The 143421-nt window shown below is 43.5% G+C and overlaps 2 protein-coding genes across 3 annotated transcripts; both read left to right on the top strand.

Moving 5' to 3' along the window:
- The first annotated feature begins 27871 nt into the window (after positions 1-27871).
- CMTM8 (CKLF like MARVEL transmembrane domain containing 8) lies at positions 27872-86747 on the top strand. The gene is made up of 4 exons (XM_006264251.4): positions 27872-28184; positions 71494-71667; positions 78808-78924; positions 86177-86747. The coding sequence occupies exons 1-4, from the start codon at positions 28023-28025 to the stop codon at positions 86258-86260; spliced, it is 537 nt and encodes a 178-aa protein (XP_006264313.1). The 5' UTR covers positions 27872-28022; the 3' UTR covers positions 86261-86747.
- A 10198-nt stretch (positions 86748-96945) lies between these two features.
- On the top strand, positions 96946-138852 carry CMTM7 (CKLF like MARVEL transmembrane domain containing 7). 2 transcript variants are annotated; one of them, XM_014603247.3, is made up of 5 exons: positions 96946-97199; positions 127622-127795; positions 131278-131376; positions 134835-134916; positions 135252-135374. In XM_014603247.3, the coding sequence occupies exons 1-5, from the start codon at positions 97029-97031 to the stop codon at positions 135263-135265; spliced, it is 540 nt and encodes a 179-aa protein (XP_014458733.1). In that variant the 5' UTR covers positions 96946-97028; the 3' UTR covers positions 135266-135374. The 2 variants fall into 2 exon arrangements, with proteins under 2 accessions (XP_014458733.1, XP_014458732.1); XM_014603246.3 differs by having other exon boundaries at positions 96947-97199; positions 135281-138852.
- Positions 138853-143421: the final 4569 nt, after the last annotated feature.

Here is a 143421-nt window from a genome sequence, read left to right as displayed (position 1 = left end):
AAGTGCACTTGAGAGCCCCCCATCCTTCTGTGGGATACTCCATGCACCCCAGCATCACAGCATTCACAAGTCACTTGCTATCTAGAGGTATGTAGAAAAAACATTTAAAGTTGTGTTTATGTCCAAATCTCCAAATCTTTCCAAAACTCTTCTAATTGATTCAGAGGGTTCCGATTTGATTCGGAGGGATTTGAGGGTTGTCTGATTCGATTCGGATTTGGAGATTCAGTCACCGAATTGGACTGAATCTCCTCTGAATCAAATCGGAGACCAAAGCTCCACACAGCCCTAGTACAAGGCTGCAGTATTGCCCCCTTTGCCAACTCTGATGTAAGCAGTATATCATGGAGTGAAAAGCAAGGATGTCCACAGTCCCAAGGATGTAGTAGGCAACCGTTAGTCCTCTGGATCGTGGTATATGCCTAAGACGTGTAGTTGGGTGCCTGATGATGAATCTGCTTATACGGAGTCCTGCAAACCTCACGCCAATACCTTCGATATATATGCCTAGACAAGAGTATGGCGGAGTGGAGGTCGAGCAGGATCTATATCCCTCCATTTAGACCATTGAGAGAGAATCCAAAGGCTAGATCAAGTCAAGATGTTCAGTGCCTCAATGGTTGTAGTTCCTGAGAGCAATAGATAAGAACTGCTGCTGACTACCTAAGCCTCAACTAGGGCACATTTCTGTCAGAGTAATGTCTCTTAGCTTTTCTGTAACCAAGGAGTACCCACAAGAAGTGGAGGCTAGGGTTTTGAGGCACCCTATACTTGCCTTAGCTTGGAGGTTGCAACATTTCGGTATTTTATAGGAGCTACCCTGCCACGTTGCAACCGGGCGCTCCAGTCAGATGAAGTTTAGAATGGTCATACCCAGGACCGTTCTAAATTGATATGTGCTACATGGTGGCAGCGTGAAGGACAGCTTCAGCTAACAGAATCAGAACAGACAAGGCTGCACATTTCTTCCACGTCAAGGGTTCTCAGCATAGGAAAGACTCACAGGAGAATCGTGAACAGGTGTTGGGAGGTTTAAACTAATCTTTTCTTTCCCCAGTGGTAACTGTTTGATGGGCTGATACTAGTGAGATGGGAAGAGGATTTCAGGAGACAGAGTAGAGTATTACTGATACAGAAGGGTTTTAGAATCACTGCTCTAAATAAGCAGTTTACGTCTGGCCAAAGTTAGTAGTAACAGCTGCCAGATGCTTATAGTTCTTGAGTACACCCATGTGGAAAGCTATCTATATCACTGAAGACAAACCACTTTACTAGCATAGAGGCTATGGGTGCATAAACATGGAGTCTGAGCTACTTAAGGCAGTCCTGTCAAGTCAGGATAAAAGCACATACACCTGACTGCATGAAAGCTGGCAGTGCTGCTGAATACACTGAACACATCATCTTACTATATCCCTATAAGCTTTCCACTACTTCCTTCCTTTCTTCCTCTTTTAAATATGTGAACACTTCTTATTGACAACAACAATTCTTAATTTTCAAGTCTAATACTTTGGAATTTAAAATAAAATAAATTGTGATTTATCTCTCTTTATCACAGCTTTTACTAACCACCATAATTCTTAGTTATGCTAAATGAGAATTTGAAAAGATTGATCTTACTGGTTTTTTTTAAAGTGTTGTCATAAGTATGGAGTTTGGGATAAATAGTGATTTTTTTTTTTAAAGTGCAGGAAGATGCCAAGTAATTGCTGATCTTCACATAGCCTTTATTAAGGGTTTGTTCTTTCACCACTACTTATGAGCCAGCACAGAGGATTTATTGTACTTGCTTCAGTTTGGAATTGTTGGTTCATTATAATGCAATCATGACTTTTCTGGCATAGCTTATGCTTGTTTAATTCCATTCTCATCCAAGTGAAACCTTGTACTGAAGCAGAGTGTAAAGCTGTTCCCCTGGCAAAGGCTGGGTGCTCATTGAAGGTCAGAGTGAGGGTTTGGGGATATAATTGTTTGATCCCTGACCTCCTCCAAAACTCCAGAGGAAAGTTTGTGGAGAAATAAGCAGCTGGACTTTTATTGCTACAGGTGGTTGTTGTTGTCTACCTATACCTGATAACTGCTTTCCTTCTGCATCACTTATCTAAGACCAGCTAGCACCCTTACAACTCCCTTTTGGTGTTTCTGTGGAAAAAAATGCTGAAGAACTTTATACAGCCTGAAAAATTCTCTGAACTTTATACAGCCTGAAAAATTCTGAAAAATTGATTTAAAATCTATATTTCCTGATAAGAAACACAGATGTGATTAGTTTAAAATTCCTTGACCCTGTCCACTCTTATTTTTGAGGATCATTTTTTAAGCTTGTTATGAACATTGGCAAGGCTAGACATGTGTCTTGTTGTTGCCTTGCTCTGCTTGTTTAATTTGCTTCAAAGTTATCTAAATATATATTTTCTCTGTATACTAGTAGAAATGCAATAAAGACAGGCTCTGGATTGGGATGTGATTTTTATATAAGATGTTATTTAAAGCTTACCAAAGTCACATTTGACCAATGCTAAATTTCCCTTGTTAATTCTGATTTTTTTTTTCTGATTATCTGATGCTCTGAACAATTAATTATAAAAATAGGATCTTCCCAATTACTACTTCACCAAAATAATGATGTAATATTGAATAAAAACCACAGCACAGCACTTTGACAGATGACCTTCATCTGACTATGCACTGATACAGTTTGGTATCTGACACTTCGAATGCCTGTGCAATGGGTGACTAATAAAGCATCATTTGTCTCATATTTAATTCTGAGAACTACAAAAAAATCCACTTTGTGAATTACTGAATTATTCACCAGACCTAACATACAGGGCCTTTAAAATATTTTCTGGTTCTTTTTTTATAAACAGATGAAGCAAATTGACACTACCATGTACTTGGCATGAAGTCAGGCTGTTACAGAAGTCACTACATTAGTGTATCCCAAACATATAAGTAATTAGAGTTATATTCAAGTTGGAATTTCCTAAATACTCTGATCAGGTCTTCAGCTGATGTAAATCTGGTTCACTCCAATTAAGTCAATGGAGCCATAGGAATTTATACCAGAAGATGACCTGATCCTGGAAGTATTCCTTATTGGAAGGTCAGACTTAGAGGCACACTACCTGCATAATATTTTAGTAAGCCCCCTTGCCCTGCTGCTTTATTTGCTTTAGGTTCTGAAGACTTCAGGTACCCTGCTTTATACTGAGCTATTGTTCCTATACTATTTTCAACCACCATTTAGAAGACTCGAATCCTGTAAAATAGCCTCCCCTTAAAACATGCATGCACCTAGTGTAATCTCTGTTCCCTGGAGGTAAAATGGAAGCATTATGATGGCATACCATAGTGCAGGGGTGTCAAAAGCAGCACACCTGCTGGCTGTGGGCCTCAGACTAGCCCTGGGTGCCACATACAGCACACACTGGCATTAGCCCTTCGTGCAATATATGGAGCCTCTCTGGCCTTGACTGCATGTGGCACAGGGGCTGGAGCTGCCATGTATATTGCAGCAAACAGGGCCAATCTGGGGCATGCATTGCATGCAGTGCCTGAACTAGACTGGCCCTGCACTCTGGATCTGGGCCAGTCTGAATCAGGACCACAGATCAGGCATGTGTGCCAGATTCAGCATGCAGAAGCAGTTTGTCATGGGCAACATACGCAGCAAGCACCCCTGACCAGCCCCAAGTGTCCTGTGCTGGGACTAAGGCAGCGCGCAGGGCTGGTCTGGGGAGCCTGCTGTACATAGCACATGGGGAAGTAGTCTGGGGAACACACTGCCTGCAGCACCTGTGCTGGACTAGCTCTGCACACTGGATCTGGGACTTGTCTGGATCAGGCCCACAGACTAGCCCCATGTGCTTGACCCAGCTCACAAGTCCAGTCCAGCACATGCACCACATGGAGCATGCCATGCATGGGGCTAGATCCAGGGCTGGGGCTAGGGTGGCTGTGTGCTGCATGGAGCCAGTGCCCACACTGGACCAGCCCTGTGTGCTGGATCTGGCAACGAGGGGCCAGTCCATGGGCCCAGTTGATAAGTTTGATACCTTTGCTATAGTGTATTGTCAACAGGATAATAGATAAGCTGACCATACAAACTTTACTTGATAGCTGTCCACCCTAGTGTCAGACCTGTTATTAATGGAGCCAGCCTTTACAGTAAGGAAACACCTGTTCCTGACAAACGCAGCCTACTGCCTGTCAGCTGATGCCATGATTCATGTTTGTCAGCAGCCTGACACAATTTGCCACCAAATCTCAATTTCTGTTTATGTTTTAAAGGCTTAAATCATCAAAATCAGTGATAGGGCAGGATTTTCAAATGGAGCCAAAGTGAGTTGGAAGGCTAAATCACATTGAAATCCAATGGGATTTTGGTATCTGCATCTTTTAATCTCCTTGGAAAAAAGCACATACTGCTAATAAAATACATCTTAGAAATATTTCTAAAAATAGTTTTAAATTATATATTTAAAAAATTATTTTTCCCTTGTATTTGCCTGTCAGGAATCTAATTCTGGTGTCTATATGTCTCCTGCAAGAGCTGATAAGAGGCATCTAAAGCAGGACATGGCATTCAGCCTCTTGAATGATATCAGGTGTTTTTTGTTCAATCTTGCATTTTGGCAGGTATCAAGAACTTCTTGTGTTTCTTGTTAAGTCTATGCGTGTAATTTTAAAGCGATAGCTGTATTTGGTAACCATTTACAATCTTAAACAATTTGTGATATATTTTAAGCATTACAGTGTATACTGATGTGTCTTGCTTTTGATTAAACTGTAGTTGTATACCATTACTTTTATATATTCTCTCAGGCATAAACATGTTTTATGAATACAAATTGTACGGGGTTTTTTCTTTGGGATTTATGTATAGATTCTTGCCACTGGTCTGTTTACCAAGACGGGTCCATTCCTCATTTGAAAACACTGTTTCCTTTTCTCTTGTCCAGTGGGTTAGATACCAGCTCCTTTTTAAGTGTGGCTTTCCTATAATTATTTTCATAGATTTCATAGACATTAGGGCTGGAAGGGACCTCGGAAGATCATCAAGTCCAGCCCCCTGCCCAAAGGGCAGGAAGTCAGCTGGGTTCATAGGATCCCAGCAAGATGAGCATCCAGTTTGCTCTTGAAGGTGTTCAATGTAGGCGCTTGAACCACCTCCGGTGGCAGGCTGTTCCAGACCTTGGGGGCTTCGACAGTAAAGAAATTCTTCCTTATGTCCAGCCTGAAACGGTCTTGTAGTAGTTTATGACCATTCAACCTAGTCGTCATCCCTTGGGGCGCTCTGGTGAACAAACGTTCCCCCAGATACTGGTGGTCACCCCTGATAACCTTATAGGTGGCCATCAGATTACCCCTGAGCCTGCGCTTTTCCAGGCTAAAGAGCCCCAGGGCTCTCAGCCTGTCATCGTAGGGTCTGCTTCCCTGACCTCTGATCATGCGCGTGGCTCTTCTCTGGACTCTCTCAAGCTTCTCCACATCCTTTTTGAATTGTGGAGCCCAAAACTGGACGCAGTACTCCAGCTGTGGCCTCACTAAGGCCGAGTACAGGGGGAGAATGACGTCCCAGGATTTGCTTGAGAAGCATCTATGGATGCAAGCAAGCGTTTTGGTCGCTTTACTAGCCGCAGCATCGCACTGCAGGCTCATGTTCATCTTGTGGTCAATGATGACCCCCAAGTCTCTTTCTTCCATAGTGCTAGCCAACATAGCAGTGCCGAGCCTATAAGGATGCTGCGGGTTTTTCTTCCCAAGGTGGAGAACCTTGCATTTATCGGCGTTGAACACCATCAGATTCTCGTCCGCCCACTTGCTGAGCCTGTCCAGGTCAGCCTGAATCACCCGCCTGTCTTCTGGTGTGGATGCTTTTCCCCAAAGTTTGGTGTCATCGGCGAACTTGGCCAGTCCGCTTCTGACTCCAGTGTCCACATCATTAATGAAGATGTTGAACAGTATGGGTCCAAGGACAGAGCCTTGGGGGACCCCACTGGTCACAGGACACCACGATGAGTGACTTCGATCAATTACTACCCTCTGGGTCCGACCCCGGAGCCAATTTTCCAGCAAGTGGATCATGGAGGACCCAAGGCGACAATTGGCCAGTTTCCCCAAGAGGTGATCATGGGAAACCAGATCAAAGGCTTTTTTGAAGTCAAGATATATGACATCAATCTCTTCTCCCTTGTCCAGGTGATAGGTCACCTGGTCATAGAAGGAAATGAGATTGGTCAAGCAAGACCTACCCGCAACAAACCCGTGCTGGCTATCCCTTAAGATGTTGGCGTCGGCCAGTCCATTAAGGATGGCCTCTTTAATAAACTTTTCTAAGATCTTCCCCAGGATAGAAGTCAGGCTAATGGACCTGTAGTTAGCCGGATCCACTTTCCTCCCTTTCTTGAAGATAGGCACCACATTGGCCTTCTTCCAGTCTTCGGGCACTACACCAGAGCGCCAAGAGTTTTCAAAGATCCATGCTAGAGGCTGGGCTATGATGCTCGCCAGCTCCTTGAGTACCCTGGGGTGAAGATTCAGGGCCGGCTGACTTGAAGGTATCCAGCTTCTCAAAATGTTCCTTCACGAAGTCAGCATTAATGGAGGGCAGGGGATCACCCTCACCCGGACTTCCCGGCCCTGTAGTGAGCATGGGCATCCCATGGGACTGATGAAAGACCGACGCAAAGTACCCATTTAATAGGTTGGCTTTTTCCTGGGCGTCAGTTGTCAGTTGCCCCATCTGGTTTAGCAGGGGTCCAACATTGCCCCTGCTTTTCCTCCGGCTCCCTACATATCTGAAAAAGGACTTTTTATTGTCCTTGATGCTCAAAGCTAGTTGGAGTTCAGTTCCAGCCTTGGCTTTCCTGATCTGCTCCTTACAGGACCGGACCAGTGCAGAATAATCCTCCTTGGAGGTGACTCCCATCCTCCATCCTTTGTAGGCCTTTCTATTTAGCCTCAGGAGGTCTGTTAGGTCCCTGGAGAGCCAGGAGGGCTGCTGTCCCCTCTTGCTGCCTTTCCTCCAAGATGGAATAGACTTAGTTTGTGCATTGAGGATTGTTCCCTTGAGGAGCAACCACTCTTCTTGAACTCCCCTCTCCCCGTGGTCATGGTCCCTTAGGGCCTCACTGACAAGCCTCCTAAGCTTGTCAAAGTCGGCTTTCCTGAAGTCAAGGACTTCCATGTTGCTGACTGACTTGCCAGATTTTCGGCGGATGGTGAAGGTGATCAGCTCATGGTTGCTGTCACCCAGCTTCCCATCGATCACCAGGTCGCCAACTAGGTCATCCCCAGTAGCCAGTACCAGGTCGAGCAGCGCTTTGCCTTTCGTTGGCCCATAGACTTCTTGAGACAGGTAGACGTCATCCACGCATGAGAGGAAGCTTTGCGACCACTCAGATTTTGCTGAGCGATCCTCCCACGAGATGTCCGGGTAATTGAAGTCACCCATGACAACCATGGTCCTGGAGCATGCCGCCTCAGCCAGTTCCCGGGCAAACTCCTGGTCAAGCTCAGGACTTTGGGTGGAAGGTCTGCAGTAGACTCCCACCATTGTGTCCCCTGTGCCATGTTCCCCACGGATTTTAACCCAGAGGGTCTCCAGCCATCCACCCTGGTTGCCAATATCAGCTTGCAGGGACGTGTACCTTTCCTTAACATAGAGAGCTACACCCCCGCCCCTTTTATCTACACGATCCCTCCTGTACAGGGTATAGCCATCTATACCCATGGTCCAGTCATGGGTGGAGTCCCACCAGGTCTCTGTTATCCCTATGACATCATAACTATTTGCATTGAGCAGGAGGATGAGTTCCTCCTGCTTATTCCCCAAGCTCCTGGCATTTGTGCACAGGCAAGCAAGTGCCCCCTGGGGGGCTCCTTCCTTGCCCACAGATTTTACCAGGGCTGGGGCAGGGGTGGGCTCCCTTAAGTGCCTTGAACTGCTGGCTTTGCAAGGATTGCTCAGCGGGCCAGCAGTGGCGGTAGTCCCCCCGCCCCCCAGCGGGCTTAGTTTAAAGCCCGGTGGAGCAGGTTAGCCAGTCTGGCTGAGAAGAGCCTCCTCCCTAGGGGAGAGAGGTAGAGGCCATCTCTTCCCAGCAGCTCACTGCCTCTCTCACCAAAGAGCGGGCTGTGGTCGTGAAAGCCAAAGCCTTCCCGACAACACCAGCGCCACAGTCTTTGGTTGACCACGTGGATCCTCCTCTCCCTCCTCGGCCCATAGCCTGAGACTGGGAGGATCAACGAGAACACCACCTGTGCCCCCAGACCCTTTAGCCCCGCTCCCAAATCCCTGTAGCGCCTCATGACCCAGCTGGGAGCGCTCCGAGCCGTGTCATTGGTGCCCACATGAATTAGGAGCATGGGATAGTGGTCTGTGGGTTTGAGCAGCTCTGGGATCCTCTCCGCAATGTCCTGGATGCAGGCCCCCAGGAAGCAGCAGACTTCCCGGGCTAAGGGGTTCGGAGCGGCAGATTGCCCCCTCAGCCCCCCTCAGGAGGAAGTCTCCCACAACAAACACCTTACGTTTGTCTTGGGGAGAGCAGGGGCGGGAGCTGCAGTTGGGTCCATGTTGCCTGCTGGAGCCAGCAACTCAGCAGGCTCTGCTGGAGTGGCAAGAGGCGCGTACCTGTTGCTCAGCTCCGGCGGGGCAGGGGCCTTGGTGCGGCGGGCCTTAGGGCCCTTGACCACTGTGGTCCATGCCCCTGGCTGGACAGAGCGGGAGGTCCTGGAGTCCTCCTTTGGCATGGAGGGAGACTGTGGTCTACCCTCCGGCTCCCGGGGGAGAAGGGCCTGGCAGTAGGAGTCTATCTCCTGCTCGCAGTCCCTGATGGCACGCAGTCTCTGGACTGTGGCCTGGAGCTCCACATATTTAGGGTATGTTAAATATTCTCAATCATATTCTGACAGTTGCTATGCTAATAAGCTTCAACATTACTCTACAGGAATATTTACCAAAGAAGGTATTGATTGAAATTGTGATATACATGGAAACTTTAGTATCCAAGAGGATATGAGTTATGCATTATTTTTCTCAGTGTTAACAGCCCAAAGGGCCTTATTATTGCGCCTTAGAGTTATGCAAAATTAAAACTGGAGTATTAGCATCTTTCACACAGATGCAAGACATTTGTTTGAATTGAGAGAGAGAGACTGGGAAGGTTGTCTGTGTACAAAATAACGTTTTTCAAGAACTGATGGGGAAAACTATCACGGGTCATTTATAAGCCAAAGCACTTCCAAGACAGAATACACCTAAGAAGCAGTGCAACACAGGATGGTTCTTCATGGCCAGTAGGGGTGTATGAAGCAGGCACTATTTGATTCGGCTTCGGATGCAGCCCAAATCAGGGACAGTGATTAGATTTGTTCATTCATATCACTGTCCCTGATTCTATTCGGCCAAATCTGAATCTGAAGATGATGCTGATTCAGAGAATCAGTGATTCGGATATAGATACAGCTTTAAAAGTTTTTTCTACATACCTTGAGGTACCAGAGTGGCTTGTGACCACTGCAATGCTGCAGCGCATGGAGTGTCCCACAGGAGTGTGGGGGGCCCTCCATGTGCTCTGCAACGAACCCAGAAGTGGACCAGAAGTACTTCAGCTTCAAGTATTTGAAGTCAGGAGGCCAAGGTGTGTGTGTGGGGGGGGGGGGGGGGGGGGCCTGTGTGCTCTTTGGCTGACCTGGAAATGGACCGGAAGTGCTTCTGGTCCACTTCCAGGTCTGCTGCTGAGCCCCCCCCCCCCCCATGGGATACTCCATGTGCTCCAGCATCGCAGCATTCACGAGCTTGCTGCTACCTAGAAGTATGCAGAAAAAACATTTAAAGCTGTGTCTATGTCCGAATCTCCGAATCTTTCCAAATCTCTCTGAATTGATTTGGAGGGTTCCGATTCGATTTGGAGAGATTAAAGGGTCCTCTGATTCAATTCAGATTCAAAGATTTGGCCACCGAATCGGGACGAATCTCTGCTGAATCAAATCAGGGACCAAAGCTTTGGACAGCCCTAATAGGTACAGACATTACATAGGAAACTGGTATAGACCCATAACAGAACAGAAGTTCAGCACACATTGGTTGAAAAATGGCAGAACCCGGTCTAAGTTTTGCCGCCCCTCCTCACCAAAGGGTGAATGTGTTATCTGTTCGCTACTGATCTAAACTATGTTGCTTATAGAAAACCACATAACTTAGATCAATTCCACCTTGAGCTTTTTGAATGACTGTGCCTAGCCCATGAGACTGAATCCATAGCTATTCCTACACTGCAATTCATGTGTGTGCACATTCTGCATCTATGTATACATATAGGGAAAGGGACTAGATGACCTTGGAGATCCTTTCCAACTCTTTGGTTTCTTTTTTCCTTTGAAACTCTTGTCCTATCAAGATGTGTATATTTTAAGCCCAGATGGCATAATGTTGATTGCACACCTGGTAAAGCTCCAGCTGCAGGATGCTCATCAGACTTGGGGTTCCACCATACCAGACTCAAACATTTTTAAGCTTCCTAGGGCTAAGCAGAATCCACCTTTTCCTCTCCTTGGCACATTTCCTGTTACCCCTTTGTTACCCCTTCAGAGAAATGGGACCTTATAATCCAGGTATCCCAGGATCAGTTCTGACACCTGTGGAAACTGCTGTTGTTTAAGCATACACCCTTTCTCAGAAGTCAAAATTTTGAGGCATCCTGGCTTGCAGTTTACCACTTTAGGTACATGTGACAGAGGAAGCACAATATGCACAGACTTTGAAAATGTTTCCAAAATGAATTGCTATTTACTTTCAACAACACTAGAAATACACAATTCTTGACAAAACCAAACCAAACCAAACCAAACCAAACCAAACCAAATCCCACGTGTTCCTCAAGATTCAGGTCAGTGTTTTGTCAGGATGCCAAGTCCACTTTCCTACACCTTCCTCCTCATGCATCTTCTTCTGGCCCATAGAATTTGCCCTTTCTTTCCTTTAACCAATTCAGTTTTTCCTCAGATTTCCTCACAAAGACCCACTTCTACAAAACACATGTGCCTCCCTTTTCCCCTACTCTGCCCAAGTTTCCTTATCTCTGGGAGACGCTCTGATTTTGTCTTGTTCCATTCCATTCCCCCACAAAGAGTGAACACCATTATCTAGCTTCTCTGTTTCCCTGGTTGGGGATTTTCCACTCTCCAGAGTCCCTTCACACCACCTGGATAGATAGAACTGATTCTCTCAGCTCAGTTTCCTTCCTTAGCCCCTTACATATTCATAGCCCAAACACTGTGATTAAAGACTCCTTTAGCTAAGTGCTGTAGTTTCTTCCAGACAAGGGGTTCCATGGGTCAGGGAGTCTGGCAGCCCATGGGTGACTCACTTCACATGAAAGCATTCAATGAAATAGTCATTTAGTAATAATACCCAGAATTCAAAAGTTACACATGAGTTAATTCTCATATCAGAGAGATCATCTGTTCTGTACAGTGTAAACTACAGAATTTCAGCCCCTAATTCCAGCATCAAAAGGCATTTCTAAGTCCAGCTGGTTCCATTTCTGCTAAAAACTGTTTTCAGAAGTTACAAAATTAATTTTGAGAGAAGTAGACCTTGCTGCTCTCTGAACTTTTTGGAAATCATTTATCCCAGTTCCCTGGACTGTTTTGTCTCTTCAGGGAAAGAGAGTGCTGCGATCCACAACATGCTACAACCCTCATTGTCAGTGAGTGTGTGGTTAATTGTTCACTCAGGAACAACAGCTAAAACAGTCTAAATGAGTAGTTCCAGATGTCGAATAGAAGATGAGCAAAAAAAAAAAAAATCACACATGTTATGTAAAGGTCAGAATCTAATTCTTGCAAATAATCTTAACTGGCTAATGCTATAAATTCTTACAGCAACTGTGAATTGCATTCAACAATGGCATTCTGGAGCCTGCGATGAGACTGCAGTCGTTCAGTTGCTTTTGTCTGTGACTATTTATCTGAAAACAAATATTATTTTTGTTGGCTATTGAAGGTGGTATTTTCCTCTAGCTGTTTGAATAGGTCTCAGGTACTATAAACACCACATGCTGTGTTTTACATAAACATGCTGTGTTTTATCTTCACTGCATTTAGTGAATATTGTTATTAAAAATGTCTGGTTATCAAACATTGCTTATAATTTTTCATGATCACTATTTTTATTTTGGTAAAAATTAGCAGCTTGTTCGAGGATGGATGCAATTAGCATTGTACACACGGGTAGAAATGGATGTCACCTGATGTCTCATTTGTCGCCATACCCTTTGTCTCACCATATCAGTGGCTGTGACGGAAGGTAAGGTTAAAAAGTGCTGCCTGCTTTATTGTGGCAGATGTCTATTTGCTCTGTGGCAGGGAAGTGTGGGCAGCTCATACTCTTCAGCCACCCTGAGCAGGTGCTCTGGGGCTTGAGGTGCCCAATCCTGCACGCCCCAGGAATTCCCATGCAAGATCAAGGCCCACAAGCCCTAGGATTTCCTGCTCAGATTTTCCTGCTTACAGAGATATGCCACAGAGAATCTACAATGCCTCTCTGTAAGTTGGGCAAATCAAGGTTCCCCAGGCCAGCCTGTGCTTCACCTGGAGGCACGGGTTGGCATGGGACCCAGTGTGGAAGTGTGGGGTGAAGCAGGACCCAGGGAATTGCCAGTGCCCTGTGCCTCTATGCCAGGACCTGCACTGGCCTGTGCCTCCATGAAGCATGGGTCAGCATGGGGCCTGGCACAGATCCCAGTGTGGCGGCATGGGGTGCCAGGAATTCTCTAGGTCCCACTGCCCTGTGCCTCTGCACCACACTGTACTAAGACTTGTGCCTCCCTGTCTTGGCAAGGAGGTGTGGGGCAGCAAGGGATGCAAGAAATCCCTGGGCAGGGGGAACACATCATCTGTTGTCCCACTTTGGGCAGGGGGTTGATATGGCACAACAGATGACGTGTTTCACCCAATAAAGCAGATTTATCTTTGGCGGGACATTGTACCACAGTTGATCCAATTCATTTGGCAACATCTGTTTTTACCCAAACAAATGGTCCCTGACCAAAACTGTTAGTTCAAATCACAGATTTTGGGTTCATCTTCTAGTAACCCCAAAGAGTTCCTGAAATGAAAGGTTTGGCTTGAATTTAGCAACCTCTCCCTCAACATTGCATAACACCAGGCAGAGTTAATTAGCTATACTAGAAGCATTATAACTATATAAATTGAGGAATGACTGACTAGGCTACAGTACTGTAGAAAAGGGCCTGGGTTTTATAGCATACCCTAAACTGAATATATCTGAACAGTGTACTCTTGTTGCAAAAAAAGGACAATAGCATCACTTGTAAGACAAGGGAACTGATTCTTCTACGCTATTCTAAATTAATACAAGTTCAGCTGGAGTACTATGTCCAGTTTTGGATGCCACACTTCAAGAAAGATGTGGACAAATTAGAAAGAGTCTAGCAGAGAGCAACAAAAATGAACAGGGTTCTAGAAAACCTGAGTTACAGGGAAAAGTCAGAAGAACTAGAATTATTTAGTCTGGAGAAGGAAATACTGAGAGGGGAATATGATAACTGTCTTCAAATATTTGAACAGTTATTATAAAGACAATAGCAACAGATTATACTTTGTTGTTACAGGATACATAGATAGCACTGGTCTTAAACTGCAGCAAGGAAAATTTAAGTAGGATATTAGGAAAAGATCTCTTGCTACAAGAGGTAAGCATAAGAATAGACTACCTAGAAAGGTTGTGAAATCCCTGTCCTTGAAAGTTTTTAAGAGCAGGTTTGACATATGATGGTTTGTTTGTGATGGTATAGTCAGGGATGATCTTGCCTTGAGCAGGGGGGTGGCGTCACTAGATGACCTCTGGAGGCTTATTTTCCTATGATTTCTATAACAACATTCACATGGTGGTGCATCCAGGCTAACTAACTTGGCCCCTCAACAGAAAAATGGCAAAGATAATTAGCCATGGTCAGATTAGCACTAAGGCAGCTACACTGATCTGCACTAAAACGGTTGCTGAACTTTTGCTTCTGTAGGTCTGCAAGAGGCCTTAGATCTTTGAAAATCTTGCACTGTCCCAGATATTAGTAACTGAAAGTTAGCAATTTCATTGAAAGCTCCAGTCCCGCAAAGATTTATGCTCATACATATGGATAGAGCAGGATATCGTAATAATAACTTTATTCACTGTGAGTTGCAATTTTAACCTCAAGGGAGCTTCTTGTAATACATAAATATGAACATGAGCATACATATTAGGTTTGGAGCTACCTGCAAATATTCTATGCCAGAAGAAGTGTGAACCTTTCATTTAGAATTGCCTCTAAGGGCTTGAACACTTTAAACTGTTGTAATTTTCACGTGACTTTTCCCAGGGTAATTCTACATATGTATATGCCTGTATGTCAGGTGGCTGCTGCTTTTTCATCCTGGTGTAAGGGCTCATTATACCACAGTAAACTTGTGTGGTCAAACCCAAGATGTCACAAGTCTCTCAGATGTGTGATGTATAAAATGACAGTGCACATTTTTTAAGTTGTGAAATATGTTTTGATACTTGTGAGCCAGACAGAACAGCTGGTGAAAGACTAATATGAGTAGTAAATAACCAAAGTTTACAGGCCTTGATTTTTTCTTAGCACACTTTCCATTGCCAAAAGGTTTACTTAATTTAATTTTAAGCAGAAAAAAAAAATTAATCAGGGAACTCAGAGTATTGCTATTCACAACACAAGGTGTCATTTTCAGTCTGGAAGTTCATGCACTCTAAGTACATTTCAAAAGGATTCTGTGTTTATTATCATTTGCAATATCTCCCTGGATTTGCAATCTGACCTCTGTCCATGTAATTCAAGAAACCTTCCAGTAAAGAAAGACAGTTCTTTCTAGCACTAGTTACAAGAGATGGAGTTTGGGTCAAGGATATTCAGATATTGTTTTGTTTTCTAGTATAAGAGCAGTGATTTGCATGGCCAAAATTCAACCTTCCTTACTACTCACTGCCACATGGGCTCTCTCAGATCAAATTTCCAATTAGAAACTAATGAATTCAGGTACTTCAGAGAAAGATACCTGAAGAAAATCTTTTTCCCCCCAGAAAATCCTGAACACTTGCTGTCTGAAAATCCAGCCTTTGTAAAGGTCCTGAAATTGGACACCTAACATTAATAATAATCTTTGAAGATTTTGGCTTCTAGGGCACTGTCCCCTTTCTGGAATAAATACACATTTTTTTTCCAATTGTAATATTTGTAATTTAAGATCTGGTTCTTTTTTTACTCCTGACTTTGTAAGACATTGGTTCGTAATCAATGCCATTTTTCTCAAAGGATCACTGAGGATAACATAAGTCACTAGATAGTTACTAAAGTACAAATCAGGTATTTCTGGTTTGTGTTAGTATGAATCAGTTTTTCCATGATTAATAGATAGCCCTATTCTAGTTTACCTTTAGTACAGTCAGGTATGCTGTTGAAGGGCAATGTATGTTATGAATGTTTTACCTTAAATGTGCTTGTTGATAGATGATCGTGCTTTGCAGATTCCAAAATATCACAACAAGAAAACCTGCAAATTTATATTACTTTTAAAAGTGTGATTTAATACTTAGTACAACTATTTCACCCTCAGTGGGCATGTCTACGCGTGCTATTCAGTAGGGGGCTGGGAAACAGGCCATATTCGATTTGGATTCAGCCCGAATCCGGGACAGTGATTCAATTAATTGATTCAGATCACTGTCCCCAATTCTATTTGGCCAAATCTGAAGATTCGATGCCGATTCAGAGAATCAGAGATTCAGCCATAGACACAGCTTTAAATGTTTTTTCTACATACCTCGAGGTACCAGGCACGGCTCATGAACACTGTGATGCTAGAGTGGATGGAACGTCCCACAGTACTTCCAGTCCATTTCTGGGTCCACCGAGGAGCACGATGGGGGCCCCCCACACACCCATCCGGCTCAGCGATCAGCTGTGGGGGGACCCCAGGTGCCCCCCCCAGACCCAGGAGGCAACAGTTGCTGAGCCAGAGGGACACGGGGGAGAGGCAGCTCGCTCCCTGGCAGACCCAGAAGTGAACTGGATGTGCTCCTGGTCCACTTCCAGGTTTACTGCCGAGCGCACTGGGGAGCCACCTCGTGCTCCTGTCGGATGCTGCATCTGCCCCAGCATTTCAGTATTCATGAGCCACCTGGTACCCTAAGGTATATAAAAAAAACATTTAAAACTATGTCTATGTCCGAATTCTGAATCTCCCTGAATCTCTCCAAAACGATTCGGAGGGTTCTGATTTGGTTTGGAGAGATTAAAGGGTCTCCTGATTCAATTTGGATTTGGAGATTTGGCCACCAAATTGAGCCAAATCTCCACTGAATAGAATTGGGGACCGAAACTTTGCACAGCCCTACTATTAATGCAATATAGGCTTACTGGGAACCTGTCTGGGAAGCCTTCCCTGGGAGTGTGTCTACACATGCACCATGTTGGGATCAAATCTGCTCTCAATGGGTGCGTACATGTGAGCGCGGATGTTTGTTTCCCTGGGGATGCAGCAGCAAATCCCCACTGGTACTTGGCCCTAGGGAATGCCTGTGCCACATGTACTCTAGCATGTGTCAGGTTACCCCAGGTGGAGTAAGGGAGGCTGGGACCAGCAACTGTGATGGCCCCAGCAGCCTTACTTGGGGTTCTGGGGCCTCCTGGGGCTGCAGCTGTGGCAGGAAGCTTAGCTGGCAACCAGAGTGTGGCTCCAGTTTTGGGTGGCATGCACTGCCACTATGTGTTCCACCCCACTTTTTTTGGCCTTCTTTTTTTTACTCTGGGATCTCCTGAGGTCAAAAAAGTGCCATGCGCTGCAAGGTAGCAGCACAGGGAACATCTGCATGTGCAGTGTGTGAAGCCTCAGACAGGTCTGCAGCACCACATACCCGTACATCCACACTCGTCCGGACGCAGCCAACAGCAGCAACCCAGTACAGGGCTGCTTCTGCCCTGCTCTTTCCCCCTGTAGCAGCCAGGGAGAGCTCCAGGCTCCCCCAGGGTGCTATCCCAGGGGCTGGCAGAGGGTTTGGGGGTTGATCCCAACGTGCACAGGCCAAGAGAGCTCAGCTGGCTACAGTGCTAACTGTCTCCTGGCCCTGTGCGCATAGGGAGGGGTCTTGATGTGCATGGGGCCAGGAGACAGCTGCTGCTGCAGCTGGCAGAGCTCTCCCAGCTCTGTGCCCATCGGAACACATAGCTGCCACTGAGCCCCATGCCCAGTGGGGTTTATCCGTCCAAAGATAAAGGATGGATATAGTCAACCTGAGTTCTTCCACTAATTCACACTCCATATATGGGACCTATGTTACAAATACAATTCCTTCCCTCTTTCAAAATGATCTCTCTACTTTCTCAGCTTTCTACAGCTTCTAGCCTTGTCTGTCAATCCACACATGCCTGTTTTCTGTACTTGGTCTACTTTAAAAAGAAAGCCACTGTTGTGTGTCTGATTTTAAATTGTCACAAATGTTACTGCACTGCCTCCAAAAAAATATTCACAGTTTTACTGAACCAAAACCAATTATGGAATCAATGAAAAATGTAAATGATGTTTCAAATTAAAAAGTGTGAATAATGTGTGTTGGTGAAAATTAAAGATTAACTCTGCCTGCAGTTTTTTTTGTGGGGAAAAAAATTGGAGAAATAAAATATTTTTTCAAAAGAAAGAAAGAAATTCACAGACTCATCTTTCAACTTTGGCCCCAACGGCTGGTAGAAATATGTTCCTGATGTATAGAACGTGATTAACACTGACTCCCAACTTGTTTCCCAGTGCACAGTTAATTCTAAGATCTAGAACCCTGCATTAGGGAGCTGAGCGCCTGTGAAACCATAATCCAGGTTGATTCCTCAGCGTTGTAACTTGACAGTCCCCTGGTTTAAATGGAAAGATTTTGTTGGTCGGACTGGAACTTAATTATATTTGCATTGCTTATTCTAATTTAGCTAAACAGTTACAGTGGGAGATTTTCTACACACTATACTGTTTTTCTGATTACAGTTCTCCTTAAGATGAGGTACAGTAGCTGACAAATATAGGTGAGGGTGTTGACTAATGTTCTCTAGTGACATTGATCCTTTCCAAGGAAGGTTAATTTTTAAAATAAGGTAAATGGGCCTCCTCTTCTATCCTGGCTGTTCAGCAATAAAAGAGCCATTGTTTGAGTTGCAGCATTCAATTATTTTGTTTCTGATGCTATCTACCTGTAAGAAAATATAGGCCAGCTTGGATGGTCTCCGAGAGTTTTTCAGTGTTACTCTTTAGTACACGTTATGCAAAACAAAATAAGAGCTATTAGAAGGTTCAGATTCCTCTTAGCTTTTAAAACAGAAAGAACTGCACTGCCAAGGTACTTCAGTTGACTGGTGAATTTTTTTTGAACATTTTTTTTTACATCTATGTGGACATTAAATGAACTTCAAGAGCGTTTGGCCTTTTTAAGTGAACTAATTTTTAGAATGCCTACTGAAGGAAATTGTTGGTTAAGGATGTCAGAGTGGCACTTGGGTCAAGTTTCAAGGAATTGTGGGGGGAATTTACAATTCTGCTGATTTACATGCACAGAACTAAACCCCTATACCACCCGTTATAAATTTATTCTCTGATGGACTAATCACTTTAGCATAATTATAATTTTTTTAAAACCTTGCTTGTTCATAAAAGTTATAGGGCAACCTGGGGCTACACAGAGGACAGACATCAGAACTGAGAATATTGGAATTGCAGTGCGTTAAAGGGAGAAAATGTTATTCTTTGATTTGAAAACCAACAGACAGAGCAAAACAGCTCTATCATTTTAGCATTACCCATTTCTATAGCACCTAAAGAATGTGTTCTTCCACCTATACTCTAGGGAATCTTCTTCTCGGTACTCCTGAACTGCACATTTAAAGATATAGATTGTGAAGTGTACCTTCACACAAGATTGGATGGGAAACTCTTCAATTTGCCATGACTCAAGGCAAAGACTAAAGTTAGAAAGGTGCTTACCAGAGAGCGTCTATTCACTGATGATGCTGCCCTTACAGTCCACGATGAAGACCTACTACAAGAACTCATGGATTGCCTTTCAAGAGTTTGTCAGTCATTTGCTCTCACTATCAGCATAAAGAAAACAGTTGTACTAGGACAGGGAGTTCCAGACAATCCATCAATCACCCTTAATGAGAACCAGCTAGAAGTAGTCCAAAAATTCAGCTACCTAGGCTCCACAGTGACCACCAACCTCTCACTGGGTGAAGAACTTAATGTTCATATCACCACCTTCAGCAGACTAACTAAAAGAGCATGGAACAACTCAAAGCTTACCATCAAGACCAAATTGCTACAAAAGCTTGTGTACTCTGCACTTACCTATGGTGGGGAAACATAGACAACTTATGCACATCAAGAGAAAAGGTTAAACAGCTTCCTTTTATGCTGTTTATGCCACATATTCAACCTCAAATGGCAAGATAAAGTCACCGACACAGAGACTTTTCAAAGAGCAAATTTACCAAATGTGACAGCTCTACTTAGACAGAGATGACTGCACTGGCTAGGCCATCAGAGCAGACTGGAAGATGGACATACCCAAGGACATGCTATATGGAAAACTATCACCGGGAACAAGAACAACAGGACGCCCCAAGCTTTGCCACAAAGACACATGCAAGCAAGATATGAAGGCATTTGGAATTGATTCTGGCCAATGGAAAACCTTGGCAAGTGATTGGAACAAGTGGCATCATTGTCTCCACCAGGACATTAAAGTCCATGACAGGAATTGGCTCCAACAGCTTAAAGAGAAAAGAGTCCAGAGGAAGCAAGCAGCTCCTGAACCATCCAACCATAACACATACACTTGCCACCACTGTCACAGATCATACAAATCTTGGACTGAACTAATCAGTAGGGCTGTGTGAAATTTCGTTGGCTGTTTTGTTTCAACACTGTTTCAACTCATTTTGAACAGAGAAATGGAAATGAAACTAAAGGCTTTGAAAAAGCCTCAAAACAAAATGAGGGCAGTCAAAATGTTTCAAAAGTTTTGAAACATTTTGAGTTCCAAAGCTGAGCTTGCTTGCAAGGAAACAGAAAGTAAGGAGAGGGAGAGGGGAGAGCGGGGAAGGACTGCTCTCATATTGACTGTGTGTAGCTGGCCAGAGACTGTGATCCTTCCCTGAGGTCCCTTCCAATCCAAGTGCTCTGGGGGAGGGATGGAAAAAACAGCATAAAAAGCAGCATTGTTTGAACTGAGCTGCTTTCTGTCTTGGGGTCAATTATTGAGCTGTGTCTTCCAGCAGCTGAGCAGCATCAGACAACAAAGCCTATCATTTCCTACTTGCTAGCCTGTTCCTAGCAAGTGGGATTCATCAATACCTTTTGCTTTCTATACCCTTTTATTTTATTATTATATTCATTCATTCATTCCTTTCAGTTTATTCCTCCGCCAAAATCCTCTGTTTTGTTTTTGTTAGTCTATTTTGATTCTTTTCCCCCTGAAAAGAAATCTGTGCTTTCTCTCACAGTGTAAATTCCATTCACTGTGCAGAGAAGCACAGCATATATTGCATATTATAATATAGAATTTATATAGGAACACATACATACATTTATATATTTTATTACATAAATACATACATACATTACATAAATCTACATACATATACAATTATCTACATATATTACATAAACCAGATGACGTTACAGAAGAACACAGATTTTCCAGCACACCAAGGCAAAGACGCTATGAAACACACCATGAAGCATGCTGGAAAGGCAGCTGGCAAGCCTCCAGGGAGGAGCGGAAGATGGGGTAGAGGGAGAGCTGTAAGTTCCCCCCGCCAAACTGAGATGCAGCCTCTTTCCTACAACAAGCAGGCATGAGGTTTACAGTTCTACAGGCAGCAAAGAAAGGGGAACAGTGCCACTGCCTGTGCCTGAGTCTGCATCCCCTCCAAGAGCACGGGCCATAACCCCACCCACCACCACCATGACAACAAGGAGAAGCACCAGTATGACAGTCTTCTCCACCCCCATTTCACTTCCCATGTTGAGCCTTCCAGTGCTAGAGGAAGAGCTGGAGCTGGATCTGAGTGCCATAGCAAGGGAAATTCTGAGGGAGGGAGGGAGAATCATCTGAGTTTGTACTCCACACCCCACAAGTTTCCCCTAAAGCCAGGTCTCCTTCCCCAGAAGGCACTTCAGAGAAGGCTGAGGTAGAGGGTGTGAAGGCAAGTGGCTCAGCTGAGTTCGCTCCTCCTGTTGCTGTGCCTCTGCCTGCTGAGGAGCGGGGAACTGCAGCATCCACACACATATCTGCATCCCAGAAGCAAGCGGGTAGTGTGGTCTGGGACCTAAACTACCCTGACATCTGTTGGGAGGAGCAGTCAGCCAAATCCAACCGTTCACATAGGTTCTTAACCTGTGTGTAGGACCTTCACCTAACACAGGAGGCATATGGTCCCACTAGGGGGAATGCCTTACTGGACTTAGTGTTGGCTACAGGGGAGGATCTGGTAGGGGAGCTGCAGATTTGTGGTCCTTGGGGACAATGACCACCAATCAATCAAATTCACCATATGGCGTAGGGTGGGTAAGACAACTAGTAGGGTGGAAGTGTTTGACTTTAGGAAGGCTAACTTCAGTGTGCTTAGGGTCTAGTCAATGACATATTGGAGGAGAAGAGTATTGGTGAGATGGGAATCCAGGAAGGGTAGTCATTTCTAAAGGAAGCGATCCTTCGGGCACAGAGGGAGACTATCCCAGCATGAGGGAAAAGGAGGCAGCTAGAAAAGCCAAAGCAACTACAGAGCTGAGGCTGGCAACACATATTAAAGACAACAAAAAGTATTTTTTTAGATATGTAGGGAGTAAAAGGAAGGCGCAGGGTAGCATGGGACCCCTACTGAACAAGAAGGAGCAATTAGTGACAGAGAGGGGGGACAAGGCTGAGCTATTCAATGAGTTTTTTGCTTCGGTGTTCCTGAACAGTGCTCAAGATAAATCTCCTAATGGGTTCTTAAATGGGCATCAGAGGGACACCAGTCCACCACCTGTTGACGCTGACTTGGTGCAGAGTCACTTGGATGGACTGGATGTGTTCAAGTCAGCAGGCCCAGATGAGCTGCATCTGAGAGTACTGAAGGAATTGACTGGTGTCATAGCAGAACCACTAGCACAGCTGTTTGACCACTCACGGCGCTCGGGTCAGGTCCAGAGGACTGGAAAAGGGCCAATGTGGTCCCTGTTTTCAAGAAGGGGAGGAAGGAGGACCTGTCATTCTCACCGCCATCCTTGGAAAGATTCATAGATTCATAGATGCTAGGGTTGGAAGGGACCTCAATAAATCATCGAGTCTGACCCCCTGCATAAGCAGGAAAGAGTGCTGGGTCTAGATGACCCCAGCGAGATGCCTATCTAACCTCCTCTTGAAGACCCCCAGGGTAGGGGAGAGCACCACCTCCCTTGGGAGCCCGTTCCAGACCTTGGCCACTCGAACTGTGAAGAAGTTCTTCCTAATGTCTAGTTTAAATCTGCTCTCTGCTAGCTTGTGGCCATTATTTCTTGTAACCCCCGGGGGTGCCTTGGTGAATAAAACCTCACCAATTCCTTTCTGTGCCCCCGTGATGAACTTATAGGCAGCCACAAGGTCGCCTCTCAACCTTCTCTTGAGGAGGCTGAAGAGGTCCAGGTGCCCCAGTCTCTCCTCATAGGGCTTGGCCTGCAAGCCCTTAACCATATGAGTGGCCCTTCTCTGGACCCTCTCCAGGTTATCCACATCTCTCTTGAAGTGCGGCGCCCAAAATTGCATGCAGTATTCCAACTGTGGTCTGACCAGCGCCCTATAGAGGGGAAGTATCACCTCCTTGGATCTATTCGTCATGCATCTGCTGATGCATGATAAAGTGCCATTAGCTTTTCTGATGGCTTCGTCACACTGCCGACTCATGTTCATCTTGGAGTCCACTAGGACTCCAAGATCCCTTTCCACTTCCGTGCCACCCAGCAGGTCATTCCCTAGGCTGTAGGTATGCTGGACATTTTTCCTCCCTAGGTGTAGCACTTTGCATTTCTCCTTGTTGAATTGCATTCTGTTGTTTTCTGCCCATTTGTCCAACCTGTCCAGGTCTGCTTGTAGTTGTTCCCTGCCCTCCGGCGTGTCTACTTCTCCCCACATTTTTGTGTCATCTGCAAACTTGGACAGAGTACACTTCACTCCCTCATCCAAGTCACTGATGAAGACATTGAAGAGTATCGGTCCTAGGACCGAGCCCTGTGGGACCCCACTGCCCACACCCTTCCAGGTCGATACTGACCCATCCACTACGATTCTCTTGGTGCGACCCTCTAGTCAATTCGCCACCCACCAGACTGTGTAGTCATCCAAGTCACAGCCTCTTAACTTGTTCACCAGTATGGTGTGGGATACCGTATCAAAGGCCTTCCTGAAGTCTAAGTATATGATGTCAACCCCTTCTCCTGCGTCCAGACGTTTTGTAACCTGGTCATAAAAAAAGACTAGATTAGTCAGGCATGATCTGCCTGCTACGCACCCGTGCTGGTTTCCCCTTAGCATAATTTGTCCTGCCGGGCTCTCGCAAATGTGCGCCTTGATAATTTTTTCAAAGACTTTGCCAAGGATGGAGGTGAGACTGACTGGCCTATAGTTGCCTGGGTCCTCCTTCCTCCCCTTCTTGAAAATGGGGACCACACTGGCCCTTTTCCAGTCCTCTGGGACCTGGCCCGTGCACCATGAGTGTTCAAAGGTCCTTGAAAAGATTATGAAGGGTCATATTTGTGGCAGTCCAGCAGGAAAAATAGTGCAGCAGGGCAACCATCATTGATTTGTGGCAGGCAGACCATTCCTGACTAATCTGGTTTCATTTTATGACCAAGTCACAAAATTCTTAGACACAGGAGTAGAGGTGGATGTTGTCCTAGATTTTAGGAAGGCCTTTGATACAGTATCTCATCCCATTCTCATAAATAAATTAAGAGGCTGTGACACAGATGTTTATATGGTCCAGTGGGTGGCAAATTGGCTTAGCGGTCACACCCGGAGAGTGGTAGTAGATAGGTTGGGATTGACCTGGAAGTGTGCGCATGGTGGGGTTCCGCAGGGTTCGGTTCTTGGACCTGTACTCTTCAATATCTTCATCAGTGACTTGGATATGGGTGTGAAGTGTACTCTGTCCAAGTTTATGGATGATACAAAATTGTGGGGCGAAGTGCACACTCCAGAGGGTAGGGAACGACTGCAGGCAGACCTGCAGAGGTTAGAAAAGTAGGCAGTACACAGTAGGATGCAGTACAAGGACAAATGCAGAGTGCTGCACCTAGGGCGTAAAAATATCCAGCACACCTACTGGCTAGGAAGTGACCCTCTCAGCAGCACAGAAATGGAAAGGGATCTCAGAGTCATAGCGGACTCCATGATGAACATGAGTCTTCAGTGTGACAAAAACATCAGCACAGCTAACCCTACTTTATCGTGCATCAGCAGTTTTGCATGACAAATAGAACCAAGGAGGTGATACTTCCCCTCTAAGTGGCATTGGTCAGACCGCAGTTGGAGTACTGCATCCAGTTTTGGGCACCATACTTCAAGAAGGATGTTGATAGACTCGAGGGGGTCCAGAGGAGAGCCACTCGTATAGTTAGGGGCTTACAGGACAAGCCCTATGAGGAGAGACTGAGGGACCTGGACCTCTTCAGCCTCCACAAGAGAAGGCTGAGAGGTGATCTTGTGGCCACCTACAAATTCATTAGGGGGACGCAGCAAGGGATCAGGGATGCTCTGTTCACCAGGGCGGCTCTTGGGGTAACAAGGGACAATGGTCACAATCTGACAGAGAGCAGATTTAGGCTAGATATCAGGAAAAACTTCATGGTAAGGGTGGCCAAAATTTGGAATGGGCTTCCAAGGAAGGTGGTGCCCTCCCCTACCTTGGGGGTCTTTAAGAGAAGGCTGGAAAGGCATCTGGCTGGGGTCATCTGACCCCAGCACTCTTTCCTGCCTAGGCAGGGGGTCAGACTCAATGATCTGTTGAGGTCCCTTCTGACCCTAGGATCTGTGAATCTATGAATCATTTTGAGCTGGCAGATGATCCCACATATGCTATCTGCCTGCACTGCCAAGCCAAAACCAGCCAGGACAAGAAAAAAAAACACATAAGCACCACGGGGATGCTGATACATCTCCACAGGCTTCACCCCCTTGCCCTTGCTCCTCCTTAGCCTGGCACCAGTGGGAGTGTGCCCAAAAAGAAGTCCCCCTCTCACTCCAAAGCCCCTGTCCCTCCAAAGCAGAAGAAAAAAATGCTCTTTTTCACCATGACACAAGGAAGCTGCCATGGGCCCCAGAAACAATCAGAGAAGTGGCAGGGCTCCGGGGTGGAAAGGTGCAGATTTAGATCTGTGCTTCCATCGGAGTACTTGGAGTGTCTGTGAGAATGGGGAAGATGGTGGGGCCAAAATAGCTTTTTTTGTTCTTTTTTAATTTTGGGGGCACTGAGACAGTTGAGGCCTGAGCACCAAGAAACCAGCAGCCCTGGAGGCTTTTGTTGTGTTTCTGCAACTGTGCATGATGCAGGCAGGGAAAAGGGGGATATTTGTGGCTGCCTCTGGCCTCTTCTTCCAGGGCACAGGGCTGTCCATCAAAGGTTTGAATTTTTTATTATTATTATTACTATTATTTTTAGTGTACAGTGGTGTTGGGCAAACGTCTGCATGTGACTGTGGTCCTGGTGTAGGCAGGGACTGTGGAAAGCTTCTGCATTTGCTTTGGGTCTCTGGCTTAGGGGTTTACCTCCTGGGTACAGAGCCAAAAGCTCATAAGCTCAAGCCTGGGTGTGTGCCTAGAGACCTCCTTGCACAGGGGTGTGCAAGACAATGTTTTTCACCATGACACATGGGAGCTGCAATGGGCCCCAGAACCAATCGGACAAGTGGCAGGGCTCTGGGGTAGAAAAAGGCAGGACATGCCGAAGCCCAAATTTAGACCCGTGCTTCAGTTGGAGCACTCGGAATGTCTCAGAGGAAGGGGAAGATGGTGGGGCCCTGGCTCTCTGGCTTCGGGGTTTGCCTGCGGGGTATGGAGATTTGGGCCCATGATTTATCCCAGATTTAGGCTCACGCTTCAATCAGAGCACTTGAAGCATGAGCAACTGGTGCCTCCTGACTCTGGGTGGGCATCAGTGGCAGATTGCTGACCGGGGAGGGGTGGTCCCCGAGAGGCCGAACACTACTAGGGGTCCCCCTTCGGCTGATTGTTGACAAAGTTTGGCAGCGGTGAAGTGCACAGCAGTGGTGAGAAGTGGGCAGTGGTATCCCATAGGGGTGATTGCTCAGTTCAGTACTTTTGAGCATCTTTATTAATGATTTGGATGTGGGGGTGAAGAGCTCATTTGCCAAGTTCGCAGATGACTCAAGTTATGGGGAAGCGTGGTCACGCTTGAAGGTAGGCTACAGATACAAGCAAACCTAGACAGGTGATCAAGTTGGGTGGATCAGAATCTAATGAAGTTCAACGTTGAGAAATGTAAAGTGCTCCACCTCGGGACGAGCAACCCCTCAACACACATACAGACGTGGCGGCACCAAACTGACTAGCACCCCAAATGAAAGGGACCTGGGGGTAATAATTGACCACAGTATGAATATGAGCTGGCAGCGCAATGCTGTAGCCAGCAGGGCAAATAATACTCTGGCACGCATCAATCAGTGCATCTCCAGCAAGACCAAGGAGGTGATTCTTCTGCTCTAATCAGCACTGGTGAGACTGCAGCTGGAGTACTGCGTCCAGCTCTGGGCACCATATGTTAACAAGGATGTGGACAAGCTTGAGAGTCTGAAGAAGAGCCACCTGTATGATCAGAGTCTTAACAGGCAAGCCATATGAGGAAAGGCTGAGGGATCTGGGACTCTTCAGCCTGAAGAAAAGAAGGCTGAGAGGGGACCTCATAGCAGTTTACTGCTACACTAGGGGAATACATCAAGGGCTTGGTGAGCAACTGTTCATCAGGGCACCTGAGGGGAAAACCAGGAGCAATGGCCACAAACTCCTGGAAGACTGTTTCAGGCTCAACATTGGGAAAAACTTCTTCACAGCCAGGGTGTCCAGGCTGTGGAATAAGCTCCCTCCAGAGGTGGTGCCATCACCTACTCTGGAAATCTTCAAGGGGAGACTGGACAGTCACCTTGCTGGGGTCACCTGACCCCCAGTTATCTTTCCTGCTTGGTGCACGGGGCTGGACCAGGTGATCCTCCGAGGTCCCTTCCAGCCCCTAACAATCTATGAATTCATAAAAGCTACCCAGGTGGCACTGGCCCGCACTCTCCGTTCCCAGGCCTGCGAGGGCCAATCTCAGGGGGTGCCCGTACCTCTCCTATGCCTGCCGATAGATTTAACAGACGTGAGGCACCCCTAGAAAAGTGCCAGCTCTTCCTTTTCCCTCATGTTTAGACTACAGGAAAAGAACGGAGCCATTTTACCGTGGCAAAAACCTCAGAGAGGCCACAACGGGTCAGACTATTGTTGACCCTGCGGATGCCTCGTGGAAACTCCGGGTTGCTCTCGCGAAGCCCACTTGCGCACTTAGCCGCGCCACCCTTGAAAGCATCTCCAGGCACCCCAAGGTGCCCAGGCCGTCCTAGCTGAGAGCTGCTGCTCTACAAGCCCGCCAAGCGCCCGAGCCAGGCGGGTGTTGCCACGGGCTGAGGCGGCACAGGGAGGCGGGATCGAGCGCGGCTCCCTCTCGCCCCCGGCGCCTCGCCCGGCCCCGGCAGGGCAGGGCAGGGCAGGGCAGGGCAGCGCAGCGCAGCCCCCCGGCTCGCTCCGGCCCCTCCGCAGCCCCCGGGACCTCCCGCGGCCCCTCCCGCCGCCCGGCCACACAAAGCCGCGCTGCCCGCCCCCTGCCTCCCGCCTTCCTCCCTGCGCGTGCGGCCCCGGCCGGGGGAAGCGGGGCAGGGGCCGGGACATGGAGCCGCCGGCTCCGGAGCAGCAGCAGCGCCCTCGGTCGCACACGGTCACCACCACCACCACCTCCTTCACTGCCAGCTTCTCGGCCGGCTCCGGCACCCTTGCCTACGACCGCGAGTTCCTGCGCACCCCGCCCGGGCTGCTCATGCTGGCTGAGATCGTGAGTACTCGCTGCCCGGCCCCGGGGGGCTCCGCATGCGCCGCCCCGCTCCTCGCCTCTCGCCCCTCGTTGTGTCCCCCAGGATCCCACCAGGCCAATTTGGGGCCCCTGAGGGGAGCGGGAGGTGTTTTATTGGCGTGTTGCGCCCCCAAGGCTTGGCTCAGCCCTCTCCAGGACAAGGTGTCACCCACCGACTCTGCATTAGGGCCGCGGGAGCAGTGGCGGGAAGGCCGCGGTCATCCCCGTGGCTCAGCACCGGGTTGGCAAGAAACCGTTGAGCGAATTCCGAATCGCGTCTCCCCTAGACAGGTGTGTCAGGTGGGTAAAGGGTTCAATGAGGAGGTTGGAATTGCCTCTCTAGCTTAGGCCCCAGAGCGCGTTCAGTTGATGATGCCATGGCATCAAATGCCCAAGCCCAATGCATCACGTGGCGGGAGGCGCGATTTGGGAACAGGGATTCGGTCCCAATCGCGCTTTTTCTACTTGCCTGTGTACGGGATTCCAGGAGTCTCTGTCTCTAGAGTTTCCATCCTTAGAGGTGTCTAAGACCTGGGTAGATCCTTGGCTGGGATCACATAGTTAGGGGTAGTCCTGCTTTGAGTAGTGAGTTGGACTTGATGGCCTCCTGAGGTCCCTTCCAACCCTAATTTTCTATGAAGAACACTTTTATGACTGTTTTGCCATTTTATGGGGCCTTAAATTGGGTGTGTGTAGCACCCTTGCCAGTTATGTTGCAGTTAGCCCATGAATCGTGGCATAAATGTAATGTGTAGAGGCGGGCCATCGTGAAATATGACAACATTGTGATGTTAGCGTCAGAGGAATTGGCTTCCATTCAGCAAGAATGAATCTTCAACAATTACCTAAGAGTAGTGATTCCCAACCAGAGTGCAAGGGCACCCTGGGGTGCCATGAGATCCTTGGAGGGTGACATAAGCAGATACTTATCTGGTTCAGGCCCCAGGTGTGAGGAGATAAGAGCAGGCTTACACTCCCCCTGCCTGCCTGCTCCCTCCGTCTCACTGCTTGGCCCCTCCGCCAGGAGGTGAGCACTTTAATAAATAAATTAGTTTTTGAAATAGGGTGCCATTTAATTCACAACATTGTGGCGGGGTGCCTTGAGTCTAAAAATATTGAGAACCACTGCTTTAGAGGAACATAACTGTTTTAAGCTCTGATCCTGCAATCAGATGCATCTATCCATTCATCCCTGAAGGACTGTCTGCGCAGAACAGTTTGCATAGAACAGTTTGTACAATGAGACTCTGAAATGGTAAAACAGTAAAGTTTCTGCTTCATCAGTGTTTGTTAAATTAAATCCTCTGTGCGCTCCCTGGGTTGTCAATGACCTGGTCCCCAAGGTTCATCTTGCAGGTTAACTTTATATTGCTATGAGCTCCACCAAATTTTCCCATCCCAGTTGAGTGTTTGCAAGAATTGAACTGCCTCCTGTGACACATGAGAACTCCTGTAGATGACAGGTTTGGACTCTCACTTTTGGGTGAAATGATTGTCAAACTACAAATATGGTTTTGAACTTGGTAACAGAATAGCCAATTTACAAAGCCAAAAAATAAACCCAGATTAAGTGATACATAGAAAGCTCTTGTTTTACAAAAGCCCATAACATTTGACCATGAATATCTGAATGGAACAAAGTGTATGTTCTTTAGTCTACTTCAGCGTTTATAATATCACCAACTCTTGCAGGGGTAGAACAGGTCTTGGCAGATCAGGAGCTGATTTTGTTTTTTTTAATGCTTTGTTTACATGTACTTACTGTTTACAATGCTTCGATAATATTAAACAAATTAACTCTCACAATACTCTTATGAGGCAGTTAAATAACTTTTCACCACTTTACAGGTGCATAAAGATTGTGATTCACAATAGCCTTGCACTTTGTATGATCATTTGCACCTGTGCAAAGTGGGCATAAAACATTGCAGATGTCACACATTTACTTTAAACCGATGTAAATGACAGCACAAGGGACTAGCTCAGTGATTCTCAATCAGCGACGTGAGATCTTTTAAGGGTGCTGTGGGGTATGTGTAATCTTAGCACTGTCAGGTGTGCAAACACACATGATTCACAAGATAAACCCTGAGCTTTCAAATAGGAATCCACAGTGTCAAAAACACCTGTTGTGATCTTTCCAAGTTCTTTGCAACAGAAGAATTGCTTTATTTTTCTGTAGTTAAAAATATGAGTGAAAGCAAAGAGCTGACTTTTTTTTTTCTTTCCAAAGAGTGCCTTGAGTTAAAAAAAGTTGAGAACCCTGTCCTAAGCCAAATGAGATTAAAGCCAAGTAATGAATTGATGACAGAATTGTGATTAGGATGTGGGAGTGTCTAGCTTTCAATGCTGTGCTTTAAACCGGGGTTTAGTAACCCACAGCTGGTGGGCCAGATCTAGCCCACAGAACTTTTGCATTTGCCCTGTGGATGTGGGGCTTGGGCAGTGTTTAGCAGCAGGGGTGTTTTCTGAGAGTGCTGTCGCCATGCTGCCATGGGAATGAATGCGCTTTGTGTGCGCTTTCCATATGCTGATGTGGAGACGAGTGATGGTAGCAGGGTCCTAGCATCCACCCGTGCACCCACATCCACAGGTCCACAGACAGAAAAGGTTGCTTCCCCTTGCTTTAAACAATTAGATATATTGCATCTCTGTTTAATTACAAATTAAGTCTGTCTGTAGATTCAGTTAATGATTAGGGATCTTGAATAGCTTTTTGAAAGTATTTCAGTCTACCTCTTAAGTTTCTGCTTGGCTGTTTCATTTCATAATGGTAGAAAGGTCACCTGTTTGACCACATTTACTTTCAAGGGCTAAAAATATTACTATTGCAGTCTTTCAAGGAGTTCATTCAGCCTTGGAGTGACTATATTTTTTGATTTATTAGAAAAGAGCAGCTATATGGAACTTCAGGCTCATTCATGGCATGGAACCTTAGTGGCACTCTGGCAGTGACAACCCAAAGTGGCAGAGGAATCATATGAGAAGAAGCAGCTGCAAGCATGTGAAGTGAGCTTCCACTCCCAACCTGAGTACCTGTTTGGAGAAGTAGAGAGAGCCCAATCAATCCAGAGTGCTTAGATAACTCAGTTATAGACAAATTAAAGTTTAAAATATTTGGAAAATGTTCAATAGCAACATTATGATAATTAAAAAAAAAAAAAAAAGTTATCACTGTGATTGGGCTGAAAATCTATGTTCCTTCCATAGTCTGTATTGCAAGAGGATTTCCAAGTCCTCTTGTATTTGTCAGATGAGAGATCTGCACTGGCTAAGTGGAATCTGAGTGTGGCATGATCTAGAATCCATGGAAGAAGTTTCTCGAGTATAGGTTCAATGCTCTTAGTTCCATCCTAGACTGAGACTGCATTTATGTTTAGCTACATGTGCAATGAACAAGTATAAACTTTTATAGGTGATGGGGTGGAAGTGTGTTTTTTGAGTATTTGCTTACAAAGAGGGTAGTTTCCATTGTTTTTCATTATAAATGTAGTGATGGTGACTTTTAGGAATACCTGCTTTGTTCTTAGGCTAGTAGTATATGACTGCTAAAATTGTAAGATAATTTTAGTGCCATTCTTTTGGGAATAGTGATGCCTTTAATGTTAAATGATTTTCTGAAAGGGAGCCTTAGTTTATGCTCATAAGTACTTCAGCAAGAAATGTATGCAATAGCTGGAGACTGGTGTCTTAACTCTGCAATAGATTAATTTTTAGTCAGGCTCTGCCTATGCTACAGGCTTATACTGACATAAACCTCTAGTATAGATGTGTTTTTGGCAAAATGCAACAATTTGTACTGCTCATGGAGGGTAGTTTTGCCAATCTTATATATGTGCATCCCTGCTAGAAGTGCTTTGCTGACATAGCATGCTGCTGTTCCTAGAACCAGCACAACACTACTAACGTAGACATAGCATCCAAAGAGACTGTCTCTGAGGCTAATTCTGCTAGATGTTTTCTTGTAGAAGTAAGGAGAAACAAAATCAAACTATGATGACCCATCAGAGGAAATCATTAAAACAAGGATCAAACCAAAATAGAGTTTAGTACTGGTATCAAAAAAGAACGCTCTCCCTGAATTGTGGTCAAACTGCCTCCTCCCCTCCCAGGAAATACATTATAAATGAGTCATGGCTCCATATAGCAAAACTGACACACAACCACCTATCAGCTTTGTCTCTTCTGCTCATCCTACATGGGAAACTCACTGAAAGGCTTTGCTAAAACTTCCAGATTGCTTTATCAAAAAAGCAACAAGCTTTGTTTTAACACTGTTAAATCTTGCTGTGGTCTCAGTTAGCCATGTACCACAACTAGACTTCTAGTTCTAATGCCAAAGATCACTTACTTAACTCTTAAGTGAAGAATTCTGCTTAGGCAATTCAATAAGCATGTGTACAATTTTAATATGTTCCAATCAGGACTGTGCCTTCACTGTAGATCTAACTTGGGTTCTAATTCAAGTGTTGCCCTTACCCCATCCAATTTATACACGGACTGCTCACACCTGCGTTTGGTGGCGCTTTGGACTCCGGGTTGGCTGGCACAGCTGAGGAGAAGCTAGAGCTCTGGAACTGCTTTCTTTCTGGCTGGTCATGTGCCTTGTATGTAGTGAAGATGCAATGTAAATCACTGGAGAGCTGATAGTCCTCCAGAGCCATTTAGCAATTCCCCCTGCCCCCATGTGCTGAAAAAGACAGGCAAGTTCACCTGTAACCCAGGAGGAAAGAAAGAGCAGCTCTGGTTCCAACTGCACAAAGGGATGCACCTCCAGAAGTCCTAACAACATGGGAGAGCACAGCACCAGTAATTTAGGTATAGTCATGCAGTGTGACTGTTCAAGGCCAGGGTAGGCTGTAATCCGAGCCAGTTGCAGTATGTCCTACTGAAGAGCGCATTGGACTGAACCTGACTTCATTTCTTTGCTCACCACTGCTCAAAGTGAGTTTGGACAAGTCCTGTTATCTTTCTAGGCCTCAGTTTCTCCAGCTGTAAAATGGGACTAATGATGGTGACCTTCTTGGAAAAGTGTTTTAAGAAATACTGATTTTTAAAAGCACTATATACCAGCTAATTATTATGACTTGGCCTGGGTGCTTAGACCGAGGTGTAAATCACCTGATTAAAGTCTGTGGTAAAAACAGAAGACAATGATACACCTTCTGTTAGTACAAATAAAAAAAAAAAAAGAGTCAATTTGTATCTTCAAAGGACCAAGTGTAGCAACCTCTATAAATATCTTCTGAGAGTTATATTTCACTTTGAACAAGGTTGTGGCCAAGGAAGGTGTGCATGTGTGTGTGTGCATCTTTCTAAAATTTTTCTGAAATGAATAAATGATGACTAGGGTTGACCATTCAGAGCATTCAATCAGATTTCAAGCCAACAGTTTGTAGCTGTAGAAAGTTTAGTGGTTGCTAAGGGTGCAGTTATAAAAACATTTACTTTCTGGCATGATACCATTGATTCCTTGGGGTAGTTGCTGCACAAAAGCATGTTGCTGGACAAAGTGTTTCTTTTAAAATTTGTTTTAGGGAATGTAATACTCCTGATGAGTATTTGCTTTTAAAAACAAATGCAACTTTAAACCACACAGAACACTGTTGTGCTGTTGCAACTGGATTAATGTGTTGGCATTCTTTTTTATTAGATTTTAATGGGCTGGCCAGTTCTCATCATTCACACTTAGTCAGATATATCAATATCTGACCAAATGATTAAATAACGAGCTTATGATTAAATGTTATTGTTGGTATATCATTAGTGTGAGCAGTCTTTTATCATAGGGCAGCCATGCAAGATTGTGGCCTAATATTATATTTCTTGGCAATGATTATTTTGATTGTTGTTTTGATTATATTTTTCCTTTACTTAAAAATATTAGGTGTCTGAGGATAATCCACATAAATTCTTAACAAATTATTTTGCTCTGGGGCTGTGGTAAACCTAAGACTTATTAATAGAGCTGGTTCTCTTTGAAATTATATCAGATTTAAAAATCTGAGGTTCCTCATGGGACCAGAGTTAAAAGATGCAGATGTGTGGGAAAGCATTATTATAAAACCTATCCCAAAATATCTCTTCAGTTTTAATCAAGTGTTTCAAGAAATTCTAGCACTATTCTCAGGCTTTGAATTAGATACTCCTAAAATAATTTAAAACACTACGAGCTATGGACAGGCTTTATCTTCTCCACTCAATTCAAAAGGTAGCTTTGTCCTATTATCTAATATACCCCATGTCGATATTACTATTGTTTCTTTGTTAAGCTTGGAGCACATTCCACACACATCACTTTTCATTTTGTTTTCTCGTATTCCGCCCAAACAATCCCCTCTTTCCAAGGAAACTTAAAAAAGCAAAAATTGTTTTAAGAACATTTTATTGAATTCAGCATTTCTTCACTGGTCATCTTAAGCCTGTATTAAGGTAATCTGGAGCCCCAGGCATAGACTGATATGAGGCCTGCTATCATTCTGCACCCTCATATCTACTCCTTTCAGGAAGAATAGAGATCCCCCTCTATTCTTATCCCAACAACAGGAATATGTCTGGATAATTGAAGTCAGTAAACTGGAAAACATTTTAATATTAAGCAAGTTCCCTGTTGATAGGGTTAGAATTCAGCATGTACAGAAAATCTGTCACTTGCCACTGAGTGTAAAATATACAATTATTAGCGAGTGTAACAAATGATTGACCCTGTATGGGTCAGTAACTTTTTACAAGTGCTGAATGCAAAAATGTATGGTACAGGCCAGGATACCATGGTATAGCTTGCATTTCTACAAAACGTATGGTATGGATTCCAGTTTCAATCTTAAATCAGACAAAACTCCTGCTGAAGTTAGGGTTCAGTTTCCACTGTATTTTGACTCTGTCATTTCACCATCGCTCCATAACCACCACTGTTCCAACAGATGCATACCCACATATGACCTCCATCTTCCCTTAGGATCATATCATTGTTTAAAGTTCTGTTTCCTTAAAAGTCTGTAGTTTACTGGACATGGTCAGCCAAGTTTCCATGGAAAGAGGGGATTGTTTGGATGCAACACAAGATAACAAACCCTGAAAGGTGATGTGTGTGGAATGTGCCCCAAGCCTAAAGAAACAATAATAATATTGACATATGGACCATGTAAGATAAACAGACAAATCTACCTCTCGTATTGACTGGAGATGTTTTATAAAAGATTGGAATGTGTGAAATTCTCAGTACCTCAAAATTATGGCAGAATTTGTCTGAGATGTCATTACATTTGCAGCAGAAGAATAGAAATATAAATTGTCTTTAGATACTTAGTGATTTTACTAGACATTCTTGCTTCCTTCCCCTCCTCCAAAAATTTTTTAAAAAAGACTTCACTACAGTCTTGCTTTATTCCTCAGAGTCCGTATGCTTCCTAGAAACATTTTAAAATTTTTTTTTGGCATTTATTCTACAGAGGAAAAGTCAAACCACTAAAGTATTCCCTGAGCACTTCAGATTCTGAATAAAGTACTAAACTGGATTAGGAGTCTGTTACCCCTTTCAGCCTGCAAGAAGCTTATAAAGAGCACAGGAAGTGGATGGTCTTGTGATGTCTTCTGTAGCCACGGTTTGATGGGAGGTGAGACTGATGCTGTGCCAAGTGAGGAGAAATGTATAACTCTCTTAGCCTTTCCTGTGGAATGGATCTAGTGAGCTGGAGAATTGTTTGATGATGGGGAAGTGTTTCCATGAACAGCATGTGTGTAAGGATAACTATAGAGGCTGTTGTTGAAGGCCTGTATCTGGATGGTAGGGAGGCTTTTCTTGGGAGCTGGGCTGCTGATGAGACTAGGAAACAAGTCTTATGTCAAAAGATGTGAATGCCCCTTGTTGCTTTTTATAAATAATGGAGGGCCAAGAGAAATAGGAGAAAATCCTGGACTTCCATTCCCATTGCTATACCCTCTGCTCTATCCTGCTCTCTCTCCCTTTTTTCTCTGAGCTCTGTTAATTTTCTTCTTATCATTATTTGCCATCTTCTTTTCCTTTTGCATTATAAATTCTCCGTGTTCTCCATCCCTAAGTTAAACAGCATCATTATCATTCAAGTTCCTTGAACCTCTGTCAGTGTCTCTATTTGAACATCTCAGAGTGAGTTATATAGATCTCGACACGTTATGACATCCTGTGAACTAGGGAAGTATCGTTCATTACTTTACATCTGTCATGGGGAAACTGAAGCTCAGAAAGGCTAAATGACTTGCACCAGGTCATGGAAGAACCCTGTGGCAAAGCTGTGAAGGGACTTCATATCACCTGACTCCTAGCCCTGTGCATCATGGGTGACTGGTGCCACCTTAGTAAAGGGAGGGTATGTGCCCCATCAGTGACCAAAGAGGGGCAGCGGGGGGTCCCCTCGTGGCCAATCTTGCCAACCAGGGTGGGGGTTCCCTGTGGCTGATTGTGCCGCCCAGGAAGTGGCTGCAGCACTTCATCCGGCGCTCCCACTCCCCGGCCAGCACTTGTAGGGGGGGGTACTGGCATTCCCGCCTGCCTCCCTGCCCATCACCTAAGCGGGGAGTATGGCCTGTCAGGGAGGTCTGTGCATTATCCACAAGACAGGTCTTCCATTCCAGCAGCTGGTGCCTGGGAAAGCTGGCACAGGCCTCTCTCTGTCCTGCGTTTTTGGGAGTTTCTTTGTTTCTGCATTCCTGTCCACTTCTGGTGTTCTTGGGGTAAGCCACATGTGTGTGCAGAATGCATAGCAAGGGCCTGAGTTGCAGCACTGGTGCAAAAGCAAGCTTGCTACTGGCATAAGGGCTCCTTCTCTAAGTCTTAAAGACTGGATTTTCAAAACAAAAGCAACTTTCTTACTGGGTTTCTGAGGCCACCTGAACTCAAAAGGTACAAGGAATGATGACGTGTTCTCCCCTCCTGTTGAGCATGCATTTTCATTCATTATGCTCTCTATTAGGAGTCACAGTGCAGTAAATTCCATTACCAGAATTGCCTTTTATTTTTAACAGGTGGTTACAGTGTGGACACACCCACACTTGTTCTTATTTAATTTCAGTGAAGCAGTAGAAATTGTGACCTCTGAAAGGAGCACCAAGCCCTCCTTCCTGGGGTCAAACAGCAAATAGATTTTCTAACCTATCAGAATACTCCAAGGAGCAGCAGTGTTCAGTAAGGGTATCAGCCAACTCCTGCTGAAGTTATTAGAACTGATTCTCCATTCACTGAAGTGTAAATACAGGTGCAAGACTCTGGTAATTCTTATTAAATAGGTTGAGAGGCAAATCAGGTCACTGCCTTTACCAGGTGTTGGATCAAGTCCTAAAAGGACTTGGTATTTGACTTCAAGTGAAGCAGACCAGGTCTGGTGAACTGTATGATATTAAAACCAAAACACATCATCATGGGGTCTAGATTAACAATGTTTTGATTATCTCAACCAAAGATCATGGGGGGGGGAAAAATCTGTGAATGAAATATGAAAAAAAACCCTCTATAGTTGTTGGGTATGAGAGAGTTTGGGGAGAAAAGCCTTTTCATGCATCAAGTATGCTACTTGTGTTTAGCTGGTGACTTGACCTAAAAGGAACAATATAAAAAGAACTCTATCAAGAACCACAGCTTCAGGTCAAACACCTGAACACAAGACTTATCTGTGTAGTCAGAGTCTCCTTCCATGACTGCTTTATTCAGGCCAGGATTTTAGGAGATTCCTGGTGACAGTGCTGTGTTTAGTTATTCTGGAAACTAGAGAGAAACAAAGATGGGGGAGGGAGCGGGGCTGGTAAGAAGGAAGGAGAGGGCAGGTATGTAAAGCGAGTTCAATAAAGAATCCACTTTAAAATTCCTTTAGAAAAATCCTGTCTTACTCTAACCTTCCAGAGGCTGCAGTGCTGCGAAGAGTGTACTGTGAGCTCTTAGTTGCACATTTCAGGCTGCAACATAGGTCTGAACTATGTATGGGGGAAATGTAGAAGAGAAGAGATTTAAATGGCCAAAATGTTGCAGCCAGGAATTAAGGAACTAGTAAATTCCCATGACACTTTTCAGCTCAGTTTTGGATTTCAGACTTACTAGCTCAGACTTGGTAAGCATCACTGCAGCACATTTCAAGTAAGTCAGGTAAGGTGAGGTTGAATTCCCACATGGATGCCTATTGTCATTGCTGTATGAATAGCAAGCGGAAAAAAAATGCACAGTTGTCCTCTATTTTCTGAATCCAGCCACTGAAACAGTGGGGTTGTTGGGTTTTTTTGTTCCAATTATTTGATGGAATAAAAACAAAAAAAAATTACAGAATTTCCAGTCATGTTCTCAGTTTAATATTTAAAGGTCATGTAAAATAAAATGCATCTTTCTACAAGCATCTTTATTTCACTGTGTAAAATAGACAATATATGCAGGGGCGAATCTAAGGGGGAATACAGTGGTGCAGTTGGACCCCCTTTTTGAGTCCTGCTGCACCCAAACTTTAAATCCAACTCCCAGTAGGATAGCAACTTTTCTATTTAAGCAATACTGAGGGAGTTGATTGGCTTCTTGACTCAATATAATCTACCTGCTTCCTACTAATCTTTCTTCACTCTACAGATGTTAATGACACTCTCCTTTTTTTAAACTCCCTTCTCTCCTTGATGTTTTCATTATGCAAGCTATCCTTTCTTCTGCAATGTTGCCATTCCTAGTAATGTCTCTCAGCCCTGCAGATTGTTTCCAACTCTAGCTAGAAACCTTAACTCAGGTATGGTAATATTAATGCAAGTGAACATTAATACAAGCATGGAAATGACTGACAGTGAAGTATTGGATGCACTGTCAAGACGCTCAAGGAGGCTGGATTATGTTTTATGAATCTGAATAAAAGATACATATTTAACTGTAAAGACTACAGAAATAATGAAACCATATCTTTTTACTATTTATTTTTTTTTGCCTAGTTTCTTGTGGTTTTTAAAAAGTTAATGGTAACATTAGCTGCAAATTAGAGCACAATCCAATAAAGCTGTATTTCCTTTTGCTTTCCTCTTAAACTGAAGAATGTAGAGCTGGGCCCTTAGCATATTAGTAGGGCTGACAAACTATTAAAAAAAATAATCACAATTAATTACGAGATTAAAAAAAATAGTTACAATTAATTGCAATTTTGATCTCACAGTTCAACAAATAGTCAGCACCCCCACCAACCAGCAACCCAGAGCCCATGCACCCTGTGGTTCCTCCCCCAACAGCACATAGCCCCAGCCCGGGCCTACCCTGTACCCGCTCCAGCTTTGCTCCGGGCAGAGTGAACCAGCCAGAACCTGTGCAAACAGCTCCAACCCTGGCCCACTCCACACCTACTCAAGATTCACTTGCCTGTGCTGAGCAGTGATGGTGGCCGGGCAAAAGCTGCTGCTTGGTGTGGAACAAAAGCAGCCCCTCCCCCTTGCCACTGCTGGGCCCTTCTTGCTGCAGCTGTCCAGAGCTCGTGTGTGGCTCCTCTGCACTGCTACCACTGCCCTGCTGGGTGGCCTGGAGGTGGCAGTGACTGTGGCAGAGAGGAGCTGCAGGGCAGCCCAGGCATGGGCTCCAGGTGGCTGCAGCAAGAAGGGCCTGGCAGCAGCCAAGGGGAGTGCCTGCTTTTCCATTGCATGGAGTGGCAGCTTCTGCTTAGCTGCCACTGCTGCTGCAGCTGTAGCATGGGCAGGTGGTTCAGAGCAGGTCCAGGGTGGAACCTGTGTATGCAGGTTCTGGCTGATCCAGAGCTGGTCCACTCCACCCAGCTGAGTCTGGAGAGGGTGCAGGGAGGACCATATTTTGCCCACTCCCGATCAAAATGGATATGTGCGATTAATGCTAGTTACAAAAATGAACGCTTTAATTTGTTCTGCATTAGTCAGGTATGTTAACTGTGTTTAACTAACAGACTAATATTAGTAAAGCTTCTAGTTTCCCTTTAACTGGAGAAAAATGTGTGTTGATGGGGTACCATATGCACCCCTCTTTTCAAAATCCTAGATCTGCCTATGACAGGGGTGGGCAATTATTTTTGGGTGGAGGGCTGCTTACTGAGTTTTGGCAAGCCATCAAGGGCCACATACGAGACAGCCAGGGGCAGATGTATATTAATTTTCTAATTTTTTTTAGGGGCTCCGCAGGCTGGGTAGAATGGCCTGGTGGGCTGCATCTGGCCCACAGGCCACATTTTCCCCATCCCTGGCTTATGAGTATATCACAAATTATGCTCAAAGAACAATAAAGCTTGCAAAGCCAAACACTCCAACATAAGAAGCATCAAAATAATGGTTCCCTCTCTTGTACAATGACAGACAATTTTAATGCAGGACAGAGATGCTTTGTAGATAAGTAAAGGATGTGTAAGGAGACTTGTCTGTAGGGCTTATGCTATATTTGCTGCAACATGTGGGAGGTGCATGATGAATAAAGCAAGAGGGTACTGGCAGGTAGTTAAACACTGCCCTCAAGAAACTAATTATGTCTCTCCCTGTGCCACAGAGTTCTTATGTGATGCCAGGGGAGTTGGTTAGCCTAGATTTTTCACAGATTCTCATTAATTGTGTATTACTCATTTTCAGGATGTCTGACTTGAGACCCTGGGGTCTGATTTGCAATGGTGCTAAGCACTCAAAGCTGCTACTGCTGTCATTGGAAGCTGTGTGTTGAATATACAAAAAACTAGAACCTGATTTTTCAGCAATCTCAAATTGGTCACCTGAAAATAATGACCACTTCTGACCTTAATCACTGTATGTCTTTTTTTTTCAACATCTGTTGAATGTGCATAAAGACACCTACCTCTTCATTTTACTGAGGTAGACTTGGAGTAAGCTCATTTATTTAGAGTAAGCACTTGGATACTGTAGTGATGAATTGCATAAAAAAACCATAAGAAAATTAATAACTGTCTTCAGAGTAGGGTCTGAATAGTGTGCAGGCAATATGGCATGGGGTCATATATAGAACTATACAGATAAAGCAAAATACTGACCGTTTGTTTTTTTGAGTTTTTTGTCCATTTTATTCCCTGAATGCATTGGAGGTTCTGCAGAAAGATAAGTGTGATCAAATACCATATTTTCTCACATGCAGCTTTCCCCTCAAAATTGGGGTGCATTATTAAGCATAGAAGCAAATCCTCTGACCTGGATACAAGCACCCACTGCAGGCAGTTGAGGGCATTAATTGACTTAATGGCTCATTGTTCTTCACTCCGCAGGTGTTAACAAATATCTTTCCTTTTTAATAAATAGTCTTGGTTGTTCCCCTAATTGAGAACTTTACTTAGGGCAGCTTTGCCATCTGCTAACCATTCCTGGTCTCTCTTCTCCCAGCCTTGGCAACTCTTAGCTCTTTTCAAAATGATAGTTTCACCTATGGAGACTAGTCTTCAGGAGCAGCTAGGGTCTGAGTGTTTTCTTTAAGAAGGAAAGGAAGGATGAAGATTGGACTCTGAGTGCATCTACACATTCACTTTACTGCAGAGTTGCCTACTGTCAGGGACAATACTATCCTACAGCAGGGTAATTTACTCCTTTGAAACACACATGTAGATGGTGACAGGGACTGGCTGAAGCATGAGGTTGCTAAAGAGTGGGGGCTGCCTGCCGCCTAGCCCCACACTAGGACTTGTGCCCCCAGAAAACCCCTTTGCTGCCCAACTCTGCATTCTGGAGCCCAGGGCTGACCCTCTGTATCCCCTGTCAGCTTGGGGCTGCTCTGTCCTGACTCAAAGTGTTGTGGTCCTGGGCTGACGTACAGACACTGTGCCTGGGAGCACTTGACTCGGGAGCAAACTGTAGATGGACCCTGCCTGTGCTTTAGGAAGCCACAACTTTAGAAAAATCTTTTTTCTTCATTCTCAAAAACAAGGTGTGTATTATATCCCAGGGCATGTTGTATGTGAGGAAATGCAGTAATTGAAGACAACATTATAATGCATGTGCACCAAGCTGCAGGAATAGGAGAGCCTGAGTGATTAATTTGGCAAATTTAAGAATTATTACTTTGACATATGAGATGGTGATAGAGTGTGTGCATATTTCCCAGCCTGACTTCTTGTCTCAGTCCCAGTCTCTTTGTCCATTAAGTCCACCCTGACTCCTCTTTTCCCCGCACCCTGTTTCCTTGTTCAGGCAGTTCCTGTTTTTCCTGACCTAACGCTTCCCACAGATTTGTCTTTTTGCCTTATCCTGGCATCTAGTTACATCTTTCTGTTGACTTGTTCCATGTACCTCTTCATTTGAATCTGGCAATGAATCTTCCTCTTCTCAGTCTAGGTTCCTGGACCTGGTATAGTTAGGAGCAAACCAGAAGAAAAAGTTCTGCTTGGGTCATGGTGAGAGTCTCAGGATGAACAAAGTCTTTAGCAGCTAAATCTCCCAATCTCCAAGAAGTCTTTAATGTGCATTTGTGAACTGTAGTTTTTGGTTTCAGGGTTTGTTTGTTTTTTAAGGTTTATCATTAGGCCAGATTTGAGTGGACTTTTCACTTGGATGGCAAGAAGAATATCTCTAGCACATAGTCTCCTTGCCCTTATCTCTTACTAAATTTCATGTTCAGAATATGTGGGCACTAGAACTTTCCACAGATAAGACTGGCAGAATTTTTTACATGGGTAAAATAATGCATTTTTCTTAGCCTTTTCCTCAGAAATGACTGAATTGTTCTGGCTGATATTATTATTTAAGAAAAAAAAAAAGCAGCTGTTGGCAGAACAATTTCAACCTAAACAATGTAAATTTTAATTTAAATTGGCAAAATTATAAGCAGGGTCTTACAAAGGGAAGTGTTGGACATGCATCACAATAACAATGCTACCACCTCTCTTTGTAATAATAATATATCCATCTTTAGTCTTTTGAACACCTCAAAATAGTCACACAAAATGGTTCTAAAAATACTGCACTATGTAAAACCTAGTGTAATAAATGCAGCTACCTGCAATAGCAATATTATAATGATTTAAGGCATTATTATGGAACGCTATAATATATATTTAATGGTGATATCACTAAAGGTAATAGCTACAACTTTGTTTAAAGGCCATAGTTATCCATCAATGCCTTATGCATTTGGCAAATAGGATGGACTCATTCTGTAAAATCTTCCACTAACTGAGAATGAAGTCACTTGGGGACTGTGCTTTTGTTACAAAGGCATCTCCTTTGTCTCTAATGAAAACTATTGGTGTTTTAGTAGCTGCAGCCAGGATGAGATGGTATCACAACTAATGCCTGTGCACTGTAACACAAATGCAGATGCATTATTCCAGCTAAATTCAAAAGACTCCAACACTGGAGGTGCTCTGGCTGCCTTACTGCAGTGCTGTGTGGGTGCTATTATTGGTGTCATATTGTTCAGTTTTGAAGCAACCATAATTTCAGTAGCCTTTACTTGGAGCTTCTATCTCCAGATTCTTAAAATAATCAAACTGCAGAACATTTATGCTATTCAATGGCTACATTAGAGGAAAGCTAATGCACTCTTACCAGCTGGCTGCCCCATCAGCTGATCAGAGCTCCTAGCCATGTGCTTCACATGGGAGTCTTGAAGGGCTTGAGTATTCTCTGGAGGCTGGGACCACTGGCCACGTGTTCAGTTAAAGATGTGATATGAGCCAGCCACAAAGTTATTACACATGTTGTGTGTATAACTTTGTGGCTTATTCCTCATATTAATTGAATGAACGTGTGGCCAGGTCACTACTTAAGGCGTGATTAACCAGTAAATCATGTCTCAAGTATAACATCTGTTACGTGCCCAAGGGAGAAATGTCTCTTGCTATATAGCATGGTATTGATCTATAGAACAGGTAAGTATATTGTGGGCATTTTATATCTTGCTATAACGCACGGGGAATTGCCTATTCTCAAGGACAGGATACCAGACAAGATTATTCTTTTGTGTTGGTCTAAGCTACTGATTCACAACCAGAGTTATCCATAAACCACTCTGAGATTGTGGTCTTTCTGAGTTGTTTGCAGCAGAAAGATTGCTTTATTATTTTCACGTTGTTAAAAAAAGAGTAAAAACTAAGAGGTGGCACCCACTTTCTGAGGGGTGCTGTAAGTCTAAAAAAGGTTGAAAGCCACTGGTCTAGGCTGGAGCTGTTTCTGTAATCTCTTAAAGTTTCCAGGTGTCATACTCCTTTTAAAAATAATTACCATATTACCTGAATCCAAGATGACACTGAATTTAAGACAACCTGCCCATAATTCAATTCTAAACATGGAAAATTTATAAATAAAATGTTTATAGTTGGGCAATGGGCTTAGATCCCACTGTATGAACATGTATATTTAACTTAATACATTTGTGCAGTTTAATGAGTTAGCTAAAACTGAGTACATAAAGCTAAATGCAGAAGTATTTGCAAGACTCAGGGCTTTACTGTTGATAAGTTAGCAGGCTTGTGCTCTATTATTTTTCAGAAAGTAAAGTAGTCTTAGCTGGAAGAAATTTCCTTCAGCAAATTTTTAAAATATTTCCTTTTTGCCTATGCAGCAAAAATGATGAGTAAGAATCACTAACTCTTTACCCATTTCTGTACTTTATCCAAATTTAATTTAAAATGCTTAAAATCCCAAAAGAGCTCAAAGTATTATATTTTTCCGGACTTTGATAAACATAAAACATGACCAGACACATTGTACAAAGGGCTTGGCCTGCTTTTTCATGCACGGGCAGTGACCTTTCTAGCAAATATTTGCCATTGTTGAACAGGGCAAGATAATCTGTTTAAAGGTGAAGAAAAGGTTGTTAGAAAGTCTCACATTAAGCACACAAGCAATAAATGAAACAGAATTCTTTAAGCATGGTTACATTTTATTTTTTGCTCTCTTCTTATCAATCCAGATAATGAAATGTCAGCCTCAGAGCTGATTTTACTGGATAAATAACTTTCATTTTAAAGGTTAACCCAGTGTCGTCTGTGGATTAGAGGAATAACATCAACTTAAATTTAGGTCTCTGAAATCAGTCTCTGATAAATCTTTATGTAAATGGAAAATCCATATGTTTATGTTGTTGGCTACAAATGTCCAACTCGGGATCCTTAAAATTCTAGTTTATTAGGCGGATTGAAATGCTGTAATCATAAACCTTGGGGCTGGTCCACACACACACACACACACACACACACACACACACACACACACACACACACACACACACACACACACACACACACACAGTAGCAGGCTACAGAGTCAGGATAGGACCTATACCTATCCTACAAGCGCTGGAGTCTGTCGTTGAGGCTTCTTTCAGTGTGGTGTTATCTTCCAGAAGGGGGTCGCCGGCTGGTCCTTCTGGCTGGACAGGTCTGGTCGAGTTGGAGATCAAGAGGGCGCCACTGAGGGTCACTTTTCACTGCCTTTTATCTGTCCCTGGCAGACTTTGGTGACTCCCCAGTTTTCTGGTTTGCCCAATCCAGGGGTCATTGACCCTCGTGGGACTTCCCCCCCCCCTCGGTGGCTACTGGACAGCATCTGTCAGCCCCAGGGGTCGTCCGCCTGTACATGCAGGTTTGGGAGTCCGTTGATGAATTTAGAATAGGGCTCTGGGAGTGGTCGATCTGGAGATATTCAGCCCAAAAGTTGGTCTCTGGTGTTAAGTCAGGCCAGGGCTTCTAGCCTTTGATCAGTGAGGTATAGAGATTTCCCGGTTGTTACACTGTTTTCTATTGAGTTCAGCTTCCAGGTGGTAATTGCTGCCTGCTTCCATGTTACACATTCAATCACTGATTCACTCATTCTTTCAGAGGCCAGGCTGATACAGGGAAGGGCAGTTTGATTCCTGCCTTTGTTAACAATGTTACAATGTATAACTTACTAAAACACATTCAGTTGAAAGTTGAAAGGTGAGGAGTATAAAATATAAGCTACAAATGCCATGGCACACAAATAGATAAAAATACCAAACTACAAGGGGAGATACAAAATGCACACATACAAATTTTAAAATACAATTCCTTATCTTAAAGTGAAAGAGAGAGGAAGGAAGAAAAGGTAGAAAAAGAGAAACATATCCAAAGAGGGGAGAGCAAATGCAGGCAAGAGGAAAAGGGGGCTTTCTGCTACATTAGAGGAAAAGGGGGCTTTCTGCTACAATGTAATATTTTTAATATTTCATTTTTGCTTTTTATTGTAACATTATATAGACAGTGCACACAAACAATCAAGGGACAGAGAATTTCTAAGTCACTTATTGGAAATAAATTATGTTTCAGATGTTTATGTATGCAAATTTCCTTCATTAGGAATATATGCTTGCAGCATCAGCCCTTGGTCCCATTGAAATCCATAGCAAACATCTCATTGACTTGAGTGGGGCTATTTCCACATACAAAATAAAAAGATGCACTTCAGGAGATAAGGACATGAAAGAGTATCTATCAAAGAATTTGTGATCAACACTTCTATTATTTGTCTGGTTTTTTTTGAATCAACAACTTCCTGATGGCCATTTCCTGTTCGCTTGGGTGTGTTTGCACCTTAGCATTTGGTAGAAAAGATCAGCTTGTTGAGGAAAAGCTGATGTTTTCAATGGTAGTGCCACTTGACTGCACATAAATAATGTTACAGCTCACAGTCCCAGGCTGATTTGTCAAGGTTTGGCGTTAGAAAAATACAGCTTGTAAAATGACCTCACTTGATACAGGAATGTATGAGAGGCTGGAGGTGAGGATACTATACAAATACTGTTTTTGTAGTCACTTTTCAGAGCTAAGCTAAGCTGCACAGAAATTGTACTTACAGTGGATTAACTTTGGTTAGCATGTCATTATTTGGTATGCTTAACAGAATACATGGAGCAAACACAACAAGCTCCCACTTTTACCTGTATTCTGATTATTAAAAGGCCACAATAATGCTGAATGGACTTATAATGGCCTCAAACTTTTCTTATCCAGACAGTGGAAAAACCAGAACTCGTAACTGAGACTTAAAGAACTTGAAATAATCAAATGACAACCTGTACTGCCCATTGCAGCTGTTCTGTTAATAGCTTCTATTTCAAGAAAGAAAATTAATGATTTGCAAGCTTTGTGCTAACTCCTGGAAGCTGCAGAGGAACCAAGCCCCTGTTGACTACAGCTGTTGAAGTGGTGTGTAACATCTAAAGGATTTTTCTTTTATATTGGTTTTGAACATCCTGGAATTTTGACATGAGATTTGCTGTGCTGAATTGTGTCTGAAGGAGCACTTGGCATTGTTACCATATTGTTTAAGGCTGTTTTTGATTTACTGTAGTATTGAGAAATTTAAGCTTTAAAAAATCATGAACAAGGCCTCAAGAAATCATGACATTGGCCTAAGATAGCATTTCTCAAACTGTGGCTTGTGACCCAAAAGTGGGTCACAAGAATATATGAATGGGTTGTGAACAAACTTTAAAAATAGATCCTCCTTTAAAGGAGAAAAACATGGGAAACCATGGCTTTTCCCTTGCAGGAGGGTGGAGTTCCAGCCTGCAAGGGGTTACTTGGGGGGGAGGGGGGAGGTAGAGGGGTCCTGCCCCACACACTGGGGGCTGTGGGCAGTGGGTCAAGAGAGGGGCACTGGGTCAGGACTGGCCATTGATGTTTACAAATGGGTCCTGGTACAAAAAAGCTTGAGAACCACTTGTCTAAGAGATTATTTTTTTAACAATGTATGTTGGGTTCTTATTTTACTTTTGTGTGTTGGGTTTCTAGGGATCATGTTTTTAAGATTTTCTTGGTAAGATTAGATATTTATGTTTGAAATGAAATCTGAGATTCTTGTGAAATTGTGTAATTCCAGGAACTCTGGCTTAAAGAAAAAACATGATTTTAATTATAAATCTTGCAGCATTTCATGAGAGCTGGCAACACTGCCACTGACAGCACCTTTTCAGCCCCCCCTGTCTAAACTATAGGCCAGAAAAAAGGACCGAGTCTGCATATTCTAGCTTGATCATAGGGTCACATTTTTGACCTTCTCACTCTAAGGGAATGGTTGCCTTGGTATGTAGACAGTATGGATTACTAAACAGGTGTTTCCATTAATTATGATGTATTATCTTTTCTGGGTTGTTTTCCCACAAATCAATTGCCTTCAGTGTTTTGACTAGCAGTTATTACTTGATGTTCATTCACCATTTTATTTTTCCATGTGCTGCATATTTTGTGGATTTTAAGTTGTTCCTGGAGGCAGTAGGAATATCCTTAGTGTACATCTCCTCATGAGAGCTGGGGAACATCACTGGTTGAGTACTCTGAATCCAGTCCTGACTAAATACACAATGCCACAGACAAAGTCAACACTACCGTACAATGAGTATAGCTGGAGAAAGAGGATGAGATTCCAGGAGGAACGTTTAGTGTAACACAAGTCTCAGAGTGGACTCAGCTGATACCAGACAGAAGCATCTTAGTTCAGCCTCAGTGTATGCTCAGAACAGTCATGTCATATTGCTAGTGAAACATGGTGAGAGTGATCTGAACCCCAGAGCACAGCAGCCAGCAATGAGAATTGCATCAGATAGTCTGAAGTTCCTTGAAGCCCTGAATGATGCAAATGAGGGTCTGGTCCAGTGTGTACCTGCTGCAGCAGATAGGAGTGGAAAATAGGAAATTTAAATTTATACAGGCAACCCCTGCTTAGCGCTCTTAATTGGTTCCTGAAAAACAGGGCATTAAGCAAAATGAGTGTTAAGTGAAACTGAAAGTATTTGACCCGCTATGGTGACCACAGATGTTTTTAATGACCCAAGATGGGGACCACAAGCGTTATAACAAAACTTGCTGAGCACTAAGCAGAATCAGGTATCAATTTAAAATGAGTGTTATAGCAAAATAACACTAAGAGAAAGCGTTAAGTCATTACCATTTTGCTTGGTTCATACCTCTGCTCTTTGTTCCCAGTCTCAAAATTACAACTGCCTCAGATTTAGCAGCAGTGTTAGATGCTCTTGACATCATGGTTTTCCAAAGTGCAGTGAAACTGAACCTGCATGAGTTTTTCAGATTCAGCATGTAGGAGTGGGAAGGAAGAGATCCCAGTATGTCAGCATCATGGTTGTATGCAGTTCTGGAGATCTGGCCAACCCCCTGATATGTGTGATTGCACCTTAGATTAAATTCCTGCTACAGGCTTGTGCAGCTTCCTTAAGGCCTATGCAGAAGACATGTCAAGATAGAAGGAAAGTCCTTGTGGGGTCCAAAAACACACGGTGGTGCTTGTTATGATATAGAAGCAAGAGAAAGCAGGTCAGGACCAGGACAGTGAGGAGTCCATGCCCACAGTGAATCAGATGGTACTAGCCCATGAAAGCAATGAGCCCCTGCACTCTGTGTGTGCAGAAACTCAAGCATTTTAGCAGCTTGCATAGTAAAGGTATTCTATTCACTTTGGAAATGGAAAACAGCAGAATGGAGATGATGAACAATTAGAGGAAGCAAGGGAGTCATTACAACTTGTCCAAGAATTTCCCACCGTTAAAGGGACATTTAATTTGAGATTCAGCCTTTTGAAAAGACAGAGGAAAGGGTGGACTAATGGAGCTGTGAGTAGTGTAGTGATTCCCAGGTCATAGGAGAGGACCACTTGGGAGGTGCACCTGCTCCAAAGAGAGATATCAACAAGCTAACAGGTAAGATGAAAATTAGTGTAAATTTATCAAAATGCCGAAATCACTAGGGAGCCTGGGGATCCTAAAGCCAGTCCCTTCAGGGTAGGAAGATACTTGAGAACCAGGTTTCCAGATTTGGATGAGTGATGGAAGTTTCATGGTCCAGATTTGGTCATCTAATGTATAACTCTTGTTATTTCATGTTCTACAAGTCTATGTGAATCTGTAATAAAGATGTGACTCCTAGGCTGAGTCCTAATAACTTTCGTTCTATGGGTGTTTTTGGACTAGAAAGTTTATTGTTGTTTATTGTTTTATAAAATGAGGAAATGGCTGTATAAGTGGAATTGGAGAAAGAAGAGTCAGGTTTTGGGAGACCTAGTTTGTTTGTACCCCAGAATACAAGAATTCTTGTACAAGTTGTACCATATTGCTACTAGACAAATACAGGCCTCGCAAGCATGTAACACTGGTTTCTACGCATGCATGATAAGGAAATGTTCCCTACAGATTTGACTGCTTGCTGCATCTCTTGCTCCTAATGAACCAAACAGCACCCTGGGATAGGTATACAGGCATGCTTAGCCAGTAATGCTTAGCACACATGGGAATTACATATAAGAGAATCCGCTTGAACAAGAATAACAGATTTATTGTCAAGAGGATGCCATTATTCCTGGAGATGGTGCAATGGGAGAAATATTACTGGGAATAATAGTGCAACAGGCCACTTGGTGTTATTCCTATTACCACTCTTTTTTCATAAGGGAGTGATGCATTTTGCAGCAGTTCAAGCATGTGTGGGTATAATTGGTACAGAGAGGGAAGGCATGGGTATTTTATCTCTAGACATTAATCAGCTAATTTATCTCTAAACATGGTTTTCCAATACAATTTGTATATGTAGCATTTGTCTAAAACCCTCTGCTGTGCTAGCAGGTGTTGGGGAATAAATTTAAATGAGCTCTGCCTCACAATGACTTATTACCACACCCAGATTTAGAGAAAGATGGGACCTTTTTGGAGGTGTAACAAGGCAGCTGGGTGCCCAGGCTGATGCACAGCACAGTAACAGCAGCAATTTCTGACTGCTGCAGTGTTGCTGGTGCGGTGGTGACAGCAGGTACCCATTTCCAACCCCCCCCCCCAGGTTGGTGCTTGGGGCTTCTGCCCTACTCACCCTGCCTTTAGTACTGGGACCTCTAGCAGCAACAGCCAAGAAGGAAGGTCTCAGCTGAACTTTGTTTTTTATTAGCCAAGAAATTAAAATAAAAAAACTTAAGGAAAGGGAGATGAGTGTTTTTTGTGTCTGTCCAAGAGCATCCAGAAATAAAATGACTCATGTGGATGAGTGATGCCAGGCTGACAGCAAAGACTGTGTATATATACTAGCAAATTGCCTGTCAAGAATGAGGGGGGGGAGGTAGATGGAGCACCGCATGCCGCCACAACCTCCCAGGAGTTGGGAGAGGGAGAAGCTTGCATGCAGTGGCCACTGTTGCCAGCCACTGGCCCATGCTGCTGCCACTTTGCATCTGATTGCAAGCCACCCCCACACACTGCCCTGCACTGCCGTTGCTCCGCATCCAGCTGCATGCCGCTCCCCCCCTTGCTCTGTGTCCAGCCCCGCAACATCCCACCACCCCCTCCCTCCCCGCCTCCGGCCATCTGTCTGTGTGTCTGTCTGTGCAGAGCACTCTGGTTGTCTCAGTTATCATCGTCTCAGCAGCCAATCGGAACCAATCGGAGTCCTCCAAGAGCATTATGGACAGATGCACACAGTCAGACTAAGCCCTCATATATATCTATATCAAGAGATAGAGATCTATCTATATAGATACCTAATTGTAAACATAAGGTAAAGCTATGCATCAATTGCCCACAGCAGATTCAACAAGAAATAACTTTATATTCTCATGTGCTCATTCAGTACACTTGCATATCTTACAAGTATAGACAGTGTCTGAGAGCAGGTTAGGAATAGCACTAGCTTGCACCTACGTTTAATTATACTTGTATGCCAGAGGAGATATATCTAGAAGGGTTTGTTAAAAATTGACTTCCAGCTTCCCTGTTTTTGATTGGCTTTCCCTTGATTTGAAGTTTCTTCTTCACACTGGAAACCTGGTTTTATAAGCTAGTTGTTTTGTTCTTCATTTATACAGGGCCCCATTGAAATAGTTGCAGAGCATTGTATACACACACACACACACACACACACATTACAGATTTACAGCTTTGCTGGTGGAACTTTAGTGTTGAGTATCCCATTGAGCTTTTCTTTGTTCTCTTGCACTATATGGACTACTTTTGTATTTATCACAAAGAACAAGCTTGTTGTGGGAAGTTCTTTGAGCTTTTTATTTTGCTTTTCATCTCTCTAGATGTTTTAATTGAAGAAGCAAGTTATAGGGGACAGCTTCAAGGAGATTTATACAAGCACCACTGAGTTACTGTGCCCAGAGTTTATTTACATGGCTGTCAAGTGTAATTCATTTTATTAATTATTTTCATTTATAGAACCTTTCATCCCAGTGGTTCTCAAAATTCTTCGCAGCTATTAATTAAGGAATTATAGAAGCAGTTCTTAAATATGTTTCCACTGACAATTCAGTTCTAGTCTATTCCCTCCTTTGCTTTCACAAAGCAGTCCATCCTTTCTCCCCCAAAATATCACACACATGGTTTATTGTCAGAAGTGTATGTGCATGTGTACATGCGTGTTAATTTTTTTGTCAAAACTTGACCTGAATGAGAAGAGATATTCTAAGAATATGAGACTTAAAAAATGATATGTAATTCTCTTTAAAAAAAAACAACTGTTAGCAGCATTACAGTTGTGCTTCAAGGCTCCCAGTGATAGACGCTATGCAAGCACGTAGGGAGAGATGGTCCCTATTCCTAATAGCTTACAGTCAGAGTAAAATATCTGATGTTTGCTCTTGATTTGTTTTAGTCTGTAGATAGGGTTAAGATCATAAGACTGCTGCTGACAACATTGGATACTTATTGCAAGAGTTATTTGCTACTTTTTTTTAAACTAATTGTGTTTATTTTGATACTTTGCATGCTATAGCAACTTCATGCATAGGTTCTCAGAGCAATTTACAAATATTAATTAAGGCTCAAACATCCCTGTCAGTTGAATTGTCCCTTTGTTGTTGGTGCTGAAACTTTGGCAAAGAGAATGAGCTCCCTTGCTTTAAGGTCATGCAGAGAGTATGGAGCAGAGCCCAGGACAGAAATCATGTCTTGTGATGTTAGTCTTTTTCTCTAATTTACTGTTCTATTTCATTGCCTTTGAGAACAAAGTCCAATTTGGAGCTGGTTGAATATCAAAATTAGACTGAAAACATCTCCTAAAAAGGTTCCACATGAAACTTTTTAATTGGATGAATTTGATTTTTTTTTTAATGGAATTTTGAAAATTCCATTAAAATTTAATGAAATAAAATTTAATGAAATTTAATTGGGCAGAAGCAATTGGTGACAGACAGGGGGGACAAAGCTGAACTCCTCAATGAGTTCTTTGCCTCAGTGTTCCTAAGAGAGGGGCACGACAAGTCTCTCACTGGGGTTATAGAGAGGCAGCAGCAAGGCGCCAGACTACCATGCGTAGACCCTGAGATGGTGCAGAGTCACTTGGAAGAACTGGATGCCTTTAAGTCAGCAGGCCCAGATGAGCTCCATCTGAGGGTGCTGAAGGCACTGGCCAACATCATTGCAGAGCCACTGGCGGGAATATTTGAACGCTCGTGGCGCACGGGCCAAGTCCCGGAGGACTAGAAAAGGGCCAGTGTGGTCCCCATTTTCAAGAAGGGGAGGAAGGAGGACCCGGGCAACTATAGGCCAGCCAGTCTCACCTCCATCCTTGGCAAAGTCTTTGAAAAATCATCAAGGCTCACATTTGCGAGAGCCCGGCAGGACAAATTATGCTGAGGGGAAACCAGCATGGGTTCCTAGCAGGCAGATCATGCCTGACTAATCTAGTCTCTTTTTATGACCAGGTTACGAAACACCTGGACACAGGAGGAGGTGTGGATGTCGTATACTTAGACTTCAGGAAGGCCTTCGATACGGTATCCCACCCCATACTGGTGAACAAGTTAAGAGGCTGTGACTTGGATGACTACACAGTCCGGTGGGTGGCGAATTGGCTGGAGGGTTGCACCCAGAGAGTCGTGGTGGATGGGTCGGTTTCGACCTGGAAGGGTGTGGGCAGTGGGGTCCCACAGGGCTCGGTCCTTGGACCGATACTCTTTAATGTCTTCATCAGCGACTTGGATGAGGGAGTGAAATGTACTCTGTCCAAGTTTGCAGATGACACAAAGCTATGGGGAGAAGTGGACACGCCGGAGGGCAGGGAGCAGCTGCAAGCAGACCTGGACAGGTTGGACAAGTGGGCAGAAAACAACAGAATGCAGTTCAACAAGGAGAAATGCAAAGTGCTGCACCTAGGGAGGAAAAATGTCCAGCATGCCTACAGCCTAGGGAATGACCTGCTGGGTGGCATGGAAGTGGAAAGGGATCTTGGAGTCCTAGTGGACTCCAAGATGAACATGAGCCAGCAGTGTGACGAAGCCATCAGAAAAGCTAATGGCACTTTATCGTGCATCAGCAGATGCATGATGAATAGATCCAAGGAGGTGATACTTCCCCTCTATTGGGCGCTGGTCAGACTGCAGTTGGAGTACTGCGTGCAATTCTGGGCGCCGCACTTCAAGAGGGATGCGGATAACCTGGAGAGGGTCCAGAGAAGGGCCACTCATATGGTTAAGGGCCTGCAGACCAAGCCCTACAGGGAGAGACTAGAGAACCTGGACCTTTTCAGCCTCCGCAAGAGAAGGTTGAGAGGCGACCTTGTGGCTGCCTATAAGTTCATCACGGGGGCACAGAAGGGAATTGGTGAGTTTTTATTCACCAAGGCGCCCCCGGGGGTTACAAGAAATAATGGCCACAAGCTAGCAGAGAGCAGATTTAGACTGGACATTAGGAAGAACTTCTTCACAGTTCGAGTGGCCAAGGTCTGGAACAGGCTCCCAAGGGAGGTGGTGCTCTCCCCTACCCTGGGGGTCTTCAAGAGGAGGTTAGATAAGCATCTCACTGGGGTCATCTAGACCCAACACTCTTTCCTGCCTATGCTGGGGGTCAGACTTGATGATCTATTGAGGTCCCTTCTGACCCTAACATTCATGAATCCATGAAAAAAGTGGGTGAGGGGAGGGAAATGAAGTTCCCAAAACTTCCTTTGGACAGTTTGGTCCAGTTTTGTCTTGTTAGTAGTGCTGAGGAAGACTGTTCTCAATACAGGGTAATCTACCACCAAGTTAGCTTAATCTGTCAGAAAGAGCATGATGAGATAAGTCATGGGTAGAAGATGAACACTAGAAGTATTAACATTAGAAGTATGGCTCAAATTTTTAGGAACCAGGTAACTGATCATTGGAACAACTGCCCTAGAGATGTGGTAGGATTTTACAGTATTTGCATTCTAAATCCGGATTGACATATTCTAGATCAAAAGTGATAGGGTTCCTGCAGAAATTGTTTGGTTCTTTGGACTGTTATGAAGGACATGGGGCTAAATAATCATAACAGTCCTTTCTGCAGCTATAAACTGTTTACAGAACTGTGTACTTTTTGTAATCCTATTTTAATAAAGGAAAAAAAACTTTTGCAGACGATGGGGCATGATATTTCAATAATGTTCATTTATGACATGCTATATAATAAGGATTTAAAATTCTTAGCTCTAAGCTTCAATTTATTTAACAATTCTCTCACTCTCTCATCTTCCTCTGTTTTTATGCAAATAGATCCAGAATGGGTATGAGATACTCAGGTACTGAACTGATAGGAAATATAAAAACCTAGGTACATAGGTAGGAACAGACCTAATATCTGTTTCCCTTTCACTTTATTCTCGCCTTCTTATGACCCTGATTCATTTTAACAAGAGGAAGCTGTTTTGAGGGTAACTTGCTAGGGAAAACAAGTACAGGTACTGAGATAACTCAATTCAATACAAGGCCTTGAAATGGGAACCACATTTTCAAGAATAGTTTAAAAAATTGGTGAAACTAATTATTTATGAGTGAGTTGTTTTTAAAAGGAGAAAGCAGTAAAAGACTTCCTTAGCAGATATTTGCTTTAATTGTCAATTATCATATAGCTTTGTGGTTAGAGAAGAATAATAAAAAGTTATTTCCCAAATATTGTGAAGATTTTTCCTATGTTAACATAACAATTAAGATTCATGAAACAATACTGGGTGCTAAATATAGACATCTGTATTTACATTGCCTAACAGGAAGGCAGAGATTTAAAAATAACAACAAAGAGTCAGTGACATTATTAATAAAGCAGCTGTATACAGCATTGTTCTCTTGAAGAACTTTGTTTAAACAGTATCTAAGTAGTCTGAATAAATAAGATGGGGTTTTAGGTTATAAACGGCCATTGTTAGGAAATCACTTTTTAAAAGAATTTTACCAACGTGTATACAAGCCCTTGGTGGCAGAATTGCTGAATTCATCTGTAACTGCTACTCAAGTAATAAGATGGTCAGAGAGAAAGGAGGGGGATACTTGAGCAGTGGGTGTGGGAGAAGAGTCATTGGAACACGCTTTTCCTTAACAATTCATCAAAATACGTTACTAGAGAAGCAAGCAGGTGCCTTCCTTGTGTCTACAAGCTCTGAACTAGCCTCCATAATCTGATTGAGACTTGAGTTGTGATTTATATTTTAATATTATATTCTGGATATGCATGTGGGGAATAATGCTATCTCCACCCTCTTCTTTGTATGAAGTTTTATAGTGTAGGCCAGCATTTCCCAATCTGTGGTACGCGTACCACCAGTGGTACTCAGACAACCTGTCAGTGGCATGCTTTAACAGATTTATTATAATTACTTTATGTGACAAATTTGCTGGTGGTACTTATGGTTGTATTGTTTTAAGTTGGGGGTGTGCAGTCTGTCAGAATTTGGGAACCGTTGCCAAGGCCAACAGTCGCATATAATCAGAAAGAAAAGAAGAGAAAAAGGAGAAAGGATGCATCTAAGTAACTTTTATCCCTTTCCATTGATATGCATTTATGAAACCTCTCTTATGCTGTTGTATTCCTTCAATGAACAAGAACTGAATACTTGTAACAATCAAATAGTTTTGTAAAAGCTACACGTAACCACAAGGCTGCATTTTCTTTAAGGAGAGTGAGATACAGTTCTAACCATTTTCTCCTTTTCTTTTCCTTCTTTTCTTAGTTCTGTGTGTGTGTAATATCTCTATATATACCATATTGGTAAGTTCTGCAGCCTGGATTCATTGCATACTTTTCTTTAGAGCCTTTGAGCAGCATCTTGTGAGTGAACTCCCATCTTTTTCATTTGACAAGGAAAAAGGGTTGGGTAGACTTGTTCCCAACTGGCAGCAGCTGTTATATTGTATATAGCAGTTACATAGTAACGGTTCTATGTAGATCATGCCTGACCAATTTGGTTTTGTTTTATGACAGGGTCACAAAATGCTTAGACGCAGTAAAGGTGGATGTCGTTTTCTTGGATTTTAGCAAGGCCTTCAGTATGGTATTTCATCCTATATTCTCATAAATAAATTAAGAGACTGTGACATAGACGTTTACACGGTCTGGTGAGTGGCACATTGGCTTAGCATTCGCACCCAGAGTGGTAGTAGATGGGTCAGTATTGACCTGGAAGGATGTGCATAGTGGGGTCCCACAGAACTTGGTCCTTAGACCTGTACTCTTCAGTATCTTCATCAGTGACTTGGATGTGGGTGTGAAGTGCACTTTGTCCAAGTTTGTGGACAATACTAAATTGTGGGGTGAAGTCCACACTCTGGAGGATAGGAAACGATTAGGAGGCAGACCTGGATAGGTTAGAAAAGTGGGTAGTACACAATAGGATGCAGTACAACAAGGACAAATGCAGAGTGCTGCACCTAGGGCACAAAAATATCCAGCACACCTACTGGCTGGGAAGTGACCCTCTCAGCAGCACAGAAGCGGAAAGGGATCTTGGAGTCACGGTGGACTCCAAGATGAACATGAATTGTCAATGTGACAAAATCATCAGCAAAGCTAACCACACTTTATCATGCATCAGCAGATGCATGACAAATATATCAAAGGAGGTGATACTTCCCCTCTATGAGGCATTGGTCAGACTGCAGTTGGAGTACTGTATCCAATTTTGGGTGCCGTACTTCAAGAAGGATGTTGATAGACTTGAGGGGGTCCAGAGAAGGGTCACTCATATGGTTAGGGGCTTACAGGACAAGCCCTGTGAGGAGAGACTGAGGGACCTGGACCTCTTCAGCCTCCGCAAGAGATGGCTGAGAGGTGATCTTGTGACCACCTACAAATTCATTAGGGGGACACAGCAAGGGATCGGAGATGCTCTGTTCACTAGGACACCTCTTGAGGTAACAAGGAACAATGGTCACAAAGTGACAGGGAGCAGATTTAGGCTAGATATCAGGAAAAACTTCTTCATGGTAAGGGTGGCCAAAATTTGGAATGGGCTTCTAAGGGAGGTAGTGCTCTTCCCTACCTTGGGGGTCTTTAAGAGAAGGCTGGAAAGGCATCTGGCTGGGATCATCTGACCCCAGCACTCTTTCCTGCCTAGGCAGGGGGGTTGGACTCAATACATGTTGAGGTCCCTTCCGACCCTAGCTTCTATGAATCTATGACTAGCTGGGAACAATACAAAGCTAGCAGAACTGCAGAGTTTAATAAGCTGGAGCTGTTTTATTGTTTTGCATCACCAAAAATATAGAACCTTAAAATATGTATTTTGCTTGTTTATATTGTGTGTAAAACTTCTATGTGTAAAACTATGGTGTTTAGTAATAATTGCCTTTTAAATCTGGGTTTGGGAATAATAAAATGAGAATTTCAGTGTATGGTAACTGCAAAAGTGGGTTATTTTATTTTTTGGTCTAATATCCCTATTAGTTGCCCTTTTTAAATTGGTTTTCCTTTTGCTGAAAAATACAATATAATAATTTCAGTTCACTTCTGAAAGCAATGTTGGGAACCACTGTCCACAATATTTGTTTTACCAGTTCTGTTTCATCCAAGAGTTTTAGGGCAAAACACTACAAGCAAAACTTTGAATCGGTAACATCAGAGAACAAGGATAAGGTGTTTAATCTGAAACTGTGAGGATTGGGGGTGGGGGTATATATTACCACAGTAAAACACTGAGGAGGTGGAAGGAAAAGGGAGGAGGCAGTGTTCTTTTAATTCATTTTTGTCATGATCATTAAATAACAGACCAGATAATCTCTTTGTAATGGGGTCAGGTTAATAGATTAACAAGGGTGGAGGCCACAGCCTTTTACATGTTCTACCAAGTGCTCTTCCAGATAGGTGCAGTGCCTTCCCTCTGTCAAATTGACTATTATTCAGTAGCAACATTCTGCCTCCATCTTCCCCACCCCTTTTTTGCATTCAAATATGCTAATGATGATTGTGACAATTATGCTTGTAGTTATCTGCAGCTAATACTTGCATATTGGAAAGCAAACTACCTTAAAATCTTCCATGTAGGGGATCTGTGAGGAGCCATTCTTTTTGCATCCTAACCGAAAGTGTGAGAGAACAGGAGAGGTAAGAGATAGAGAGAGAAATATCCCTGAGCTCTTTAGGATAGAAAGCCTGGCTGATTCTTTCATTGAAAGAATAGCACATGTGTATGGCTGCTATGTAAATACTTAATATTGTAATTTTATTTCAAGGCTACATGGTATTTTGTATATTCTCTATCCTAGAGCCCACCTCACAACAAAAAATATGAAACCATTAGTTTGTAAAGTGTCCAATGTATTCTGGAATGGGTGTGATGATTAATAACTAAACTATGTTTGTCCATGGGTCAGCTGAGCAGATATTTTTCCCCAACTTGAAGTAGTTTTTTTTATTACTTGCAAGTTGTCTCTCTGTTTCACGTAATACATCTCACAGTTCCACTTTAGATACAAATTATTTAGAATGGCTGTCCCAAATATAAAAGAGGTTATGTTGTCTCAAGCATTAAATTTAAATAGGTGTGTTGTAGTCCTTCATACCAGCACCTTTAACATCCAGTACTCAATTGCTGAGATCTCTTGTGAGAGGGAAGACCAATAGAAACCAGAAACTCACAGCAAAGCACTGTTTATAGTTTCCTGAGTGATTCCAAATTATTCATACAAGTTCAGTATTCCACCTGGTTGCCCCCTTTATCCTGCTTGTCTTGTCCTCTTTTTTATTTTTCTTCAAAGATACTCTGTAGTAAGCCTATCATGAAACAAACTCATTGTCTGGATAGGTATGTCACAATTTGCATGGACACTAAGGAAAGACTACATTTTCCATTAAAAAAAATTGTTTCTCTAACTTAACCTCTTGACTCTTTCTTTGTATTACTGGTCTTGGCTCCAGTTTTATTGGTTCCCTATTTGTTGTCTTCATAACTGAAGCAAGAAGTTTTGGGCTGGGGATATGCAACAGAATAAATAGTAGCTTCCTAACCCTCCCAAAATTTATCTTCTACCACTACTGATGGATAGCAAGCCACTTAATAGTCTGATTTATACATTAGTACAAGTGTGTTATGTGACAGCAGAAATAAGTGCAAGAATATGCTTATGAGTCACTTATTTTATAAGAAGTCCATAGATCAAAGCAGGGCAGGTATCAAGAAATTATGACATATTATAATTGTTGGAGATAGAGTTGGATTTTGCATGTGCAACACCAGTTTTGCAACTCCTAATCTTATCAGAAATAAATTCCTAAATTACTGTTTTTCCCACCAAATGGTATGCAGTAGACATTTACATAGTGTCTTGGAAAGGCTTTCAAATGGGTTTCATCTTGTGAGAAGCCTAGGTAGTTATGGTATAGTATTAGAATATGATTTTCCCAGTAGTTACCAATGAGAACTGTGTATTGTTTTTGGCACCCAGATAAAGGTTATGTCTTCACTGTAGTTAACCTTCATACACTGACACCTGATTATGAACATTCAAGTTAGTCTAGCCCAGGTGTGAGCATTCCTACATGGACCTCTACAAGGCTTGCAAGCAAAGCAGTGGATGGGATGTCTGTCTGTCTGTCTGTCTGTCGCACCTCCATTAACAAGGTAAGAAAATACAGATTAGATGAGAGAAAGTCCCATAGGGTGGATACATAACTAGTTGGATCATCATGCTAAACAAGTAGTCATCAGTGGCTTGATGTCTGTCTGCATGGGGCTGAGCCCTGCCTGCTGCCACCTGAGGCAGTCTGCACCATGCTCCTGCCCACTTCCCTTAACACCCCGGCTCCAGCCAGTATGCACAGCTTTCCAGTGGGTCTGCTCCTAGTGCAGCTGCAGCAGCCTGGGAGCTACTCCCCATTCCCACCTCCAGTGGCTCCTGCTTCTGCACCTGCTGCACCACTCAGGGTTGGGGGAAGCTTCAGTCAGGCAGTTCCTGCTCCATTGTGTGGAGCCCTTCAGCTCTAGTTCCTGGCCCCTTCCACCCACTCAGCTGCCTGCAGGTGGCTGTTCATTGCACCGGGCAGGCCGAGCAGGTGCAAGACACCTGAAAGCTAGAGCTGGCTCCCTGCACACTGGGGCAGGAGCCACCCAGCTGCAGGTTCTTTTCCCCACCCCTGTCATCCTGGAGTCATGCAGCAGGAATAGCTGCTGAAGGCAAGGGGAGCCAAGCAGTACCTGGGCACCTGCCAGCCACACCAGAAGCAGCCCCGTTGGGAAGTTGTACACACGGGCAGTACTGGCAGTGGGACCGGTAGGAGCATGGTGTGGGCTGCCCCAGGGGAGAGTGGGTGGCACTTGGCCCCGTATGGAGCACTGCTGGGGCAGGTGTGGCCCAGATGGGGGGTGGGAACAGAATGTACCTGCACTGCCGAGGTGAGCTTTGCCACACGTGCCCCCTGTCTTCCCTCCCTCTCCACCCCCAGTTGGTTCCCAGGACCTAGCACATGAGTAGCCACCCCACACCCCTCCCCCCCCCACACACACTCGTACACCCACCCCCCACACAATATACAAGAGTTAGATTTTATTTTGAGCTATTATATAATTGTCTCTGTATACACTACTCAAATGAACATAAATCAGGACAAAAATGTTTCTTTAAAATAAAAACATCTATTATAACATTAATTTTATTATCCAATTTTTTTTTTATCTAATTTGTTAAAATATTTTCTGAAAGGTTTTGTGTATGGCCCTTGACAGCTCACCAAAACTCATTAAGTGGCCCTCCTTTCAAAATAACTGCCTGCCCCTATGCTAGAGGCACATCTGTGCTGCAGACATATTATTTCAGGAAGTGATGCCCTCAAATATATTGCACTACTCTGTGCATGTTACCTTCCAAACCAAGAGGCAGGTTTTCTATGCTCATTTGGCTACATTGCTAAGTAGCCACTCAAGATTTTGCTGTTGCAGAAAGTTATGAGAGACCGTGCCATTAGCAAACTGAATGCTTCTGGATGTTAATTAATCCTGAGTGGCTAGTGAGGAAGAACTGATCCATGTCAGGGTTGAAGTATGTATTTTTGAAGTACAGTCTGGAATTAAATTTCACATTTTGAAATAAATTGATTTGTGTGAGAGAATAGAAATGGATAGGCTGGAAACTGCATCACCTAGATTTGTAAAATATAAATTGATGATTCTCTGCAGTGCTGCACAGACACTGCTTCCCTGCTTTCAGCTGAGGAAGAAGCACATGTGGGTCATTTTATGCTTAAGGGCTCTGCTGTGTGGTGTGTCATAAGCTTGTGTTGTGAACAAGCTTTAGGATTCTTTCCCAGTCAGCTGTGTTAACTTGCAGAACTTGTCTGTCCTTTTGGGGCAATTGTAGGAAGGACATTGGAGGACACTTCCAACTAAAATTATTCAGTTTCTACTTCTCAATTGAAAGCATGCAAGTTAAAGGCTAATTCCCTCAGATGGACAAACTAGTAGGCTGGGGTTAAAGTGCATTGGGATATAATCTAGGTAAAAGTCCTGGTCAACTGTGCAGTGAAGATATAATCTCCTTTAAGAATATAAATACTTTTTGTTTCCAGTGGTATGTGTTTATGATGAAAACTGCATTAAAGACCAACTCTAAGAGGAAGATTGCATTTTATTTAGGATCACTTAACATTGCAAATATCCCAAGTAAATCTTGTTCAGGTTTTCACAAAGTACTGCTATTATTTACACAGTGCAATAGGAAAGTTACAAGCATACAGGAAGCTGCAGCAGGCTGAAGTAGGTTCCTTGTTCCCAGTTCCTTATTTAAAGGCACAATATTTACTTGGAATGTTTTATTTTTAGTTTAATTTATAGAAATCCCACCAAAGTACAAGATTGGTTTTTATAACACTCTGTTCCTGTTTTTAAGGATATATTTTGAGAGAGACCTTTTCTAATTAAGAGGTGATTCAGATTTAGAATATATTAATAATAAAATCCTTCTCTGGTTACCCCAAGTAACATGTTGCTGCAACCATTAGACCAGCCTGAAGAGGCAAGGATGCATCATGCTCTGACCTACAGCCTTGAGCCTTGTAAAAAAGATGAGTTCTTTGTCTTAAGAAAATTATAACCTATGGCAAGTGATGTTTGCTTGCCTTAGGGGTGGACACTTAGCAGTACTATCTGTAACTGAAATGACTCTCCATATGTAGAAGTATTACTTTTTCTTTGGAGGAATGTTTCACCAAGAGGACAAACAAATTGCTAAGTAGCCATGCAAGATTTTCCCATTGTTGAAAACTGGTGTGAGAACCTACCTTTAGCAAAAGTGGATGCTTCAGGATGGTGATGAATCCTGGGTGGCCAGTGAACAACGAATGATTCATTGTGGGAGGTGGGTGTATATAAGTACTTGTATTGAATTTCACATTTCAAAATAAATTGATTTGCGAGAGAGTCAGAACAGGATAGGCTAAGAGACAGCATCACCTAGATTAATAAAATATAAATTAATATAGCCCTTGAATCCTACATACTTCATCTTGAAGCTAAATGGGATCTTTTCCCGACATCTTTAATTTGGTACTCTTTAATGTGGTTCCAGTAAAGGTGAAAGCTCAATGTGTCCTTCCAGTTCCAGAAGGTAGATTGTAATCTGTTTTATCACCTTATTTTTATGGCACTTAGAGAAAAGGCCTTTCAGAATTAAACTAAGAAAATGACTTGATCATGCTCTAGAGTCTAGATTGATATTTGATTCATTTATCTAGCACTTGCAAGCTTTCTCTGCATTTTATCTTGAAATAAATATATATGTAATGTGTTTTATTTAAAAGTGCTGATTTAGAAGTCAAGCAATAAATAGTAATAATTTAGAGTAGTTTAAATGTGTCTTAAACTCTTGATTTCTTTTTAATATGCTTTTGCACAACAAACAAGCAAGTCACATTACTGAAGTAATATTGATACATTTCTCTAACATGTTAGTATAACACCTGTAAAAGCATATGCTTTTAGATTTGTCCTTTCAATTTTGTATGGTTAGTATGACATGTAAATTGCCACTTAATATTCTGGCATTCTAAGAATTGTTTCTACATCTTTTCTAGGTAATTCTGCTGTTAAACACAGTGTTTCTTTTGAGAGAGAAATGATCACTCTTTCTCCAATAATCTAAAATGTTCCTTAATGTATGTTTTTAAAGCAAAAACACAATGATTGTACTCCCTCTTGTGGTTAAACAAGTAGTCATTTTCTGTAGTTCTGTAGACTAGAGAACCATTTCCGGTTCTCCATTTACTAGAAAATAATCACAAAAACTCTTACATTTGCTTCTTGGGTATGTTTTTTAAATAACTTCAAGTATCTCAACTCTATCATGGATTTGCAAGGAAAAAAAAGTTATAGTATCTGGCAACTTACACGCATGCCTACCTGCCTATGTACCACCCAAAGTACATGAACAACTTTTCTGGTATTCTTTCCATTATGGAAGATACAGAAAATAATTTTTTTGAGTGATAGTACCTACAAATTTTGATACATAATCCTGTACTGTGAATCTCTGAGTTGTCCACTATGTGAATGTTAACTGCAACGGGACTTTTCAGTCATATCAGATGCACCCAATTATACCTAGGTTGTGGCCCATTTGGTAACAAGAAATAGAAGTCCCTAAACATTCAGGAATAGTCTGCTCCAGACTCCATGAATCTTTACTCACTATGTTAATGTCCCAGTAAACTACAGAATCTCCAGCTTTCCCTCTGCAAGGGCCACAAACATGAAATTAGGGAGCTCCAGGGCAACCAGGATGATATTTTCCCTTCTATCCTCATGATGCAGAGCTTCTGAGACTGAACAGACCCAAGAGGAAGAAATCAAAGGAAAGCAGGTCCCAGAAAGTGGTCTTGGGGCATAGAAACTATCTGTTACACCTCTGGAATTTGTCTTGGGAAAGAGACCCCTTCACTTCCTCACTATTGGATCCTGCTGGTTTCCAAGATCCCTCACACACGTGTGACCACATGAAGCAAACACCACTCCAAATGCACAGGCCTTATAAAACACTTCCAGGCCTTTCTATTGTTACTTCCATCCATGTCCTTGGCAGCCCTGTGTAAATCCTACAGTGCTCATGCATGTGGGAGCCCTTAGCTGCTTCCATAGACTCACCCCTGGGATGAAAAATGTGAATAATTTCAGGCAAGCATATCAACTATGTTGCAGTTTAGATTTTTTTTTAATTGGTTCTGCCATAACAAGTATCTTTTTATCTTCTCCTTTTTAAGGGATGGCTGAACAGCTTTAAATACCCATCCAAACGTTTGTGAAGGAAAAAAAAATGCCATCTGTATTGTGAGCATTACAAAATTTTGCATATGTGGTTCTTGCCCAATAGTTCAAGGATGCCACATTCATAAAATGCTCTTCTTGTTTTTTAGAAATAGTTTTCCGTTCTGAAAGTTTTGCATGCTTTCAATCCTGCATTTTAAGTTTAAAGCAAAGTTTTGGCCATGCAGGTTCCAATTTATACTTACTTTAGTTTCTGATTGTCACTCATAACTCAACTGTTACACCCAGCATTTCTCAAACCTTCCTTTAAAAAAATAAAACTGCTTAGCTGAAATGTTCATACCGAGGTTTTTAAATATCTGATTTCTCTTAGCATCTCAACTCTGTCAGAATTCAGATGGAGTCAGTACTGCATATTAGGCCACTTATTTAAAGGTGCAAATATATATGTAGATGTCTAATTTTATGGATCCAAGTTTAGAAATATTGATCTTTGTGACCAAGCTATTGCCTCCTTGGAGTATCTGCCAGCTTCTGAAATATGTACTATTAATATAATTTATATATTAATGCATTCAAATAGCATAGGTACCCATCAACTAACAGCCAAATCTTAACAGTGAGCCTATATGTAAAATCCCATACCTTAGATTCATAGATTGTAGAGTCGGAAGGGACCGCAATGGATCATCGTGTCCGACCCCCTGCCCCTGGCAGGAAAGAGGACCGAGGTCAGATGACCCCAGCCAGGTGACTGTCTAGCCTCCTCTTGAAGACCTCCAAGCTAGGTGATAGCACCACCTCTCTTGGAAGCCCATTCCAGATCCTGGCCACCCTTACTGTGAAAAATTTCTTCCTAATATCTAACCTAAATCCACTCTCAACTAGTTTACACCTGTTATTCCTAGTCACTACCTGGGGCGCCTTAGTAGACAGCACTTCCCCTATTCCCCGTTGACCTCCCCTAATAAATTTATAGGCAGCCCAATATCTCTCCTCAGCCGTCTCTTGTGAAGGCTGAAGAGATTCAGCTCTCTCAACCTCCCCCCGTAGGGTCTATCACGAAGGCCACTAATCATGCGAGTGGCCCTCCTCTGCACCCTCTTGAGATTCCCTGTATCCCTCTTGAAGTGTGGCGCCCAAAACTGGACACAGTACTCCAACTGTGGCCTGACCAGTGCCGCATAAAGGGGGAGCATCACCTCCTTTGTTCTGTTAGTCATGCACCTGCTAATGCGCGACAAGGTGCGATTGGCCCTGTTGATGGCCTCGTTACACTGCTGGCTCATGTTCATCTTGGAGTCAGTTATGACTCCAAGATCCTTCTCTGCCTCCAAGCTGCTGAGAAGGACGCTCCCTAACCGTAGTAAACATTGATGGAAAATACCTAAACTTCTAGTGTATTTCAGAGCAAAATTCCTACATCACATTAAAACTGGCAAAACAAGAACAAATTGGCAAAATTTAAAACCCAGTATCCTCTGTGACTAGCTCTTGCATCCATTCATTTCTTTGTTTTTAATTTTGCTAACTTTCTTCAGACTCTTGTAGCAGGATCCTACTGTGGTTCCTAGCATTATAAATACCATATTTTACAGTGTACAGGTGTATGTGGTGTATAAGTTAACCCCATACATCTGATCAAAAAAGTCAGGATTTTTGTAGATCTGGTGTATGAGTCAACCCCACCTCGCCAGAGCCACCTCTAGGGGAGGCATCAGGTGCTTGAACTCGGCTGTCACCTTGTCCTGGTACCTTTTTTATAAATGTGTGTCCATTGTGGCCAGAGCCTATGAGCTGCAGCCAGGCAGACAGCAGCGGAGCTCAGCATAGGGGGCTGCAAGTGGCTCCTGCCCAGCAAGTGCTGCTTGTGGCTGCTATTCTCTGTGCCCCAGTGCTCCTGGCTCTGTGGCTCCTGCATCATTGTGCAGTGGCTCCACCCCACTGGCCAAGATATACCCAAGGGACAGCCATCGAGCCATAAATAAGTATCCCCGGGCCAGACTTGACAGGTGTGGGATTTGGGAGCCTAGCCTGGATTTGGGGTATCAGGCAGGGCAGAGGGGAGGCAGAAGCCTGGCCTGGCCTCAGTCAGCACTGGGCCCCTAGACACCAGCACACCATTTCCCCATGGATTGGGTGCGGCAGAGTGCCGGCGCGGGGTCTGGCTGAAGACAAATGAACTTGGAAACACAATAGTTTTTTATTTCAAAGCACTGATACAGTGTATAAGTCAAGGTGGAAATTTAAGGGTAAATTATTTTGGCTTCAAACTTTGCCTTATGTACCATGAAATACAGTAAGTCTCTTCTCTACTATATTTTCTATATTGACATGATCCTAAATCAAAAGGAAATATTTAGCCAACATGAATACACTCCAGGTACTGGTCATAATGAAACACTTACACTCCTTCAATCCTTGAGAAAAGTATGTTTCAGTCTCTTGCTGAGCAAGAGCTGCAACTATTCATATATTATTCTATAGGCACTGAATTAAGTCACATGAGAAGATTCCCTAGGCAATATGAATACTATCCTCTGCTTTATGGTATTGTGTGGCGATTGGTTATTTGTCAAATTCTGAGCTCTTGACCTGCAAGGGATGGGGTTTGAATACAGCTCATCTCTTCATAGATGAGAGCTTTATTAGCAGGTCTGCAGGAAGAGTCAGAGTAGCATTCTGTGCACTTGTAGATGCATTAGTGCCACCCAGTTTCTACTAAGCCACTGAAAGAGAACAAGTGTCCCAATGCAAATGACAATGGGAATATTATAAGACAGCTCCACAATACTGGAAACTATCACCCTAGTTAGCCTGCTGAACTCAATGAGAAGACAAGCTAATAATGAAAGGCTTGTTTTATCTAGTCTATACCTTGGATGTCTGTGCTGTTTTGATGACTTAGATGTTTTGTAGATAGAGTACTCGCTTACCCATGCAGTAAACCTAACTTTTATGTTAGTTAACTCATGGTTGATGATTCACACTATATTGAGTTGGTCTGACCTTTTCAGTTTTAATCAAGAAATCTGAAATATTATTTTGAAATCTGTCAGCTCTCATAAATACGTAGTAAGAGTCTGGGTGTAACTGAAAATGGCGAATACACATTACCTATCAAAGATATGATGAATATGAACAAAAAAACAAGTTACAGTATAAATCTGATAAGTTTCCTGGAACAGCATCTGTTGTGCATCTTAATTACATCCTAGATAAATTGCTTTGCTAGTGATTATTAAAAATTCATTCTTTGGAAAGCGTAAAGCTAGATGAGTGTTGGAAAATGCATGCTTCTGAGAGAGGAAGATGAATAATGTCTATTAAGAATATTTCTGAAAAAGTAATGGGCAGCCAGAATATAAAGCTAACTCTAATATGTTTTGCTAAGTATATTTTGTGAGTGTTAATTTTATGCCATTCTCTCTAACCTGAACACTTTCCTTTAAAAAAAAAATTTTTTTTCTGGTTTTACTTTTTTTAACCATCCTAGAAACCGTTTGATGGAAACTTTATGAATAAATAAAGGTGCCATTATAGCTGTGTCCTGTATATTGAATTTGGTGCTAGAAAATTTGAGATGTTGTTTTTTTTTAATTTTTATTTTTTTATTAGGACAAAGAACAGTGTCTATTTTACTTTAAAAAAAAAAAAAAAAAAGGCTTAAAAGCCATCATGCTCTTGATGTGTTGCACCTAATAGTCAGAGCTCAGTTAAAGCAGGCTCAAACAATTACTTGTTAGACTTGTTTCTTGATATGATTGATAGATGATAACTTTGGACTAAAGTGGATGCATATAATAGCAGGTTTGTATTCCAAGAAAGATTATTTTATAATGTGATCAGAGGCCTTTTAATTTAAGGTGGTTACTGCAGTAACTTGTTGTTGATCTACTCAATAGGTAGTTTACACAATTAGATACATTTAATGATTGAATTGCTGCTACATGCAAAATTCTGTCAGAATTAAAAACATAATGAACTGTCTGAAACTGATGCTTAATTGGGGGGGGGTATTTTAACAGAATGTATATTTAAAAACAAAACAAAACTTAAGGATAAATGAGAAGCTTTGAAAGGTTTCTGTGTGGCAATACTGACCTCCAGTGGTATGAACACAGTTTGTTAGATCCTTGAAGGACATGTTTCAGGACTGGCTTATTTAAGAATGAGAATACAACTGCTAAACACAGAATTTCTATCAAGTATTACTCTTTCTATCTTTTGATTAAGCAAGCACATGAAATTAACATAAAACACAGTAAGAATTCATCAAGCATATGTAACAATAGTACAAAGAGAGACTGAAACAATGAGTCTAGCTTGGATAAGTTAATATTAGGCAGAAAATATTTGAAAATTAGTAGACTAGTGCTTTTAAGCAGGCTTGTGTGTTTCAGGTCAATGGGCCTCTATAGATGCCTGTATTACAGTGATCTTTTGTTTGACAATTTTACCTTAAGACCGCATGATGTTGAGAGGTTTAATGATGATTATGGGCTCAATCCTGCACCAAGGAAGTCAATAGGAGCTTAACTATTAAATTATATGGGAGCAGCATCATACTGGATGTTCATGGAGCTGTAGCAAAACTTCCTGGTTATTTTTTCCCAATTGTGAAAACCTATATTATCTTTTTATAGTGTTCTTGTTCCATCTCTCACTATTGGGTAACTTGCAGTAGAGTCTAGACTCCAGAGTAGTAATTTTTAGCCTTTATAGACTCAAGGTACCTTTTGGAAGATGCCACCTATTCATTTTTATTAATTTTGTTTTACTACAGAATAATGATAGAGCAATTCTGCTTTTGCAAAGAACTCAGACCACAACAGGCCAGAATATTTTTAATAGTATGGATTCCTGCTTGAAATCTCTGGGTTTATCTGGTGAATCATGTTCTGAATACCTAACAGTGCTAACATTGCATGTCACCTTGTGATACCCCTGAAAGGATCTTAAGGTACACCAGGGTACTGCAGCACCTGATTGAGAAACACTGCTCTAGAGGGTGGGAAGGGATTAATTCTCATTCAAATATAAGACATTTAGATCCAAAACTGAGCCCATTGAAGGCAGTTATTGAAAGGTTTAAAGCATCTATTTTGCTCTAATGCCGTTTTGTTTTTGTTATATATATAAAATATATGGACAATTTCTAAAACTTATAACTGACGTTTGTTTTATATATTATGGGTAGCTTGTAAATTTATATGCAATTAAAGCATCATGGTCCAAGAAACATCAGTTCACTAATATTGCTAAAATAGTTAAATGTGCTTTGATGCACAATAGCTAATAAGCAAGTAGTCAAACACGCTTATCTTCACCATGACACTTTTAGAACTAATAGAATTAGTGAACTAGTCATCTAGACTGACCTTGTAAACCCAGCTCTAAAACCCAGACTGCTTAAAAGGTTAGTCTAGATTACTGCAGTAATCTCTCTGCACAGCAATAATAGGAGATGCAGCTAGATCTGTTTATCTAACTTTCCCTATTCTGGCTAATATTCGACATCGACCTACTTAATCGTTTGACACTCACCAATAGCTAACTGAGAACTTTAATCCATTTGCATTATTTTAATTATTTGCCAAGAGTGAGTTTAACTATGATCCATTTTTCTACCTCCTTCACCCATTCCCCAGTTTCACTGGATAGGGGTTTTTAAAAAGAAACGAGCTATATCTTCAATAGCTACAGAATCATATTTCCTTATGCAGTTACAGGTGTCTGGGTGCATCCCTCTAATTAGAATCTCTTGTTTTTTCATAAACAGAGTGGTGGCTCTCTTGCACTATATATATTGTTCACTAACATATCCATAATGGACACTTTGTAAAGCTGGATATTTCAACCCTATTTTGTTTGTATGATGAATCTATATGACATTCTTTTTTTCCTCTACACATTCCCTACAGGTGCTAGGTTTACTGGTCTGGACACTGATTGCTGGAACAGAATATTTCCTATATCCAGCCTTTGGCTGGGTGATGTTTGTAGCTGTGTTTTACTGGGTTCTCACTGTCTTCTTTTTAATCATCTATATGACAATGACTTATACCAGGATCCCCCAGGTGCCATGGACCACAGTGGTAAGTATGCACAGTCTTTATTTTGGGGGGCTTTTTTGATTATACTCTATTTGGGACACTGGAGAAAGCAAAACACCAATGCACTCCCTAATTGTAATTAAGGAACCTTTAATGTGTTTAATCCTTATTTCTGCTGAGCATCTATCCATATCCCTGGGCCCTGGTTGTTATAAAATAATTCATCTCAAACTTGATCTGTTGCAGATCACCTCTTCCCACATCCAGTATATTAAGGAGGGTCAGTATAATTGAAAACCTGTTTAGTTTGTATGTCTCCTATTTTCAAGCTGTAGCATCCATTCTTCAAATCAAAATGGTGAGAGAGAAATTAATTTGCTAGTCTAACAGAAAGTCATGCTAACAAAGTGATGAGTAGCCCTATATAGGAATCGGAGTCTGTTGCCCTGGCTTTTTAGTTCAAGCAGTAAAGGCCCAGAGCAGAGTCATCTAGAGGGATAAACTAGAGATCTCTGGATCTAAAAGCAGATCCTCTTCTACTTCAACTAAAGGAAAAGTGGATTCAGTGACATTCTTAAACCATTATAAACATCCTGACCACAAAAGGAGGGGACATGTTACAGCATTTAGTGTCGCACATATATAACATTTTAATTTGCTGACCGTTCTTTCATGTCATCCTTTATATCAGTTGTTTGCCTTGCTTGCACTAAATTTTGGGCAAGTAGAGAAATGTCTGAATGTAGATGAAATTCATGAGTGGCTGAAATCCAGATTCAAGGTTTATAGTTTGAACAACCCCTAGTAGCAATAATTTAAGGCAGTGGATTTGTTATAGACATGACTTCCATGACAAAGACACTTTTAGTAAGGGAAATAAGTTTTAAAATTTTTGTCACCTTAGCTAGCCTGCTATTCACCATGACTCTTCCATGAATTATCACAAATGTGGCTTTGCATATATCTAATATAATAGAGTATTGATTTTTTTTAAAGGGGTTTAAACAATTATTTGAAGATTATTAACTTGTTTTGAATTACTGTTGTTGTAAAATAAAAAATACTTGAATATCTTTCATGACAAGTGACTTGTAATTTGTATATGGTGTGCTTTGGCTGTTTAACTAAAACTCTGACTGTTTTGCTGACATATCAGTTAGTCAACTATCATAATCCTGATGCAAGAAACCAGGATTATATTCAAATTTCTTTTTAGTTTTCAATTATCATGACCACCAGTTGCTGTTAAAACTGTAGTATGGTTACTGAAGTACTGCATTATTTTGATTACAGTAGTAATGTATCTTGATATGTTTGTTGTAATTTTAAAAAACCCTTCTATCTTTAAAAGTAAGGCACCTCATGATTTTGAATATAGTTTTGAATGTTATATCAATAAGCAGCAGAATCTGGTAAGGTGGCACCTGCCAATCGGTGGCACTAGTCTGTATGGTCAACAACCATGGTGGGATTCTACACATGACTGGTCGGTAGGCATTGAGGGGTATAGGTTGTATAGGTGTGACAGAGTGGGGAAAAAAGGTGGGCAGGGGTAGCACTCTATGTTAAGGAGCAGTATACATCTTCCACCGTCAAGGCAGAGGTGGAGGAGGGGAACGCTGAGGCATTGTGGGTCAGGATCCAGGGGGGTCCAGGGGAAAAGGACTTGGTTGTGGGGGTCTACTACAGGCCTCCTCAACAGGATCAAGAGCTAAACAATGTATTCTCCAGACAGCTAGGAGATGCCACACAAGCGAGGGAGGTGGTGGTCATGGAAGATCTGAACTACCCAGATATCTGCTGGGAGCAGCAGACAGCCAAAACAAGCCACTCGTGGAGGTTCTTACACTGTGTGCAGGCTAAGGTGTTGAACTTCAGAAGGGCCAACTTTAGCAAGCTTAGAAGGCTAGTTAGTGAGAGGATGCAACTCAAGAATATAGAGCAAATGGGTCCAGGAGGGTTGGAGGTATCTCAAGGGAGTGATCCTTGGGGCTCAAAAGGAGTCTATCCTATTACGTAGGAAGGGAGGTAAGGGGGCTTTTTTGCCCCCTTGACTGAGCAGGGAACTCCAGAAGAGTCTGGGGGCAAAGAAGGAGATGTATAGGCAATGGAAGCAGGGGGCAGCCACCAAGGAGGAATATATCTCCCTGGCACGCTATTGCAGGGAATTAGTTAGACAGGCCAAGGCGGGGCTTGAGCTGAGGCTGGCTTCAACAATCAAGGACAATAAAAAGTCCTTCAGGTATATAGCGGGCAAAAGGAAAGCTCAGAGCAGCGTAGGGCCCCTGCAGGACAAATCAGGACAGTTGGTGGTTGACGCGGGGAAAAAAGCAGAGCTCTTCAATGAGTTCTTCACTTCAGTATTTCTAAGCACCAACCAAGCCAACTCCCTCACCTTGATCATTGACAGATGTCCACATGGCACCAGTCTGCCTACAGTTAGTTCTGAAATAGTTAAGGAGCTCCTGGAGGAGCTGGATGGGTACAAGTCAGCAGGTTCGGATGACCTCCATCCACGGCTGCTGAAAGACTTGGCCAGTGTCATAGCTGAGCCACTGGCACAGCTGTTTGAACACTCGTGGTGCTCCAGCCAGGTCCCTGAGGATTGGAGAAGGGCCAGCGTGGTGCCCATTTTCAAGAAAGGGAGAAGGGATGAGCCGGGTAACTTCAGGCCAGTCAGTCTTACCTCTCTTCCTGGGAAAATGCTAGAGAAAATAATCAAAGAACACATTTGTGCAGGCCCAGCAGGGGAAGCAATGCTGAGGGGAAACCAGAACAGATTTGTCACAGGTAGATCCTGCCTGAGAAACCTTGTAGCCTTCTATGATCAGGTTACACACTGCCAGGACACGGGAGCTGAGGCTGATGTCATCTTTCTGGACTTTAGAAAGGCCTTCGACACAGTCTCACACCCTATCTTCATTGGGAAGCTAGCAGACTGTGGAGTGGATGCCTATACAGTCAGGTGGGTAGGCAACTGGCTTAGGGACCACACCCAGTGAGTGGTGGTGGATGGTTCCTTCTCGGCCTGGAGGGAGTTGGGCAGCGGGGTCCCGCAGGGTTCGGTCCTCAGACTGGTATTATTAAATATTTTCATCAGTGATTTCGACAAGGATGTGTAGAGCACCCTCTCCAAGTTTGCTGATGATACCAAGTTATGGGGCAAAGTTAGTACACCAGAGGGCAGGGAGCAGATTCAGGCCGACCTGGACAAGTTGGATCAATGGGCAGAGAGAAATAGGATGCAATTTAATAAAGATAAATGTAAAGTACTCCACCTGGGAAGGAGGAATCCCCAGCACACCTATAGGTTGGGGAGCGTCCTTCTCAGCAGCTCGGAGGCAGAGAGGGATCTTGGAGTCATAGTTGACTCCAAGATGAATATGAGCCAGCAGTGTAACAAGGCCATCAACAAGGCCAATCACACCTTGTCGTGCATTAGCAGGTGCATGACTAATAGATCAAAGGAGGTGATGCTCCCCCTCTATGCGGCACTGGTCAGGCTGCAGTTGGAGTACTGTGTCCAGTTTTGGGTGCCACACTTCAAGAGAGACACGGGGAATCTGGAGAGGGTCCAGAGGAAGGCCACTCGCATGATTAGTGACCTTCGGGAAAGACCATATGCGGGGAGGTTGAGAGATCTGAATCTCTTCAGCCTTCACAAGAGACGGCTGAGGGGAGATCTTGTGGCCGCCTATAAATTTGTTAGGGGAGGTCAACATGGAATAGGTGATGCGCTGTTTACTAGGGCGCTCCAGGTAGTGACTAGGAATAACGGGTGTAAACTAGTTGAGAGTGGATTTAGGTTAGATATTAGGAGGAAAATTTTCACAGTAAGGGTGGCCAGGATCTGGAATGGGCTTCCAAGAGAGGTGGTGCTTTCACCTAGCTTGGATGTCTTCAAGAAGAGGCTAGATAGTCACCTGGCTGGGGTCATATGACCTTGGTCCTCTTTCCTGCCAAGGTCAGGGGGTCGGACACAATGATCCATTGCGGTCCCTTCCGACTCTACAGTCTATGAATCTATGAAAACCTGATGTACCTTCACATTTCCTTATTTGTGGACTTGCCTATTATCTGCTGTAAGGAATTATAAACTCACTTTGCAGATTTTTTTTAGATCTAGACCAAAAAAGGCAACCTCCTTACATTATACAAGATCATGACAGGGTAGAGGAAAAAGTACTAATTAAACTCTAAATTCAGAATTCCAGCTTAGCTTGCACTGATGTATGACTTGTAAATCGGGCCCATGCCACTGTGAATTGATCGGAAAGAATACTTGTTCTGTAGTCCATACAAGTTATCAATGCCTCCCTTCAGGAAGACAAGATGCACCCATTCCTTTCTCTGTGATTTCTCCCCCCCAATCCCTGTTCTACACAAAAATCATCTCTTGAAGGTCAGTTTCGCAGTTGTTTCCTGCCCTGGTTTCTTGAAAGGATAATTAGCCCAAACATGCAGTGTATGCAATGCCCAAAATTCAGTTTGGATTATTTTTTCATAGCTTTACTTATTGCAAGTTAAGTGCATCACCTAACCATATACGATGCAGTTACTTTGCAAATTAATCTAAAGATGTATACTCCAAAATTACCTGCTTTTAAAATTATATGCTCTTTTGGTAAGATAATGGATGGAAACTTTTAAAGTGTGGTAAATTTGGATTTAAAAAGCAAATGGTAATTTAACATGAACCATTTGTTTTGGATAATACATTGGCAGTAATGGCACAATAAACTTGCATTCTTCCCCAAGTGTTATCTCCCAAAGCAACACTTTACTAAAATTATGTTCTTCTTCCCTTTGTACACGACAAGCTATTGCAGGGATTTGCAGCTTTCTAGGGTCATTGAGTTCCTTTAGAGGAAAACAAAAAAACTAGAGGCCCAGCTTTGAAGACTTGAAAATTAGCCACTTCATGAGATTCCATCTGAGCGCAATGACTCATGAGCTCCAGTCATGAACTTGTGACTATTACTCAGTGTAGTAGCTTTTGTGGGTCCTGACTGAGAGGTAGTTAGCCATATTTGCCTAAAGTCAGGTAGAAGGCAGGGTAGATTTGCACCTTAACAACCACCTCATGCTGAGGATGCATAATAGTCATAATTACTTTAAGTGGCAATGTATAGCGTGAAGTCACTGGGAACTGTGTGCACATATATAATACAGTCAGTTTAAAATGACTGCCGTGAGCACCTTCTGTACACGTTCCACTTGAATGTAGCATATATTATTTAAAATTACATTTTAAAGTCAAGTTTATTTGCTGAGTTAACACTTTAGTTCTGCCAGTAAAACTTCAAGTGGTTGTACGCTCCAAACCCCTCTGCTGGCAGTTACTTCATTCAGCAGAGGTGGAGTAAGAATCCTGCTGGTACTCGACAGGCAGCTGGAGGCTTAAGTCACTGCTCTGCCTTCAGTCAACTGCTGCTGTTGTGCTAGATTGCTGGAGTGGAGTTGTGAGAAGCCTTCTAGTGTGCACATGCTCTGGTGACTTAGCAGGTACAACTGTTGTTTGTTATCAGAAGTCCTGGTGGCTACTGGGAGCTCTGAATGTACATAGCCTCAGACAAGTGTTTCCTTCCTATAGTAGTGCTCTTGAAATACTAAGTGTTTAAATGGTAAGGACCTTGAAGTTATTTATAAAACAATATCCCGCACACTTCTCAGTGTTTCTCTCATGCACACGCTCTCACACAGACCAACAATAACCACTGTCATGCTTTGTATTTGTTATATGAGATCTATCTTAACTTGACTTCTGAGGATAGGCCAAGGGAAGTCAGCTTATTTAGTCTAAAAAAGAGAAGACCAAGGGGGGATTTAATACCAGCCTTCAAGCACCTAAAGTGGGCTGCAAAAAAGGATGGAGCTGGGCTGTTCTCAGTGGTGCCAGATGACTGAACAAGGAGCGATGGTCTCAAGCTGCAGCAAGGAAAACTTAGGTTAGATATTAGGAAGAATTTTCTCACTAGGAGGGTAGTAAAACATTGGAACAGGTTACCCAGAGAGGTGGCGGAAGCTCCATCCTTGGAAGTTTTCAAGACCTGGCTAGACAAAGCTTGGCTGGGATGATCTAGTTGGGGCTGGCCCTGCTTTGAGCGGGAGGGTGGACTAGATTAGTGGTTCTCAACCTTTTTTGTACCAGGTCCCATTTGTAAACATCAGTAGCCAGTTCTGACCCAGTGCCCCTCACTCCCAACCCACTACCCCCAGGCTCCATCCTGTGATGGGGGAGGAGGGGAACTCTGCCAGCCTGCAAGGGAAAAGCCACCGTGTCCTGGGTTTTTCTCTTTAATAATGGATTCTCCTTTAAAGGTTTGTTCATGACCCTTTTGATATAATTTTGCAACCCACTTCTGGGACATGACCCATGGGTTGAGAAATGCTGAACTAGATGACCTCCTGAGGTCTCTCCAACCCTAACTTTCCATGCTTCTATGATTAACTTCCCATTTATAGTATCTCATGATTTGCGAATCAGTGATTTGTGGTTTCTTTGGCATATGGCATGTTCTGCTTTTGAAAGAAAGGAAGTGCTTAGGCTACTGTCAGCCCTTGACCCTCATCTAGTCAATCTAGGAGTGTGGAAGAAAGACAGTCCAAAAGGGATCTAATTTTAATTGCAGAAAAGGGGTTACAGAATGCATGATAGGGATACTCCTCATTGAAAGAATTATTCTTTCTTCCCTTTCCTAAATTGAAGAAGCAAAAAGCTATGAAAACATTCTGAGCACAACTTGATTCTTTTTGACAACTTTCTGTGTATTTAAAAAAGGAATTTAAGTTAAGAAAAGGAGGATGTTTTGGTATTGTAGCCCTATTGCCTAAAACATTAAGGCCATAAACCCTAAGCCAGATTCTACCTTTATTTTCGCTGTTGGAAATCCAGAGAGACTACATTGGCTTATTCTGGATTTACTGTCATGCAGGAGAGAGAAGACCTTTTCTCAACAATTGTATCAAGATAAGTGAAATTTGACTGTGTACTATTTAATATCCAGTGTTCTAAAACAAAACTAAAAGAAAAATAAGGGCCACTGAGAAATGTGCTTCCTCTAGACCTGTATCATGTCTACATGTATTTGAGGAGAAAACCTATAGGTGTAGAGAATGGCAAATAGAAGTATGTACTGTATATCAAATACTATAATCCTTTTTTCTCTTGTCTTGGCATAGGGTCTGTGCTTTAATGGAAGTGCCTTTTTTTTGTACCTTATTGCTGCCATTGTAGATGCATCTTTGGTGACCAAAGAGCTAGACAGCCACAATTACAACAGCTGGGCAGCTTCTTCAGTAAGTTTTTATTATAATCACTTTTCAACTATTCTGTGAGTGACAAGTTGAATTAAAAAATGGAAAGACACACTTCTTGAGACATTTTGTCTCAGGTTTCATAATTGTGTAACTTGGCTATTGGCCTAAGTTTTCAAAAGTGATTCATAATTTTTGAGTACCTAATTTTTCTAGTACCCAGGAAGAAGGGGGATCAGTGCTTTCTGAAAATCATTCCCTCTCAGTGTTTTGGGCAGGCACCCAAAATCACTGGCCTCCTCTGACAATGAGGCTATTAGCTTCCTGTTTGTTTGGAAATCCAAAACACTCGTGATCATCTAGGTCTCGATCCTAAAGCCACTGAGGTCAGTAACAAGAATCACTAGTCCAATGACACATGGATCACCCCATTAACCAGCTATGGTACCTCCAAATTACAGACTCTGCTTTTGTGGATCAACTCCTAATTGACTGCAAAGTAGTTGTAATTTGACTGGCTGCTGAAGCTACACTAATCTGCTCTGCCACATGCAATACAATTCCTGCCTTCTGCTTCAGATGTTTCATGCAGTAAGCAAAACGGAAGCCTTGACACCTCTTGTCTTGGGAACTGGCTGACCTCCTTTCTTATCACCTCCTGAGTGTTCAGGTTCTCATATTCTTGACATCTCCTAAATACTGGCCGGTCACTCAATGAGTAGTGCTTTTGGCAGCAGCTTGTACAAGATGTTCAAGTTTCTGCACTGATTCAGGTTTTTATGCTTTCATGCTTAGCAGATCTAAAAGATCATCTGAGATGTTCTAGAACCCCTTGTGATGGTTTGTGTTACTAAACACTCCAAAACACTGGATTAAATAGTGCTGTTTAAATAAACTCTGTTAAACTTGCATCCCTGCTCTTCGAGAATCTGGTGAATAGGGTTACCATACGTCCAGCTTTTTTAGTGGGAGGGGTCCTCTGATCTCTATGCGGGTGTTTTTGTTTTGTTTTTTTAAGTAGGAACAAATGTCCAGGATTTTGCTGGTAGAACTGCACTTTCTGGCTTGGCCTAGTGCAGGGGTGGGCAAAATGCAGCCTAGGGGCCAGATGTGGCGCACCAGGCCATTCTATCCGGCCTGCGGGGCCCCTAAAAAAATTAGAAAATTAATATTAATCTGCCTGTCTTGCAGCCGTTGATGGTTTGCCAAAACTCAGTAAGCGGCACTCTGCCCAAAATAATTGCCCGCCCCTGGCCTAGTGGCATGTGTGTTTACCAGGAATCGGGGTTTTCTGTTTGCTGTGGAAAAAATATGGATTTTCCTCTTTGAAGGAGGAAATGGCAGGTTTCCTCTTGCAGCTGGCAGCCTTCCAGCCTGCAAGGAGCTGCTTGGGGTGATTTGTGTCTACGCGTGCATATGCATGTGGCTAGCATCCAGCTAGGCAGTGTGGTGGGAGCAGCCCCAGCAGTTGGATGCAGGTAAATATATGGGGGGTGGAGGTTGGAGAGCTAGGGTTTGGGGATTGTTGGGTGTGTGTGGCAGGGAGGTGAGGATGTGTGCATAGCATGGGTGTATGGAGGGGATGAGGGGATGGCGGTGGGGGGGCACATGCCTGCCAGTGCTAGGGGATGGCGGCCAGGAGCTGGGGCTTCAGCAGGGCATGGGGAGTCGGGGGGGGGGGGAGGGGGAGGGAGGCACCTGCCCCTCTGGCAAGGGAAGGGGGTGGGGGGACCCTTCAGGGACAGTGGGGAGCTGCGTGGCCAGGCCAGCAGCATCAGGGCCAGTGCCTGTGATCACAGGGGTGGGGCACTCAGGAGTTGCTGTCCAGGGTGGGGCTGTAGCCAAGCTGCCTGGAGCCCTAGCTGCATGAGTCAGAGCTGTTGCAATCGCTGCACTCTGGCTTGGTCAGGATGGGGGCACCTGGGACCCCCTCTGGCAGGGCTGGGGGACCAGGGGGTTGTGGGTTAGGAGTAAGGGGCACTGGCAGGGCTGGGGGGCTGTGACTTGGGAGTGAGGACATTGGGGTGGGTGGGAGGGCTGTGGTTTAGAGGTGCAGGGTAGTGGCAGCACTAGGCATCTGTGGGTTGGGAGTGAGGGACACCAGCAGGGCCAGAGGTTTGTGTATCAAGACTGAAGGGCAGCAGCAGGCACTAGGGCCTGCAGGTTGGGAGTGAGGGGCACCCACCTCCCCCAGATGTCCTCCTTTTTGGAACTGGAAATATGGGTAACTCTAGCGATGAAGCCAAGCCTCATTTATACAAAAATGGAGATCTTTAAGGTTTTGGTGATAACAGACTAATTTTTGTATAATACTCTCTCCATCATAGTTGTTGTTGTTGTTGTTGTTGTTGCATGAGAAGTGTGGGAAACTAAGTCTTCTCCTAACAAAGAAGGCAAAGGCACTGTGTATTAACCATACTCTACATCAATTCCTATAGCAGCATTTTTTTGGCAGGCTGCCACAAATTAGCCCTGCACCCTTCCCAAGTGCCACTCTGACCCCCTTCCCCTGCTTGATCTGCTGCTCTGCTTCCTGCCCTATCTGCTGTTGTGCTGCCTGCCACACAGAGGTCACTTGTGCTTCTCGTGGCACTTGTGCTATAGATTGGCCACCCCTGTCTTACAGTATTCTTGGTGTTCACAATTTTAAATATAAGGGTGTCAGAAACCAACAGCAATTTCAAAATAAAACCATTTCATTTGCAATGATCCTTTACTAGATCCCATTACTTCTCTACAAAGTCTTAAACAATACCACAATCAGGCTAGGTGCAGATGTTCAAAAAGCCCAAAGCTGAATTGATTCAGTCTTTGCAGGTTAGTCTAAGATTCACAGATCAAACTGATCAGAGTGAACAGACATTTACCTTTGGTTCAGGAAATGCAGTCACATGCCTGCAGTGGCTCGGGCCAGAAGCTGCAGGGTGCTAGAGCATGGGTCTCTAGCTGTGTGTTCACGTCCTCTTCCTGCTGCCCCCGAGGTCTCTGGATTCACAGTCCAGAATCACAACAGCAGGACTCTTCAGGGTTACTCATCACTTCCTCTTCCTGCTTCCAGATGCCTCTGGGATTTGCAGTCCAGTCACAGCCAGCAGTAAGTTTGAACAGGGGAAGGGGTGTTTAATCCTCATCCCTGGCTCCAGACCTCAGCCAGGGTTGCCTGGGGGGGGGGTAATTCTGTTCCTCTTCCCCCCCCCCCCCCATTCTCCCTCTCATTGACTGGGCTGCATCCCTAGCCAGGCTTTCCCCCCACCCCCTTGTCAGTCAGACCTCACTGCTCTGGCTAGAAACTAGAGAGGCGGGGCAAGCTGTGCTGTCTAGAGCAGACAGCCCAGTCCAGCCCAGGGTTGAAAAGCATGCTGGGATTCTGGGGAACTCTAGTTTAACTTAAACTAGGAAGGGGTCTGGGACAGAAGTTTCATAAATTGATTTGACCCAAATCAGTTAAACCTGGCTGAATGTAGTATCAGACTTATCTTAAATCAGTTTCAGCCATTTTGAAACTGGTTTATGTGCACCGAGCTTCTGTTGTGTTACAGGTTTAAACCTGTTTCTGATCACTTAAACTGGTTTATGTGTAACTTCTGTCCCTAGCCCTCACTGTTTCCCACTGCTATGTAGTCTCCCACTTTGTTGTTGACATGTAGCATGGGCAGCCATTTTGCCATTAATTTCTGAAACATCCTATATGTTGGACAAAGATTTGTCAACAGATATTTCATACATTTTACAGTCGTCTTATAGATGTCTTATACAGTGTTTATGTTAGTCTGCATTACGGCAGAAGGCAGAGCAGGGTGGCGCCTTCGAGACTATCTCATTCAGAGGTGCATGAGCATTCATAGACAGCCTACTTGGCTGGTAATAAAAGCTTCTCAAAGAGTTAATCTCTTGGGCTAAAAACAAATGACCAGTTTGATTCATATTTGAGCATTTCAGCTAGAGACAGAAGTTAGGCATAAACTAGTTTAAGTGATCAGAAACTGGTTCAAATCTATAACACAACGGAAGCACAGTACACTTACTGCTTTCAAAATGTCCGAAACGTGTTTAAGGTAAACCTGGTTAGATGTAGTATCAGACTGAACTGATTGAGGTCAGACTGGTTTATGGAACTTCTGTCCCAGACCCCTTCCTGATTTCAAGTTAACTCGCAATCCCCCAGCATCCCAGGATGCTTTGCAGCCCTAGGCTGTGCTGTCTACTCCAGTCCCACCCCTCGGCTCCCTAGCCAGAGCGCTATTGCTACTCCAGCTGACCGAGAAGGGGGTGGGGGTGGGGAAACCTGGCTTTGGACCCCAGCTGGGGTCTGCCTGGTGGGGGTGGAGCAGACCCCAAAGGGTTTTTCCCCTCTTGCTGCTGGGTGGGGATGGGCAGGGGGGTGGCCAGACACCAGCCTGGGCAGGCATGCTGAGGCAGAGGTGAGGGAGGCGTGTATAAACCCCCTTCCCTGCCTGGCTTTTCCCCTGTTCACTGCTGTTCACTTGCTTTTCAGTTCAGTCTAAGCCAGGGGTGGGCAAAATATGGCCCGCAGGCCAGATCCGGCCCATGAGGCCATTCTATCTGGCCTGCAGGGCCCCTAAAAAAAAAAAAAATTAGAAAATGAATATTTTTCTGCCCTTGGTTCCTGTCATTTTTGACAGGAACCAAAGGCAGTAGGACTCTGTAGGAGTCCACCGGGCTTCCCCTACAGCAGGGCCTGCCTCCCCAGCCAGAAGCCCCAGCCGGGGCATCTGGCCTGGGACCACGTGGTTGCCCCGCACCGGAACCACAGGTAAGGGGGATGGGGGGGCAGGAAGGGCAGGGAAGGACCCCGGGAAGGGAAGGAGCCCGGGGAAAAGTGGCCTTGGGAAAAGCTGAGTGGGGTGGGGAGGGAGTGTCCCCTCACCTGCACAGTGCCTGATGCCCCGCGCTGCAGCCGCTTGCAGCCCACCTGGGGCTGCCTGTGCCTGCTCCGGACAGCCCCGTGTGGGCTGTGAGCGGCTGCAGCAGTGAGCGCCGGCCACGGGAAGGGGCTGCTTTTCCCCCACCATGCTTAGCTTTCCTCCCCACCTGCGCTCAGCTTCTCCCCGGGCTCCTTCACCGGCACGGAGGAAAGCGGCCCTTCCCCACCCGGTGGCCGATGCTCCCTGCTGCAGCTGCTCACAGCCCACATGAGGCTGTCTGGAGCAGGCACAGGCAGCCCCAGGTGAGCTGAGTGTGGCTGCAGTGCAGGGTGCTGGCCAGGGGGTGCACAAAGGGCTGCTTTTCCCACCCCACCCCCATGCTCAGCACCACCTTGTAACACAGCCCCACTGCCAGCCTGGGCGCCTGTGCTGGCTCTGGGCTCACCCATCGTAGCTGCGCATGGCGACAGCAGCTGTGGCCCCCCTGCTTGCTGCACAAGGCAGTGTTTGCCACTGCCACCTCTGGGCTGCCTAGTGCACGAGCTCCAGGTGGGCAGCAGCAGCCAACACTGCCTGGCACAGCACGCAGGGGGGCCACAACTGCTGCTGCATGCAGCCCTAATGGGCGAGCCTGGAGCTGGTGCAGAGCCCAGGCTGGCAGCATGGGTGGGTTACAAGCTGGTGCTGAGCGCAAGGAAAAGTGGCCCTTCACTTGCTCTGTGGCCGGCGCTCTGCACTGTAGCCACTTGCAGACCACTTGGGGCTGCCTGTGCCAGCTCAGGACAGCCCAGCATGGGCTGCAAGTGGCTGCAGCAGGGAGTGCTGGCCATGGGGTGGGGGCGGGGCCACTTTTCCCTGCACTCAGCACCAGCTTGTTCCCTGCCAGAGAGCAGGGGGTCGGAGCTTTGCGCTGTCCCCTGCCTGTACCATGGGGCTGGGGGGCACTGGGAGTAAGTGGGTGGGGAGCCAGCGGGAGCATGGGGCCTGCACTGGTGTTCCAGGGCCAGTGTCCAGAGCCGGGTGGCAGGAGCATGGGCTCCCAGCCCTTAGGGGCTTTATGGAGCCAGGCCAGGTCCCCCTCTCCCTGCTGGTGCAGCCCAGCCTGGCTTCACAGACCCCTGCCAGCCTGTGCCCCGCTTTGGGCCCCACTGGTGCTGGCCCTGGGACATGGGACCAATATCCCAATGTCTTGGAACCAAAGACATTGGGACATTGGTCCCAAGATGGTGACCAGAGGACAGGGCACCTGTCAAGGGGCAGGGCTACCCATGTGGCCCTCAACAGCCTGCCAAAACTGGGTAAGCGCCTCTTTCCCCCCCCCCCCCCCCCCCCCCCGCCCAAAATAATTGCCTGCTCCTGATCTAGGCAGTTTAGATTAACCTGCAAAGATTGAATGGATTCAGCCTCCAACTTTTTGATTGTCTGTACTTAGCCTGTGTCTCTCAGACCTTACAGATGGACAAACCCATTGTCCCACACTAAGTACTTGTGAAGTATCAGAATTAACACTTGACCTCAGAACAAACAGCTAATTTGGGGGCAGTTAACTGCCATGTAAACCTCCTGTGTAAAGGACTCCCCTGAGTCCAATCAGCTGAGAATTAAACTGGGACTGATTGTCCATTTTTAGCCTAAGGTGCCACCCTGCCCTGCCTCCTGCCTTAAATAAGCTTAGTGATACTTTTCTAAGATCCATTTCTGTATAAGTGACAGACTTAAGCAAATAATAACATAAGGGTTAACATGAACAACATTCCTTATTTGTTACTTAATTCAGAATACTTTATAGCATAATTCAGAATAGCAATCTTTACTTTAGCAGAATTCAAAATAGCTGATCATAAACTGCCTATTTTAAATAACTTGCTGGGCTAACAGGAATCTTGCCACTAGCACAGGATAGTGTTGGGAACCTGTATCTAACTCAATAAATTAACAGCTATTCTTCAGGGTTTCTTCCCAAATATAGCAAACTCATAACTATACAGATATTTGAGCAATAGCCTTATATAAATAAAACATCAGTTTATATATCATTAATATTATACAATATGTTATGTATAATATAATGCAATGTATATTATAGGTAATTATACATGTCTGTCGAAAGAGTAACGAAGGGAAGTATACAGTGTAAGCCATTTGGAACGCCAATTATATCTTGCAAAAGTTAGTGTTTTGTGTAAAGTTCTTGTTATCTTTACTGATATTAAGTAGTATTTCATGAGTGTGTTGCAGAATATTCACTGAGACTATGGATTACTGGGTTCAGGCCTGAATGGAGTATTTTTAGTGTATATTTTTGCTCTTAAATCCTGTAATTTTCAGAGATTAGAAAGCTTTAAGAATCTTATCTAGTTATCTTATCAAGTTTTCTAACTTGTTTATTTTCTCTTTCCTTTCTACAGTTCTTTGCCTTCATGGTTACCTTTTGCTATGCTGGAAATGCCTACTTTAGCTTTATATCTTGGCAGTCACGGACCTTACAATAAATATTGTGTATTTAAAAAAAATCCTTAGGTATAAAATATACATCTCAAGAAGATTGTGCTATCTGACTGAAAGTTTGCATTTTCTGAACACTTTTAGTTACAACTGGAAGAAAATATTGGCAGACAATTGAAATGGATACTTATTTATTATATGCCCTGGTCTTTATAGTGACAGCAAAAATTATCTTTGTATTATATGATAAAATATTACAAGTAACACATTTCATATTTTTCTTATCTTTTAAAATTAACGTGATATTTTTCTTAGACGTATAGATATAACTAAAACATTTAATGACATCTTTTCAGATGATGTGCCAATTCTGTAAATTTAAACTATTTTTAAGTGTCACAGCTGTACTTTTTGATTCGATGACACGATTAAAAATGAGATTTCAGTATTGTTAATTTTGTATGTATATGGAAAGCTATGTATGCAGAAGAATGCTTTAAAATAAATTACCTGTTTTTTGTGTGTGTTTGTAAATTTTGGAGGGACGTTTTTTCCTAATCCAACAGTCACTCAGGGGTTCAGTAAAGCCCTGGTAGTCCTATCAATTTACATAGTAAACTCCCCCACTACTCCTAAATTTTGTTATGTTTTCTCCTGCTATTCAAGGAAAATGACTCCAAAATTTAAGCTACCAGACACCTAATATGAATTTAGAAGGGGGCAGGCTGAGGGAGGAGATAACAAAAGAGACAGCCAGAGATCTTTTATTGGGTCTGAATGAATTAAAGTCAACAGGGCCAGGTGAGCTTCATCCCAGGGTCCTAAAGAAACTGGTAAAGGAGATCTCAGAGCCCTTTTCATGAAGCCATGGGAAACGAGCCAGGTCCTAGAGGCCTGGAAAAGGGCCAGTGTAGTGCCCCTCTTTAAAAAAGGTAAGAAGGAGGACCTGGGGAACTATAGACTGATTAGTCTCAACTCAATACCTGGTAGCATATCCTAACGAAGTCAATTTGCAAGCACTTGGAGGATAAAAGGCTGACTGTAACCTGATCTTCTTTGACAAAGTAACTGCTTGAGTGGATGAAGGGAAAGCTGTGACTATAGTGTATCTGGCCTTCAGCAAGGTTTTTGACAAGGTCCTACATAATCATCTTATAAACAGATTGGAGAAGTGTGGGCTAGATAAAACTACTACAAGGTGGATAGGTAACTGGCTCAATAGCTGCAAGCAAGGAGTAATTCTTAATACGTCCCTGTCAGCATTGCAGGAGGTTTAGACTGGAGTCCCACAGGGGTCTGCCTTGGGCCCAGTGCTGATCAATGTGTTTGTCGACTACGATTGCTGGCACAGAAAGCTTCTTGAGCAAGTTTCCAGATAACATGAAACTAAGAAGGTTTGTGAACGTATTGGAGGATGTGAGCGCAATACAGAAGGATCTTGATAGAAGTTCAGTGCAGACAAATGCAGGGTGCTACACACCATGAGGAATTATCAAAAACACAGATATGAAGTGAGGGACACCTGGCTGGCAGCTCTGAGGGAAAGGTCTTGGGCATCTTGGTAGATCACAGACTTAGTATGAGTTTGGAGTGTGATGCAGCTGAACAAAAGGCAAATGTGATTTTAGAATTCATCAACAGAAGCATTAGGTATACCCTGGGGAATTACACAATTGTGCGCCCACGCAGTTTTGCACATAAAAGGCATGATTGCACATAATTGCATAATTTAACCCTGGTGGCCTCTGTGGTGCCACAGCTGCCATCTGCAGCGCCGCAAGTGTCTCATGCTGGCATGGATCCAGCCTGGTCTGGTCTAAAGGCACGTGTCAGCAGGCCGGCTCTGTGCTGCCACATGCAGCCCCTGGAACTCGGCCAGAGCCACGCACTGCCAGGGCTCTGCCTGCCACAGCCATGAGCACCCCAAGGGCCCACCACCTGATGCTGCTGCTGAGCCAATAGTGGCAGGGGCTCTGCACCAAAGGCAGGGGATGGGAGGAAGATGTGGGGGGGGGGGGGTGGCAACCCTCCTCCCCCACACCTGCCCACAAACTCCACACACCCCCACAAGTTCCACATACTGCCATACCCACCCCCTAACCATATGAAGTACCTGCATATATTTCTAAAGAAGGTTCAAATTGTGTTATATTTTAATTTGTAATAAATAAATACAGTAAAAGCTGTGTTAACCAGCACCTTGCAAGCCGGCATGCTCTATTAACTGGCATGCTGACTTGTAGAGTAAAAGTGAAACCAGAAGCGCCCACCATGGCACTTACGGTTTCGCCGAGCCTCCACGGGCCGGGGCAAAGCAGCCTGTGTGGGGCCTGCCTCCCTGTCCCTCAGAGCCCGCAGGAGGGGCAGTGAAGTGGCGGGAGGGGCGGTGATGCCCTGGACACCGTGGGAGAAGCAGTGGCTTGAACAGGCAAAGACACCTGTTCGGGCCTCTCAGTTAACCACCATATTGTTTTATCCGGCACCCCCCCATTCCCCATGGGTGCTGGATAACAAAGCTTTTGCTGTAATAATAATAATAAAAGTAGTTTTGCAGCATTTTAAATTTTTCTGTGCATCATTTATTTATTTTTTTTCTGCACATGATTCCCTGGAGTGTAATTAAATGTATGACATGGGAAATGATAGTGCCTTTACTCAGCATAAGTTTGATTAGGGGTAGGCAAAATACAACCTGTGGGCCAGATCTGGCCCTCCAACTGCCTGGATCTGGCCTGCAGCTGCCCCAGTGCCAGGGCAGTCTGTGCCACACTCCTACCTGGGCCCCAGCCAGCACATGCAACTTCTGGCAGGGCTGTTCCCAGTGCTGCTCTGTTCCCGTCTCTTCCAGTGGGAGCCACCCCACAGAAGCTTCTTGCCTATGTGGAGCAGCACAGCAGGGGCAAGGGCAGGAGTGGGAGGAGGAGCTGCCACTGGAGATGAGGGGAGCAGAGCAGCACCTGGCCACCTACAGCCAAACTGGGAACAGCCCTGTCAAAGGCTGCGCATGCTGGCCAGGGCGCAAGCTGGCAGGCCCATTCTGCTCCCCTTTCCTCCAGCTGTGGTTCCTGCTCCTGCCCCTGCTGCACTGCTCTGAGTGGGGGGGGCTTCAGCCAAGTGGCTCTTGCCCCAGTGAATGGGGTCTGGCTCCAGCTGCCTTCCACCCATTCTGCTTGCCTGGCACAATGAGCAGCCATCTGCGGGCTGGTAGTAGGTGACTGAAAGCTGGAGCCAGAGCCCTGCACACAGGCAGGGGCTGCCTAGCTGAAGCTTCCCCCACTCTGCCTGCCCACTCACCTGGAGCTGTGCAGCAGAGTCAGGAGCTGGAGGTGAGCGGAGCAGAACGGCCCCAGAGGCCCTCCATGCTGCTGCAGCCAACCAGGCACTGCTATGCTCTTCTCACTTCCAGTGGTGGCTCCTTCCCTCACTCCTGCCCTGCTGTGCTGCTCTGAGTAGGCAGGCAGAAGGGAAGCTTCTACTGGGTGACTCTCACTGGAGGTGAGGGGAGCAGAGCAGCACTCACCTGGCTGCAGCCTCACTGGGAATAGCCCTGCCAGAAGCTGAATGCTTTATAGCTCGCCTAGTCCATGGCTGTCCTATGCCTTGGTCCCATGCGGAGTGCTGTAGGGTCAGCTGCAGACTGGATGAGCTCTGCTGCATACGCCCCCCCTGTCTCCTCCTCCCTCCCTTCATCCCTGGCTGGCTTCTGGGACCTAATGCCCAGGCAGTCCCCATGCACACATGCCTGCCCCCGCCCCCCCGCCCCTCCCCCCCAGCAGGGTGTGCAGGGAGCAGGTCATGGCCATCCCACTCCCAAACACTGCTCCCTCCCTGCCCAAAGCCCCACAGGGAGTTTCGGAGAGTTGTTCGTGGGAAGGCAGGGAGATGCTGACCTGACCTGTGACAGCTCATCAAAACTCCCTATGTGGTCCTCCGGCCCAAAAACTTGTCCAGTCCTGGGTTAGGTAATATGGAGGTAATCTGGAGTATTGTGTGCAGTTCTGGACTCCACATTTTAAAAAGGACGCAGAGAAGTTGGAGGGGGCCCAGAGGCGGGCAAAAAATGATCAAGGGATTGGAAAGCAAGTCCTACAAGGAGAGGCTGAAGGAGCTAGACATGTTCAGCTTGCAGAAAAGGTGCATAAGAAGGGACATGATAGCAGTCTTCAAATACTTGATGAGCTGCCATAAAGAAGAGGAAAAGCACCTTTTCTCTCTTGCTGCAGAGGGGAGGATGTGGACCAATGGCTTGAAGCTGCAGCAAAGTAAGTTTATATTGGGTATCACTGTTAGAATAGCGAATCAGTGGAATAGACTGCCTAGGGAAGTTGTGGACTCTTCATCACTGGAGGTATTCAAGAAGGGGTTGGACAGCCACTGGTCAGGGATGATCTAGGTGTAGTTATGCCTATTTTCTACCATGGGTATTTCCAGTGCTTCTGGGCTTTTCTGGTTGCTTCACCCCTGCCTTCCCCCTTTCCTGTTATATGTGTCAAGTTGTTTTTAAGCCTCCCAAAAAACATTTGAGTGTTAGCTACAGTGAAAGCGGGGGACTTCAGTTGGGGTGTGCTGATGCTTCTGCTAGGAGCAAAGCTGGAGGTTCCTCCATATTTGGGGTCAGGAGGGAATTTTACCCCATGGTCAGATTGGTACATACAATGGGAGTTTTTGCCCTCCTCGATCGAGCGGGGCATGGTCCTCTACCCAAAACCTCTTGTGCTTATATTGACAACATTTATAGAAATAGGACAGTGGCTACTGTGGTTCCTCTGCTTTACCTGTGGCAGGTTAGTGTGTTGAGTTTGTTGTGTCAGGGTTGAGGGTTGTCAATGTAAAGTTTAGATTATGGTTGTACGGGATTGTTTGAATAGGGATGATCTTGCTTCAGGCAGGAGGTTGGAGTAGATGACCTCTGGAGGTCCCTTTCAGCCCTACTTCTCTATGACTCTATGGGATTTCTTTAGGAGACTATTAATGAAGCTTCTAATTTGGCCTGTTGCCTCCAGGAGCTGAGCATATTACTTTGATATGTTGTTTTCTCCCAGTTTACAAAAGGAGGAAGAGAGCTTGGTGCAGGAATTAGACATAGGTCTGTGGGTGACTGTAGTTGTAGCAGAAAGCCCCCTTTTCCTCTTGCCTGCATTTGCTCTCCCCTCTTTGGATATGTTTCTCTTTTTCTACCTTTTCTTCCTTCCTCTCTCTTTCACTTTAAGATAAGGAATTGTGTTTTAAAATTTGTATGTGTGCATTTTGTATCTCCCCTTGTAGTTTGGTATTTTTATCTATTTGTGTGCCATGGCATTTGTAGCTTATATTTTATACTCCTCACCTTTCAACTTTCAACTGAATGTGTTTAGTTTCAAAAGTAAGTTATACATTGTAACAATGTTAACAAGGGTAGGAATCAAACCGTCCTTCTCTGTATCAGGCTGGCCCCTGAAAGAGCGAGTGAATCAGTGATTGAATGCGTAACAAGGTAGCACACAGCAATTATCACCTGGAAGCTGCAGATCAACCACGGGAAGAACTCAATAGAAGACAATGTAACAACCGGGAAATCTAAACGTCACTGATCAAGGGCTAGAAGCCTTGGTCTGAGTTAATTAACGCCGGGGACCAACTTTTGGGATGAATATCTCCAGATCGACCACTCCCAGAGCCCTATTCTAAATTCATCAACGGACTCCCAAACCTGCATGTACAGGCGGACGACCCCTGGGGCTGACAGATGCTGTCCAGTAGCCACCGAGGGGGGGGGGGAAGTCCCACGAGGGTCAATGACCCCTGGATTGGGCAAACCTGAAAACTGGGGAGTCACCAAAGTCTGCCAAGGACAGATAAAAGGCAGTGAAAAGTGACCCTCAGTGGCGCCCTCTTGATCTCCAACTCGACCAGACCTGTCCAGCCAGAAGGACCAGCCAGCAACCCCTTTCTGGAAGATAACACCACACTGAAAGAAGCCTCAATGACAGACTCCAGCACTTGTAGGATAGGTATACCTGACTCTGTAGCCAGCTACTGTGTGTGTGTATGTGTGTGCATGTGTGTGTGTGTGTGTGTTTGTGGGGACCAGCCCCAAGGTTTACGATTACAGTGTTTCAATCCGCCTAATAAACTAGAATTTTAAGGATCCCAAGTTGAACATTTGTAGCCAACTTAGTATTTAGATTAAGATAAGCATATTAAGTTAATTAAAGAGCAAATAGCAAAGAGGTTGTTTCCAGTTTTGAGAATGGGTAGTATATAGAGTATAAATGTATTTTTTAGATTAGATCTTAAATCCATATCACCTGCTGCAAAAAACTATACATGCTGGTAAATATAAGAAATATTCTACCTTTGGGCAGTAGCCAAAGCTTGGTGGTAAAAGCAAAAAAAATTCCCCATTCTTGATTCACACGTACTTAGTTTCCCTGATGTTGTACATCTAGTACTACTAGAAATAGTAAATCCCTTCTTCCATTCTTCAAAAACCTTGCCCCTCCAAGTTTCAAAGTGCTAGTTGGACCAATACAAATGATACCAGGAAAACCTAAAGGCAGCAGAATGATGTGGGGGAAAGAAGCTTTATTAAGAAAAAAAAACATATTTCTTCCTGCCTATGTTTTCTTAGGAGTTTCAAGACATTTTGTGTATGCTGCAGCTAGGAAGAATGATCTCAGTTCCACTAATTCTGTTGTTGATCACACAGTTGAAATGTTGTGGCATTCAACAGATGTAACATTATCAGCAGAGCCAAGATTTTATTTAAATACTTGTACTTATGTCTGCAGATCACAACTAGCTTGCACACCAAAGGTCAGGTGTGATACTGTCTACTGAAAATAAGCTGTAGTGACAATGAGGAAAGGCATCCAACTGTGCACTTTTATCTACACAGATAAAATGTTTGTTATTAAAATCATCTATGCTGTCTTTTGTTAATGGAATAAACATTAAATAGAAATGTCATTTGATAAAATAGCTCTTCAAGTGTAGCTAAAATTTAAAATTCTGTGACATCCTATCTATAAAATAGCTATATAAATGTTGTATATCAAGTAAAGATTGATGTAGAAGGTTCACGCTGAGATAGGGAGGAGATGTCTCATTGAATATTGTCGAGAAGACTAAAGTGGTTAATGTTATACTAAAAACAGAAGTGTTGTGGCTCAAGTATCTGTATGTAATCTTAAAGACGATGTTTTTATTTGAAAAGAACACCCACCACCAATAGGTAACTAGAAAGTTAGTGAAAGAATAAAAATGTAGTAGTGACATGTTTATTATACGTTTCCACCTTTAAATTATCTATTTCCTTGTAACACATTCTCTCCAGAATATACAAACTACTTCCCAGGTTAGGTATTTCTATGTTAGGCATGCTGAAATCCATGTATAGCCATTAGGATTAATTTTGCAAAAAGTTGAGTCAATATCTATGTATTATCACACCCAATGGATGAAGCACATATCAAAGTACAGTTCAATTAAACAAAGAAATGTTAAAATCAGACATTAAAAGTCAATACTTGGTGTCTCCATTTAATATGTTCTGCATTATTGAGTTTGTACTATTTTCTCCATGTGACTATATGTATTTTTATATGACCTGTTGTGTTGTTATTCTTTATGGACTGAGCTCCATTTCCTAGGTTCCCAGTCAATGGCCCTGCATTCATTTTTGGGAAACTAGAGAAGACTGAACAAACCAGACTCAATGTGTAGGAATAGACACATTTCCTTGAAGGAATTTAATAGAACCTTCCTCTAAGGGGTTAAAAGAAATGCCCACACATTTCTGCACTAGAAGACTGAAAAGGAAAGGCAGACAAATAACTTCTCTTTCATCAGCTAGCAAAGAGTGGAAGGGATAACATACTCTCATGTAAACTATTCATTTTCATGTTGGAGGTCCATTAATGTTGTGATGCTTTCCCCTTCTACAGATATTTTAGTTTCTGCCCTTTCCATCTACCCAACAATGTGTCTTGATTATAGAGAGAATGTGCTTCATGTTTCCACAAAGAAAGAATGAAAGGACCAGTGCAATTGCTGTAGTCAGTCTTCCCCCGAACACAAAAACAGCACAAGTCAAGCAGAGAGGCTACTTATTGCCTTTCTAGTTTCAGTGCATGTCTTTTATACCTAGTTAAAATCAGGGTTCAAATTCAGGGGGAGCTCAGGGGGGTTAAGCCCCCCCATAAGAGGCAAGAGCTCCAGTAAGATTTGAAAATCATACCGGGGGGGGGGGGGGTCTCCGATCTGATTGCTCTGCACTTAAGTGGACTTGTTAATTAGTGAATTGATTTAATTTTTTTGCAAACCCTCCCTCCCCACCCAAGAGTCAAAGTATAATTCAAACCCTGGTTAAAATGGTTCAATTCTCCAGTTTTGTAGTTCTTTCCCCTCTTCTATCTCGATTCACACATACTTAATGTTGAGTTTACCTGATGCTGTACATCTAGGACTACTAGAAATGGTAAATCCGTTTTTCCATTCTTCAAAAAGCTTGCCTTTCCAAGCATTGGCAATGTGTAGGGGGTGCACGCATGTGCACCCCCTGAGATCAGCCATGCACACCCTGGAAGTGCCAGCTGCGAAACCAGAAGTGCATGTCTGGTTTCGCTGCTGGCTCAGGAATTGGCCACTGGGAGACTCCCCCCGCCTTGGCGATTTGGTGCCCCCCAGACTCAGGAGGCACCAGTTGTCCATGCTTCAAAATGCCTGTGTAGTATTTGAAGACTGCTACCATGTCTCCTCTTAAGCACCTCTTCTGCAAGCTGAACATGCCTAGCTCTTTCAGCCTCTCCTTGTAGGACTTGCTTTCCAAGCCCTTGATCATTTTTGTTGCCTGCCTCTGGACCCCCTCCAACTTCTTTGCGTCCTTTTTAAAATGTGGAGCCCAGAACTGCACACAGTACTACAGATGACCTAGCCCAGTTAATACATTGCTACCAATCACATAGAAAAAGTGTTCAAGAAAATAAGCAGCTGTTTTTAAACTTGAGAAAATGTATATTTTCCTCTTTTGAACCTGCTAAATGTTTTGCATCAAAATTTAAACTATGTGGGTGTTATGACTCAATTTTTATATTTGTACTGGTTATTGTGACTACCCAGCACACATACTTTCCATAACTTATTTGTGTTGTGAGTTATTTAATCTATGAACAGAAAGTGGGTTTTTTTTAGCATTGGAAACTACTTGGTCAGCAATTACATTTCAACCAAAGCTTTGAGAGCACCCTTGTTGCAAGGCTATCATGTCAGCATGTAACACAGCCTGACATGTTAATTTGTGAAGCATACAAAACTTATGAAACTTTTTTTTATTGATTTCTGGTTTCACTGAAATTTGGGGTATTCTGCACCTCTGAAAATCAGTTCCAAAGCTTGATGGCAGGACCCTTAAAAATTAGGTGACCAAAGTCACTGCCCCTATAGATAATGCTGACTATAATCTTTGCTTTGGTCAACCAGTATGTAAAATAAAAATACTAATTTATATTTGCATATTAATAATTCTTTTTGCAACAGCTTTTTGTGGTTGTTGTTAAATACCACCAGTTTGAAGTTCCAACACAGTAGCTCTATTTGTCAAATCTGGCAAGATGGGCAGTGACTCTAAGTCAACAGGTTTCCACAGGACCTAGCATCCATCGTGTCTTTGGGGTTTATACTCCACAGCTACAAACAGATGTCACATTTGTTCCAGGAGATTCCAACATACCCTGGGGGACAAACTGTGACCATTCAGACATCCATTTCCACTGTCCTGAAACAACCTCCTCCCACCCCCGAATAAAAAAAAAAAAGGCTTGCAGGATAAGTTCTGCTAACAGCCTGTCCCAGGACATTGAGTAAACTGTGCAATGTCAGAAGAGTAGCAGTACATTCAACTGCTCACTAAACCTGGATTGAAAGGGTACTTTTCTGGTCTAGAACAAATGGGGGTACAATTGCCTCAGGGCAAACATGTCTGTTCCAAATCTGATAGTGTGTGTGTGCGTGCGCATATATCCGTGTATATATCTTTTTTGTATATCTGTTGCGCACATTTCTCTGTATATTTTTATCGGTGTATCGGGGGGGTGTATGCATCTGTGTGTATTTATGTAGGTCTGTATGTATATCTATCTATATTTGTATGTGTGCATCTGTATGTATATATGTGAATATCTGTGTGGGTATCTATATGTGTGTGTGTTTCTGTATGTATATGTCTCTGTGCATATATATATGTCTCTGTGCATCTCTATGAACAAGGTGTTTCATATATGTATGAGATACATAGAGATGCACAGAGATATATATGTGTGGGGGGGGTGCGTGCGCCTTTTTATATACATGTGTATCTCTATATGTGTGTGCGTGTGCCTGTATATCTGTGCGTGTGTGCATACGTGACCCCGTCTGCACATGGTCACACACACACACACGTCGGCGTCTTGGAGGAACGAGGTTTCTGACGAATGGCGGAGGGGCGCTACCATTTCTAGTAGTACTAGATGTACAACCTCAGGGAAACGCAACAGCAAGTATGTGTGACTCGAGATAAAAGCAGGGAAGGAGCTGCACAACTCTCCGTTAGTCCTGAATGGCATTCACTTTGGACATATATACACAGACCCCGGCGTGTGCGTGCTGTGTGTGCCACCGTGTGTGCGGACGGGGGGAAGGGGTCCCCCGGCCCGACCCGGCCCATTGGCCTCCCCCTGGCGGAGCGCGGCCTGTGGGGCCCCTTCCCGCGGCCGCCCGGCCCCGCCCCGCCCCGCCCCGCCCCGGCCCGGCCCGGCAGGCGCACAGCGCGGGGCAGCGGCTGAGGCGGCGGAGGCCATGTCGCACGGTCCGCGCATGGTCCGCACGGGCGTCTCCACCTCCTTCTCCCCGCAGCCGCCGCCGCCGCCGCCGCCGCCCCCACACGGCGGCCCGGGCCCGGAGGCGGCGGGGCTGGTGGACGTCGGCTACGCCCGCTCCTGCGCCGCGGGGCTCAAGCTCGCCCAGATGGTAAGTGCAGGGCGGGCCGGGAGCCGGGACAGCCCCGGCCCGCGGGCGTCTGGCAGGAGGGCCCCTGCCTGAGCCGCCCCAGCCAAGCTCCCGGCCACCGGAGCTGCTCCGGTGAAGGGCCGCGGGTGCCAGTCAGAGCCGGGCACCGTGACACAAAGCTCCTCGCAGACCTGCGAGCGGTGCCCGGGGCTAGCGCTCAGCGCGCGGGGGCAGTGCCCAGACGGCACCGTGCTGGCACAGCGGGCTACGCAAGATGTCCCTCTTGTGAAGCGTCCGTATCCAGAGCTCGGTCTGTTCTTCCCTGCCAAGGTTGTGCCCAGCGCCGGGCTGGTTTGGTGCTGAGGCAAACCGCTGTAGGAATAGGCCTGATTTCCAGCGGTCAGCCTGCTCCCTTGCTGCCCAGGGGTTAGGTTCAGCATGCTCAGTCTCTTCCAGCGGCTGGTGGGCTTCACATAGAAATGATTTATGACTTTTAAGCCTCTTCAGCCTCCATCTGTATAAGTCTTCAGTTAGCAGGTGATGGAGCACATGATTTTCATCATCGTTTGCCTCTATTGCCAGGAATTATGTTAGAGTCTTGTCTTGTTATACTGTTTGGTCTAATGCCTGCGAGCACAGGGAGTACATCTGTCCATGTGCAAGTTATGCAGCCTGTCTGTTAGCTTAATAGACCACCCAGTTGGAGCTGAAGAGGGATTTCTTAGGCACTGGTTGTTGCTTTTTTTTGCAGAGACTTTCTTTTCCCCTGTGGTTTGTCACCAGCACTTCCTTAGTGTGTGATTACAGGCTGCTGCAGAAGTTTTCTACTCGTAGCTCTTGCCCCACTTGGTAGAACAGGGAGGTGTTACATCCCTGTGTGACGTGCATATCTGATGGCACGTTGAGCTGTGGGTTTTCTGTTGCACGTGACATAAACTCCCATTTTACCTACAGTGTGTGGATCTGGAACGTCCAACGTTGATAGTGGGAAGCTTTGCTGTCACACCCTTCGCCTGCAGAGTCCATCCTTAGGAGATGAAAGGGACCGTTTTATGTTTAAATGAGTCAGGAACTGCAACGTGCTGTTGTGGTGCAGGACTGCAATGGAAGATCACTGAGGCTGATTTTCAAGAGCAACTGAAGAGTTTAGCCACGCTGCTCACGTTAGCAGTAGTTATGTCAGTTTAATCCATGAGGTGTCCTGAAACCTTAGCCCTGAGTTTCTCAAATGAGAAGCAGAACTGAATCCTGCTGAGCCTGCCTGGAGTCGGCCAATATTTACTGGACTCCAGAGCTCTCTCCCACTGTGAATTGGGCTCAGCATAAATCAGGTCAATTTTCTGTTGCACTCTCTTCTTGTCGGGTTGTTCACAAGCTCTGGTCTGGAATCTGGAGTGGCTTTGGACTTGATAAAATGTTTGGTTTTTCTTTGAGGGTGTGTCTACATTGTAAGAGAAACTGCAGTTATGGTACAGATAGGCTTTCCCTCCGGCTAACCTGGTCAGAAGCCATCACTACTATCTTTAGTAGAAGGCAGAGCAGAGTGGCACCTTATGAAGGCATCTGTACACATACTCTGGGTCAGCGGGGTGTTTTAATTAGAGTGGCTCTCAAGACCCACTGTAACTAAAACGCCTGCAGCATCGCGTGTATTCATCATCCCGTGTTTCAACATGATGGCAGGGGCACTTTTAACTAAAGCTTGTTCGACAAGATGTGCATCGAAGCATGTGTGAAAGTGCCCTTGGAGATCCACTCTAACCTACTTCATCAGATGCTATGGAATAGGCTGTTGCTTACAAAAGCATATGCCTTTCTGAATTAGTGAAGTCTCCAAGGTGCCATCCTGCCCTTCCTGACTTCAGACTAATAGCTAACCCAGGGGTAGGCAACGTTTTTTGGCTGGAGTGCCGGAAAAAACCACAATGCCTACCTTGGAAGGTGCCGGAGTGCCGGCATGCCAGAAAAACAAAACGAGGGCAGGGGTTACATGGCAGGATACCCTGCTTGTGCCCCTGCCTCCCAGCCCTACTGTCCCTTTCCCCTCACCCATGACATGTAAATTAAAGAAAGCACAAGTTTGCCTATCTGTGCTACAGCCACCCCTTTGGTTGCAGCACATGCTTACCCTAGATGTTATCACTGGGCATTGACAGGCATGGAAAAAACTGTGCTTTATGGGAAGCAGCAGTGTGTTACTTTGACCTGGCTCCTCAAAGTCTATATAGATTGGGTGCTACTAAAGGCCCACTAAAGCACCTGATCTATATGGGCATGGGGAAAGCTGGGTCCAACTAATGCAATACCTCTTCTGGGCATGTGCTGGGCTTGGCACAGGAGCAGTGTGGATTTGGTTTAAATCAAATCGATTTAAATCACTGGTCAGAGGAAGCCTAAATTTTAATTGTTTTGTACAAAATGTGTGTACTTGTTGTTTGATATCCTTTATTCATTTAACTTCTTGAAACTTTGCACTTTTAGAGAGAAGTAACGGCTTGACTATAGACAAACTTGTAGGGCTGATGGGTAGGTAATCAGTAATCACTCAGGTCTGTTATCTGTTGCCGCCATATATTGCTATTAACAAGGACATTATCTTTGAAGACACAAATTCACAGTTTGAAAACTGAAACTAAGCATCACAGAGATGTTTAATAGGATCTTTTAGTTTGAGGACTGAGTCCCATTGGGTCAAGTGGTTTTCTTTAATCTTTACTAATCTATAGAGGAGCCTCTGGGAACCCCATAAGATTGGGCCCCTAATACAGTCCATGGCCTGTTGTGACCTATTTATAAAACTTTTCAGAAAAGTTTACATGAATATATCGTCTCAAATAGTATATAATTAGAAGTTATAATCCCTATTCTATGATGCTTTCTTTGAGCTTTAACATATGTTAAATTAAAACTATTTTTATATAGGTTTATTATTTTTTAAAAATGTTTAAAAAAATTAAAATACAATTAAATTAAAAAAAACTGATTTAAATAAAAAAATCCAGGGGTTTTTTGTATTTTTAAAAAAAAATAATTGATTTTTTAATTTTTATTTATTTTTTAAACCCACCTTGCTCAGGAGTGTGCCATGTTTAAAGTACAGCACTGTTTTGGGGTTTTTTTTTCCATGTCTGCAAGCAGCCACTGTGTTTTAAAGTTAGGGTCAAGTCATAGAACATTAACATTAAATTAGGGGTGTATGGTAGCCGTGTTGCTCTGAGACAAAAAGACGTACAAAAAACTAGAACTCTTGGTTCCAAAATGTTACCTTTTATTAGACCATTTTGGAACCAAGAATTCTAGTTTTTTGTATAACATTAAATTAGGGCACTTGAAGGTGTTAATTCTTGTATTTTTTGAGGTAAGTGAAACTATTAAGGACAGATCTGTTGGATCCAGGGCAGACCACAGTGGCTTCTTTCTCTTCCACTCCTCTGGCTATTTGTCAGCTAGACTGTTAGCAGCAGCAGTGGAGGTGACCTGTGGAATCCGTTGACATTTGGATAGTTAAGTATTTTTTAAATGACATTATGATACTGAATGCATCTAACTTTGCTCCTTAAAAAGTTAAAAGTTTACTTACCAGGGTTGGAAATAAGCAGAACAGCCTGGTTCTGGATGAACAGCTGCACACAACGAAACACTTTGTGTTAAGCTTTTTTTGGTTATATTCATAGATTCATAGATTATTCATATATTTATTTTACAAAAAGTTGTATCATCTCCTCTCACCAAATGTTTCAGCTGCATCCATGGGACAGTTCTTGTAAGTCAGTCACTCAGTAATAGGTTTTTGCAGGATTGGAACTTACATTTGCACACAGTCAACACGGTCCTTAGTGCTAAATTAGTGTTGGTGGGTCACAGTCTGATCAAGAAGGGAGAGAAGTATTACAAGTATTACAAGAATCAAGGACAAAGGTAATGTCTTCTGCTGGGAGCAAACTGCCCAGCAGCAAACTGGGCCATTTTTAAGAGTGTACCATTGTGCTCTCTCACTAGCTGAGCCTCTGAAAGGTAGCAAAGAGAACACTGCTCTGGTCATACTTCTGCCCTACCCATATTGCTTTCTGTCCAAAAAGGAAATAAAATGAAAGATGCTCACAAAAAAACTCAACCTCCAAACCAAACGATTAAAAATAACCAGATTCCAAATTCACAGGTTCCTTTTAAAAGGATGTTATCAAATTAATGCTAACATTCCACTTCAACATATTGATGGGAAAATAACTGAATTTTATTTTATTTTTAAATTGCAAAACTGTCAAGAGTCTTCTAAAGTGACTTTATTTAGAGTCACAAAGAGGACACTGTTGTTCTCCACCTGCTGTTTCTGTAGCATCAGTATGTTCACAGTCTTGATACACTAGAGAAATTACATGTTTTGTGACTGAATCAGCTTGGTAAACTATTTTAAGTGCAAATCTTTAGTACCTCTCATTAACTAGGCTGACTTGGTTTGAGAACTCTTGTATATTTGCCCTTTGTCCATGTTAGTTCTGCTTTAGACTTTTATATGTAATACTTTACAGGAACTTATGCCACTTTTCCTAGCAGAGCTTCCAGATGTAGGGCCCCCAGAAATTTTGAAGGGCCAGCAGTGCATGGGTAAGACAGTAGTATGAGTCATCAGCTGCACTAGCACTAAAATCATTCAAATCAAAGCAGTGGATTGAAAACATATCTACAACAACTGGATAAATCTAGAGCATTTTGTATATCACTCCTAGGTGTTTTACATGTGTTCTGGGGGGTGAGAGAAAAGACTAAAATAGCTAAAACCACTGGGCTAGAATCTGGCTTACAGTGTAGCCGAGATAATCCTGTTTTGTGGGAACTAAAGCCATCTTGGGGTGGGATGGTTCTGAATGCACCATCCATGATGCAAGGTGAGCTGGAGTGTGGTTAGGAATGGATATTCAGAATCATTGTATGCGAGGGGAGCCATAACGGCTGAGCAGAAACCAGACTGACTGCTAAGGATGTAGTGGTAAGTAGCTCTGCTTTGAGCTTTTGCTGAGGCTGGCCTGCACTTAACCGCCTGTAAATAGGTACCTGGTCATTAGTAGCTGGATGTGAAGTTAACCATGTCACTCCCTCATGAGCTGTAGAAATTGAGATGTTTTAACCATGCAAACTCAATAGGCTTTTACACTTGGGTGGACCTTTGACCATAGGCTACTTTTGTTCCCATTAGGGGAAACTTGATTCCAACTCTATTACCAGTATCAGTTGGTACAGAGCCATCTTTGCCTTTCCTTCCCCCAGTCTAGATCAAGCAAAGCTTGGCCACAACTCAAAATTAAAGTAATTATTCGCATGACGCTGATGTTATTACTGAGCAGACACAGGCTGTTCTGGCATGATAAGATACTACATTGAAGTTTTTCTTAACCTAAAAACAGCGATGATATTTTCAGCTCAGTTTGAACCAGGAAAGAAATCATTGTTATGATTTCGGGAACACAGTTATCTTTTCAAGGTTTAAGGTGTTTTACAAACAAGCAAAAGATGATAATGATATATAAAATAAAGATAAAAGAAATAAAACCAATAAAATGATTGAGCATCATACTTTTAACTTTTGGAAAGCACAGAGGCAGTAATAAAAGCCATAAGTTTATTGAGAAGATATTTAGTTTTCAAACCTTGACAAAAGCAATTATGTGTTTGATGTCTGAACTGTAAACAAGGAGCCTCAAATATTAATCAGAGTAACCTTGCTTTGGATTACAAATTTGTTATAAAGTGGTATGAAAATGCTATGTTTGTGGGTATTTGTGCAAGTGTTGTTGTGCATGTAGAAAGCTGTGTGACTAACAGTGTGTTTTAGGTTGGGTCAGCATATACCAACTAAATATCATGTTGCTGCCATGCGCAGGGTCCTGTATTCTCTTCAAAAGTACAAAGCCATGTAAGTAACTATGAATTTTAACATTCACTGATACATGCATGCACACAACTTTACTGGAATAACATTAAGATGACAGACAAGCATTCAGAAGTTATGAAATACTAGCATTAAGATTGCTAGCAATATTTTATATATAATTTAGCTCAGTCTAAAGCATAATGTTTCCTTTTCTTTTCTTTTCTTTTTTTTTTTTAGAATCATAGGGTTGAAAGGGACCTCAAGGGTCATCTGGTGCAATCCCCAGCATGAACACTGTCCTAGTTGCACTGCTCCACCCCGAGATGGGGATAAGTATGGACTCCTTGTCAAAATGTATTATCTCCAGTTGGTCCTTGTCCCTATGGGCATCCTCTTCATCCAGGCTGCCTGGGTCTGCTGGAGTGGAGACTTTTGAGAACATGGAAGAGAGAGACTTCAGGTGCCCAGCTTGTTCCTGTCATGGCCTACAGCCCAGTGGTTTTTCAGAGGGTTGTATGAAAGATGGATAATGAACATATATATCACCATAATGTAAAATTTGGGTAGTTTTTTTATGGAAACAGTGAAAGAGACATCCCTAACATAAAAAGTATCTCCCTTCCTGATTTTAATTCCATGCTACAAAGCATGAGGGTGATAGTTTGCCAAAAAAGGTTGCTAAAATATTTTAGTGTAGCTTATTTTCTCTTTTTGCTAGCCTTGGTTGTTTTTTTGTTGTTTTTTTTTTGGAAATAACTGAACTATTTTGGCTGATTTAAAAAAAAAAAATCCCTCCCAAACTCAATCTGCAATAGATAGCCATTATGTAGAATATCACCCCCAATTCTGAAGTTTGTCCAAACAACTGAAAAGAAAAGTCCTAAAATAGGACAGAATAGTGTTACCATCCACTGTCCCTCTAAGTCACCTTGTTAAATGGCAAAAAAAAAGCTAAATGCATTTTTAAATACAATTTCAATTGTATTTTTTATTTCTGGTTTTGGAGGTGGTCATCTTAATGGAGAATAACATTGACTGCAGTCTTGTTAGATACCAAATGCCTTCCCCTCCCATTGATTTTTGGGGGAGTTGAAGATGCCTTGTGTTCCTAGCACGTGCTGAAAGAGTGGGTGCTAAAAGGAAACAAATCATATTATGATGTTTCCATCCTGTTTTAAGAGTTGCTAATATTCATAAATATTCACAGAAAATATTCACAGAAGTTTAGGACTGGAAGGGACCTTGTGAGATCATCAGGTCCAGCCCCCCTGCTGTGGGCAGAAAAGACTGCTGGGGTCAAATAACCCCAGCAATTAATATTCATTTTTAATCCAGGGCCAAAGAAGTAAACTTCAGTGATTCAAAATTAAACAGTGTAAATTATTATAATTAAACACTTGATGTCTTAAGCTCTTCAAACCAGAGACCTTGTCTCCATTTTTACAACTATAGTATAAAACACAACAGTAATAATATATTTAAAACGAAACTAACATTTTCCCCTTTCTATATTGGCATTCTAGTGGACTAGATTGTTTTCTGTTTGTATATTAGTCTTGGGTACATTCATTCATGTTTCATAAAGATAGCTTTTCCCAGTAGCAGACTCAGAAATTGCAGTTCTCTTGCATCAGAAACTATTGGTCATTCGTAACAGGCTCTTTTTGTACATGTGGAGTTTCCAGGGCAAAGAAGCTGGTTTTCAAAGGGAGCAGACAATGATGAATCTAACAAGATAATCTATACAGTAAGCTTTGTGTGTTATAGAAATTGTGCGAGTGTACACAATTATTTCCATAGTAATAAAAAGATGACAAAAATTCCTTATCTATTTTTGTACTATGGTGAGATTGCTTATGAAAAAAATGGCTAATAGCAGCAGCAAATAAGCTGAAATGAGAGGACTGTAGAACTCCCTTTGGATTCCTTGGTTAGGCTCATGTTTCTTTCTGTGCAGAGTTCTTAAGATGTTGTTTGGGTTAAGTGGGGAAAACCAAAAAGAAAAACCTAGTAAGAAATGGCAGCCAAGTATCTAACTAGAGAGAGCAGAGTAATGGTCTCTTGGTTATAACAGGTAGTAAATAGGTTAAAATAGGATTAGGTAGTCAGGAAATTTGGGTTCTGCCTCTGTTACTGACTGTGTCATCAAAAAATGAGTCCCTTAACCTCTGTGTTTCCGGGGTGACTTCTCTCTCTCTCTCTCTCTCTCTCTCTCCTGACATAGTCAAACAAGCAGAGCTGCCCAAATGTGTTACTAATTACAAAACATTCTAAAGAGCTTTGTTTGATCTTCTAATATTCCCTGCATGGTTTTGTTCCTGAACTCTTAAACTATAGTCATCCGTTTGGATTAAAAAAAACAACCCAATCCAAGTTATCTGTCCATGTAGTAAGGGGAAACACTAATCACACAAAAGTAAACTGTTTGTGGATTTATTTGCTGAGAGCAAGTCAATGTGCATTTTTTAGAGCCCTAAATTATATCATATACTAAAAACCCTACTTTAACAGAGTATTATTAAGGTTGCTAACTCAAATACTTAGAATTTTTTTTATTTATATGTAAATATTATTTAGGGCCTTGAACCCTAAATCAATTGATGAAAGTGAGTCAAATAAATCATGTCATTCTTTCTAGCAAAATGTTAGTGACTTTGCCATAAAGAAACTATACCCAGGGGCTGGCAGTCTGCAAGCTGGATTGTCCTTGCTGATCCATTTTGTTCTGCCCATGGAGCCGGGTAGCATTTTAGTGGTTGGAGGCTTCACCTGCATAGCTGCTGTGTGGCAGGGAGAAGTAGCAGCGGTGGCATTTTGGGTGGATGGGAGGGGACAGGGAGGAGGGAGCAGTGACTGCAGCTGCAGCAGCTCAGGTTGAGTTGTCAGTTGAGGTGCACCAATATATCAGCTGCATATCAGATAAGCACCAATACAAGGAAAATTAATATTTATCAGCTTTTTTTGGCCGGTGTAGCCAATAATGTTCACTGATAAATATAATATGCCTTCTGGCCCGGGCCCCTGGACACCACATGCATACATGCAGCCGCACACATGCATGTGGCCAGGAATGTAGCTGGGCAGCATGAAGAGCTGATGGAGGGAGTGGGGCAGGGGCCGGGGGTGCTGCCCAGCTAGGTCAGTGAGTGGGGGCCAGGGCAGAGAGTGGGTTGGAGCTGCATGTGGCTCATCCAGGGGGCACGGGGGGCATGAGGTGAGGGTGTGGCCCCCCAACACTGGATGCACCCCGTGGGGGAAGCATGGGAGGCATGTGTCCCCCCCCCCCCAGATTTGTGTGCAGTGTGCAAGTGCAGTTGGGCCCAGGGCTCTCCACTTTGCTACCTTTCCCTTAGGAGCCCTATGCTGGCTGTATACCACCTGCCCAGCCAGCAGCAGTGGATGCGGCAACTTGTGCCTCCCATTGCTGGGTGCACAGCCAGCATGGAGCCCCCGGGGCAAAGGCAGCAGGGTAGAGAGTCCCAAGCCCTCAGCAAGCAGTCCGCATCCACCCTCGCCCTCCTTGGTTCCTCCCCAGTTAAAAGTATCCTTGCACTTAAAAATGATGGTGGCAGCACTTGAACTACAGCTCATTCAACGGGCTTTGGTTCAAGTGCCCCTGCTGCCATTTTTAAGTGTTGAGACACTAATCCCTGGATGAGCTGCCCATGGCTCTGTCCTGCTCCCCACCTTGGCCCCAGCTCCTATTCACAGCCCTAGTTGGGTAGTGCCCCCAGCCCTAGCCTCTGCCCCACTTCCTCCCTCACTATGGGGGTCTCAGTCTGCCCTTCCCCATGCCTCTTCTCCTCCACAGACTTACCTGCAGGGAGCTCTCTCCATGCTGCCTGGATACATTATCAGATCGGTATCTGCTGATATGGCTGGTTAATAATCTGCTATCAGTACCAGCCAAGAAAATCTTTATCGGGGCACTCCTAATTGTCAGCATCCTGCAGTCAGAGCTAAGCTCTGTTAAAGCAGTCCTCTGCTCCAGAACATGCCAAACCCCTAGTCTACACCATTAGAGAAAGGGATTTTGAAGATGCATAGGCATGTTGACCTGTCTGGTAGTCCTGGGTAGACAGCAGTTGAAGCGTTGCTTGTGCTGCTATCGTGTCTATAAGTAATAGGTAATAGTAAATACTCAGAGGCATGTACTGTATGTTTGTAAGTGCCATTCTGTCTATGCTTTATTTTCATTATTGAGTTCAAGAACTTAAATTCTAGGTTATGCCAGAAAAATTAGCAGCTGTTTCCCTTCGATAGCTGTCAGAACTCTGTTATTTTAAATAACACAAAAAGCCTCTTTGGGGAGGTGGAGGAGGAGGTGTCAGTCACAAGTTACTAGACTATACTTAAAAAACAACTAACAACATAATAAAATTACAGCTGATTTTTTTCTGATGGCCATACAACAAACCTTTAATCCTAACTACAGCAAAAGAGCTTTGGGTTGACAACAATACCCTTACTGCTGCTGTTGAACACTAAATAGCTATGTTGAAGCAGCTAACTGATTTTGTTCTGGTGAGAGTCTGAACAAGGACACATGCATGTTTCTCTAGTTAATAGAGAGGCTCAAATTCTTCACCGTGTTCTAAGTCTGGGCCCCAGGCCATGTCCAGCCCTTAAAGCTATGCCACCTGGCCCAGGGGATTCCCTTATGAGTCTGAAAATTTGGGAGCAGGGGAGCAGTGGCACTGTTAATTGCCATTCCCCTGCTGCCACATTTCTGGACCTGTGGGGAGCCTTACAGGCTGGATAGCCTGGCCCTGCATGCTAAAATGGGCATGGGACCCGATATGGGTATGCAGGGCTGAGCAGAGGTGGTGCAGGACCTGATCTGGCAGCATGGGGCCCAATCCCTGCACTTAGGGGGGTGGCCAAGGTGGCACAGGGCCTGCAGAGTCCCATCCAACTTTTAGATCAGCCCTGCACCACCCATCTGGCCTGTGGGACCTAAAGGTTGAGTACCACTGTTCTAAGTTTTGGACCTTTTTAAAGTCAGTTAATACTGTGTTTGCTCTGTTCTGGAATTGGTATCCACAGACCAGCTAGGTTTTATTTTTTGGGTGACAATACGTCAAGGGTTTCATATGTCAAGGCTCCTGTACACCTTCAAACTTTTCACAGAGCTCCAGCACAGGGCCCCTGGGACTGTCTTCCCTGGGCAAGGAATGGCAAAATCAGTGATTAAAAACAAACAGTTCTTAAAAGTACTGTGTTTTTTTTTCCAGCCTGTCAAACCTTTTGGCCTAGTTTTGTGTGTGACATGCTGTGGGCTGCCAGACTAGACTTCTCCACTTAAACTGGAAGTGAGCTGTGATGTTCAGTCAAGCTGCATACCACCATGTGTTTGGCAGGAAAAGCCTGACCTACTTTCTGATCACAGTGTAGACTGGAGGTCTGTCACTCTATATAATTTCTCTTCAGATTTGATCTGTCCCTGTAAAAGAAGACTAGTGATTATCCTATTATTTAAGCCACTTTAATACACTGATATTATATTATATACCGATATTAGATATTATATACTTGTATACTAATATCTATTATATACTGTTGTTATATGCCAAAAAATTATATAAAATGTTGTGGCAATTTGGTTGACTGGCATTTATATTCTTGGAACAAACTCTAGGGCTAGAATTAAAATATAACTGCATCTGTTCACCTCTGTTCTAAATATATGTGGTGGGGAGTTTGTATACATCCCACGCAGGGCGGCATGTAAGTGTGAAGCAGTCACCTTAGCTGGTCTACTGAATAGCACTGGCAGCATTGTTGCACGCTATGTATCCAGCAAATGGTACAATCATATATATGAAGGCTAAGTAGTATATTTACAAAATGAAGAAAACAAACAAATCCTAGAAATTCAGTGCTTAATGTGATCATTTGCTTATTATGCTTGAAGAGGCATAGTGGTATGTTGGTGGTGGTTTCCTCTGCACACGTACACTACAGGAAGCTAGATTTACATATGCTCTTTTAAAATAGCAGTTACGTTGTGTAAAGTAGCTGTGAATAATAGGATGTGGCAGAATGCAGGGGTTCTCAATACTGTATGACCCTCATGTAACAAGTGCTAATGTACTGTGTCCTCTCAGCTGTGCCCTCTATTGCAGTAATCCTTCATATATCAGTGGGTTACGTAGTTGAATCACTTCAAACAAAAACAGAAATCAGTTTTTAGTCACTTTGCTCTTTATCAGTTTGGATATATATACAATAAAAAATATATGTAAAAATAGAACTGATTCCATAAAAGTAATCCTCCAGTGTGTTGCTGCCATATTCTTAAGGAAGTAATCCAGTCTAATAATCCAAAAAGAAATCTTGCAGCTGGGGAATCCCATGCTTGCACAACCATCAATCACCAACACCTGTCCACATGAGGGGATTAACAGTGAAGTGAAATTCGTTGATGCAACTGATTCATGTTTTAAAAAGCATAAAATACTACTGTCCAGGCAGTTTTCTTTTACTTTCTTATGGAAAAGAATCCTTCTGAAGTACCCAGTCAGCATTGTTTGGATAACCAGTGCTCCTAGGTTCTGTGCATTGTGAGGTCAGCCCTGTGATTAATGGTAAAATATGTATAATTGCAACTAGCTGAAGGTCTTTCATTCCATATTTGGGAGGTCAGACTAAAAATCTCATGATTCTTCTTGCCATCCCATGATCTGCCTCTCTTCAGGTAGCCAGCACAATTTTCAAACTCTTAATAGATCACTTAGGTTGGAACAGTTCTGTATAGTGGTGCTGGTAGTCATGCAGTTGTGCAGCCTGTATGGATACAATTTATGTCACTGCTCAAAGAAATCAACTGATTGTGCTACTCTAAGTAAATGGTTTGGGCTGAAACTTTCTGCAGCAGCCACAACTTGCTAGAGCTACACCTTCCTCTTCCTTGTCTTCTGTTGGACCTAGAAGCAAACAAAAAAGCTGAGGAAAATGTTGAGACTGAAGTCAAGAAGCTGCTCCAGGAGGGATTTGGATGTGTTGCGTTCAGTTGAACACTGTTGCTAGGCTTGAGAAACAAGTGGTTGCTGGTGGGGGAGATTTAAACCGCAAAGTGCAAACCTAAAATGACCATCAGTGTCTGCCAAAGTTCAGAAGAACTGAGAGTGCCTTCCTGGAGATCTATGCTGAGTTTACCCCAAGAACTGCAGATATGGTATGCGGTATATGAGCTCTTGAAACTGTGTGGCCATTACCATCTGGAAGCTCACAATCCCTGACTGGTTAATAAATCACAGGTAATAGTCTGCCCTTAGCAGATTGGCTGTTGGGGTTGTTGTGATGGACCTGTGTATCATCCTTAGAAAGGACTGTTACCATGTGCTAAAAGAATGCATACGGTTCCTTAGTTGTACTGACACAGATGATAACGACATCCATATTCCCATTATTTACCCTTTCCTCTCTCCCCTCACCCTCCTGCCCAGGACTCAAGAATTCATACAGGAAAGTAATTGTTCACATTATTCCAAGGCCTGTTCCACAATTGCAGTAGGTTTACCAGTATTAATTAAGTTGATCTGGAAAAATGCATAATGCCAACATTTCCAGGAATTTACTTTGACATGAAATTCCTCCTGATTCCAGCAGGAATAAAAATCTTTAAAACAGTCAGCTAGGTACATTGCCATGAGGTGCTGTGGATCTTTTTACATCGATACAATTGGCTTTATCATATATATAAGCCCTTGTGAATGAAGGATTTCTCAAGACATTAACATGTGAGGGGCAAGTAGGCAAGAGACCATATAGCCCTCAATACATTGAAATGAAACTTCGTTAGAAAATATTATAAGAATGGGACTGAGTACATATGAGTTAGATGGTATGGTGTTCCTGGTAACACAGATCAGCAAAATTGTATCCAGTGTTATCTGCCTATTTGTGGTTAAACTCTTGTCCCAGTGTCTAAACTCCTGATGGGATCTTGCCAAAACTATCTGATATAATGTCCAAAATGGTTTGCCTTGATGGTTGTCTCTTGCCCTACTACATCATCTCTACTCTAGAGCTACCAGTTGCATTTGGACTTAAGGGTTGTCTGCATTAGAAAACCTTAAGAGCAGATCATGGCTTGTGTGATGCACTGTAGTATCCTGCACTCTATTCATCCTCCCCTTGTCTGAGGATGTCCTGCCAAACCAAATAGGTGAGACATCATTATTAGATTCCAAGTGGGGCTTCTGACTTTTTCAGTGAAGTACTTTGAGCTCTAAAAGTGCTGCTAAAACCCCATACCTTAAAGACTGGACTATTTTTGAGGTAAAAGAAATAGATGGCTTGCTGAGGCCAGCACAGCTTATTTAAAAAAAAAAAAAAAAAAAAGCTACCTTGCTTTTATTCTGTTTGTCTTTCAAAGGAACCTGTAAAAAAGCTAGAAGTCTCATACTTTTATTCTTTAACCAGGGCTTCATGTGAAGTTTCTTCACAGCTGCTTATATCCTACCTAACCCAACAATAGTTTACAAAGCTGATGGATAGATTTGGCTGTGTTCTGAATTTTAAATTTTCTCAAAAATATCAGTGTAATTCCAATTAACAGCTTGAAATGTATGGAAAATAATGAAAACATACACTGCAGGTACAGGAGATTGTTTATCTTTCTTTGAGTAACCTTCTAGCTGCATAGTCCAATGTTGGTAAATGGGCCCCATGCAGAAAGCCTTAAAGATTTTTCTTCAGCAGTATTCACATGGTGCTTATGTTCCCTGAGAGTTTTCATGCTCTGGCTGAAGACATAAAATGTGGAGTACACCAAGTGCCCCTCAACACAGAGTGACTGGCTGTATTGCTGCTGCTAGCAAATTCCTGTTTTAACCATACCACATTTTTAGCTAGCTAGTTTGCTATTTATAAATTTATTGATTTTAGTGTAGTTGCTGACCTGATCTATGGAACTGGTTAGCAGTCAACTGGAGCAAATGCTGCTCTTGGACTAGGAATGGGAATTAAAGATGTCATCTTTTTGCATATCTTTTGGAATGGGGCTGTCCACAACCAGATTGATTTGCAATGCAAAATGACAGGAATCGTTAAATAATCTGTTTCAGGTCGTGAATAATCTATCTCATGTCTGATGTTCCTTGATCTCATGGATCTGCTGTACACTAAACCTCTGGTTCTTGTGGTTCACAGAGTATTCCGCAAGACTAAGAGGATTCAGTCAAATTGATCTTCATAACTCTGAAGATACAGGACCAGATAGTTTTGGTTCCTGAACACTGAACCCCTTGTCCCACCACCCCAAAGCCTCACTACTTCCAAAACTATTGCATCAGAATGAAGGGAAGATGTGGCGCTTCATCTCATGTTCTGACTGTTGTCTGTAAAAAGATCCTTGTGTTTCCTGGTCTCTGATGTTCTGATCAGTGGAAGTATCTTCATGGGCCAAACTTAATAATGGAGTGGTCAGGATTCTCTTCCTGGAACTGTAAAATGTCCCTAGAACAATATGAGATGTTAATACCTCAAATTCTAGACTACTCACTAAAGATGAAACAGAGTTGCCTTGTCACTAAGCTGGCAGCAGTCCCAGCAAACGGTCTGCTAGTGGGAGGTCAAGTGATTTTTTCTGACAGCCAAATACATTAAAATTCCTGAAGGCCTTGGCTGGGGTGTTCATACCTGCCAAGGATCTCATCCCTCTCTGGGACCTTCTCAGTTTTCTTGCCTCTTGTGAACCCTGCATTTGAGCCAATGTCATTGTGCAACCAAATGCATTAGCATTAATAAATTAGAGCATCATTTTTAGTGACCGTTATCTCAGTAAAGGACTATATGAAAGAAATCTAGACTATGATGGTTGAACTTTTCTATGCCATCTTTTAGCTAGCGTCTCCAAGAGCCTAGTCAAAATTCCTGCTGAAGGTGTCACAGAGTTCTGTCTGAACTAGCAGATTCACCTTCCCATATTCTTACCTAAACTCTGTGTATCTACAACAGAGCCATTTCTTTACACTGTGGACATCAGGCATACTCCAGCATTTTATGTGCACAAAACAAAACTTTATATAATATCATGAGCTCTATGCTTTGCCCTTTTTCTTTCTGCTAAAATAGGGACCTCAATCCAGAAATTGGGAGAGGATTTTTGAGCTGTGTTAAGAACACGATGCCCAAAAGACCCGTCACCCCTATAATAGTTTGCTTCCCCAGGGCTTAGGCAACATCTGCATCTCACTGAGGAACACGTCTAACTCAGACATCTGAGAAGTGTCTCCCTATAGTTAGGGCAACCATATTCTTTTTAAGGAAATCCAGGATATTTTGCCCTCTCTCTGGGACACTGCTCCCTTCTCCTCCCCCCCCCCCCCCCCCCCAAGTCAGCAGCACTGCTGCAGGCAGAGACAGGTGGACAGGAGTGCAGGGGGCAGTCCATCAGGGAGGCAGAGCAGCATGGTGCATGAGGCAGATGGGCACTGCTGGAGCAGGTGGTACCTCCCCAGCACATGCCCAGCCCAACCCAGCTGCTGCTCAGGACGAGCCAGGCTGGGTATGTGCCAACAATGTGGCATCTGCTCCAGCAGTGCCTGCCTGCCTGCCTGGTGCCCACCTGCCTGGCACACCCCAGCACTGCCTACCAGATAGACTGTACCCGGTGCCCTTGCAATTTCAGGAGTTTCATTTTAATTTTCACCAACTGGCCAGGATGCTGGGATGGCCTGCGAAATCCAGGACTGTCCCAGCTAAACTGGGATGTATGGTTACCCTACCTATAATTCTACTGATTTATTTACAAGGCAGTAAGTGATCTCTTAAAGTGTTTATACTCAACACTGCATTTGATGAGGCAACGCTCTAGTTGCTGTTTTCCTCGGACCCTGAACTCCCGAATCTGAGAAAAAGTTTTGCTGATCTGGAGCTTCTCACAGTAAATCGTGGACAGTCACTCAAAGGAGAATGAAAAGTTAACCGTACACTGCCTATGGTTTTTTGAGTTGTGTTAACCATATGCTCATTCCATGACCTACACTCTGTCCTTTCTACCGCCATCTTATGCACCTGGGTGTCGAGGGTCGAGAGAGAACTGAGATGCATTTGGTACAGTGCTTCCTATTATGCCTTTAGCATAGAACACGAGGGCCCGCAGGCCACATGTGCCCTTTGGACACCTTTGCCCAGAAGTCTGCAAGCTTGATCGCGTGGGACATGTCAATAAGAGAATGTGCATAAGGACAGCACATCTTGAAGAACTCCCATTACGGTACAATTAAGTATTTTTTGTTAATAAACTACTCATCTCACCTGAATTTTAAAGAACATGATGAAACTCAATTCATTTTTTTCTTACTATTTTAACTTCAATAAATATCTCCTTAAAAATGATGCAGCGAGAGAAAAATAGAGCGTGAGCAAGCAAAAACTTGTCCATGGAATAATGATCTCTAAGCATGAAGAGGGAATCTCTCTAGGCACGAGAAGGAATCTGCCCATATGAAATGGCTGACATTAATGTACAACTAAAGACTTGTATGTTTCATAGAACCATAAATTCTTAAGGCAACTAATCTAATTTGTCATTTCTGAAGTTTTGAATTGGTCAGCCTCTTTACCTTCTTTCCCTTTAATAGTTGTTATTGTTCAGCTGTTACATTTCAGGTTTCGAACTTAACAATGTAATAAAAGGAAATCAGGATCATATGGAAGCCAGCTTTGTTGTTCAGAGCAACTGAACCAGTCCCTCTCACAACCCACATTTCTGTCTTTGGCACTAAGCTTGGCATATTTTTCTGGTTTGGGAAGCCATCCAAACAAATTATTTAATTCTACCCAGCAACATGTAATTAAATACATGTAATTGTTACACGGGGTCTAATGTTTGGGAATTTGCAGCCTGCGTGTGGATTTGGTGTATTTAGCTGCTGTACCAGGCATGTCACCCATGGATGGTACTGTGTCCTGGTATTTATGATTGCATCCAAGTATCAGACAATCTTGAAAAATCTACTTGCCCACTCATCCCTCACAAGTCAGAAGTTTTCTTGGACAAGTAGGCCACCTCCCTTTCATTTTTATTTCACTACAAAAAGCTCTAGTGCTTATGATATTTACAGGGAACTAGGTGAAAATAAATTCAGTGCTTTCTCATGCCTGTAGACAAAGTGTCAGTACTTCTGCTAATGGTCTCAGTGCTTTGGAGTTGGTCTAATAAAAGATAACAGATTTACACAAAGAACCTTGTCTAATAATTCAGCATTTTAGCAAGCTTCAGCAGAATGAAAACTGACCATTGGTATCACTTTCATTGTTGCATTCCTTAAAACTGTGCTCAGAAACAAAACTGTTGAAAATCAGTTGTATTTTTGGAGAGAGTTGCAAGAGAGGCAAAGAAGCTACTTTCTGATGGAGAATTCAGAAATCAAAGGCCAGGAAAGAAGTAAAGTAGGAAAGACACAAGGCACAGCTGCATTCAAAAGCAGGGTATCACACAAACCCTCCTCAACTCTGTTGCAGCATTCAGGAGAAAACTATCCTTCTGCCCTCTGAAAGCTTGGAACATGGGGAGGAGAAAGGGAAATAGGCACCCCAAATCTGTTAATAGATGTTAAAATCTATTAGCTAGAAGCAATTAAAGAATGTTCTTTGCAAAAATCTTGTTGGTCTAATAAAATATATCATCTCTACTACAAGTCCTGATTGCCTTTTAGCTAGAAGCTGGCACACAACAGTCCTTGAGCAAGGTCCAGGGCAAATATCCTGCAAGCAGTACCAGAATTCACCCCCTTACCAGTAACTGATGAGGGATTGGTTTCTCCTCTGAACATCACAGTTGAATACCATATCATCTAATGCCCCTTTCCCTCCACCCCCCATGTATGCATGCACCCTTTTAAAATCATTCTTTGGATAGTAAAGTTGGTTCTCTGATTGTTGTAAACCCTTTTACCCATCAAGACCAATGTGCAAGTTGGTGAATGGAAGATAGGGGAAGAGAGTGAATTTAGAACAGTGATTCTTAAGCATTTAAACCCAAGGCACACCTTGGAAAATGCAAGCTCTTAGTTTTCATTTGGTTTTTTTTTTTGAGCACAGAAAAAAATACTAGAGTACATCTTCTCGTGCAAAGAACTCAGACCACAATAGCTCAGTGTTTTTGACACTATGGATTCCTGTTTCAAATCTGTGAATTTACCTTGTGTATCATATTTGAACACCTAACAATTATAATATTGTATGGCACCCTGTGGCTCCCTTGAAGGGTTCTCAAGGATTAGGGCACGTTGATTGAGAATCACTGATTTAGAGAGAGTACAATATTGAATGCATGTGTTATGACAAGAAAGATTTGGATAGGAAAGAATTAAACAGCAGGATATAAAGGAGAGAGTACAAAATACAATATAGGGAAAAGTAAAGAAAGGAGAAGGATGGTGTGGAGGAAGAGAGGAAACTGACATTAAAAATTACACAGGAAAAGACACACCAAGTTCTATTCTGAGAAATAAAACAGGAAAATATATTGTAAAATCAGGAAAGGAAAGAAGTTCTGTAGCGGTAGTAAGTTGCAGTTTGAAAAAAAATTAAGTAGAAAGCAGATAGAGTCCCTGACACCAGCTTTAAATTGCAGTGAGCGTGACAACATATTTTATATCTTAGTGTGCTGAAACCTTAAGTATTAGGTAGCAAATTTCCTGAGAACTGTGACCACATTAAGGCAGTTTTGTGTTTTAATTTTCTGCCCTCAGTTCATAAATTGGTCTACTGTATTCTGTATTTTTAAAGGAGCGAAGAATAATTGGTTAAATATACATAGCCAAAAGTTGCAGAATGGTGGAAGTGAGGAAGGATGATCCATCAAGCTTGAGACTTGAGAGACCCACAATCAAATCCCTGTTCTGCTAAGGTTTTTTATTACAGTTTGTTTTTGTGTAGCGTCTAAAAGCCATAGTTGAGAACCTGGACCCCAGTCTGTTAAGTGCTGTACAAATAGAATGAAAAGATACTCCCTGCCCAAGAGAACACCTAATGGAAATATAAGACAAGAGAAGGCCATTGAATAGTAAAATAAAAATAATAGTTTGAGATAACACTGACACTTATAAAATCTAGCGTTGTAAGGCAATGAGACAGTTATCTTCTAAAACACGTAGCTTTTTTCCTAGTGTGGACATGACCTAACTCTTTTCTACGCCTGCCACCCTGGATTTCTTTCCTTTTTTGGCAGATCATTCCCACCAGCTTTTTTCTTGCCAATCTGCGAGGTCAGGGGTAGGCAACTCCTGGTAAAGGTGCCAGAGCATGGCATGTGAAGGCATTTTACTTGACATGCGCATCTTGGGGCGGACATTGGGGAAGGGGTTGGGGCTGCACTGTCACAACAAGGATCAGGCCCCTTGCAGTTCCCATGCTGTCCAACCCTGCACACCAACCTCCTACAAGATGAGGTTGTGGGTGTTTTGAGCACTCTGCCTAAAAACATTGCCAACCCCTGTGTTAGGTTTTCGTTCAGTTGCCATTCTTGCTCACACTACAGAGGAAGTAGTCTTGCTGATCTAGTGGTTTATTAAAACTTGCTCAGCACTTATTTTGGGTGTGGAAAGTGGTGCATGTTTTATATGTGCAAATCCTAAATGGTCAGATGAACTGTCATAATCTAGTAGATGAAAAGACATAGTTAAAGGTACTGCTCACTGAACAAAATTTATTATATTTTCCCCCTGGATCAGTAATTTTACTGATTTTTGGTAGGGTGACTGGAGTTCAGTAAATCATCCAGTAGTGTGCATATGTGTAATTTGAAAAAAGAACTTCAGCACATGGTAACCAAAATCAAATAGGATAATGTCCTTGCATGTGCAGATCTCAAATCTCCTGGCTCTGCAAAAGTATAACTCTGGGATCTGCTGCTGTTTTTTGGACAAGGAACTTCATTAGTTTTTTTTGCTACTTATGGTTTAAAAAAAAATCCTTCTTGCATGTGAGACTCACCATGTTTGGTTGTTTCTTAGGCACCTTTACTCAAAAGATAATCTTTCCAGGGAAGCTCAGAAAGATTAGGTGTTAGGTCATTTAGTTTTCCTGATATGGCTTCATAGGTATGAGTCTTCTGTCTAAGTTCTCCTCTGCTCTGTAATACATTTCTTAGTAATTTTCTTGTTCTAGGCTACTGATTCTCAACTGCAGTCCTGTGGCATGCTGAGGTGCTGTGAGATCCTTCCAAGGGTGCTGCAGTGCCCAGTGTATGTGCCAGGAAGTAAATGATCACTCCCCCCAGCTGGCACCAGGTATTTCAGCATCCCACAGACAAGTGGCACCTGCACTTTTCAGCCTGACTAATCTCTTATCCTTCCCCACTTTCCTCCCATGCTCCCAAGGCCAGCAGGAGGGCCTCAGGTTCACAAGGCTTCAAGTCCCTGGAGGAGCAGCGCTTTACCCCTGTGGGGGGCAGGGAGGTGTGCAGATGGTAGAAAAAACAGGATCCAGTAGGGCGAGGGCCTGCCTCCACCACCTTCACTTTGCACAAGCTAGATTCTAGGTCAAACTGGGGATGCCCTTAAATTCTGAACAAAGTTAGGAAGGGGTGCTGTGAGGCTAAAAAGGTTGAGAACCTGTTCTAGGCCCTCTTAAGTATGTCTATTGTTCTGCCAGAGCTCTTTTTACAATGTTGCAGGTTTTTTTGGAGTAATTCTTCTATGAATTCTCCCTTCATAAGGAGAAATGCAGGGCTGTCTGTCTGGCTTAGATTCCTTTACTGCCTGTGTGATCTCACACTATCTTGCAGTGGGAAATTAACTTGCCTGGGATGCAAGCAAATAGATCTTCTTGCTTTCTCACTAGCTCATGGGGACCAACAAATACATGCAAGTCTTAGATGCACACAGTAGTGGGACGAGCAAGACAATGCAAAGGAGAAAATAAAGCAGACCTTTTCATTAGAGTGCAGAATTTTCTGGGGAAAAGCAGTGTTCTAAATCAAGAAGAATGTAAGATAGCTTCTTGCTTCTTACCCTTTCCTGTTTTCCCTTGCCAGGCCCCTCTTTTCCTTTCCCTTTGAGACTGGTATACTTGCGTTACCTTTCTAATTCATTCCCTTCTGGTGCCTTGGGTTGGCTTCACTTCAGGAAGGAGTAAATTTGTCTTCCGTTTTTGGCAGCTCTGTAAGTACAACTTCATTACTATTTTTGCTACTCAAGAAATTGGGTTTATAACCAGTATTATAGTTGCCAATGAGACATTCTCCCAAAAGGTGCCATTAGGAGTTTGTTTATCTTTATGCACGTATAAATGTGTGCTGTTCTGTGTACAAAGGGGTGGCTAACTGAGAAGAAAACTCCTGGGTTTTTCTTTATCATATTTGCATAATGCTTTCAACTCCTGTTGGCCTCAATGAGAACTGAAGTTGTACAGAACTTTGCCAAGTCAGGTCTGGTCAGCTGCTTCCTGAAATACATTCAGTTTTCTTGTGACATGCTTAAATGTTTTGTACAGTGAAAGGCCAGCACATTGATAGATTCATAGATTGTTAGTGGCTGGAAGGGACCTCGCAAGATCATCGGGTCCAGCTCCCTGCACTAGGCAGGAAAGACAACTGGGTTCAGGTGACCCCAGCAAGGTGACCATCATGTCTCCTCTTGGAGATTTCCAGGGTATGTGATTGCACCACCTCTGAAGGGGAGAGTATTCCCCAGTCTAGACATCCTGACTGTGAAGAAGTTTTTCCTAGAGTTGAGCCTGAAGTGATCTTCCAGGAGTTTGTGGCCATTACTCCTGGTTTTCCCCAAGGGTGCCGTGGTGAGCAGTTGTTCACTGAGCCCTTGATGTATTCCCCTGATGTAGTGGTAAGCTGCTACCAAATCCCCTCTCAGCCTTCTCTTTTTTAGGCTGAAGATGCCCAAGTCCCTCAGCCTCTCCTTGTATGGCTTGTCTTGCAAGTCTCTGATCATATGGGTGGCTCTTCTCTGGACCCTCTCAGGGTTTTCCACATCCTTATTGAAGTTGCAGCACCCAGAACTAGATGAAGTAGTCCAGCTGCAGTCTCACCAGTGCTGAGTACAGTGGAAGAATCCTTTCCTTGGTTTTACATGAGATGCATTGGTTGATACATGCCAGAGTATTGTTTGCCCTGCTGGCTACAGCATCGCACTGATGGCTCATGTTCATGAGATGGTCAATTTATTACCCTAGGTCCCTTTAGGTCATGGTGCTAGTCAAATTGGCACCACCTAGCCTGTAGGTATGTTGGGGATTATTTGCCCCCAGACAGAGCACTTTACACTTCTGAGTGTTGAACTTCTGGTTCTGATTCACCCAACTCTCCAACCTGTCCAGGTCCACCTGAATCTGCAGCCTATCTTCAGGTGTGACCACACTCCCCCATAACTTGGTGTTGTCTGCGAACTTGGCCAGTGAGCTCTTCACCCCCACATCCAAATCATTGATAAAGATGCTGAAAAGCACTGGGCCAAGCACAGACTCCTGAGGGACACCACTGGCCACTTCTTGCCAGGACGACATCCGTTCATAAGAACTCTTTGGATCCTACCTCGCAGCCAGTTTCCTACCTACTTAACTGTCAAGCAGTTAAGCCCACAATCTTCCAGTTTTCCCACGAGGATATCATGGGATAACTAGATCAAAGGCCTTTTGGAAGTCTAGGTATATAACATCAACCTCCTCTCCCTTGTCTAGGGTGAGATACCTGGTCGTAGAAGGAGATGAGATTGGTAAGATGAGACTTCCCCGCAAGAAGGCCTTGCTGGCTGTCGTTCAGAATCCTACCCTCTGTGAGCATATTGCACATAGATTCCTTGATGAGTTTTTCTAGGATTTTCCCTAGGATAGAAGTTAGGCTGATTGGTCTGTAGTTGCCTGGGTCCTCCCTCTTCCCCTTCTTGAAGATGGGCATAATATCCAGCCTCTCCAATCCTCAGGGATCTCCCCTGAGCACCACGCGTTTTGGAAAAGTTTTGCCAGGGGTCCCGCAATGACCTCAGCCAGCTCCTTCAGCACTCTCGGGTGGAGTTCATCCAGTCCTGCTGACTTATAAATGTCTAGCTTTTCCAGTTGGTCATGTACCAGCTCAGTGTCAACAGTAGGAAGGTGGTCATTCCCACTGTGCCCCCTGTGAGCCTTATCTAGCATGTTTTTACCCTTGGTATGGTGAAATACCAAAGCAAAGTGGGCATTCAGGAGTTCAGTTTTTTCCTGAGTGTCAGTTACCAGCTGTCCTGAGGTGTTAAGCAGGGGTCCCACGCTTTTGGTATAAAAAGGGTCATTGCATAACTTATTCAGTATAAAAAGGGTCATCGTATACCATTCCTTAACTTAAGCATATCAGTTGCTGTAAAACTTGATTTTCAAAGATGCAGGGTCATTACCTATGAGTGATTTTTTTTTTTTCTTTTAGCCAGAAAACCTAGCAGAGTTATTTCTAGGTGTACTTCCAGAAATTATAAGGAAAGACCTGAGAAGTATATGAAAATGGCAATGTGTTGCTTCAACACTGCCTTACCGTTTTTCTTCCCTTATGTAGCTAAGGAACCGAGGCACATTTCACAATACAAAATTAAATCTAACCATCAGCTTGAAAACCTGAACTGACTAGCTGCTGTATATGAGTTACGAGTAGCTGCTTTGCGAAACCCTACGTTCAGCAGGAAGGGTCTCTTTGGAAAAGGCGGCTTCTAAATATTTGTTTAGTTACGTAGTTTTTATTGTTGATATGTATTAAGTACAGGTTTCCCTTGCTTTATGCAGGTTATGTGCAAATTCGCTCTTATGCAATGACCCTTTTTATACCAAAAATTCGTTATATGCGAGGTAGATTTACTCTTATGCAATTGGTGTGGTGGAAGCCTGCAATCAGCTGCTTTGTGCAGTGCATTGTGGGAGTGACATGCACGAAAATATAGTCTCCTGTGTGGATCTGTGCTCCTCACTCATTGTCTGCAACATGTGTTTCTGTAGTTGCCATCTCCATTATGGTAAGATTCACCACCACCCTGTGCTTGTGTGTACTGTCTGCTGTTGATGAGTACCAAAATTGTCTTGTAAAAGTGGTAGAAATGGGTCTGGGGGTCAGTACAGTTGGGTCTTAGAACATATCCCTATTTGTTACATTGTAAAGGGGGTTCCCTTTGCATGAATTTGAGTTATGCGCCATTTTTCAGGAACATATGCACAGCATAAAGCAAGGGAAACCTGTACTATGTCAAGCGCTTATATGTATACCATAGTCTTATCACTTAAACAATGTACTACTTTAATGGGAGAAGCAAATGATGGAACATAAAGCTGTGCCACAAATTAACTTTATAGTTATACTGTGATCCTAGTCCCAAACTGCTCCACACCAATTTCTTTGTATCCATTGGAAACCCTGTTCAATGTACCACTTTAGTAAGGGAAATTGTAGAAACCTCTTAAAAGAGAATATTGTATAGTGGTTTGTGATAAGAAAGAGGGAATGCCATAACTTTAGGCCAGTAATTCTCAACCAGGGTACCATGGCACACTGGGGTGCATTGAGGTTCTTTCAAGGGTACTGTGGGGTGTCACAAGATTTTTATTATTACTGTGGGGTGTCACACTATTATTATTAGGTTTACAAATGTGATTCACAAAATAAGCCCAGAGTTTTCAAATGGAAATCCTCTGTAGTGGTCTTTCTTATTCTTAGCAACAGAAAAACTGCTCTATTATTTTTCTTTTGGTCAAAAAAGAGTGAAAACTAAGAGCTGGCACTTTCCAAGAGGTGCCTTGAGCTTAAAAAGGTTGAGAAACATTGCTTTAAGCAGTACAGTAAATGGAACATTTTTTAACTGTTCTTTTCAAATAGTAGGAACTGAAGTTTCAACCACATGTCTACAAGCATACAGAGATCACATACCATATCAAATACAGTTACAGCCTCATGCAGGTTGCTGATCCTGTCTCTTGTGTTTCCTGTCTTGTGGGTACAGAAATAATATGCATAAAATTGATTTACAGATCCCCATCAGGGTGCCTGTTTAGAAATTAATTATTAAGCTCCTCTTCCCTGAAATGATACCTAAAAATGAAAGAAATTCAGTTCTGCAGTAGCTAATTCCAAGCCAGCAGGAACACTGAGAGCAGGACAGATCTGGTATGAAAGAAGGGAGAATTTCAATGAACTCTTTCTTAAATCATTTTAACCTGGAAGAGCTACTTGATTTATTCAAATTCCTGTAGCAGGTAGACCTGAGTATCTTTCACTTTGTGTAATCATTTTGCTAAGTGGGGCTGGTGGAGTCACCTCAGAGAGAGCTTCTGTTGATCTAGTTTTTGGAGTGCTCTTCTCTTTCTGCCTAACCAACAATTTGTTTGCCTCCTGTTTTGAGACTGAGATTGTTTTATTGTACTGAACCTTCAACTTCGTGTTACCTGTTGAGTCACTGGTGTCTTCAAGGGTCTCTTGTTAGTGTTTGCATTGCAATAGTACTTACAAGGTCTGTCACTGCTGCACGAAACATTGTATGCATGTGCAGCAAAAAGACAGTTCCTGCCTTAGTGATAACAGTCTTCATATAAAATAAGATGCAGGGGGATTTAGCATTTATCCAGGTTAGCCCTTCCTTCTTGACTTTGTACAAAGAGGCATAGATTGAAGATAAATTATCATCAAGCACCCAAATGATTTTTCTTTCAGCTGTGACAGGTTACGTGGTTAAGAGTCGAATTCAATCTTCCCTTGACTTTCTGCCACCAGGATTTCTCATTAATCCTCTGTTTTACCATGCAATTAGATTCATATTTCAAACCTGTGTTTAAAGGTAAGTCCCTTTACTGCTAACTGAAGCCTCAGTGGGCTTTACAGTCTGCATAATGTTAATGAAGCCCTGATCACTTCCCCCAGGGGCTGAATTTGGCTGCAAGTCTTTCTTTGTAGTTTAAGTTTCATCTTGCAGGAAATTTAGCAGCTGGTACAGATTTGCTATGCAAAGGACCTAGGAGGCTTCTTAAGTCCTGTAAATGTAGTGCTGATGAAATATATGCTGGCCTTCAGCCCAGGACTAAATACTCATAGGACAGGTGTAGTATGCACCAAAACTGCAGATTTGCACAATGCTCCACTGGTCTGCCATAGTCCTGAACTAGATTTCATAGATTTCATAGACATTAGGGCAGGAAGGGACCTCGGAAGATCATCGAGTCCAGCCCCCCGCCCAAAGGGCAGGACGTCAGCTGGGGTCATAGGATCCCAGCAAGATAAGCATCCAGTTTCATCTTGAAGGTGTTCAATGAAGGCGCTTGAACAACCTCCGGTGGCAGGCTGTTCCAGACCTTGGGGGCTCGGACAGTAAAGAAATTCTTCCTTATGTCCAGCCTGAAACGGTCTCGTAGTAGTTTGTGACCATTCGTCCTCGTCATCCCTTGGGGCGCTCTGGTGAACAAACGTTCCCCCAGATACTGGTGGTCACCCCTGATAAACTTGTAGGTGGCCATCAGATCACCCCTGAGCCTGTGCTTTTCCAGGCTAAAGAGCCCCAGGGCTCTCAGCCTGTCATCATAGGGTCTGCTTCCCTGACCTCTGATCATACGTGTGGCTCTTCTCTGGACTCTCTCAAGCTTCTCCACATCCTTTTTGAATTGTGGAGCCCAAAACTGGACGCAGTACTCCAGCTGCGGCCTCACTAAGGCCGAGTACAGGGGGAGAATGACGTCCCGGGATTTGCTTGAGAAGCATCTATGGATGCAAGCAAGCGTTTTGGTCGCTTTACTAGCCGCAGCATCGCATTGCAGGCTCATGTTCATCTTGTGGTCAATGATGACCCCCAAGTCTCTTTCTTCCATAGTGCTAACCAACATAGCACTGCCGAGCCTATAAGGATGCTGCGGGTTTTTTTTCCCAAGGTGGAGAACCTTGCATTTATCGGCGTTGAACACCATCAGATTCTCATCCACCCACTTGCTGAGCCTGTCCAGGTCAGCCTGGATCATCCGCCTGTCTTCTGGTGTGGATGCTTTGCCCCAAAGTTTGGTGTCATCGGCGAACTTGGCCAGTCCGCTTCTGACTCCAGACTAGAAGGGAGGATACTTAGAATCATTTTGCTTGGAGGGGAGGAGGAAAGAAAGGGAGAAAAGAATCTTGGTCCTTCTCTCTGTGTCCCTTAGCAGCTGCCACTCCCCTCCCATACCTTGCTTGTATATGTGTTTTGCATCTCTTGTCTACATCTATCTCCTGATGGGTTCTCATCCAGGCAGAGAGATGAATAATCCCCTGCTGCTTCAAGGCAAATTTAGCCTTTCTTCCCCAGATACATAACACCTGTTCCATAGGCTCCGAGTACATGGGGGCCCAAGGGCCCTGGCCCCTCTTGGGAAGAGGGTAGGGTGACCACCCATCCCTAATTGGGTGGGACAGTCCCGAAATAGGAACATTAAGTCCTGGTCCCAGGCTGCATGACTCTGAGACAGCATTTGTCCCAGATTTGTAATATCAGGCAAGGATCTTGGTTTTCTGTTCACTGCAAAAAAATACAGGAAATGGTGGGTTTCCCCTTGCAGGCTGGCAGCATTCAAGCCTGCAAGGGGCTGTGGGGAGCAGGATGTAGGGGGTGCCACATATTTGTGTGTTTGCACACATGTGGTAGTGGCCAGGAATACAGCCCCAGGCAGCAGTGGAGAGTTCCTCCCCCAGCTGCCTGCAAGTAGGTCAGGGGGAAGGGCAGATCGAGGCTCCCATGGTTACATTGTGGTAATTATCACGCTTCAGCAGACTCGATTAAACTGTAATTACAGCACATCAGAGTAGTCTTACTGCACATGTATAGGCACCCTCTATTACAGTGCTTACTTTCTTGCAGAGGGGCCAGGCAGTAGAAGTGGGGGATCTGCCAGGCAAGGACAAGCCTGACCCTGCACTTACCTGCTTATCGCCTCATACCTTGAAGCACCCTTTAAAGGATCTCATAACACTGTGGTTGAGAATCACTGGGCTATGGTGACCCATTTATTTTGACATTCAAACACATACAGATTAGGTTACAGTTGATGAGAAGTTGTGGTCTTATCCCTTTTTCCACACCAAACTACATCTGTCCTGTGGTGGATAAAATAAACTGTGTATAAGCATTTGAGCTTTCTGAAATTATTCTGGTAATAGATTAGATTCAGTAGAAATTTGAAAGATGACAAAGCTCTTGAATGTTTTAGAGAAACCTTAGAAGTGTAGACCAGTAGTTTCCTATACTTGGCTGACTTAAAGGGAACTGAAAAATAAAAATGGCTAAAGCAACGAAAGTGTTCAGAGTTTATAAATAGAAAATCCTGAGGTACATCTAGGGGAAACCCACTTAGATGTACTTAAGCAAATCTAACCTTGAAGCAGCCACAAGAGTGAGTAGGCAAATGACTGCAACTTTTAAAAAATAATATTCAAGTCCTTTTCAGGCTGGCACATAATGTTAAACCATGACAAGTCGTTGTACAAGCTATTTGATGTTTCTATCAGAAGGTGACAATTGTGTAGTTCATAAGTAAGGGGACAAAATATGCTTCTTCCACACTATTATACTTGCCATCCTATTATGCTTATCCTATATTCACTATTATTGTCTGGTTGTAAAGCAGCAGATTGACTTTAAATTGGTTTTATTGGACCTAGCTTCTCAGAGTATGCCTGGGAAAAATCCCAGTGAATTAAATTGTGTGTGTAGGATCTTGGCTTCTGTGTGTCCTTTAATGGCTTAACTTTAGGCCTTAAGTAACATTTAAAAAACACTAAGTCAGGGGTAGTCAACCAATAGTAGTCCTGCCAGAAGTGGGATGGGCAGCCTGTGTGTGTGTGGCACATGACATATCATGGAGGGAGCAGGAAACACAGCAGTAGATCAGGTAGTGAGCAGAAAGCTGAGCAACAAATCAGGCAGGGAGCAGAAAGTAAAGCAACTGATCAGGCAAGGGGAGGGGATTCAAGAGTGCACTCAGTGAGGGTATATGGCTTACCTTGTGGCATGCCTGCCAGGAAAGATGGCCTCCATTGTCTTAAGTAACCCACAAATCAAAATCCCATTGACATTTTATGTGATTTAGTTGCTTCAGTCACTGAACCACTATGTATTTCATGCTTTCTATACTTGAGGCATCTTTTACCATACCATAATTTACCCCTATTTTTTGGGATCCCACTGTTGCATTTCAGGTTGTCTCGTTATTTTGGACAAATGAGCCCCATGAACAATCTCCATTCTGACATTTGTCTGTTCCTGCTTTTAAATACTATCTCAATATATTTTACTTCTAATATGTTAGTATTTTATCATTTTTTATTGTTATTAATTTTTTATTTTTCTCATTCTTGATGCTGTGTTCATTGACTTCCACTGTCTTTCTTCTTGTACTATGCTTTTAATCTGCTTGATTTTAAAGGGTTGTTCTCTGCTTTTTACATTCTGTTTTATTGTACTTACACTTTCTTCTTATTCTATACAGCAAGGAGTCAAACTCATTTGGCCCCATGGGTCCACTCAAAGATCCATGGGCAGCACTGAGGGCCAAATCATAGGCCCTATCTTTAACACCCTTGCTATACAGCATGTTGGTGGGCTTGCTAATTAAATTTACCATTCTGTTTTCCTGTTCTATCTTTTAGGTATCACTGCTGATTGGATTCATCTGTGTCAATAGCTCAGTGTGGACAGATTACAGTGCCTACAGCTACTTTCAGATTGTCAGCATATGTGACTTGATTATGATTGGTATCTTTTACTTGGTCTACATTTTCCGAGTTTACAAAATGCTTAGCTGCATTAGCTGGCCTCTTGCGGTAAGTGAAGCAGATTTACTTCCCTGCACCTCTTCTCTACCTCATTGTTTGGGTTGTCGTTAAGTGTGTGCACTCTGTCACTTCCTCACCACCTTTGTATTCCTTTTTTTTTTTTAACGTTCTTCTTTTCCATGTATGAATCCTCTAATATTAGACAGTGCCTGCTAAACTGAAGGTATTGGGACTATTGTAAGGTAGTTAGGTCTGATTCTACTTTCAAACCAGTGTAAGTCAGAACCAATGCCATTGAACATAATAGAGTTACTTTAAGATAGTTGAAAAGAGACTTTGGGCCCTTTATTTCCAGTACTGCTCATAATTGAGCATTGAGCAGACAGACCCTAATTCAGGAAGGCACTTAAACACATGCTGAACGTTATAGTTATGCTTAAATGCTGTTCTGAATAGGACATACAAAAAACTAGAACTCTTGGTTCCAAAATAATACCTTTTATTAGATCAATTTCTAATTAATTCTAATTTCATTAGATCAACTTCTAACTGAGTTCTGAATAAGAGTGTTTTCCCCAAATCAGGGTGACATGGGAAATCAAAGCCTTTGTATTTCTCAGTGGCAGAGTCATAGGAAAACTACAGATGACCTTTTAAAAATGTACTGAAAAAGAAAACTGGGGTTTGGTTTGGTTTGGTTTGGTTTTGTGGTGGTCTCTTTTTTCTAGCAGATGTGTTCCAGTTCTAAAACTGTCCTGTATATTCTGAGCTGAACTCCTGTTGTCCCTTTTTCATTGCTAACCAAAGTGGCTTTAAAATATTACCAGACACAGGATAGTAGCATTGTACAACTACTTTCCAAGGTGCAAGTTACTGGGCGAGATACAAATTAATGTGGAATCAGCCTATTAGTAAAAACTTAGCTGAAAAAACTCATGACTGAAAACTAGTTACAGCACTGCACCATTTACCTAGTTATGTTAGCTCTGTCCTATTTAAACAAAGTCTATTCAGGCTGTTTTAGGTGAAATATAACCTTTTAGTAAAGCCAGCAATAGCAAAACATAAACATAAACCTCAGCTTCCCTCGCTCCACAGTCTGGTTGCTTGGGGCTGCAGGGGGGCAGTCAGGAAGGCCAAGGCGGAGATAGAACTGGGACTAACTACCCAGATCAAGGACGACAAGAAGTCCTTTTTTAAATACATAGGGGGCAAAAAGAAGGTACCGGGTAACGTGGGGCCTCTGCAAGACATGCTAGGAAATCTGGTTGTTACACCAGACGACAAGGCTAACCTATTTAACAATTTCTTTGCCTCCATTTTCCTGAGCAGGGACCGGATCAGCCCATCTGCTGGGACCCCCTCAGGCCCCAGGGGAGGCGCACCCAGGCCTAGGGTCAGTGAGGACCTAGTCAGGGAACTTCTGGAGGGACTGGACATATTTAAATCAGCTGGTCCTGACGACCTCCACCCCAGAGTGCTGAGGAAATTAGCAGAGATCATTGTGGGACCCCTGGCATGGCTTTACGAGCACTCGTGGTGCTCTGGTGTTGTGCCAGAGGACTGGAAAAGGGCCAATGTGGTTCCCATTTTCAAAAAAGGAAGGAGGACCCAGGGAACTATAGGCCAGTTAGTCTTACCTCGATCCTGGGTAAGCTTTTTGAGAGAATTATCCTGGCGCATGGGAGGATATGCTTAGAGGCAACCAACATGGGTTCATTAGAGGCAGGTCCTGTCAGACCAACCTGGTGGTCTTCTATGACCAGGTCACAAAATCCTTAGACGCAGGGGTAGCAGTGGACATAGTCTTTCTGGACTTCAGGAAAGCCTTCAACACTGTCTCTCACCCCATTCTCATTAAAAAACTAGGGGACTGTGGCGTCGACACCTACACTGTCAAATGCATCACTAACTGGCTGGAGGGCCACACCCAAAGAGTGGTGGTGGATGGGTCTTATTCGACCTGGAGGGATGTGGGCAGTGGGGTCCCGCAGGGCTCAGTCCTCGGGCCCGCACTGCTCAACATCTTCATCAGTGACTTGGATGAGGGGGTAAAAAGCACCCTATTCAAATTTTCCGATGCCACTAAGATATGGTGGGATGTGAGCATGCTAGAAGGGAGGAATAGGCTGCAATTGGACCTAGACAGGTTACAGGGGTGGGCAGATGAGAACAGGATGGGTTTCAACACTGACAAGTGCAAGGTGCTGCACCTGGGGAGGAAGAACCAGCAGCATACCTACAGGCTGGGGAACTCCCTTCTCGTCAGTGCAGAGGCAGAAAAGGATCCTGGTGTCATTATTGATGCCAAATTGAACATGGGCCGACAGCGTGGAGACGCGGTCAGGAAGGCCAACCACACCTTGTCATGCATCCACAGATGCATCTCAAGCAGGTCCAAGGAGGTGATCCTTCCCCTCTACGCGACACTGGTCAGGCCACAGTTGGAGTACTGCGTCCGGTTCTGGGTGCCGCACTTCAAGAGGGATGTGGACAGCATGGATAGGGTCCAGAGGAGGGCCACCTGCATGATCAGGGGGCAGCAGGGCAGGCACTACGAGGAGAGGCTACAGGACCTGAACCTGTTCAGCCTCCACAAGAGAAGGCTGAGGGGGGATCTAGTGGCCATTTACAAACTAGTCAGAGGGGACCAGCAGGTATTGGGGGGAGTCTCTGTTCCCCTGAGCACTACCAGGAGTGACAAGAAATAATGGTCACAAGCTGGCAGAAGGTAGATTCAGACTAGACATCAGGAGGCGCTACTTCACTGTCAGGGCAGCTAGGATCTGGAACCAACTTCCAAGAGAAGTGGTGCTGGCTCCTACCCTGGGGGTCTTTAAGAGAAGGCTGGATGATCACCTTGCTGGGGTCGTTTGACCCCAGTACTCTTTCCTGCCATGGCAGGGTGTCGGACTTGATGATCTGTCAAGGTCCCTTCTGACTCTACCAACTATGAAACTGTGTTTCTAGGATATCCTGCAGGATGTTCCTGTTTCATCCCATAGTTTCCCTGGCTAGTCAGTCATATTTACCTTTTATATTCTGGTGAAGCTAACAAGCTGCACAAGTTAGAATGAATCAGCCAGACTTAGTAGCTTTCTGCAGGGATCCAAGTCCTACTAGCAGGGTCAGTTAACAGAAGAGACCTGCCTTATAGGGCTTGACCATAGGTCTTGTTACCTCATTATAAATTAGGTTTTTTTAAATCTAGTAACATAACAATTCTGCTTAGAATGGATTTTTGATGTCCACAATCCAGATCCTAAACTGGTGTAAATTAGCGTAACTCCACAGGTTGCAAAGGAGCTGAAGCTCTGATCCTGACATTTTAGCAAAGGATCTGAAATTTTGGTCACAAAAGAGATGTCCAAAAATCCCTTTCTCCACTATTTGTTTTGAGGTAATTTCTCTGCTTAGTATTTCTTTCTATTTGATTTACAAGTGATCAGCATTTGCCTTGACTTGCACACTTTTGAATCTAAGTCACGTTGAAATGCCTTTCTGATAGTGCGCTGTATTTGTCTTTGCAGGAATTTCTGCATTATTTAATTGGTACAGTTCTGCTTTTCATTGCATGTATTGTGGCAGCATCCAAGAGCTACAATCAATCAGGACTCATAGCTGGAGCGGTAAGACTTTGTTAGATCACAGTGTTTACAAGATCAGAGACTTTGTATCTGTTATTTGCTCTGTAATGTGTATCAGGAATTTATTGTTTGAAGCATTCTCTTTACAGTTGCTCCTTGCTTACGTCTTGGAGGAAAAAAACAAACTGATGATATTTTTCTCTGAAAAAACACACGTGATCAGTTAAAGAACTTCCTGTAGCTTAGGAGCCACTGCCTGAGTATCACTGCCCTAAAATAACACACAAGCTAATTGATTACTGTAGGATTCCAGCTGCCTATGGTGGTGGTCACGGCACGTCAGTGAGGCAGCCTTACTCCCCAAACATGATGCTTGTGAATAGAGAGCCCAGCTCTCTGTGAAGTTGACCCTAGCTATCTGAGATATTTAACTGTCCCTCCAACCAAGACTTCCCTATATGGTTAATTTGAGGAAGTCCATGAATGTGTAAAACAAGACTTTATCAGCAGTGGAACTTAGATTGAGGAAACTCAGTTCTGCTGAAATAAAGAATGACTACAGACCCAATAGCATAATGGAGGGGGAAAGCCCTGAGTGCTGCCTTTGTGGGAGGGCACAACTGGCACTGCAGCAGCTGGCACAGTCCTATGTGTTGCAGCTGCTTTGCTGTACCTCCGCACAGGCCTTTCCATTTTCAGAACTAAATCCACAGAAGTCCTTAAATAGTACAAGACATAGTTCTTCAACGCCTGACTTGTAGGTGCTGGCCACCCTGAGAAAATCTCTAACCCTAAGCTAGACATGTAGGACGGTAACTAAAAAATTAAGCACTGTGAGTGAGGAGCCAACTAAGCTGGACAGTAGGAAAGTCTGAGGAGATGTGTTTGTTTGTCTTAAACCCACATACTTCTGTGGGATTTAAGTTCTTTACTGTAGGCTGCAGAAATGAGTCTTCTTCCATGTGGGATTCACAACTCTGAACCCTCTCCTGGAACAGAGAAGCACTCTGTTTCTACAGTGATGGGGCCCATATAAAACTTCCCGTGTAATCTCACATTAATATTCACCATCCCAAAGGATTTTGTGCTATATTATTACAGGTCTGTCTGGACCATGCTGGGGACTTTGGAGGAAACCAGTATTTCCTCCGCTCTGCCATGTTCAGATTGTGGCTTCAGTTGCAGAGAGAAGGTGCTTATCCACTGGACCCCACAGTCAGCAAGGAGGTGGGGAGGGAGGTATAGGGGATCAGAAGGTCCTTGTTGTTATCCCTTCACTCTTAGTTCAGAGCTGGTGGCTGAGCATAGAGGGGAAAAGTAAACTGTTCCACAAAAAGGAGTAATTTCCTTCTTTCTCAAAAGAAAAGGCTCACAAGGAAGAAACTGAGACTCTGAGTTGCAGTACATTCCCTCCTTTGCCCCACCTTAGTCAAGGCAAATTGTAATGGTCATGAATATGGTCAGACCTGTGTCAGAATTGTTCAATATTGAAATGCATCTCCCTTTGCGGTAGAATGTAGCAAGCTCCTTAACAGCCAACATCATGTGTTGATGGTGTGGGTTGTTAAGGAGCTGCCACATCCTAAGAAGTTCAAGATAAGATGCAAAGGAAGATGAGAGAGAAAGAGGACCACAAACAGCCTTCTGACATGAATAGGGGGTCAGGACAAAAGGGCCTTCCCTTTTGGGAAAAGCAGTATATTAATTTAATAATTGGAGGGAGTCAAGATCTTTTATATCACATTCAGAATTATGGTATTCCCTTTTACTGTATTGGATCAATATATCAATAATTCCTAAAAGGGAAAATTGTTAATGTTAGTTCTTGAAGAGTGTGGCCTTTTGGAAATTTAATTTGTGATCTGTAGAAATGAATGGGTAAAAACTTCTCTGGGCAGCAGGTACCTGGGATAGACTTATTTAGTAACAGATGATTCTTTGTCAAACTGTGAACTAAGTCAACACTTGCTGTGAATTATTGGAAAGTTATTTTTGTGCTCTTTGTTCTGTTGATAGAAACTGGAAGTCCCTGCAGTCATAGAACTGAGGCTTGAGGGGGAGGACCTTAACTAATGTTGTTGATTCTGTTTGTGCTAAATGTTTTGTGAATGCTCCTATGCTTTGGGCTCCATTCTGTATGTATGGAGTTCATAGGAATCCAGTGTACTTTACCCTGTCAGAATTGAGTTCTAAACTGAGATGAATCGCCAGCTGCTGTAAATCAGCACAGCTCCACTGAAGTGAGTGATGTACAAGTCAAAGATATAGTCATGTTTTTGTAACTACAATCTACTATATAGTGTTAAGAGTACAGGGTATAATATGTTCCTGCTTTCAGCAAGTAGACGTGTGTTAAATAGAGTCATAACTCTACATAGAAATATATGAATTAGGGCTGTGCGAAGCCTCAGTCCCTGACTCAGTTCGGTGGAGATTCAGCCCAATTCAGTGGCCAAATCACCAAATTGAATCAGGAGACCCTTTAATCTCTCTGAATCGAATCAGAACCCTCCAAATCGATTCAGAAAGATTCTGAAAGATTCAGCAATTCGGACATAGACACAGCTTTAAATGGTTTTCTACATACCTCAAGGTACCAGGTGGCTCGTGAATGCTGCAATGCTGGGGTGGATGGAGTGTCCCACAGGAACGTGGTAGGGTCCTCAGTGCGCTTGGCAGCCGACCCGGAAGTGGACCAGAAGCACTTCCGGTCCACTTGCAGGTCCACCAGGGAGCATACAGGGGGGCCCCCGCCCCCCCAGCTTGGCAACTTGTGCCTCCTGGGTCTGGGGCGGTGCCCGGGGTTCCCCCATGGCCAGTCACTGAGCCGATCGCTGCATGCTCCCTGGTGGACCGAAAGTACTTCCGTTCCACTTCCAGGTTCACCATTGAGCATGTGGGGGGGCCCCCCCATGCTTCTGTGGGATGCTCCATCTGTCCCAGCATCACAGCGTTCACGATCCATGCCTGGTACCTCAAGGTATGTAAAAAAAAACAAAAAACATTTAAAGCTGTGTCTGTGGCCGAATCTCTGATTCTCTGAATTCGCATCAAATCTTCAGACTCGGATTCGGCTGAATCGAATTGGGGACAGTGATCTGAATCGGATTGAATCACTGTCCCCGATTCAGACTGAATCTGAATCAAATATGGCCTGCTTCACACACCCCTAATATGAATTCCAACTTTAGCATCTAAAAATAAGAATGTTTCCATGGCTGCAGGAAGGAATCTTCATTTGTGTAAAAGGTTCTTGCACAGGATCTGTGTCCCACTGAAAACTTTCCTAAGCCCTAATTTTGAGGTTTGAATAGTTCATATGTGACAGCTGCTGGCTAGGGCACATCACACATGGGCCTCACACAAGCACATTTTCCTCTGGTAGGAGAGTTCCCCTCTCAGTTAACTCCGTTATGCAACAATAATGGGATTTTAATATATGGGACTCTCTACTGCATAGATTCCCTAAAACGGTTTTTAAATGCACCATTTTTTAACAGGTCTTTGGTTTCCTAGCTACATTCCTTTGCATATTGAACATGTGGTCATCTTACAAGGTCTCTTGTGTTACTCAGTCCACAGGTAAGTGTCAAATGTCTCATGTTAATATGAAGCGGAGAATTTATTAAAAATTTATATTTATATCTTCCATGGCAGAGTTGGTATGGAAGGATTTATTAACATTCTGTACCCTATTACTCCATCTATTGAGAGATGGTAATTTAATAAATTCAGTGAATACTGAAATGTGTTAGCAGCTACTGGCAGCTGTTAACAGCAAAATAACTTGCATATAATAATCAGTGAATGCTTGATCTCCTCTTTGCCTCCTCAAAAAGAATGTTTCCTGTGTGTCCTTTAATCAAATAAAATAATTTGTTTGTGGCTACCCAACTGACACTAGCTTCCTTTTAAAGATGCAGCTGTGTGACTTTCACCACTGCAGGATGTCTGTGCCTTGCTAAAGGTGAAACCAAAGAAAAGAGCCAACCACTGAGTAAAGAGAGTGGATATTGTTGCAACAGGACTGTATTCCAAAAGTGTGTGAAGATCTACTTGAAAAACTTGTGCAAAGGAAGGAACAAACAGTATTTGGACCAAAGAAGCTGGCACCAAAATAATTTATAATGGAGAAACTGAATTTCCTGAGCTTTACAGAGAAATGCTATTTCTGTCCTTTTGAACTGCTCTCTTGCTCCCAACTAGTTGCAATAAGAATAATAAAACCTCATCTGGAGAGTTTACACTTCTTCATTAGGATCTGTATAATCTTAAAGGTGGAAAAAATTAATTCTGATTTCTTCCATCCTTTTACAAAAGGGAAATCTTTCTTCTCTATTAACCTTTAACAAAACAACTGCTACACACCAAAGCTGTGCCTGGGAAATCTGCCTGAAATCCTCTTCTACCTCTTCATTTCATGGTCACTGAGATTTTTTTGCATTATCTTAGTCAAGACTAGAAAAAGACCTTAAAGAACTTATTCTTGGAGGATTCACTGTGAACACTCCCTTTTAACCTCAGAAGTAAACTGGGTTTTTTAGATGACCAAAGACATGTTTCAATGTTTACATTTTAAAATGGCCAAATCAGTAAGCTTAGAAACTTCTTTTTAGTATCCCACAGTACAGGAAAATAGATATCCAAGAACACATATTTAAAGGTGAGCCAAGTTTCCTGTTTTCCTTCTTGTCAATTTGTATTTGCATACTGGACTTCATTCACATTTATGCAGAATTAACCCATGGGAAGGGGAAACTGAGTTATCCAGGAATTTCTGTCTTTGGAGTTATAAGTATCATTATCTGTTTCTTCAACATGCAGACAGTGTTGATGACTCAACTGCTCAGCCAGGTCTATGCTTTCAGGAACTAGAAACCATCTTAGGGGAAGTATGTAGCAGAGACAGAACCTCCCCTTGTCTGTGGGTGCAGCTCACCTCCACCACAGCTCTTGTTTTCTAAATCAAACCCATTTAGGCAGGCTGACTAGGGTCCAGGCCCAGGGCAGAAGGTCTAAATAAAGTTCACTTGATGAGGGACAGGCATAAAGGGCCTTGTGCAGGCTCTTTGGCTCCAATTAACCAGGAGGCCAAAGGAAACATGGGAAGAGCAGCATCATTTGAGCTGTTTCTTATTTTTTTGTTTGCACTAATCTGTGCCTAAATGCCTAGCCTCCGTTTTTGTGATCACTCTCCTTATATAGAATAATAACTGTATATATAATAATCCCTTTTTATTATATAGAATAATAATTCTATATATAATAATCCCTTTTTCCCCTAAGGAGCAAGCCATTATACATTTTGTCATTCTTTGCCTCTGTATCATGTTTGTTTCTGTTTTATGTGCTTTTATTTTCTTACTCTCTGCTAAAAGAAGTTGGCAAGAAGATAGGGCTACAAATATTAAACTAATGAAATAAAAATAGCTGAAGCTTATTACTGTTTTCTGGTAGAGGTAGAAAATTCTTCTCAACATAGCATGCCGTTTCCACAATTTATGTTGCTGTTGCAAACTTCCTCTTAAAGAAAACAAAATGACCAGCAAAGGAGCCAACCAAAAGCACAAATGTCTATTTTCTGCCAATACTTGGATTTATTTTTGTAAATGAAATGGTCACAGGCCTTATTTGTACTAAAAAATTATTAAAATGTAAGTGTTGTTCATTCACCAGCCAGTTGTATATAAGCCTTTAATAATGTTACAGGTTTTGTACAAAGTCCAGAATTGGCCTGCTTTTGTGCCTGACAGCCCTGTCTGGTATTTATTCTCTCCACTGAAAATGTCAGTTTGTGTGAATTAAGAGTATATGAATAGTCATTTATCCATAAACCATGTAGTATGGAAGTAGCAATGGTGTAAGCTGCCAGCATTGCACAGCCATGACTTGGAGAATCCAGTGAGCTAGTGTGACAAAAGAGTGCATTCTTGGTGCCTATCTTTGCCTTCTCTGTGGAAAATGCCAACAGCTAGTGGTGATGTTTTCTGCAAAGGAGAGAGATGCTTTTTCACTGACTCAGGCCCCTGAACTGATTTTGATGACTGATGACCTCACTTTGATTTGGACCAGGAACCTAGCTATTTAAGGTGTTGTATGTCCCATCCTCAGGAGGAGCGTTTATAATACAAAACAGTACTTCTCCTAGTTTTTCTTCTTTTCTTGTGTGAGGAATGCACATGTGTTTACTATGCACATTATCAGTGCAACCCTCTCTCCTCTGGCAGCTATTCAAGAAAGAATTCCTTCAGCAACCGAGCCAACTGTGCCTTGCCCTTTCTCATCAGCCTCCTCACTGACTGTGGCAGCAGGACAGCATGTCCTATGGATGCAGGACAGCATGGTTCATGGAGGCCACATCGTGCTGAGAGTTTCAAAAGGAAGGTGAGCTCTCTGGCAATTGAGCTAGTTCCTATACCTCTCAGGTGGTCCACATATTCCTCTGTACAGGATTTGTGCCTCTTATCCCCAAGTGCTGCTGCATTTGTGCCTCTTATCCCTCCCTCCTCTCCCCTCCTGAGTGCCGCTGCACTGTCATTTGCTGGACTTCCACAAGACACCCTCCCTCCCCCCCAACAATTCCAGGTAGGAAAGGCCCCCAAGTGGGAGCTGAACCCAATCTAGCAGCCAAATTGTCTGTTATTGCCCAAAGAATATTTTCTCAGACACTTGAGTACACTGGGAGCATTGTATCAAAGAAACAAGATAAAAACTCTCCTTTTCACTTGCATCTGCAGACAAAGCAAAAACTAGGCCAGGTGTAGACATGGAAGGCTTTCATTAACATACTTATCAGTATAACTTTGTAAAGCACTGGTAGTGCTCCAAACCCACTTGTATTGGCGCATTTCAAATTCAGAGCACTTTCAGAGCATTACTTTCCCACCACCCAACACATGTGCGCGCACGTACACACACAAGCCTGCAGCCAGAGAGCTGGAGAGCATGAATCCCTGTATGCCTCTTAGCCTCTGGAGGTTTCCAAGGACAACTGGTATCACAGTTTGATTGCACAGGAGAGCACTAATTGGCTGTCTGCTCTCCTTGTCCCCCTGCCCTCTCCCTCAAGAGTTGGGGAGCAGAGCACTGTGGGATGCCAGAGGACTGAGCACTCTGGTGGAGGGTGCACCTATTTCAGGAGGTGCTACATCAGCACCCTCCCTAGCTGTAGCGCTCCACAGGCACTCAGCATGCTTTGAAGAGAACATCTGCCCGTGACCCTAATGTGGATACAGCTTACACTGGCAAAACAGTATTTTTGCTCTTTAGTTTCCTTCACCCAGTCCCTGCAGGACATAAGTTCTGACAGCAAAGGTGCAATTTTGCTGCTATATCTGTGTCTGCAACAGCAGTTTTTGCTGCCACAGCTGTGCTGATTGGAAATTATACCCTTGTTGGAATTGATATACCAGGCTGAGTTTGTAGCATGGACCTGGGTGCTTTATTTCTCTGTGAATTTGATGTGGAATATGGAATACCAGTATTTAAAAATAAATTATATATATCTTGTAAAAAATACTGACTTTGAGAGTTGGTGACTCTTAATTCTTCTTTCCCTGCTAGATGTTGACTGCACAGTTTATGTGGTATTTTCTACTCCTTTGAATTGCTTTAAAATTGTTCACATTTGTGTCACATTCTTTTCAAATAGTTATTCCATATATTTTGCAAAAAAAATTGAATCATTTCTCCCAAGGACTAGGGGGAAGGGAAAAGCAGACTGCTCTGTTAAAAATACATTGAAACACATCAGTGAACTAATGTGCTACTGCAAGTGTGTTTTGTGTGGTGTTAACATGATGCTGGGGGAGGAAGAGGGCTGGGAGAATTGCAGAGATTATTGCTAAAAGAAAAAGGAATATTAGTGCAAACACTATGAAGAAAAGATTTTCAGTGGATGTTTGCTCAAACATGAGCATGGGGTAACATATTTTTTGCTGTTGGGGTGAGAGTATAATGGGCAAAGAGGAAGCTAACAAAAAATAGCTATTATGATGATGCATACCTTTAAGGAGCAACAAACTGGAGGTGGAGAAGTGTACGTTTCTTTAGGAATGCAGTTCATATTTCACACTATTTTCTTCTGATTTCATATTCTACTAAAGATAAAAGGACATTTTAGCCTGAGAGTGATGAGATCGACTTGCAGTGCATTTAGCTTTGTTTAACGCATCGGTGGTTAAAGGCTCGTTTTATTGTTTTTGTAGGCAGCTTTGACCAAAGTGTTGCTCATGGGCCACACAGTCTACAACAAATTCTGAAATGGAGTCATAGCCAGTGATGTGATCCAAGCCTATGTGTGCTCTAAACCAATCCATCTTGGATTCAGGTGGTTTACAATTAAATGTTTGGAGTCTCTACAAGCCAAAGAGGATGGCAGCTGCAGCAATTACTAGCAAACTATGTGCCCTGCTGAGTTCTGTTGCAACACTCATCTGGGCATAATTGGGGCAGCCTGCTTTAAGGCATATACAACATCTCAAGATGTGACTAGGAAGCTGAGATGTTCCATGGTTGTTTGTGGACAGCAAATCATCCAACAAATCTGCTTGGCTTCAATCTGTTGTTGCTGAGGTGCCTTAGGTTAGAGCAAAAACATTCTCTTTGGAGGCTTACCTCCTGTTTTCCTTCTTTAGAATTGCAGGCCAGCCCCCTGGAGCATGTCTCCCAGTGTGTTAACAGCTAACTGCTAAATGTGCAGCAGCTAGCACCAGCAGACCCCTTCATTGTGTCCCATCTCACACTACCCCCGACACAGAAAATGAAATCAGTTCCCTGCTGCCAGCCATGGAGTCACATGGACTGCTGCACCTAGAGCCTGGAGAGGGAGGAGGAAAGGGAGGCTCCTGCCACTATTGAAATTTTACCTGCAACTCCCTGGGCAAGAGCTTGCCTAACAGCATGTGAGGCATCGTGCGCCGGCTAGCACATCCCCTTTTCCTGCAGCCATTTACTGCCCACTCCCCAAGGAAGAAGCAGCAGAACACCATGGTTTATGGGTGGAGAAAGCACCGTCTTCCTTCAAGTGCTTGTCCACCTGCACATTCTGCTTTGTTTGTGGGGGAAGCACGTACCTCATGAACTCAAACTCCTAGTGACTCAGTTTTTCTCCCCCTTTAACCAACCCCCTACTTCAGTTCTGAGTACAGCTTCCTGCCACAGAAGTAAGTAGCAGGTACAGTCCATAGGTCTCTACAATTTACAGTAATCTCTTGGTAGCAGGGGCCATGGCCCTCTACTTGGGACCTCTTGAGCTTAAATTAACAACATTTTATAGGGGCTGGCCATTGGTTGCCACGGTTTTCCTGCTTTACCTATGGCAGGTTAGGGTGTTAGGTCTATACTGTGCCAGGATTGATGGTAGTCTTATGTAAGAAGGAGATTAGATTATGGCTACATGGGCTGGTTTGGATAGGGATGATTGTGTCTAAGGCAGGGGGGAGTAGATGACCTCTGGAGGTCCCTTTCAGTCCTACTTTTCTATGACTGTTCTTAATTGTAACTCAGTAAAAAAAAAAGGCCTCTGGAGTTGTGTTTTCACTGAAAATGGTTTGCTTTAGAAAACTAGCAACCATGAAAGCCATTGTGCCTAAAACCTATTCTTCCTACAGTGGGGTTGGGTCTGCCATGGATGGGTCCACCCAGTGCTTATTTTTCCCCAGACAGGCACATGTCCCTGGGAAGTGCACCATATGCAAATTCTCCACTTCCTAGGTTAGGAAGCCAGGCTTTAGGTACATACTGGGGACATTTATAGTCATCCTCAGACTCTTGGGCACAAGATGCAGATGGGTACAGCTCCTCCAGGCATAGACGCTTTCTCCAGGAGACTTGTCATCGGCATCCAAGAAGTTGCCATTATCTGCTGGTGAGTTCTTGCCTAGGGATAATTTGAAGGGAAAATCCTCACCTTAGGGTTTCATGATCCTTGCCTCCTCTTTACCCATTTGCTCCCCAAATATGGCCCTGCATGGTTCCCAACAGAGCTTGGAAGTATCCTAAATCAGCCTGGATCCAGAGAGACCATCCATTTACTGTGGTAAAATAGGGGCAAGTTCCTGCAGCATTCAGCAGTATCTTCACTAGTGCCACGGCATCTTCAGCACTAGGGTTCCAGCATTGGCTTCCCCACTGGCACGACATATCTGGGCACAGCTTCACCAAGACATGGTGCTCCTCAGCACCCTCTGGGATCCCCAGGCCACCTTTCTGCGTTGTTGGGGAACCCCAGGACTCTACTCTTGGGGTAAAGAAGGACTTTCCATCTAGAGAGAATCTGCTTATCTCCTGTCAGAGTGAGATTCATCCAACAAGTCCATTCTGTCAAGTGAGCCGGGCTCTCAGCTTGGTGCACAAATCGAAACCTCCTGGGGAGACTGGGATGTTCTAGCCATTCTGGACACCCTTTTAGAGATGCAGGTTTGCAACTTCTGTCTTGACTCTGTCAGGGTGCACTTACCTGCTATCTCACATCACCACTGAACCAGAGAGAAAATCTGTCTTCTCCCATGGTACTGAAGTGGTGACGTTACTCTGAGGTCTGACTAATGTACTCCTCCTATCCCTCTCCAGTGACCAGTTCAATCCTTCAGCAAGACCTGAATCTAGCTCTGACAACCTCAGTGAGTCTACTGTTTGAACTGCTATTGAATTCCTCTATCTGTCCACAGAGATAGCTTTTGCGAGTGAGGGATCCAAGTGCTGATGGCAAATTTTTCTTATACTGTTGGACAGCCTCCTTGAAGACTCATCTCAAGATTTTACTCAAGGGTAGTCACTGAATTCCACCTTGGGTGGCAGATTCACCTGCCAGTCTTTCCAAAATTTCACTTTTCAAGAACAGGTGCCAGAGCTGAAGAGAGCCCTGCTCTCCACCCTGCACAGAAACCCCCTGGCTATGTGTTGCCATCATACAACGATCACAAGGAACAGCAATTTCCATCCAGAGACAATCCAAGTGGATCTTTCACTGCCTCTAGATGTGCTGCAAAATTGACACTTTGGATCCACCACTGGTGATTAGAGTGCACTCCATTACAGGCCAAGCAATGTTAGTGACTTCCTCTGCCTCCCCCTGCTTCAAAATGTGTCTGTTCCTTTTATATTGCTTTTTTAAAGTTTGTGGATGCAGAATAATAGCAGTAGAGTGACCTATTTGATCCGAATGAAACAGCCTGAAGGAATACTGCAGTACAGTCAGCACATAGCCTTGTTCTTGTGAAAATCAGGAAGGATTTTACAACATAGGCTGTGGAAAAAATCACGAAAAGCTACCTGGCAAGCAGCAGCAGCAAACAATGCTGTAAATCAGCCAGTGGGTTGGGTGTTCCAGGGTGGGAAATGGTTTATTAAAAACACTGCTTTCTCAGTGTGGCCCTTAGACTGAAAAAACAGGGACTTACTGGAGTGCTCCTAATCTTCACTGGAGTGATTGAACATGTCAAAGATCTTGGTGCTGAGAAAACAAACAGGGGCCCTATGTGCTGAGATCATCCTGCTGTTTATCTCACCCACAGTAGGGAGGGAAACAAAGAAGAGGAACTGTGAAAGGAACCCAGTTTCTTGTGGCATCACATTTAAGGGCTGCTGTTGTAATCTCCCTCTGTGCTTCTCCAGGGGTCTAACATTTCACTTCTAGTCATGTAAACGTGATGCACCAGTTGTTTATTCTCTGTCACCTAAAGCACTTGAAGAAATGCAAAAATCTAGAACTCTTGGTTCAGAAATGATACCTCTTATTAGACCAACTAGGAAACTGCAAAAGAAAATTATCTTTTTTTTTTTTTGCAGGCTTTTGGGCTCAAATGCCCTTCATCAGGCTCTGGGAAAATTAAAGATGGTAAAAAGTCCCCATAGGTAGGAAATAAACTTGCACAGAGGAAGCTGGAGATGGAAAATCTGTCCCTCTGGGTCCATGAGAAAGTCTCTGAGAGTTGTTCTGAGTTGCTCTTTGTTGTGCAGATCAGGTAGGATTCTTTCCCTAGAGGTGCCAAATGGCAAGCAGGGCGGTTTAAAAATCTTTCTTCTTGTTCTGCAATGAACAACTCACAGAGACACTCTCATGGACCCAGAGGGACAGAGTTTCCA

This window comes from Alligator mississippiensis, chromosome 5 (assembly GCF_030867095.1).
Source record: "Alligator mississippiensis isolate rAllMis1 chromosome 5, rAllMis1, whole genome shotgun sequence".
Lineage (NCBI taxonomy): Eukaryota > Metazoa > Chordata > Crocodylia > Alligatoridae > Alligator > Alligator mississippiensis.
The sequence above is the reverse complement of the archived record's forward strand: the minus strand, read 5'-3'. Positions and strand labels throughout refer to the sequence as shown.

Bases quoted from the DNA above. Each gene is read 5' to 3' on its own strand.
- CMTM8 (XM_006264251.4), top strand. From the start codon at position 28,023: ATGGAGCCGCCGGCTCCGGAGCAGCAGCAGCGCCCTCGGTCGCACACG. The intron at 71,668-78,807 runs GTAAGTATGCAC...GTCTTGGCATAG, and splicing joins AGGTGCCATGGACCACAGTG to GGTCTGTGCTTTAATGGAAG. The intron at 78,925-86,176 runs GTAAGTTTTTAT...TCCTTTCTACAG, and splicing joins ACAGCTGGGCAGCTTCTTCA to TTCTTTGCCTTCATGGTTAC.
- CMTM7 (XM_014603246.3), top strand. From the start codon at position 97,029: ATGTCGCACGGTCCGCGCATGGTCCGCACGGGCGTCTCCACCTCCTTC. The intron at 97,200-127,621 runs GTAAGTGCAGGG...TCTATCTTTTAG, and splicing joins GGCTCAAGCTCGCCCAGATG to GTATCACTGCTGATTGGATT. The intron at 134,917-135,280 runs GTAAGTGTCAAA...TCACCACTGCAG, and splicing joins TTGTGTTACTCAGTCCACAG to GATGTCTGTGCCTTGCTAAA.